At 45.1% G+C, this 144,179-nt stretch overlaps 1 long non-coding RNA gene across 1 annotated transcript; it reads left to right on the top strand.

The window, feature by feature from the left end:
* Positions 1-69,984: 69,984 nt before the first annotated feature.
* On the top strand, positions 69,985-127,538 carry LOC144827615 (uncharacterized). The gene is made up of 4 exons (XR_013610269.1): positions 69,985-70,457; positions 79,992-80,068; positions 126,015-126,113; positions 127,219-127,538. It is a non-coding gene; the product is annotated as an uncharacterized LOC144827615 (long non-coding RNA).
* The last annotated feature ends 16,641 nt before the right edge of the window (positions 127,539-144,179 follow it).

The following is a 144,179-nucleotide window of genomic DNA, read 5'->3' as shown; positions in this document are numbered from 1 at the left end:
GAAGCGTGCACTGACGGCTGGTGTTGTGTGTGCCTGGTGGAAGCGTGCACTGAAAGCTGGTGGTGTGTGCCTGGTGGAAGCGTGCACTGATGGCTGGTGGTGTGTGTGCCTGGTGGAAGAGTGCACTGATGGCTTGTGGTGTGTGTGCGCGGTGAGAGTGTGCCCTGATGGCTGGTGGTGTGTGTGCCTGGTGGAAGCGTGCACTGACAGCTGGTGGTGTGTGTGCCTGGTGGAAGCATGCACTGACAGCTGGTGGTGTGTGTGCCTGGTGAAAGCGTGCACTGACAGCTGGTGGTACATATGTCCGTTGAAAGCATGCACAGACGGCTGGTGGTGTGTGTATGCCTGGTGAAAGCGTGAACTGACAGCTTGTGGTGTCTGCCTGGTGGAAGTGTGCACCGAAGGCTGGTGGTGTGTGATGGCTGGTAGTGTGTGTGCCTGGTGAAAGTGTAAACTGACGGCTGGTGGTGTGTGTGCCTGGTGGAAGCGTTCACTGACGGCTGGTGGTGTGTGTGCCTGGTGGAAGCGTGCACTGACGGCTGGTGGTGTGTGTGCCTGGTGGAAGCATGCACTGATGGCTGGTGATATGTGTGCCTAGTGGAAGCGTGCACAGATTACTGGTGGTGTGTGTGCCTGGTGGAAGCGTGCACTGGCAGCTGGTGATGTGTGTGCCTGGTGGAAGCGTGCACTGACAGCTGGTAGTGTGTGTGCCTGATGCAAGCGTGCACTGACGCTGGTGGTGTGTGTGCCTGGTGGAAGCGTGCACTGACGGCTGGTGGTGTGTGTGCCTGGTGGAAGCATGCACTGAAAGCTGGTGGTGTGTGTGCCTGGTGGAAGAGTGCACTGATGGCTGGTTGTGTAGGTGTCTTGTGGAAGCGTGTACTGATGGCTGGTGGTGTGTGTGCCTGGTGGAAGCGTGCACTGATGGCTGGTGGTGTGTGTGCCTGGTGAAAGCGTGCACTGATGGCTGGTGGTGTGTGTGCCTGGTGAAAGCGTGCACTGACGGCTGGTGGTGTGTGTGTCTGGTGAAAGAGTGCACTGATGGCTGGTGGTGTGTGTGCCTGGTGGAAGAGTGCACTGATGGCTGGTGGTGTGTGTGTCTTGTGGAAGCGTGCACTGACGGCTGGTGGTGTGTGTGCCTGGTGGAAGAGTGCACTGATGGCTGGTGGTGTGTGCATGGTAGAAGCGTGCACTGATGGATGGTGGTAGTGTATATGCCTGGTGGGAGCGTGCACTGACTGCTGGTGGTGTGTATGCCTGGTGGAAGCATGCACTGATGGTTGTTGGTGTGTGCCTGGTGAAAGCGTGCACTGACGGCTGGTGGTGTGTGTGTCTGGTGAAAGCGTGCACTGGCGGCTGGTAGTGTGTGTGCCTGGTGGAAGAGTGCACTGATGGCTGGTGGTGTCTGTGCCCGTTGAGAGTGTGCCCTGACAGCTGGTGGTGTGTGTGCCTGGTGGAAGTGTGCACTGACAGATGGTGGTGTGTATGCCTGGTGGAAGCATGCACTGATGGTTGTTGGTGTGTGCCTGGTGAAAGCGTGCACTGACGGCTGGTGGTGTGTGTGTCTGGTGAAAGCGTGCACTGGCGGCTGGTAGTGTGTGTGCCTGGTGGAAGAGTGCACTGATGGCTGGTGGTGTCTGTGCCCGTTGAGAGTGTGCCCTGACAGCTGGTGGTGTGTGTGCCTGGTGGAAGTGTGCACTGACAGATGGTGGTGTTTGTGTGCCTGGTGGAAGCGTGCACTGAAAGCTGGTGGTGTGTGTGCCTGGTGGAAGCGTGCACTGACGGCTGGTTGTGTAGGTGCCTTGTGGAAGCGTGTACTGATGGCTTGTGGTGTGTGTGCTTGGTGGAAGCGTGCACTGATGGTTGGTGGTGTGTCTGCCTGGTGGAAGCATGCACTGATGGCTGGTGGTGTGTGTGTCTGGTGAAAGCGTGCACTGATGGCTGGTGGTGTGTGTGCTTGCTAGAAGCGTGTAGTGATGGCTGGTGGTGTTGTGTGCCTGGTGGAAGCGTGCACTGACGGCTGGTGGTGTGTGTGCCTGGTGGAAGCGTGTACTGATGGCTGGTGGTGTCTACGCCTGGTGGAAGCGTGCACTGGTGGCTGGTGGTGTGTGTGCCTGGTGGAAGCGTGCACTGACGGCTGGTGGTGCGTATGCCGGGTGGAAGCGTGCACTGACGTCTGTTGGTGTGTCCCTGGTGAAAGCGTGCACTGACAGCTGGTGGTGTGTGTGCCTTGTGGAAGTGTGTACTTATGGCTGTGTGTGTGTGTGTGCCTGGTGGAAGCATGCACTCACGGCTGGTGGTGTGTGTGCCTGGTGGAAGCGTGCACTGACGGCTGGTGGTGTGTGCATGGTGGAAGTGTGCACTGATGGCTGGTGGTAGTGTGTATGCCTGGTGGGAGCGTGCACTGACGGCTGGGGGTGCGTATGCCTGGTGGGAGCATGCACTGACGGCTGTTGGTGTGTGCCTGGTGAAATCGTGCACTGACGGCTGGTAGTGTGTGTGTGTCTGGTGAAAGCGTGCACTGATGGCTGGTGGTGTGTGTGCCTGGTGGAAGAGTGCACTGATGGCTGGTGGTGTGTGTGCCCGATGAGAGTGTGCCCTGACGGCTGGTGGTGTGTGTGCCTGGTGGAAGCGTGCACTGACGGCTGGTTGTGTGGGTGCCTGGTGGAAGCGTGCACTGACGGCTGGTGGTGTGTGTGCCTCGTGGAAGCGTGCACTGACGGCTGGTGGTGTGTGCATGGTAGAAGCAGGTGTGTTCACACTGATAGAAGACACAAATGAAACTGACGAAGAGAAGGGGGAGGAGGGGGAGAAGGGAGGGGGAGTGCGAGCAGAGGAGCATAATTCACAGCTAGAAGACACAAATAAAGCTGACCAGGAGGGAGGGGGAAAAGGGAGGTGGTGGTGCAAGCAGAGGAGCCTGATTACAGCATGGCAGATGTGCATGTGCACAAGCTCGTGAACGAAAGTTGTAGGGCAGCAAAAGCCTCTGGTGGCACTTTTAAAAGCCACTTACTACATTTCCCAAAGAGACAGTGTTAGACCTGGCATCATTGGCATGAGTCTCTCCTCCATTTTTTCTGTTTGCCTCCTCTGTTTACGATGTTTTTGCTGGTAAATGCTTTGGGCACTGTGCCACTGCTGATCAGTGCCACAGTGCAAGTGCTCCCTATGTGAAATTGCTGTATTGATTGAATTCCATGTTTGGCTTATTTGGTTTACTGTCAGTCCCTAGTAGAGTGCACCAGGAGTGCCAGGGCTTGTAAATACAAATGCTGCTAGTGGGCCTGCAGCACGTGTTGTGCCACCCACAAGAGCGGCCTAGTAAAAGTATGTCTGAAGGTCTACCATTGCTAGACCACGTGCAGTCTAGTACTGTCACGCAGACTGCGCAAGTACACCTACTTGCCAGTCCCTAAACCTTCCCTTAACTTCATGTTATTCACCCCTATGGTAGGCCCAAGGGCAGGGTGCATTGTAAGCATAAGGTAGGACAAGCCTGACAAGGTTGGCATGTCCTAATAGTGAATTACAGCCATATTCGTTTTTCACTATTGTAAGGTAACCTGCTCTCCATAAGTTAGAATGGGCTGCCAGGATTATTAATGCTATAATCCTAGCAGGCTCGGGGAGCATGGTGCAATGTCGAGTTTGGTATCCCTGAACTCAGGGTTTAATAACGCATCCGTTTGTGTGGATGGTTTTTGGACGCTGTGTTTGAAAATAGCACTTTTAGAAAGTAGCTATTTTCTTGTCTAACTATCTACCGGTCTCTGCTGGTTCTGGTGTGCGTGTGACAGGAGCTGAGTGGCTCCAGAGGTCTGAATGAGTCAGTGTGGGGTAAGTGGGGCCTTTACATTGAGAGTAGGGGAAGAGTAGCTCCTGATAGCCTGCCCTGCCTGATACAATGATGGCTCCGCCCCCCTGCCAGGCGACTGATGACTCTGTGCCTGCCTGGGACTTTCCTGGCCCACCTCCTGCCGGGCAACCGATGGCCCTGCCCCTGCCAGTGACAATGCTGGCTCCGCTCCTGCTGGGCGGCTGAAGACTCTGCCCTGCACAGTGAATAGGCCAGGTGCTTCGGCCTGGCAACACCCACAACAAACCCAAGATGGGGGGAAATTCCCCTGCATGGACAAAGGGATCAAAGCCAAAAAGGGGTATAAGAGAAGGACCCCTGAACCAAGAATTTAGATCACTTCTGACAAGGAAACCTGAACCAAGGACAAGAAGCCTGCTGATCTAAGGACTGCCTACCCCTTCTGCCAGAGTGCTGTTTGTTGGGGGAATCCTGCATTGCTTCTTTATTTTTGCCAAGGAACCAGGAGAGAGGAACTCTGTGTGTACTCTCAATCTTTGCTAAGAAAATCTCCAAGGGCTGGAAGAGTGCCAGTCTCCTGTTGAAGTCACAGGGCTAAAGGACTTCATCTGCTTAAAGTGCTGTTTGCTGGAACTTGTGAATCCAGCACCTCTGAAAGAATCCAGCAATCTCGACGCCGACGGACGCCGCTGAATCCAGCTCGACATCGTGAGTAACGGCTCCAGTGTCCCGCTTCCTCGACGCCAGCCGCCGGGCCCGATCGACGCCAGCAACAACGCCAGTGAGTAGTGAGTTCGGCTCCAGCTCCAAGTGACCTCGTGTCTGCACCGCTGCTGATCGCATCGACTTCGAGCCCTCTCGACGCCGTGAGCGCTGCTCACTCTTGCAACATCGACATCGACGACGCCGTATCCTGCTTCACCTCGTGAGCGCTGCTCCTGCCTGACTTCGGTCGACGCCGCTGCAGATCGCCCCGACTCCGAGGCCCGATCGATGCCGAAGACGCGACGCCGGACATCTCGACGCCGCTGATCATCGAGTGCTTCACTTTTCCAAGGTACTGTGTTGTGGGGGTCTGTGCGACTCCGGGCTCGACGTAGCGCTCCTCGCGGTCGACGCCGAACCTTTGGACTAACTTTGCCTCGACTTCGTGTGACTTCCGTGTGGGTTACATTGTTGCCAAGAACTGTGTTTTAGAGAAGAAGAGTTGCTTTTGATACTAAAGACTTTGTGCTAAGAAGAAACTACGCTTGAACTATTATTTTTCCTTCCAAGAGTATTTATTAAGATTGTGGTATATTTTTGTCGTTATTTGGTCTTGTGCTAAGCCTTATATAAAAATCCTTATTTTTATAATACTACTGTGTTGTGTCCATTTGTAGTGTATTCACTTTATTACTGTATGTGGTCATCAATGCTTAACGCACTGCCTCTGAGATAAGCCTGTCTGCTTTGCCAAGCTACCAAGGGGGTGAGCAGGGGTTATCTAAGGGTGTGATCCCCTTGCCCTGACTAGAAAAGGTGTGTCCCTATTTGTCAGAAGTGTATACCTCTGCCAACTAGAGACAGCCGCTTCTAACAGACAGCATGCACTGTCTCAGGCGAGACATAAAAAGGGGCCATAAACAATGTATTCGGCCCTGCTGGCAACCTCGCTTAAGCTGATATTGACTACGCCCTTCCTCTGGGTGCTTCTTTATGTGCATGTTGTTGGAATTGTTCATTGCAGGCCTTAGTCATGCATTGCAGGACTAGTTTTCAGAAGTATTGCAGGATTGATCACACATGCATTGCAGGAATTGTTTATTGTTTGCCTAAGCATTGCAGAAAATGTACACACAGCCATTGCAAGAATTGATGATGGAGGCATTGCAGGGATTGTTTATTGTTTGCATAAGCATTGCAGGAACTGTCTACATAGGCATTGCAGGAATCATTTACACAGGCATTGCTGGAATGAATAATTGCTTGCATAAGCATTGAAGCAAATGTACACACAGCTATTGCAAACATTGTCTATGGCGGCATAGCAGGAATTGCTTAATGTTTGTATAGACATTGCAGGATTTGCTCACACAGGCATTGCAGGAGTGATTTATTATTTGCATAAGCGTTGCAAGAAATTAAGCATTGCTCACTGTTAGCATAAGAATTGCAGGAAATATTTATGTATGTATCACCCCTTCTGTGCACAAGCACTTTAATTCATTTACATGCATATGTCATTTCTAGTTCACAACTGACATATTATATGGCCTTTTCACACATAGTACACATAGTACGGATCTTTCTTTAATTGAGCTTTGCACAGTGTGCTACTTGGATGACCACTTAGAAGCATTCTTACAATCCTGCAAGGGAAAAGGGGTGGGGACTGTTAGTTAGTCAGTCAAAGGTGACCAGCGACTGTAAGCTGAAAGAAGTAGGTGGCCCTTCACTGCTTTGATTATTGCTGTGTAGATGGCTTCAGAATTGAGCCTTGTAGTGCATGGTTGTCCCCCTGAGCACTCATACTCACCTTGTAGAGAGGATGCAGTTTCAGGGAGGCCTTACCATTTTGTGGACTGGTACGGATGGAAGGGTCATAGGTTCACTTGTTTAAGGGCTTCTGAGCTAGGGCAGGCGACTTCAACGCTCTTTGTGCTGGAGTCAAACTAGGGATTTTATGGCTACCTTTAGGTTGAAGTGAGGGGAGCATCATTGTCCGGCAAACACTGAAATTTAGAGATGGTTTTGCATAAGTCCTCCATGTATTTGTTGCAATATAGATAGGAAACCACCTCCACAGTGACCAATGCAGTTCTTCTTGGTATTTTGTCCACCATGATGACTGTAGATCGCATACATGCCATAATTCCCTTTTACATCATAATGAAGAGAGGGTGGTATCGCCCGTGCTCAAGCAATGAGCATCACTATGCAGCAGAGTGTGCTAACAGGTAGCTGTGAATCATTGCACCAAAACCCACAAGGGAGTGGTGAATAAACTACTTGATGCTTTTACATGTTGAAGAGAATACAACCTAATCTGCTTTGAATGTATCAGTCTCTCTCTCAATTTAGAAAGGCCTTAAAAATATTTCTTTTGAACTCATAGTTCATCATGAACAGAACTTCTTTTCAGCACCAAGTACCATTTCCAGCTGAAAGTTACTCTCTGTGAATACCTACTGCTACTGATACTGTCTTCAGTACATGAAATGACGTGATCAATTACCTTTGGTAATATTATGAATGCAGCCTCTGATTCTTTAAAGTTGATATACAGGAATCAAACTGACATATAGACTCTCACTTTTAAATTATATACTAGTTATTGTTAAGTAAGAAGCAACAATAAAAATGTACTATTAATTCCTATTTTTCAAATCAAATCTTTAGGAAAAGGAATGATAAATGTACTCTGGTTAATGATCTGCCTTCATATATTTCAATAGCTCACTTTTACAGTGGTACTTTTTGAGAAAGATTTTATTAGCGCAGGTGTTGGTAGAATGAGTGATTCAACCAGTTACAATATAAAATGATGGTAACTACACACCATACTAAAGCTAGCTTTTCAGCTTGGCTTGTAATGTCCATGCAAACCTTCAACACGTGTGAGTAAAAGAACTACTGCTCGGATAATGGAGTTCGGAAAGCAGAAACTATGTCAAAGAGTTTTGCAGATTGAAATTAACAAGCCATGCAGTGCAGTGCAAAGAACTGAGTCAGTAATTTATTACCAGATATATTAGGAGCCAACATGGTCTCCCCTTTCCTTCAAGCCTAGGACAATTGATGGGAAATCTGATTCATCTTATTGCAATGTAAATGCCCCAGGCTCTAAAAGTGATCTTTAGACTGTCCATTTCTGACCTGTGATTACCAACTCCTTCCTTTAAAATCCAGTTCAATTTGCCTTCACATCAAGCTTGTCCCAGCCTCATGGTTTCCCCTCTTCATCTTATCTTCACATACACCTCAACTTTAAATCAACTCCATCTAAATCTCACATTCTCAGCTCAACCTTGCATCAGGATAATCTCCAATCCATCTATATGTCAACTGTGGCTCAAATTCTCCTAAACCTTAACTTATCTTCCTCGACATCCAGTTAGTGTTACCTCAGTGACATCTCCACCTCATGCTTGCCTTACATCAAGCTCACCATCACCTTAACATCAACCTCAGCCTCTTCTAGACTCCTCAAGCCACAACCTCACCTAAACCTTAGCTCATCCTCAAACTAATGCCCTGGTCACTTTCTGCAACCTTCCTCTTAACTTAGCCTGACTTGAACCATACCTGAATTGTATCTTCTCCTCAACCACACTTCAAGATATTTTAACCTTAATTTCATCCACCCTCACCTATTTCTCATCTTTGCTTCATGCCTGCTAACGTTCATTTATTGAGGTTTCTTCTTTCAAAAATTTGCCATAATGATTTGATTTCCTTTTTCATTTTGACTTGTCTAAAATGTAAAGTTCTTCTCATAGTGCATTACTCAATACCGCACATTTATGACTTAAGAAATTATGGTTACAATGTGTTGGGGCAGTGGGAATAATTGAAAAGACAATGTTGGGGTGGAAAGTATTCTGCATGGTTAGACATGTACCCCTGCCTTCAGTAGCCAACTCTACTGTTGTCTGGATCCCTATTGCTGATTTGTTTCTCTTAGATAACAGGGAAAATGTGTGTGTGCCATGACATAGGCCTGTCTCACAGACCGCAGTCTTGTTGGACCAAAAGTGGTGTCCAAAGCACTGCCCTCAAAGTGGTGAAAGGCTATTTCCATCACCAAGAGTTATACAGCAAAAACGTGGTGGTGGCAGCATATGGTGTAGTGATCAGTAGTACTGAACAGGTCATTTTTACCCTTTGTCAGTGGAGTGAGGCCTACAATCTCACTCACCTTGTTATACGTTTGGCTGCCTACCCAAGGCGTACTCACCTTGCACTCACCCATGGCATATGTCAGGAAGATGTGGAGTACTGCACATTGTAAGAGTAGTAACACTGCCCTTAATATATGTGTGCCTTGGAAAGGTACAGTACAGGGGTAGAGTAAAACCGTACAGTATATGTGTAGTTAGTGCATGTGGTGAGTGTATTTTTGCCTGTGAGGAATTCATCAAATGAGAGCTGTAGCACTGTGCAGTGCATGCGCAATAAAAGCATGTGCTGAGTTTATGTGTGCTTACATGAAGTACAACACATGAAGGGTGAATTGTGCGGTGTGCACATGGTCAGCATGTGTGCTGACAGTGCATATGATTGCAAACAGCACACCTCTGAACAATACAGAAAAGCTTAAGTACTGAACAGTGCAAACAGACTGAGTGTGTGTGCTGAATGTATGTGTATCTGTAATGGCACAATGTTTGGAGGTAACTGTGCTGACCAATAAGTGTGCTGTGAATGTGCACTAGGTGTCTGTGAGCCTGCAATGGAACCCTACATGGAAGACATTAGGTGCCCTTTTGAGAAGCCCAGGCTTGCCTGGTGAAGACATGAGGAGTAAATGACCTCTCTAGACAGATTTGTGTATTTCGAATTTCTCAGAGATGGGTGGAACACATACTGAAGAAAGGGAGGAGTAGACTGCCCATTTACAATTCAAAAGGTTACTCTTTTATTCAGTGATAGATCACAAGGAAGCGGCCTCAACACATCACATAAGGAGATGGGGTTAATAAGGGAATCATAATGAGTAGGGCCTGGAGACAGGATTAACCTTTTGGTGCACATATCACTGTGGCTGACATCCAGGTGTGAACCCTGGTCACTCCTATTAACTGTGTTGTGGATCTATCAACTTCAGAGTCTTTCCTGCTGTGACAGAGAGCCTTTCAAGAGGGAAGAAGAAAATGAAAAATGTCCACTTCAAAAGATGCAGAACCCCAACAATAAACTTCAAAGACTCAGGGGGTCATTAGGATGGCGGACGGACTTGAGTCTGTCCGCCATCCTGTGGCAAACCGGGACCGCCCGCAATACATGCGCTGATCCCGCATACCAAATCAGGATGCTTCTGCCACCATGGCGGTCACATTTTGGTTGCTCACAGCAGCACCCGCCTCGAAGTGAAAAGCCATGTTGTGCATTTCACGGCACTATGTGGCAGGCACTACATGGTGCCTGCCAAGTAGTGCTGTGAAATGTAGGGGGTACCAGGATACCCCCAAAGTGCACCCTCACCTCCCACCAACACATACGGGTTGCAACGGGTACCCCCTAAGTAATCCCCACATGCCTTTCCATTGCGGCCTTGTCGCCATGGAAAGGCATGAAATTTCCCTCATCATAATTTGGTGGACGGGGCCTGCTGAGCACCGCCACCATTTTATGGTCCCTGGATCTGAATGGTTGCTTCTGGCGGACAAGTGGCAGATGGTCTTTCCATCGACTGCGGTCAGAAAACGATTCCCCCGCCATCCTAATTTGGAGGGGAACCAGGACTAGCGACATAGGTCGGATTGTCTCCCTGCTGGGTGAATGCTGGGTGAGTGGACATCACCCAGGGAAAACCAACATCACCTCCGCTGGAGCATAGAGCACCAGTGCCTGCCTGCTTGCCAAGACCCGAGTGCCCTGTGATGAAGAGGAGAACGTTGGACAGAGCAAAGTCCAGTGAAAAGCCCTACTGCGGGAACCCTGTATGCTGAAGAGGCTGCCTGTACCAATATTGGTAGAAGTTTAGGTTGTTATCCACACAGAATATTACAGTTGTGACTTGATGGTCAAGCCCACACACTAATACCTGCACCTTACTAATTTCCCCACAAACTTAAAGGACTCTGCCGGAGATGTTTTACCGTCGCTTGGCTCCAGTCAGGAGCTGGAGGATCAAATACCCCGTGAGGCAAAGAGTGACTTGCCTCAACTTTGCGGAGCTGTGGCTGCTCCGTTGGGATAAGCTGGCACTGCTGCTTGAGGGAGATTGCCTGTGCCTGTATGGTGCTGCCGCATGTAGCACAAGCAGCCTGGCTCCACAGAACAGGATCATGACTTGTGAGCACCTAGAAAGAGAGCACTCACTGCACCACTGAATGCTTCCATAGAGCCAGAGCAGGTACGATTAGAACTGGGTCCGTGGAGCCCAGGGGGGGGACCCGCTGCTGACGCTGCTACAGTATTATAGACACATTCCCTAGATGTGGTCATGATTGAATGGAGAATAACCCGACCATGTTAGAAGGTAGAAGGTGAGACAGGGATGTGCTTGAGAACTAATAGAGCCCTGGCCTCAAGGGTATTGTGTTCTTGCGCATGAATGTTGTGTGTAGAGTTAGAAATAAAATACTTCTTTTTCTTATAAAGGGAAAGATTTGTCTGGAAATTGATTTATTGTTAGTACTGTATGCACTTTGAGCTATGAGTCATGTTCACTCACCAGTATTTATACTGCCCCCGTCCCTCCCCCCCCTCGCCTGAGGGAGCCTTTGACTGCTCATCCACAGCTTCCACTGAGAATCAAGTGCAGAAGGGGTATTTGGACGAGTTGTTCAGGATCCATACAAGGTCGGGTCCCGGGGCATCAGGGGTAAAAGGCTTCAACCCCAACAATTGTGTCCAGTAACCCCTGCATTTCCCCTGGTCCTCTGAAAGGGGTTCTGACTGGCAACTTTAAGGGCATAGTCATTTCAAAAAGTATCTACTTCAAAAGTATCTCTTTGCCCTATCCATTATCCTGTGAGCATCAAGAGGAAAGCAGGTGGTAAATGGAGGGCGATAGGATGTTGCACTTAGACTATTGCAAACAGGACTAATGAATGAAGCATATTTGTGCTTTCAATCTCAGGCTGCACTGCATTATAATAGTAATTGTTTAATGTATTTGAAGCCTCATCATCATCATCCAGGCCCTCACCCCCAAACTCGACCTACGTACGAACATCAGTTCTGCAGTAGCGGTGAGCACAGCATCCAACCACAGTACAATACAATTATTAATCTACTGTGCACAAGGGAAGCTCAAGAATAGACTACTGGCTGGTGTCTATGGGCCTTTCATCCTCGATTGGGCACACTGGCAATCAATGCCAATCATTGGCAGACCACTCCCCAATAGTTCTAGCATAGGACTGTGTGCAGGACTAACACACTGGAACATGGATATCTAAACCAGAATCCTAAATAAATGCCTCTTTCATGAATGAGCTGCGGAAAACAATTACTGAATATTTGGACCTTAATCTGGTCTCTGTGCTGCGGATGACTATTTTTTTGGCAGGCCCTTTCAAGTGTATGTTGTTGGGAAGGGCATAGCAAAGGAAGAAGAGACATTGAAATTGATGACTTGAAATTTCTCTTAGGTAGCTGGAAAAGATTATACACGGGATCAAAATTATGCCACCCTTTCCTTAATAATTGAACCATTTAGCAATTACAGAGAGGTTGAAGAGCAGGAAGGGATATTCTTAGGAAAGCAAGCTGAGGAATTTTGTATTAATAGATGTTAGAAATGGGGTTTCTGGTTGGCCAGGGTATGCACCTCAGCCCGGCAGAATCCACCACTCTGGTCAGAGTAAGAGAGTTACACTGCTGACCCCCTTGGTAGCTTGGCAGAGCAGTTAAGCTTATCCTAGAGGCAATGTGTAAAGCGTTTGCGCAACACACACACACACACACACACTTATATTAAAATATTCTTTGTATTAAACGAAAACACATTAGACCACAATCACATAAACCCTTGCGCCATCTAGCAATTGTCATGACATCACATAGATCATAAATCACTTTGCCAACCAGACAATTATCATTACATCAGTTAGAACCTAAACTAAATACTTATAAGTGGCACACGTCACAAAGACTTTATCACTGTAAATATTATGCAGATCTTGAAATGATACTCGTTATCCTGTTATTAAAAGGCCTAAAATGACATAAATCATAATATCAGGGCCTAAATAGCAGGTTAGGTCATAAATCACTCATGGCCGCTAGTCATAATATGCAAGTCCTGGAAATGTAAGGGAACACAACCTCCATCACAAAATCAGGGCAGAAGTAAGAAGCAATTGGGAAATGACTACAAACACAGGTAGAAATACCTACATCAACCTATTGGAGCTGGTATGGCAACAATAATAATTAAGGCACAGGAATTACCAATTTCCACCCTGAACACGAAAGCCACAGCGCACCTGCACTTGTTTGACATGTTATATGGTAATTCCTGAATGTCTCCTGTGTTCAGCACAGTGGGGGCCTCCATTGAGGTTTCACCCAAGCAGGTGACAGAAAAATACCTCACTAGGTAAGTTCTGTCTAGAAAGGGGGGGGGGCACCAATGTATGTAACGGTGTTGGGGAATCTTGTCTGCCACCCCCACTCAAGCATACTGAAATACCAGATAAAGCTGCCCGCAAACACGTGGTGCAGCTGCTAAAGACAATGGCAGCCCCCCAGGGCAGGAGTTTCAGCAGGGCACAGGTCCACCCACAGGGGAAGCGCAGCATGATGGCACTACTCCCAGGCATGTCGCTAGTACTCATAGGAGCATCGGTGCACTCCGGGCAGACTTGGGAGCACCGATGCGCCTGGATCCCGGGGTCTATGGTAACAGTGGTCCCCTCCGAGCTTTGGCAATTGATTCCTTTGGGTGTTGAAGACTCTACTCCTGCTACCCGCCTAAGACCAGGAGAAAGCCACCAGAGTGCCATACTTTCCTGCTGACAAAGGGTTGCAGCATCACACGGGTTACTCTGGTCGCCCCGGGGTAGGGGCAGCTTCGGGAAATGGATGTTGGTGGACCACCCTCAGGAGGGCAAGCACCACATTGTTCAGCCCCATGCTGACTGAGGGACAGGAACCCACCGCTACTCATGCGCCAACTTGGGCTACGGCACAAAGAGCAAACCCACAATTAGCACAAATCCAGCACTCTCCCTACGCTGGGTTGCAGCAACATTAACTGGAAGCGCACTCGTTCCCAGCTCAGAGCATGCTACTGCCGGTTTCATGGAGACACGAGTTCCATGGCATAGTTGCTCAAGGTGCCATCTTCGATGGCCCCCTTTAGAGCACTGGGGGTACACGCACGTCAACAGCAGGCAGTAAGGCCAGCGCAGATAGTCAGCTTGAAGAGGGGAAGTCCCTCCAGAACAACAAGCAGGCAGTCCAAATGGTGGTTCGATCAAGCAGCACAATAGTTTCTTCTGGCAGGTACTGTCTGTAGAGGCAGCAGAGTCTGGTTACAAATCCCCCACAGTGTGGTCACAGCCCCTATATGTATACCCACAAAGTCTTTGTTCTGGGGGCACCTTGAACAACTTTAGAAGTGCACAACACCCCCATTCAATCCTCAGCCCTCCTCCAATCAAACTACAGGGGGGGCAGAGATAGCATTGTGAAAGGCAGGTACATCACTATACAGGTGCTAGTGAAATTCCTCCTACCACTCTAATTGCAGACCAGACCTTTTCAGCCCAACTAAGAGTAACCCAGGAAAGGTAGGACACACCTCAACCCCCTTGTGACTGTGTAGACTGAATGCCCATCCCCAGCACCTGTCACTCCAAAACCAGACAGTGAATACAGAAAGCACAAGGCACAGGGCACAAAGAGTCATAAGCACACAGAAATGCCAACTTCTTAAAAGTGGCATTTTTAAAATAGTACTAAAAAAAACGCTTTCACCAATAAGCAGGATTTATGGCTACTATTCCAAACATACCAAACATGGCCACGCTATCCCTTTCATGTCAGACAGAAATTACCGTTGAAATACATAGCAGGAAATTCCTAATGCAAACCTAAAAGAGGAGCAGCCTCACAGTAGTGAGAAACCAAATAGGCTGTTTGTCACTACCAGGACATGCCACACAACGAAGGCACATGTCCTAGCTTTTACCTACACAGCACCCGGTCCATAGGGCTTCCTAAGGCCTGCCTTAGTGGTGACCTATATGTAGTGAAGGGGAGTTTCAGACTTGGCAAACACTTTAAATGCCACGTCACTGTGGCAGTAAACTGCGCACGCAGGCCCTGCAGTGGCAGGGGCCTGAGACATGTTAGAAAGGCTACATCTGTGGGTGCCGCTAGCAGCGCTGCAGGACAACTAGATGCATTTGGTTTACAGGCCTGGGGTACACAGGATACCACTGTACAAGGGACTTACAGGTAAATTAAATATGCAAAACAGGTGTATACCAATCTTACCAAGTTTACATGAGCGAGCACATGCACTTTAGCACTGATCACCAGTGGTAAAATGCCCAGAGTCAGAAAACCAACAAAAACAGGTCAGGAAAAAATACGAGATAAAGGCAAAACGTTCTGGGATAACCCTGCAAAATGGCCAGGTCCAACATTAAAAAATAGTGCATTACTAAGAATCTGCTGTATCTTAATCTACACTTGAATTCACATGTATATACTGACCTGATGCTATTACATTTGAAACTATTTTTATATGACTAGTTAAAGTGTGTTATCCTGGCTTATGAGTAACTAATCCTTAATTAGGTTTTAACATCATCTTGTCAAAAAGGTATGTCACATTCACTGTTTATTTCTGCTGCACATAGTCAAGCCAGTCATCTTTGTTTATTTCTGAATGACACTGTTCTTGAAGAAGACTCTTTGGCATAGACTTAGAACGTAACATTGTTCCAAGGCTCTTGCATGTGGTATTGAATTTATTCACAATGGTTTACTGTTGGTTAAGTAACTAGTTTGTTCTGACACCTCCAGATGACATAAGGTCAGGGGTTTGGGAGAATTCATTAAACATGTAGTAGGGTAGTGCTTAGGTAGTAAGGCTGGACAATGTTATTAGTCTGTATTCTGATTTGTTGAAAATGTATTTCCTTCCTCATACCACAATGCAGCAGTTTTCATACTGTTCTATGGGGAGATTTACTTAATAAATGCCTAGTTTTGGGGGTGGTACATTGGAACAGTGGTCCCAGTAGACATTGAGGGTATATCAGTCAAAGACAATTATTCACAAAACACATATGGTAATTAGCAAACAGTGTTATTAAATCACATCGAGCATACATCAATTTATAATATTATTAAATCTTTTCAGAGTGCCCCTAGAGGAGACAGGGGAGAGGGGGAAGTGAGGTGTTGGAAATTCAAGTGAGGATAAAGAAGTGAGCAGGAAGTGCAAATCACAAAATATGTTGTTTAGAAAACACAAAGGCTCATATCTTAAGCCAAAAGATTTGCAGTGTAACAGAACAGTAAATAGCCATGATATGTAACAATATCACAGTGATGAATCGCTGTTGGTCAAGCTGGCTAGTGAAAGAGATGTCAACGTTTCAACCCATAAACAAGTAGGTTATTATATCCCTTACACCGGGGTCTTCATCAGGACAGTGGTGGAGGGGAAGGGGCAGGTTCCTAGGGATAGAGCATAAAAATATCTTAGAATTGGATTTATCATTCAATTACTGAGCCCCGGAATTTGCCATGAAATAGCCTCCACTGAGCGCAGGAAGAGGAGTGTGGGCCCGTAGGCTTCAGATTGGTGAGAGCAAGAGCACCTGCAAAATTAAGGTGCAGATTCAGAAAGACCCTCCTGTAATTGCGCTTAAATGGGGAAGGGATGGACCAGATAATATCACTGACTTACATGAAAATCAATCCATAGAAAGACAAGCCAGATGAACCAGCTGGGCCCAGTATTATGTCTGGTTCTAAAGGGGAAAAAATTAAAAAGGGCTCAGCTTTTGGGGGTGAGCCAAAAGACCTTTCCTATGCTACTAGTAGTGATGCTGTCTGAGTTCTTGCTGATTTTCCTGCGTATATGGAACTTGATCTTTTATGGATTTTGCCTATCGCTCTGTATTGGTTTTTTAAAGAGAGCATTGACTGCAATGACTTTATGCATATAAATTAGATTAATTGTATTTGCAGTTCACTATTTCTGTATTGTACATTTAACATTTTTGTAATAAATCTTCATAAAACTTCTAATTCTGCCCTTTATCCCACTCATTGAGTCAATCTTTTCTTATTTGACTGTATTTTGATATGCTGATTTGTACATTATCTTGGGACACATTGCCTAATGAAATTGAGGTTAACACTATTCTCGATCCACCCAACCAATGGGTATGTTTTTGTAGTGCAAGGTTTTAGGAGTACAGTACACTCACAAAACTCAGGTCCTTAGACTAGAGGAATGTAGAAAACAAAGTTGAATGCTGTGCAGTACACTTAGAAATATTGCATGCCTTCTCGCCACTGTGAGTTCAGTCTAGAGGCACTTCTACAGCGAAGCAGATTTGAAAACTATCTTAATGATATCACACCTGCATGATTGGAAAGGTTCACACCTGTCTGCTTGAGGATTTACTAGAGGTAATTAAGTAGCTGCAGAGTGGTGTGGTACCTGGGCCTGATATGATTACAATTCCATTGTATGAAGGTTATGCTAATTCGATAAGCCCCTAACTGCGTAAGGAGTGTGAAGGAGCCATTCTGGAAGTTGAACTTCCCACAATGACATGAAAAGTCATGTGATTAGCACTTCTCAAACCAGACAGATCAGAAGGCCACTGTGCATCATATAGTAATTGCTTTACATTAACAATATGATGTTTTCAAAAATCCTAGCTAGTAGACTAAAACCACTTCCAGACCAGACTGATTTTATACCCAGCCGCCCAACATTGTTAAATTTAAGTACTCTCCCAACAGTAATACACCATTTAGACCCTCAATTACCGGCAGTGTCTCTTTTTCTTGACGCGAAAAAAGTATCTGAATCTCTGAAATAGCAACATTTTTTCAGGTATTAACTAAAATGGGTCTGGTTAGGTATTTTAATAAAATGATCTTGTTCTGTAGGAACCCCTTGGACAAAAGTGTTTATCAATGGGCAGCGGCACCAGACAGAGTTGCCCCCTGTCACTACACCTTGGCCTTTGTGTACAGGCAGCTACATGCACATAGAGGAATTTACATAGGTGGCAGGCCATTGGTTGTATACCTGTACATGGACAATGTTCTTCTGTATATACAGAACACAACCAGAAACATAAATTAAGTTATTCAGGAAACCATCTCATTCAGTATTATCCGAGGACTAAAAATCAATTGAGCAAATCGAAGTAGCCGGAGGGGCACATTTTATTCATTTGGCATGGACATGTCCACAAGTTTTGAGGAGGAGTGATGACTGCACTATACAAGATGAGTTAAATCCTTGCACCATTAAGGGCGCTAGAGAGCCCACAATACGATGGCCACACATTAGTGCAGCTCTGCCAGCCGGACAGCTAAATACAGCAGAATCTGCCGCATGGGCAGACTCCAGAGGCCCTAAAATGCAGTATTGTGAGCAGTGGTAGGCCGGAGACAGTAATCGAGGTTAAAAAGCTGCAAAGAGGTAGGCAAAAGCAAGAAGTAATTGCTGATCGGCCAGCGACATCCAAGAGCAACAGGGCAAGATGGCGGCCCAGAGCGCTCCCAACTAAGCAAGGAGTGTTGCTACTGACCTACAGGAAATTCCTTCTGGGCACTTGAGGCAGGAAAGCATCTGTGGGACTCACCATGGAATGCGGGTGAGCAAAATAAGCCAAGCAACATCATCCAGCAGGCCTGCTGTGGTGACCCAGGCACAAGCGGCATCAGCGTCAGCGGTCCTGGATGAACGGGAGAGAGGCAGAGAGCGACGGCTTCCCTGACGCACATTGATATCAGGCCGTGATCAATTAATGAGATGGCAATCGTATGGAGCCTAGCACCTGGGGGAGCTGCAGGTGAAAAACAAAAAGAAGTAAGCCAGGAGACGTGGGTCATAGCAAAGAGCCGGGCGCCGCCCCTGGAGCCTGGAGGGCCTATGGGCCCTAGTGGGGAAATGTAGCCAGCCCGCGAGGGCCCACAGTTGTGGAAGGAGGCACCTGGCGCAGCCGAATCTGCAAGGAGGCCCATATAGACCTGCAATAGGCGTGTTGGGGGAGAGGTGCAGATGTAAGCACAGCTCCTATGGCGTGAGGCCTAAACAATGGTGAGAACCCCCCATCTGCCATTTTAACCTTGTATTGAGGAACGAGGTGGCTCTGCTCATGTGACTAGGAATGAGAACGGGTTCCTCAGAAAGCAGTGGGAGATATTGGATGAACCTGGAAAGATCCCACACTACCCATCCTGAGCTACAGGAAAACATAGGAACGGTGCTGGGCACTGTGCGCCAACATAATTGGAGCAGGACACACGTACGGTGAGGCCAGCTGAATCAAGAGTAGGGAAACCACAGTAAGAGCACCACATGTAGGGTGAGTCGGCTGCAAGCACATAGGAAGAAGGTGAGAAATGGTTTGTGTTGGAAATGGCCCTTTTTGCAGGGTTATCCCTGAACTTTTCGCTTCTTCCTCCTATATTTTTCCTGATCTTTGGTTGCTGGCTATAGGGCACTTTACCACTGCTGATCAGTGCTAAAGTGCATATGCTCTCCCTATAAATTGCTATTGTGATTGGTTATCCATGATTGGCTTATTTGTTTAACCAGTAGGTCCCTAGTAAAGTGCAGAGTGTGCCAGAGTTGGGAATCCAAATGCTACTAGTGGGCTTGCAGCACTGATTGTGTCACCCACATGAGTAGAGCTGAAAAGAGGTCTCAGGCCTGCCACCGCAGTGCCTGTGTCAGTTTGCTAACTGCCATGTCGACCTGGCCAGTGCACCCACTTGCCAGGCCTTACCCTTCCCTTTTCTTACACATTAGACACCCCTCTGGTAGGCTTAAGGTACCCCCCGGGCAGGGTGCAGTATATGTGAAAGGTAGGACATATACTAGTGTAGGTAACATGTCCTGATAGTGAAATACTGTCAATTTCTTTTTTCACTATTGAAAGGCTAACATGCCCATAGGACAGAATGGGGAATGCTGTGTAACATGTTTACCTGTATATCTCCCCATAGAAGCAAGATATAGAATTGGAATCTGGTATCCCCAAACTCAGAATTCATTAACAAATCTTTTAGGAAGGATAGTTTTTAAATTCAGTGTTTGAAAATAGCACTTTTAGAAAGAAGCTATTTTCTTGTTCAACCTTTCAGTGTGCCTCTGCCTGTTAGTGGATTGACTGTCTGGTTTGAGAGTGACAGGGGCTGGGGTGGCTCCTGGGTGAGTCAGCGCTAGGCTGAATAGACATATCTGCATTTGGAGTGGTGGGAGGAGTAGCACCTGGGCCTGAATAGGGCTGTACCTGCATTCCACAATGCTGGCTCCACCTACTGTGGTGCGTCTGATGACCCTGGCCCACACTAACAAAGGAAGAAATTGTACACTGGCAGAGTGCACCCAGAAATGGATTGGACTGGGTCCAGGACCTCTCACACATAGAGAGCAAAGACATTTGGGGTATAAGTATGAGAGCTGAAACCCCTGAACTGTAGACTACTTTGGAACCAAAGAGGAACCTTTGCTGAGGAGAAAAGCTGAAGAGCTGAAGGAGAAGTACTGCCCTTCCTGTGTGTCTGGGGTTGGCCTGCAGTTGCTATTTCTGCCAAAGGAAGGAGAAGGACTCTGCTGTGTGCTGTGTCCCCTGCTTGAAGAAAAGACTTTGCTGTGTGCTGCGTCCTGAAAAGGAAGTCTCAAAGGGCCTGAGAAGAGCTGGCCTCCTGTTCTGGAAAAACGGGGATATAAAAGTTTGCAAGACTACTTCATGATCAAGAGGAATCCCTACAATCTGTAGAGACTGAGGAGAAGTACTGCCCTTGCTGTGTGTCTGGGGTTGGCCTGCAGTTTGCTGATTCTACTGAGGCGAAAACTAAAGGACTTTGCTGTGTGCTGTGTCCCCTGCTTGAAGAAGGACGTTGCTGTGTGCTATGTCCCTCTGAAGGAAAGTCTCCAAGGGCTTGAGAAGAGCTGGCCTCCTGTTTCTGAAGTCCCAGGCACAAAAGGACTTCACCCCCAGCTTCCCTGAAATTCCTTGCTGAGAGTTCCAGTCTGCCAGGAGGGCCTGTAACTGTATGTGAGGCCATTTTGCAGAAGGGAGTTGGAAGCCCGACTCAACGAGAGAGAAGAGTGACGCCGCCGCAGCAGCTGCTGTCACATCATCGAGGAAGCGTATTGCAGCTGCCGCTGTTTGCCGTTGCATCCTTGGAGAAGCATGCCGCCGCACAGTGGTTGCCATCGCATTGCCAGAGCAGGGTGTCACAGGGCCGTCGCACTGCCGAGGAAGTGCGCTACTGCTGATAGTTGCTGCAACACCAGAGAAGCATGTCGCAGGTACCGAGGGTGTCGTCGCATCACTGGAGGAGCGTGTCACAGGGCCTGTTGCGGCTCAGAATACCACCAAGTTCGCCGCACGGCCGTCGGGCGGGCACGCATCACCTGCACGTTGTCACATTGCTGTCAAGACGCCATATTCTCTCATCACACTGGATTATTGCAACGCTTCGAGGCGCCATCTTGTCGCATCGGAACCGGTGTGCAGGAAGATTCGATGCATCGCCGTCTCTGCGACCCTTTTGTTTGTTTTGTGTAATGCAACCCAGGTACTCTATGAGTCACATTTCATCATCTACAAGTTTATTTTTGTAACAACCTTTCTAAAGACATTCTACTGAGTTTTGTATGTTGGATTTTTGTCGTTTTGGTCTTGTGTAGTTTAGATAAAGATATTTTATTTTTCTAAACTGGTGTGGTGTCCATTTGTGGTGTTTTCACTGTGTTATTGTGAGTGTTGGTACAAATACTTTACACATTGCCTTTGGCATAAGCCTGTCCGCTTGTGCCAAGCTACCATGGGGGTGACCAGGGGTTATCTAAAGTGTGTATCCCCCTTACCCTGACTAGAAGCAAGGGTCCCTATTTGGTCAAAGGTACCTACCTCTGCCAACTAGAGACCCACATTTATAACAGTTTTGCTCCTGCCTGCTGCACATTGGTAGTCAATCCTAATGGAGATTAAACTGCAATAGCGACAACTTGTAAACAACGGTCACTAGATAGCCCTTGAAGTCTGTGTATATTCGTGTTGCCATAAAACCGTAGCTTTCCTGAGGCATTGTAAAGTACATGGAAGGGTGATAGACAGGGTGACCAGATGTCCCGGTTTTCCCCGGACGGTCCCGGTTTTCGGAGCAGTGTCCCGATGTCCCAACACTTTGCTTTAAATTACAGAAATGTCCTCGGTTTTTGTGCAGTGGCCAGGTTAAACAGAGAAATTTACCATTTTTTAAATAGTGTTTCCCACCGAAACACTATCTAAAAATCTGGACATTTCTCTGCTTACTGCTCACAAATGCTGAGATGGATCTCTATTGAGTTCTCCTTTTTTGCCCTCAGGATGAAAAAAAAATCTTACTGCTGCAGCAATACCACCCTTCACTGCCTTCAGAGAGACCCATTATAGTTCTTTCACAGTCTCATCATCCCAGAATTGGAGCATTTTCAATGTTATGTACAACAAAGCCAAATGTGTTGCTTATTTATCTTAAGCAGCTAACAACAACTGACAAAGCTAATAGTCCTGGCTTGTAAGTGTAATTTGACAAGTATTATTTATCTGAATACAATGACAGAAGCAGCAAATTTTTCGGGTGGGAGACTATGGTAAGCATAGACTTTTTAGCTTATGTGTTTTAAACCACGCCCTTAATTACATTGACCACACCCTTTTCAGAGACCCCCCAGTTTTTTTATCTCGCTTAAAGCCTGGCTACTTCTGTCATGTCATCTGTTCTTTGTAGAGCGTGTGTGGGACTTCAGTGGGCTGGTAGTTTCGGAGCGCTGGGAGGCGATTGGATGCATGAGTGGTTGAAGGGAGTGTGTGGGGAATCGTTGGGTGTTGCGCATGAGTGGTGATGTGGTCAAGTTACTGCAGCCCCAAGCCTGCTCGGGTAGAATTTCTACTACATCTGAAGGCCCTGTGGGACGTAGAAGTGGTTAGACGACTGCGGGTGCAGTTGTCTCATGGGACATGGTGAGATATACAGGGTCAGAGGCGAGCTGTGCTTGCTGTGACCTACAACATATCTGTGCTGTAGTACCCTTCTCTGGATGACTCAGACCACCTACCTGGGAGGAAGCTGGGGGCTGGACAGTTCAACCAGATAACCAGAAATGTTGGTTTAAAATTGGACAGTTACTGTCCCCGGAAGAAAGGCACTCCCCAAAAGAGAGTGAAGACCTTGACAATACATCAAAAACCAGCGCTCATGGATACCTCTAAGGGGTTTAAAGCGGTGTTAATTACCGCACGTTCACTATTAAAACATAACACGGAAATTGGAGAAATATAGAAAGTCATAAGCTCGATCTGGCCTTTATAACCGAGACTTGGGCAATGCAGTGTCAGACCCAGAGCTGACACTAGCACTCCCTGCAGGCTATACCATGACCAGAGCTAATAGAGCATACAAGCGGGGGGCTAGCTATCATTTCCATAGAAGAACTGACTGTGAAATGCTAGCCTTCCGGATACTACTTAATAACAACCATACACTAAAAGGACTTCTTATATATCGTCCACCGAAGGCCCGGAACCCTCTGATGGACAGTATCAGTCCCTTCTTGGAATCCAGTATAAACTGTTCTGATTTTATAGTAATAGGAGATTTTAACTGTCACCTGGAAAATGAAGCATAACACTACCACACTTATTGACGCTATGGCAGGGTTCTCATTGGGACAGATAGTTGTGCAAGATACACATGTCGCTTGACATACCCTGGATGGAATCTTTACCTCTAATTCCAGGCTAAAGATTCTGGAAGTTATCCCTGTCCCTTGGTCGGACCACAAAGCTATAATACTCACTGTACGGGCTAACTGGCAACAAACATCATCAATTAGCACACCCACCTCGGTCACTTACCATAATCGGGCGAAAATCAACCTCTCTGACCTACAGGCCCTATTACTCACATCTAAACCAAGCCTGATTTCCTACTCCAATGCCGTGGTTCATAGATTAACCACCTGGGTCAAAAAAGCAGTAGATGCGGTAGCCCCTAAAAAGAGCTTTCTGCCCAAAAGGAAAAAACCCTCTGAAATGTGGTTCTCAGAAAAACTCGGAGAACAGAAAAAAAGTGTGCAGAAGGTCCGAAAGAAAGTGGTGAGCTAATTACGGTCAGGCGAGGAAAATTGAATATGCATATACTCTGTCAGAATACAAGAAATTGATCATTGAGGAAAAAAGCTAATATTTTACAACCAAAATATTTGAGGCCGAGAACTTCAGCAGAGAGCTGTTCGCTACAGTAAAAAAAATAAGCCAATCTCCCAGCTAAATCTCAGACTATGAATAGCCTGGAATTTTGTAACACTCTAGGACAATTTTTCATAAACAAAGTTGAGACAGTGTATGAAACCTTTAGAAATAGCAATCACTCCTCCTCCAAGATAACTAAGCCAGGGTTAGATACACACGCACATGGCACAGGTTTCTCTTTCAACTTTCATCTTGGCCGGGTATAGGAGGGAGTAGGGGATTTGAGCTTGCATGAGGACACGCTTGGCGCGAAGGAATTCAAGTTGCGCCGCCTGTACTGCCGGAGTGAAGTCCGGATAGAAGGATATAGTGTTACCTTTATGTAAGATCTGGCCCTTTTCCCTGGCCATGCACAAAATAAGATCCCTGTCCTGATAATTCAACAACTTGGCCAGGATTGGTCTAGGTGTAGCACCCACAGGAGGTCTCGGCCCCAGAGACCTGTGTGCCCTCTCCACTACAAATACTGATGATAAATGAGGGTCGAATAGCTCATGAAGAAGGTCCCTCACAAAGGTCTCCATCTTAGAAATGGTGATAGTCTCTGGAATACCAGTAAAGCGGAGGTTATTCCTTCGAGACCTCGCTTCTAAATTGTCATTCTTTGCCCTAATGATGTTCAGCAACATATCCATGTGCAACAACTGTTCTTTAGTTTCAACTTGAAACTCATGAAACTCTGTGTGTCGATTTTCGAGGCCATCTAGTCGGGTTTCATGTATAGCCACCTGCATTTTTACGGAGTACAATTGTGCAGTCAGAGCTTCTAGCTTGGAGTCGATGGTTCTCAAACTGGAGTCCATTTCCAACATAAGGGTCCGAAGGTCTTCCCCGTGATCTTCCGCCAATGACTCATGAGTACCACCTCCCTGGGCATCAGGGTCATGGTCTGTCTGCCTTGTGGAACGCTTATTGTTGAAAGTCAGTTTGGGCTGTTTCGCATCCGTCTTGCCCATGACAGCAAAGTTCGGTCTGCGGCCCACAGCCCTATGTACATTGGTGTGATGAACTTCGGGGTCACGGCACCACCTATCACCACTCCAGCACCACCACGTCCTGTGATTAGCCAACTCCACCAAAAACTGGATAGTAGAGACCGTCCGCGTGCAGCCTCTCCGACCCCTGGTCACACTACAGCTAGCAACAGCCCAGCAGTCCAAACGCAGCACCTGGGAGAATGACCAGAGCTACCTCCATCCACAGCTCAGCAAGGACATCTCACTGCAGCGAAACAACGGAGCACCATACACTTCAATCTCCGCTGCGTGACCTCCCAACGAAGAGCACGTTTCCTACCTTGGGCTCAGACTGCTAGGGGACTCACCCCACTGGCCACCACAGAGTCCGGTACGCTTAAGCTTCAGCCCCCAATGCCGCTACGTACATATGGTGAACAATGCCTCAGTAAAAATGCAGCAATGTTGCTGCGCCTACTGCAGACCAGGAGATAACACCTCGTGAAGCACTTCTCCCCAGGGCGGCACACTGCAGCATTGTCCCCAACAGCTTTCCCACAGCCTCTTCCACCACAGCGGCAATGATGCAGCAGCCAGGCACATGCATCGCTCTGTCCCCTCTTGCCTCCAGGCACAGGAGTTACTGCCACAAAATGGCAGCCGCGGATAGTGGTGAGACACGATACAGCTCCCCACAGGTACGGCCTTGTCACACATTGGCACACTGCAGCTTACCGGACATCCTCCAGCAGTCAGCCAGGTTGGAATCCACTGCCAGCCTATGTGTGAAGGCTCCCCCGCTGCGCCACCCACACTAGGTCAGGGACCACGATACAGCCCAGGCTAAATCTCCATGTTAGTCCAGCCGCGGCTCACGCAGAGGGCCGGCAGGGCAGCCACATCGCAATATACCTCTGCACCGCTCGGCCAAACAGCAATCACCGTCCTTGGGAAACCATCTATCTGGTCCTGGGCTACACCGCAGCACAAGCCGCTACAAAAGACGCCGCATCAGCTCTCTCTGTACAGGATCGTTTAAGAATCAGATCCCAGCCGACGGAGCTTGCTCACAAAGCGGCCATTCTGTAGCACGGCTAGCCATGCCCCCCGAGGAGCCTGCAAAAGGTTGATTTGTCCTGTCAATGGGCTGTGCCCAACCAGCTATCAGCCACTGCAGCTGCTGCATATTAAAACTCATAATTGGGGGTGTAAAGACCACCCTCAAGAAGCAGGCCCTGGAGTATGGAGAGCTCCACCGCCTCCTGCCTGTGCCCCATATTAGCTCCAGCAGTAGACCATGGAGGTCCCGAAAGAAGTACTTGGCAAGTGAAAGCGGTAACGCTGCAAAGTAGTACAGGAGTTGTGACAGGTTAAGCATCTTGGAGATCGCCAGCCGGCCCAGCGGGGAGAGCGGCGAGGACAACCAGAAAGGGAGGTAATTATGGATTGAGTCCAGGACCCTACACATGTTATCATTACTCTCCACAAGGTCCTTGTTCAAGTGGTAAACCTGTGCACCAAAGGGAACAAGCAAGAATTAGACCAATTTACTCTGAGGCCTGACACACTTCCAAATTCCTCCAGTATCTCCATAAGGGATGGAAGTGTGGCAGTGGCATCACACAGATAAATAAGGACATCATCTGTTTATAAAGAGATGACATGGTGTTCGTCATGTTCCAGGAGACTCCAAAGCTGCCCTTTCAAGTGCAGGCAGCAGGCCTGGGGCTCCATGGCCAGGGTACAAATCAACGGGAAAGGGGGCAACTCTCCCTGGTGCCCCTATGTATGTCAAAGCTGTGAGATATCAAATGTTCCGCCCTGATTCTTGCTGTCGGGTTCTTATAGAGGGCGCGTATCTAACTTAGGTAGCCTATCTCACGCCCATTTCCTCCAACGTCGCCAGTAGGTAATCACACCCAGTATGCCAAACGCCTTTTCTAGGTGAAGCGACACCGCAAGCTGTTCCTCCATCTCACTCGAGGCAGCTTTCATTAAAATAAGTAGTCATCGTATGTTGAGGAAGGTATTGCAATCTGGAATAAACACAGACTGATCGACATGCACTTGGGAAATAGCAACAGGGAGCAGCCTATTGGCCAGGACCTTCCCTAATATCTTATATTCTATGTTTAATTGGAAGAGTGGCCAATATGAGTGGACTTCGGGGGTATCCTGGCCCAGTTTTGACAGAACCTCTACCAGCTCCTCATGGAGCAAGTCTGGGAGCTGATCATTCTACCATGCTTCATTAAAAACTTCCAAGAAATTCTGGTAAAGATGTACACTGAAGGTGGCATAATAATCTATTGTAAATCCATCCGTACGCAGGGTTTTATTTTGAGCAATTTGGGTGATAGCAGGCCGTATCTCCTCAATTTGAAGGGGCTCATCCAGTTCCGCTCATGGGAGCGGATTCAGCCACTGTAACGGAAGCCCATTAAGAAACCCCTTGATCCTGTCAATGAGGTGGGAGGGCTGTCTACAGGAACAAATAGGAATTCGCAAAAGTGGCATTAATGGCCACTTATGTATTAACTACAGTGCCACTCCCTTACTTAATTACTCCTATCGAGGGGCGTTCCTGGTCCTCTTTAACCAGCCATGCCAATAGCTTGCCCGAGCGATTCTTCCTCCGCATGGAGATGGGCAAGGCAGTGCATATAGTCATGTTTCCCCAACCGCACCTCTAGCTCTCTGTGACTCTTTCTCAGCTGCTTGCGTCTTTCCATCTCCTCAACCCAACATGACACCTCTGTCTCAAGTAGTCTCAACTCCATGTCCAGGAGTTCCTTGATCAGGACCCCCCCACCATAATGACCAACTTGTGGGCATCCCACGCCGGTGCTCTTGTGGAGGTGGTATCTGTGTTACGTTCAAAATAGTGGGTAATATGTGTTCACAGGGCCTCCCTGAAGGAGGGTTCTGAAGTGCCTCTGTCTGGAACCTGAAGGTCAATAACGTCATTAGCAGTTAAACCTGTCCCCTCCATTTCGCATGTACTGTTTCTAACTCTGACTGTGTCAAACGCATCTCTTGCAAAAAATCTATGTTTACGCAGCTGTACTTAAGATATGTATGAACCCAGTACCTCTTTGTGAAAGTGCCCATGCCCCTCATTTTCTACGTTAGCAAGTTATAGTGTGGGGTAGTCTGGCCCGTAGGTGTGCCAATTGGGTGTTGGTGGTAAGTAGTGAAGCATTGCGTTCCACGAGTCCCATTGCCCACAACTTCAGTGTGCGTTTCTCCTGAAATGCACCATTGCCAATCAAGAGACTGGTGTGGTACAGAGATACATAGGAGACTCCATCTGTGTATCAAAAGAAAACACAAGATTTGTAACCCGCCTTCCCTGACCGAGACTCCTCTGAGTTCCTAGCCATACCATTCAATGAATGAACAACAACCAAAGTGAAATGTGTAATAAAATGCATGTCCTGTTTGGAGAGGTCAGGGCTCACGGATACACAGGCCCGCTCCAATGATCTAGGCATCCCACCCTTGCTCATGGGGCCCCAAGGTGTCTACAACAGTCACGAGTGAGCAGTCCACACCACTTATCACACAGCAAAGAATAAAAACACCCTACATAGCAGATCATCTGCCAGCCATGGCGTCAACCTCGGCTCCCGGGAGTCCTCCCCAGCAGAGGCATAGGAGCCATTAGTATCCAACTCTGTCAGAGACCCGGTCTGAGAACAATGCTTCAAAAGGATTCTGGCCATATTGCAGCATCACTTCCCCTACCTGTGCTCGCTCCCTGTCCATCTGTGCTGTGCAGGGGCAGCTATGGGTCCCCCACTCCTCCTACCACTCAGTTATTATGTCAGCCATTTACTTCCATTCCGGTCATCTGATATGGGCTTTGCAATTCCCTTGGCATGTAACCAGGTTTATGCATCTGCAGAAGTCAAGATAGAATGGTTTCACTGATCATCCATCACCTTAAGTTGAGCATGCTAGAAAAGAGCATACTTCAGGTCTAGCTCGCGGAGGCATTGCTTGACCACCATATGTGTGTTGCGAAGATGCTGCACCTCCACAGTAAAATCTGGGTAAGCTGTGATGCTGCTGTCCTCAAAGTGGCAGGGACCTTTCATCCAAAACAACTGCAGAATCAAGTATCTGTCACTATAATTAAGTAATTTCCCAATTACAGGACTCGGCTGGGCCCCTAGTGGCTGTGGCCTCAAGGTAGACAATGGGCTCTCTTCACAGAGAAGAATGTAGGTACATTGCCTGCTAGCATTGTGGTCATCAACCACTGTTTGAGGAAGAGTTCCATACTCAGGCCTAATGAGCACTCCAGAAAGCCAGAGAAGAGGCAATTATTACTTCTTAAGCGGCCCTCCGCATCCTCCGATGTAGCGAGGTCACATCTGCCCTAATTTCCTTCACTTGGGTTTGGAGTTCCTGCAATGTGGGTCGCACCATGGTTAAAGTGGATTTAGCATCTTCCACACCTTCCACTTGTTTCATGTGACCCATACGGAGAAGGTTCATATCCAAGGCGACTGCATCAATCTTGGACAAAAGTGTGGCTTTTATGTCCAGAATTGCATGCAATATCTGTAAGAAAGTGCCCTCTTTTTGAATGGCTGTTCCCACTTTTTTCCAAACTGTTGATGTGCTTTGACTGAGTGTGCCCTGAGTTCCTGCCAACCAGGTACCCAGGGCCTATGTTCTTTCCTTAAACTGCATTGCTACAAAATCCAATTGACAATCTTTGGCCACTTAGAAGTCCCTTGTAAATGGTACCATAGGTACCAAGGGCACTATGGCCATGAAAGGCCTCTAAGGACTGCAGCACTTATTGTGCCAATTTTAGAGGCCCTGTACCTTTATAAACACAGACACTGCTATTGTAGGCTGCGTGTTTTGGTGCAAAACAGAGCGAAGAGTTGACATGGCACACATCCCTGTGTGCCATGCTTACACTCCATTGCCCTGGCAGGGGTAAGCCATCCCTTTAGCTGGGTGTAATCTATCAGTGGTGAGTGTACAGGTGCATGAGCTCCGTACAGCTACAGTGTCTAAACCAATTCTTAGACATTGTAAGTGCAGTAATGCCATTAAGAGTATTAGGTGCAGGGAGTTGGCCATTACGAACTCCACAGCACCATAATGGCTTTACTGAAAACTGGGAAGTTTGGTATCAACCTTCTCAGCACATTAAACCCACACTGATGCCAATGTGGGATTTAAGGAAAAATGCACTCAGGGGGCATCTTAGAGATGGCCCCTGAAAAACGACCTAACTCTAGTGTCCTGGCTGAGTGGCTGCTCACTAGCTGCCACCACCAGACATGTTTCTGGACCCCTGGGTCGAGAGCCTGCTGCTTCGATGGTGTAAAACAATGCACATCCTGGGACAAGGTGCCAAGCCTCCCTCCCCCAGGATGGGCAGGGATCACGAAGAGGACGCTTCAAAGGCTTGCAGCCTTCGTGAGCTACCCCTCGCATTTGCTGCTTCCAGCAACTGGTCCCCACCGGTCCTGACCACCACTTTGGGTGGGAGAATTGGCAGGTAACCAAGTGAGGAAGAGAGGTGTGCCCACCTTTGCTAACCCTATCCCTCAGGTGCGGAGGCGAGGTAAAGCACAGCTCTCAGTCTCCATCATCTTGAAGATGGGGTGACCCAGCCAACCAGAGAGGGGCATGTGCCATGCTCAACTAAGAAGAGCAGGACGCCCACTGACTTGGCCCCACTTTGAACCTGCTCCAGCGAAATCCCGGTGTGTGCTGCAGCTAGCAGCCCCCCAAAAACCCGTAGGACCTGCCCTGCCTTCCCAAACCAAGACTTTGTCTCCAGTGAGCACATGGAATTACCCATAGACTCTGTCTCAGGCCAAATCCGCGAGTCTGCATTACTCTGCATCGGATGCCCATGGCCCGAGTTTGAGTGGCCCAACACCACGAGCAGGTTTCCCCAGCGATCCTGACTTGAGATCTGGTGATCTCTGACCTGCCTCGAATCGTCAATCAATGCCTGCAGCACCTTACTAAAGGAACCCCCCAACCGCGACTGGAGCTGGTAAGAAAAACCAGACTCCTAAAGACTCCCCTGCACTTGACGTCCAACAGCCTTGGGTGGCCCTACCAATGGTGTCCCAGCATCCCAACTTACCTTTCCAACCAGTGGTCGCCTATTGAAGATCTTCGTCCCCGCACCTGCAGTGTTTGCTGCAACAGAAGAATCCCTGTTGAAATTAATGGGTACCCAACACCAAAACAGCACCCTGTACCCAGCTGCCCCTGCGCCGCTTCGGGTGCACTTTGGGTGCTAACACAGATCCACCTTTGCCCTGAGCCTGACACCAGGAGCTTTGCTCCCACAACATTGTGGCCTGCTCGTGAGCAGCCACCAACCGGAGGCCCCTATCCCCCTTTGGATAACATTGGGCTTCAATACTCTGCACCCAGCCGTCCTATTGCCGCTGAGGGTCCTTGAAGAGTGCATCCTTGACCCTGAGGGAACCCTGGTGATAAACCCAGAAAACCAACTCCCATACCAAAGTACTTACAGTTAAGTCGATAACATTATTTTCTCCCATAGGACTACATTGACTTCTTTCTTGTGAAAAATCTTCTAAGTGAGGAGTTGGTTTGTATAAAAACTTGAAAAACTGCAAATATACAAAAACTGTATTACTTACCTTTTGTCTACGAGATGCCCCAGTGTGCCGCATATCACATTGGTCAGCAAAAGTAACTTAAAAAGCAATGTAAGAAGTAACATGCACAGTAATCTGTAAAGTAACTGAAAAGTAATTTCAAACTGTTGACTCACCTGTAACTCAACCAAATGCATTCAAACCAAAGTTCAACTATTATTGCAAGTTTTAATACTGTGAAAGTATTATTTCACTTACTTACAATAGGCTTGGCTTGGTTCTAGAAATAAACTAACTAAATAATATTTTTGTACAAACAAAATTGGTCTGAGTTCAGTCTTTGAGCATGTGACATCATTTCTTGCTTGAATCTGTACAATAAATGCCTAACACTTTCCTAGGATAAAGCCTTACTGTTCGCCCACACCACCACAAATAGGGAGTAAAGTATTTTTTTTCTTTTACCTCTGGCTACCTTTTGGGTTCCACTGGACTATGTGCACACTATACCTCATTTTGGTATAGTCTATACAGATCCGGCTTCCTACAATATCTTTTAAAACTGTACAGAGTGACTGTGGAGTGGCCCAGAGTGCCAACTCTATTATCAGGAGGGGCGGAAGGGCCTGGTGCATCCCCAGTGCCTGGGGTGGGGTTCTTATCAGAATTGGGCTTCACCATCATGCCCACATTGGTATCAACCCCAAATGGATGCTCCAGCAGCTTCTAGACAGTGTATCATTGCTCCCGGCTCTCTGTCCGATTCGGGCTGCAGGTTTGCACGGTTTAATGCTGAAGCCGTGCGTGGTGTCTGCCAGGCCCCCTCAAATAAATCAAATGTTAAAGTTTGTGGAATGTTATAAAAAATGCAACAAAGTACTTTAACATGCAATCAAATAAAAGGCAAATGTAATGGGGCAATGGCTAAAGGGTAACCAATAAAAAGTGGGGGATACGAGATATTACAGCAGACGCAGAAGCCGTAATATTTGTTATCCCAGAAGTAAGAGATGTTAGAAGACTCGAAGAAGGGTGCCAGTTGGCAGAAAAATACTATGCTCATCAAGGCAGCATAACACCATGTTCAATTTAATCCTGGTAAGTTATAATCCTAGAAACCTAGGCGATACCAAATATTATAGTCCATATGGGCCATTATATTTTGTATCCCTGAAAGGAACGGATGTGAAAGTTTGTGGAATTAAATCAACATTTTTAAAAGAGACGGCAATCTGGTATCAAATCAAAAGACAACTCCAATTGGTCAAATGCTAAAAGGTAACCATTGAATAGTAGGAGATTACAGCAATGCATCAGCTGTAATATGTGCTATCCAAATAGTAAAAGGTATTGGCAAAAAGAACGAAGGGTGCCAATTGGCAGAAAAATACTGTGTTCACCCAGCCAAGATAAGACCATATCAAACTGAATCTTGATAAAATCTAACCAGAGAAACATAGGGGATACGAAATATTATAGCCCGTATGGACCATTATATTTGGTATCCCCCAAAGGAACCAAATGTGAAAGCTTGTTGAATGATATCAAAAATGAAAATAGATGGGGGCGTGGCCGAGTGGCAACACTAAACACTTGCTCCGGCCCTGCAAAAAGTGACCCCGCAGTATCCTGCCACCCCAGAGTCTCCAAAACACCAAAAACAAAGTGTGGCCTTAGTGCGGTGCAGGCGGGGGACTGTAGGGTACCTTGGGACCTTCAGCATGATCGTTGGTAGATTGCGGACGCCCTGCCGCAAATAGGGCCGCCCGCTTCTCATCAGCGGGAGGCCTAGTAGCACAGTGGCCCTAAACCAAGAGTAGTGACCGGGAGAAGAGCGCTGGTGGTGGATCTGAGAGCAGCGTAGACGGTACTGCCCCCCGCTGTGGTTGCAATACAAAATAGAGTGGGCAGTGGACCGGGATTGCCTCAGATCACACTAGAGTTGTAAGGCCACTGTCACTTTGGGAGGATTGTAGGTGCCAAATAGGGGTTGAGAAAAATTGCTGCAGGCCCATAGAGAGGTCCACACATTCTCCTGCACCACCAGTTGAGGGCAGATCTGCACCACAGGATAACTGGCTTTTACATTTTGGGATCCCTCTGCTATACCATTGCGCTTTTGGCTGCTATTGGATCATAATCTATTGGAGTGGAGGCAGGTTGGGGATATCCTTGATATAAGTGATGGTCAGAAGCCTTAAAGGATTGTTCTGCATTGCTTCGCCTCTCCTAGGACATTGACAATTAAAATTCAGGTCTCAGAACTTGCATACTCACCTGCTGCTGGTTCATAATTGCCTCTTATGCATATTTTCTGTACCTTTGGGTCTGATTGGGGGTCTCCTCTGGAGGTGTGTGGTGGTGGGGCGAGGTTTATACCTTCAGTGTTGTAGTGGGCCCACTCCCTGGTGCATGTCAGGCAAGGATAGACTGGTGTGGGACATGCAACAAACAAAATGGATCAGTTTACTGCTAAGGGTATGGGCAGAGCTCCACCATTCTGGGACGATTGAACTGCGCAGGGTGCTGTGGAACTTTTCGGAGCTCATATCCTGGCAGCCATTGAAGCTTCAGGTATTGCAGTACAGGCAAAAATTGAGGCCATGGCGTTTGACGTGGATTTGCTCCACACTGACCTGTGCAAAGTGGCTGAACGATCAATAGAAATGGAGACGCAGGTCACAGAAATGAGGAAAGAGCTCACACAACTGAAGACAGCAGTCACCACACTGGAGGCCTGATCAGGTGCGATGGAGGCAAGTCTGGGGGATGCAGAGGGGAGCTCCTGCAGGTGTAACCTTAGGTTTGGGGATTAAGACGGCAATCCCAGATGCAGCCCTGTGAGATTCGCCCCATTGATCCTTAGCCCCATCTCAGAGACCAGCCCCCCCCCCCCCGAACTATATTTGCTAAATTTCTCAACTATAGAGACCGGAGGTCTGAAAAATATGAGACCTGAAGATCGAGAACCGTGTTCTCTGTATTTTCCTGGATTTCACCAGGGCTGTCTAACTACAGCAGCAGGTCTTCTGTGGGGTTAAGCAAAAACTTAGAGCAATTGGCTTGAAATATATGTTGCTGTATCCCGCCAATTTGAAAGTTATTCTGGATGGCTGAATACACTTTTTTTTACACACCCGAAGAGAAGTGGGACAAGCCTGAGGTTTGTGGTGGGGATCGTATCCCTGCGGTACCGGTGAGGAGAGACCACGAGAGCCTCGGATGAGGGTCAGGAGGTGGCAGAACTACTCAGCGTCGAAGAAGCAGGTGCCGATGACATTCGAGGTCAGCCGCAAGGGTGGTGGTGAGATCAGATGGGGATTTAGACCTGGAGATGCAGTGCCAAGAATCTGAGGATGCCAGAGTTCTGGTGGAGACTGCTACTTCGGCTACGTCCTCCGGTACTGATTTCTACTTGATAGCAGAAGTTGGCCAAACTGACTAAGATACAGGCATGGCTTGAGGAGCGAGCTGAGCTGGTCTCAGGGTCCTGTTGTTGGTGCCCAAGTCATGGACTGCTGATGGGAACAAAGACTAAATATATGAGGATGGCGGTGCTTGACCTGCCACAATGAAGGAGAATGGGGCACATGCTGCACTTCTGCATGACTGGGTGTTTTACCCGAGTTCCGGGTTTGCTCACTTGGAATGGCATCTACTATGGGGTCTAGAGCCATACATTAATTGGCCCTTCCTCTCTCCCCCTTCTTTTTTTTCTTTTTTTCACTAACACACTTATATCTGTTTGTAGATGCAGAGGCAGAGGCAGGTCCAAAGATGCACAGAGAGGACCGGTAGCAGACCAATAGTAGGAAAATAGGAACGCCGCCCTTTGGCCCCTGGACACCCGGACTGAAGCAGGGTGCAGCATAGGAGAGAGGCAAGACCAGGCACTGGTCTGGCTGGTGCTCGTGGGTCCGCAGGTTTGAACTAAGGCAAGGCTCTGAGCGAGGATCATGGGCACACAGGCTGAGAAGTTCACTGCCCGGTTTGCTAGTGCGACTCCATGTGATCCCCAATCTCTGTCTCCAGCCAACCAGCCTGCACCCTCCGCCGCACCTGGCGCCCTCCATGCAATTTGGGGGCTTAGCTGAGCAGTGTACAGCGATCCCAAACTGGGAAAAAGGGGTGACTCTACTCCTGACTACTGTAGACTACTTCAGACCTGTCGCCCGGCAGCAGAATACAGCAGCTGTATTTGGAGGTGAGGGGACGAGCACGGCGGTAATAGCTACTGTCTGCCCAGTGTGAAGCCGGGCTCCTGCAAAAGCAGACCAGTCAGGTCTGGGTATAGCTTGCAGGTGATGTGGTGTGTTCCCGCTCGGACCCCACCCATCGGCACTCCTCCTGGCCCTTTGACCGCACTGGCCCAAAAACTTTGCCTAACAGCGCTCAACAACAGCGCAATAAACAGGTGCCTTCTCTACACCTGGCGTATTGATAACGCCGTGGCGTGAGCACTTTATTTAAGGGGCTTTATCCAAGGGGAAAGCTCCAGGCGAAACCCTTCAACAGCACAACAATCGGGTGCCTTCTTTGCGCTGGCTTACAGGCAGCTCAGCGGCGAAAGTTACAGGCGGGTGGAGGTGATAAACATCAGTGGCAGCTCCTTTTCCTTCCTCTCCCTCTGCCCTTTCCCATCTTCTGATGGGCTCAAGCCAGTCTCAGCATCTCTAAGGCAGCCTTTAGGTATTCTAACAAGGCCCCCAGAAGAAGTGAGGGAGAGCCAACTTACAACTCGTCAAAAAATCTTACAGAATTTTGGCTCCTCTGTGCCATTCCCCAACAGTAAGCTCACAACAGTGAACTCCACAAAGTGGAAAAGGGAGTTAGACGCAACTGCTTTATCACCCCATTGCCCCCAAGCCAACACCACGTATAAGTGTAGCAAGGGCAAGCAACCTCATGCCCTGCTCGACGCACGGGCAGGAACCGAGAAACCGTCAAAGCAGTAAAGAAAAGAAATTCCAAGCGCAAATCCAAACAGCCAGCAAAGTATCCAATGGAGACTACTCTTGCACATCAGAATCAACCATACCAGCCTTGCTCGTTCAACCTATAAAAAAAGGAGATATAGGAGCCTTAAATGATGGAGTTTATTTAAATCCCCAGAGAACCAAGGCATGGCAACGCCCAGATCATCTCAACCAACTCTACTTGTACCTCAGATAGACAAACCTATAAAAACACCCGCCACACAGACAACAGTCAAAGCGCACGACCACACCACTGAAATAGAACAACAAAGCAGGGCCTCAACTATAAGCTCACCCCAAGTTATTACCTTTGGGAATAGTCAGCTCATTCATCACCCCCTTCTTTACGCACAAAGTTTAAGATATTTCACAGGTAGAAAAATCATTGGAGTCATCAGTAGAGTGGCAGGAATTGTTACTCACCCCTTTCGAAGACACATGTGACGAAAATGATGTTCACTTAAACATAACCATAAACACCAGACCCAAGCATGATTACAATGCCTTGCTCTCCCCATTCAGACTCCAGAGCAAAAACGGCCTCACCATCCATAATAACACCCCTGAAGGTATGTCCTAAAACAACGAAATTCCAGTGACCAATGCCACCTCATTCACAACACAAAGCAAGTCAGCTCAGCCCTCTCCATCATCCTCATCACCCTGGTGGGCCCCATTTATAAACACAATGGAGGTGATTTTATTGGCTCTAACATTTAATTCAGAAACCTAGAAATCCAAAGGCAACAATGGACCTTAACCAGCAAATAACTCTCCCTCAGAAACAAGTAACCGCAAGCTCTGAGCACTCTCGTACACCTGTCTGCCCTGGAAGCCTACCCACCGGCAAAGTCTGGCTCCCTAGCATGGCCCCACAAGATCGTGGTATAATCCATCGTGAATCAAAATTAGCCTGGGCGTGCCCTTTGAGAAAAACAATTCCCACAGTATCAGCCATATGCCTGAGCAATCAAAACCTTCCACAGCAAACACAAGAGGCACAAAAATGGTCCGGGGCACGGCTGAGACAATGGCCAATAAAGGATCACCCTACAACTCATTCTGAACCAAGTCTGTCCAGCATATCTCATCTGACTTGTTTAACCACAACAGCACACGTCACAAGCCCGATCAATCAGAACCTCCTTGGACAATTGCCAGAGGCACAAAAAGGTGTGGGGCCCGAAATAGCCAATGGGCTCACCTACTTTTTGAAGCTACCACCTCTGACCACACCCAGTGCATGCACCATTCAGAAGTAAAAACCCGGGCAGGGGCCAGGGATAGTCCAGGGGCCATACACTACGCAAAGCTATCACGGATGATGCCATACCGAGACTAGAAATGATTCCCTTCTATGGTCCAAAGGACGCCAAGACACATTGAACAGAAATGCAATCCTGAACTTGTTAACACAATTAAAACCTTAAATCATGTAACAACTCACCACATAGAAGGCATTGATTTCAAACCCAAACGAGAAAGGGCAGGTCCTGAAGTAATGGTGATCACTTGGTCCAGCTCAAAAACAGCCACGGAGGTCTGGCAGCATGGAGGCTGCTTTCTAAATTGGGGTATTGTACTAAAGATAATTGAGCCAGAGAGGTATCCCAGCCCCCCACAGCCACAGCTGACCCATCCTCCAGAAACTGGCACAGTGTCAGCCAGTACCCTCAGGGGTGCAATTGGCCGCACAGGAAAATACCCCATTAGTCTACAAAATCTATGCATCATCCATACAGCAGCCACCAGAGCTTCGAGCTCCATGAGACAGGTCTCCCTGAAAAGCTCACAGGGCCCTGCTCCTGTAAGAAGAGTGACATGATTAAAACCAAGTACAACAGAAACATCTCCCAATCACTTTTTAAAATTCTGTTCTTGGAATGTGAATGGCCTTAGAAGCAAGGAGGGGAGTCAATTTTCATTTCTTTTCTTCACAACTTTGACATTCTCCTCCTTTTGGGAAACCTGGTCCGAGCATCCCACAACAATCATAGCCTTCAAGGATTATCAACAAGAAGCAACAAAAAAACAAAAAAGGGCAGAGCTGCGGAAGGATGCTCACCTTATATAGCAACCCATCTTTGGTGGCAACAAAACCAGGTAGGTCTCGGTCTGGCATGGATACAATGCACCAAACTATAATTATATCCAGATTTAGGACCACAACTCAACACCTGCAATGCTAATCTGTTAATTTGCAATGCTTACATCCATCCCATCCAGAAGAGTAAACTTGATCACATTACCTCACTAGCAACAATCCTATAATGACTCCCAAAAACATTTCCTCAACTTAAAAGTTTACAGTTGTGGGACTCCAATATGCATTTTGTGAAAACAAATCCCCATCAACCTAATCAACAATACACTGCAACAGTTATAAAGTAATTACCCTCAGTAATAACAAACTATTAAAAAACTGATCGCTATGGGAAATCTTGTACAACTGCCCTAGAGGAAATTGGCCTGTGCTCGCTCAATGGCTGCTTTCCTCAAGGTCAACCAGCCAATTTCACAAGGATTTCAAACAAAACCAATTCCACCTTCGTCAACACATTTGTGGACTCAGGGATTTTCACCAAGATCTTGAGTCACTGTAAAAAAATGGGAATACAGAGTGACCACTTCCCCCAGCAAGTTGAGCTCCTCTTACATCCCCCAAGAGCTCCTCAAGCAACAATCTAATAAAACAACATAGCGCTTACGATATAAGATGCCTAGCTTGGAACGGAAGGATGGCAGATGCAATAATGAACCATATTATTATGTTCACTTCTCAAATAACCGCCATCCAACATGCAAAGTGGTTTAACTGGGAATCTCTCATTGCGATACATCCAGAAAAAAAAGGAGAACTTAACAAGGAAATCAGGCAGCTGCGAAAAAAGGACCTAATGCCTAGTCATCCTACAATGGTTTAAATTGCGACACTGAGGCACACCTACAAAAAGGCAATTTGGTCAGCTAAAAAGACATATCAAGAAAAAATATGTATAAAACTGCTGCCCACAAGCAAAAAAAAATAGCAAACAATTCTGGGCAGAAATCAATTCACTCACAAATGGCAGTTTTTGTCATCACAATGCCGGAATCTCAGAGTTAGACTGGATTACTTACATCAAAGCTGACCCGCCCAGGACAAGCTACAAACAGTGCAATTGAGAAAAGCATAACCATGAAGGGTCCTACTCCCACAGAGAACCTGCCAAAGGAAAAATGGTTGATAGAATCGCAAGCTAGGCAATCCCTGAAGAAACTAAGATCATATTGGGCACAGGACCAAATAGTCTCCCTAATGCCCTGTTCACGTACGACCAGGGCTTTTGGGTTTTGTGTCTTATTCCCTTACTTAGTTTGGCATTTACCACCAACATAATTCCAGCATCATGGAGAGTTAGCATTCTCCTCCACATCTTCAAGTCAGGCTCAGGGACAAATCAGCGAATTACAGACTGATCGACCTGATCGATGTCAAACTAAACTCTACGCTACCAATCTTTTAACAGATCTGGAAGCATGGACAAAAGCTGAAAACATCATCCCGGCTACTCAAATGGGATTTAGGGCCGACATGAGTGCAACCACCAATTGTCTGTCCCTCAGTCTCATGATAGAAAAGGCAAATTATAAGGCCTCCAATCTATACACCTGCTTCTTCGACTTAAAAGAACCATTCAACATGGTCCCAAGGGACATCTTTGGGGCAAAGATGGCTCCATGGGGTGCACCTCCAAATCTTCTCACGGCCATTACCGAGTTACACTTAGACAACTGGGGGCAAATCAAAATAGGTAAGGGTGATAGAATGCCTAGGCAGATCCCCACACTTATAGGCCTAAAACAAGGATGTGTCCTCGCCCCTTGCCTCTTTAACATATACACAGCAGATATGGATGCCGTGCTATCTGAAGTATCGAGTGATCCACTAAAAGTTCCAAACAGACCAATGTGCAGTCTACAATATGCAGATAACATTGTTTTATGTAGCCAGACTCCCATCGGCCTTCAGAGCCAAATTACAGCCCTCTTCAGTTGTACTGAATCTTCATGCTTGAAGTAAAATTACAGCAAAAAAGTAATTTGCTTTCCACTGAAAAAACAGCAGGCAAAGCACAAGGTTTAAATAGAAAGCAGTTGGAACAGGATCGCCCAGGTCAGCACCTACAGATACTTAGGGGTGGAAATGGACTCCAGATTAAGTTTTGAAAGCATCTTGCACAAAGAAGGGACCTAGCCAATAAGTTATTCTTTGCCTTCTATCAGACAAAAAAAGGGATGGGGAGCTTGCCTCAACTATATTTACTGCAAATCATCGGCAAAATTTCTACCCTCGCTGACCTCTGGTTCAGAACTCCTCAAAGGCAAAGATGCAACCATTTTCAACCTGTTCTGTTCAAACGCATTTTTCACCCTAACAACACATACCTCAAGCTCAATTGCGCCTGGAATTCTGACTTTTTCACCAACCATGGTAAGATTGGCCGCGATAACTAAATTGTATTGGAAGATGAGAGCTGCACCACCTGAGTCACTGGATGCTTTGTGTTGGTCTGAAATGGAAAGCCAGTGTACAACTGGCTAACAGTGCTTCACCAAGCTTTGACAACCCTTAATCTATCTAACGCTTGGGAGTTAAACATCAGCTTCACAGAGTTTAAAAAAATTGCCAACAAAGCATCCAAGTTAAAATCATGGGCACTTGACAAAGCTGAAATGGCCAGGAAAAAGTACGGCTTGACAGTCTTACAATCTTATAGTAACTGGGGGTCCCAAACATATCTTACGTGCCATACCTCTCGAACCATCCAGCAATGCTTTCTATTAATCAGCATGGGTGTTTTTGCCTCAAAAGATCAGGCCCCGTCCTGGAAACAAAGCTGGCCTAACTTCCTTTTCCATTCATGTGGACAATTTGGCAAAAACCGATTACATTTTTATGTGTTTTTGCCCTGCACTTAATCAACTTAGACAAAAATGACTCTGCCCTGACTTTCGGTCACTCAAGCGAAGATCCTGCCACTGTGTAGTGATTGAATAGTAAATCAATCTAACTCACTTGCAGGGCTGCCAAGTTCCTATTGCAAGTGAACAAATTATTATTAGTACAATCTGCTACGTCAGACAAGAAATTTCCGTCCCCAGGCATGGACACCATTGACTAATTAACTGGAACTCTCCAGCCAAATTTATACTGCCACACCTTGTTATTAGCTAATACCTAGCCCTTATCACTCAAGGGACCCCTGGTCTTTAAAGTTTGGTTCTGACACATCTATCTTTGCCCGGTTTGCAAATATTGAGGACTCCTAACCAGCAGCTTGAACAAACACATCTGGAAACACAGGGTGCTACTGGCTAATGAGCACTTTATTGGTGTATCGGTTTTTAACACATGGTGACATCTCTTTTGCACAGTATGATTTTTTTTAACAAGTTTTCTATTTTATGATGTTTTTAGAAATTATTTCAATTGTCTTGCGTGGTTTGACTTTGTAATGATTTTAATTAATCTGCAAATAAATCTATTTACTTACTGTTTGTATTTTTCCATTTGTATTTGTTTTTCAAGTCAACTCTGATAGGGTGAGTGAGAGATTGGGAGTTGAGCAACAACAGTGGTCAGAGGGCACATAGAAGCAGAACAGGATATGATATGTAGGGGCTACTAACTAGATGTAAAATCTTATGGAATTATATTAGAAATGTGAATAGGTACAGTAGTCTGCAATCAACTAAAAGCAACTTCAAGTGGTCAATGGCTAAAGGGTAACCCACGAAACGTAGGGGATGTAAGATATTACACCAATATGTGAGCCATAATATTTGGTATCCCCATAGTAAAGGATGTTAGAAAGCAAAAGTAAGGGTGATAATTGACATAGATATACTGTGCTCACCCATCCAACACAAAGCCATGTCAAGTTGAATCCTGGTAAGTTCAAACCAAAGAAACACAGAGGATACCAAATACTATAGGCAGTATAGGCAATTATATTTGGTATCCCCTAAGGGAACCAGATAAGAAGTCTTGGGGAATGATGTAAAAAACATGTGAAAAAATCCTGTGGTCTGCTATCAAATACAAGGCAATTTTAAGTGATCAAAGGCTAAAGGGTAACCCATAAAGCGTACAGGATACAAGATATTACATCAATGCATGAGATTTAGTATTTGGTATCCCCATAGTAAATGATGTCGTAAAGCAAAAGGAATGGTGCTGTTTGGCATAGAAATACTGTGCTTATCCATCCGACATAAGGCCATGTCAAATTGAATACTGGTGAATTCTAACGCGAGAAACACACGGGATGCAAAATATTATAGGCGGAATAGGCCATTATATGTGGTATCCCCTAAGGGAACCAGATTTTGAATCTTGTGGAATGATGTAAAAAATGTTAAAATATACTGTAGTTTGCTATCAAATAAGAGACAACTTCAAGTGGTCAATGTCTAAAGAGTAACCAATGAACCTTAAGGGATACGAGATATTACAGCAGTGCATGAGCCATAATATTTGGTGTTCCCATAGTAAATGATGTTTGAAAGCAAACGGAAGGGTACAAATAGGTACAAAAATACTGTGCTCCCCCATCCAACAATAGGCGATGTCAAATTGAATCCTGGTACCTTCTAACCCGAGAAACAATGGGATACCAAATATTATAGGACGTATAGGCTATTATATCTGGTATCCCCAAAGGGTACCAGATATAAAATCTTGTAGAATGATTTACAAAATGTGAAAAGATACTGTTGTCTGCTTTCAAATGAAAGGCAGTTTCAACTGGTCAATGGCTAAAGGATAACCCATGAAACATAGGGGATACAGGATATTACAGCAATGCATGAGCCATATTATTTGGTATCCCCATAGTAAATGATGTTGGAAAGCAAAAGGAAGGATGCTATTTGGTATAGAAATACTGTGCTCTCCCATCCAACATATGACAATGTCAAATTAAATTCTGGTAACTTCTAACCAGAGAAACACTGGGGATATCAAATATTATAGGCTGTCTAGGCTATTATATTTGGTATCTGCTAAGGGTACTGGATGCAAAATCTTGTGGAATCATTTACAAAATGTGAAAAGATACCGTAGTCTGCTATGTATTAAAAGGCAATGAGAACTGCTCAATGGCTAAAGGGTAACGGATAAAACATAGGGGATACGAAATATTACAGCAATGCGTGAGCCATAATATTTGGTATCCCCATAGTAAATGACGTTGGAAAGCAAAAAGAAGGATGCTATTTGCTACAGAAATAATGTGCTCTCCCATCCAACATAAGGCAATTTCAAATTGAATCCTGGTAACTTCTAACCCAAGAAACACTGGGGATACCATATATTATAGACCGAATACAGCATTATATTTGGTATCTCCTAAGGGTACCGGATGCAAAATCGTGTGGCATCATTTACAAAATGTGAAAAGATACCGTAGTCTGCTATGTAATAAAAGGCAATGAGAACTGCTCAATGGCTAAAGGGTAAGGGATAAAACATAGGGGATACAAGATATTACAGCAATGTGTGAGCCATAATATTTGGTATCCCCATAGTAAATGACGTTGGAAAGCAAAAAGAAGGATGCTATTTGGTACAGACATACTGTGCTCGCCCATCCAACATAAGGCAATGTCAAATTGAATCCTGGTAACTTCTAATCCAAGAAACACTGGGGATACCATATATTATAACCCGTACAAGCTATTATATTTGGTATCCCCTAAGGGTAGTGGATGTAAAATCTTGTGAAATGATGTATAAAATGTGGAAAGATACTGTAGTCTGCTATCAAATAAAAGGCAATTTCAAATGGTCAGTGGCTAAAGGGCTACCCATGAACAATAGGGGATATGAGATATTAAAGCAATGCATGAGTCATAATATGTGGTTCCCCCATTGTAAATGTTGTTGGAAAGCAAAAGAAAGGGTGCTATTTGGTATAGAAATACTGTGCTCCCCCATCCAACATAAGGTGATGTCAAATTGAATCCTGGTTACTTCTAACCCAAGAAACACTGGGGATACCAAATATTATAGGCCGTATAGGCTATTATATTTGGTATCTCCTAAGGGTACCGGATGCAAAATCTTGTGGAATGATTTACAAAATGTGAAAAGATACTGTAGTCTGCTATGTAATAAAAGGCAATTTCAACTGCTCAATGGCTAAAGCGTAACCAATGAAACATAGGGGATACGAGATATTCCCGCAATGCGAGAGCAATAATATTTGGTATCTCATAGTAAATGATGTTGGAAAGAAAAATGATGGGTGCTATTTTGGAAAGAAATACTGTGCTTCCCGATCCAACATAAGACTATGTCAAATTGAATCCTGGTAACTTCTAATCCAAGAAACATTGGGGATACCAAATATTATAGGCAGTATATGCAATTATATTTGGCATCCCCCAAGGGAACCAGGTGAGAAGTTTTGGGGAACGATGTGAAAAAATGTGAAAAGACCTTGTAGTCTGCTATCAAATACAAGGCAATTTCAAGTGGTCAAAGGGTAAAGGGTAACCCATAAAGCGTACAAGATACAAGATATTACATCAATGCATGAGATTTAGTATTTGGTATCCCCATAGTAAATGATGTCGTAAAGCAAAAGGAATGGTGCTATTTGGCATAGAAATACTGTGCTTATCCATCCGACATAAGGCCATGTCAAATTGAATACTGGTAAATTCTAACTCGAGAAACACACGGGATGCAAAATGTTATAGGCGGAATAGGCCATTGTATATAGTATCCCCTAAGGGAACCAGATTTTAAATCTTGTGGAATGATGTAAAAAATGTTAAAATATACTGTAGTCTGCTATCAAATAAGAGGCAACTTCAAGTGGTCAATGTCTAAAGGGTAACCTATGAACCTTAGGGGTTAGAAGATATTACAGCAGTGCATGAGCCATAATATGTGGTATTCCCGTAGTAAACGATGTTTGAAAGCAAAAGGAAGGGTAAAATTTGGTATAAAAATACTGTGCTCCCCCATCCAACAATAGGCGATGTCAAATTGAATCCTGGTAACTTCTAACCCGAGTAACACTGGGGATACCAAATATTATAGGACATATAGGCTGTTATATCTGGTATCCCCTAAGGGTAGCAGATGTAAAATCTTGTAGAATGATTTACAAAATGTGAAAAGATACTGTAGTCTGCTTTCAAATGAAAGGCAGTTTCAACTGGTTAATGGCTGAAGGATAACCCATGAAACATAGGGGATACAAGATATTACAGCAATGCATGAGCCATATTATTTGATAACCCCATAGTAAATGATGTTGGAAAGCAAAAGGTAGGATGCTATTTGGTATAGAAATACTGTGCTCCCCCATCCAACATAAGGCCATGTCAAATTGAATTCTGGTAACTTCTAACCCGAGAAACACTGGGGATACCAAATATTATAGGCTGTCTAGGCTATTATATTTGGTATCTCCTAAGGGTACCGGATGCAAAATCTTGTGGAATCATTTGCAAAATGTGAAAAGATACCGTAGTCTGCTATGTAATAAAAGGCAATGAGAACTGCTCAATGGCTAAAGGGTAACAAATAAAACATTGGGGATACGAGATATTACAGCAATGAGTGAGCCATAATATTTGGTATCCCCATTGTAAATGATGTTGGAAAGCAAAAAGAAGCTGCTGTTTGGTATAGAATTACTGTGCTCTCCCATCCAACATAAGGCAGTGTCAAATTGAATCGTGGTAACTTCTAACCCAAGAAACACTGGGGATACCATATGTTATAGGCCGTACAGGCTATTATATTTGGTATCCCCTAAGGGTACTGGATGTAAAATCTTGTGAAATGAAGTATAAAATGTGGAAAGATACTGTAGTCTGCTATCAAATAAAAGGCAATTTCAACTGGTCAGTGGTTAAAGGGTTAGCCATAAAAATAAGGGATACAAGATATTACAGCAATGCATGAGCCATAATATTTGGTTCCCCCATAGTAAATGATGTTGGAAGGCAAAAGAAAGGGTGCTATTTGGTATAGAAATACTGGGCTCCCCCATCCAACATAAGGTGATGTCAAATTGAATCCTGGTAACTTCTAACCCAAGAAACACTGGGGATACCAAATATTATAGGCTGCATGGGCTTTTATATTCGGTATCTCCTAAGGGTACCGGATGCAAAATCTTGTGGCATCATTTACAAAATGTGAAAAGATACCGTAGTCTGCTATGTAATAAAAGGCAATGAGAACTGCTCAATGGCTAAAGGGTAAGGGATAAAACATAGGGGATACAAGATATTACAGCAATGTGTGAGCCATAATATTTGGTATCCCCATAGTAAATGACGTTGGAAAGCAAAAAGAAGGATGCTATCTGGTACAGACATACTGTGCTCGCCCATCCAACACAAGGCAATGTCAAATTGAATCCTGGTAACTTCTAACCCGAGAAACACTGGGGATACCAAATATTATAGGCTGTGTAGGCTATTATGTTTGGTATCTCCTAAGGGTACCGGATGCGAAATCTTGTGGAATCATTTGCAAAATGTGACAAGATACCGTAGTCTGCTATGTAATAAAAGGCAATGAGAACTGCTCAATGGCTAAAGGGCAACTAATAAAACATAGGGGATACGAAATATTACAGCAATGCGTGAGCCATAATATTTGGTATCCCCATAGTTAATGACGTTGGAAAGCAAAAAGAAGGATGCTATTTGGTACAGAAATACTGTGCTCTCCTATCCAACAAAAGGCAATTTCAAATTGAATCCTGGTAACTTCTAACCCAAGAAACACTGGGGATACCATATATTATAGGCTGTATATACTATTATACTTGGTATCTCCTAAGGGTACCGGATGCAAAATCTTGTGGCATCATTTACAAAATGTGAAAAGATACCGTAGTCTGCTATATAATAAAAGGCAATGAGAACTGCTCAATGGCTAAAGGATAAGGGATAAAACATAGGGGATACGAGATATTACAGCAATATGTGAGCCATAATATTTGGTATCCCCATAGTAAATGACGTTGGAAAGCAAAAAGAAGGATGCTATCTGGAACAGACATACTGTGCTCACCCATCCAACATAAGGCAATGTCAAATTGAATCCTGGTAACTTCTAACCCGAGAAACACTGGGGATACCAAATATTATAGGCTGTGGAGGCTATTATGTTTGGTATCTCCTAAGGGTACCGGATGCAAAATCTTCTGGAATCATTTACAAAATGTGAAAAGATACCTTAGTCTGCTATGTAATAAAAGGCAATGAGAACAGCTCAATGGCTAAAGGGTAACAAATAAAACATTGGGGGTACGAGATATTACAGCAATGAGTGAGCCATAATATTTGGTATCCCCATTGTAAATGATGTTGGAAAGCAAAAAGAAGCCTGCTGTTTGGTATAGAATTACTGTGCTCTCCCATCCAACATAAGGCAGTGTCAAATTGAATCTTGGTAACTTCTAACCCAAGAAACACTGGGGATACCATATGTCATAGGCAGTACAGGCTATTATATTTGGTTTCCCCTAAGGGTACTGGATGTAAAATCTTGTGAAATGACGTATAAAATGTGGAAAGATACTGTAGTCTGCTATCAAATAAAAGGCAATTTCAACTGGACAGTGGTTAAAGGGTTACCCATAAAAATAAGGGATACAAGATAATACAGCAATGCATGAGCCATAATATTTGGTTCCCCCATAGTAAATGATGTTGGAAAGCAAAATAAAGGGTGCTATTTGGTATAGAAATACTGGGCTCCCCCATCCAACATAAGGTGATGTCAAATTGAATCCTGGTAACTTCTAACCCAAGAAACACTGGGGATACCAAATATTATAGGCTGCATGGGCTATTATATTTGGTATCTCCTAAGGGTACCGGATGCAAAATCTTGTGGAATGATTTACAAAATGTGAAAAGATACCGTAGTCTGCTATGTAATAAAAGGCAATTTCAACTGGTCAATGTCTAAAGCGTAACCAATTAAACATAGGGGATACGAGATATTTCCGCAATGCGAGAGCCACAGTATTTGGTATCCCATAATAAATGATGTTGGAAAGAAAAAGGAAGGGTGCTATTTTGGAAAGAAATACTGTGCTTTCCCATCTAACATAAGGCGTTGTCAAATTGAATCCTGGTAACTTCTAATCCAAGAAATATTGGGATACCAAATATTATAGGGAGTATATGCAATTATATTTGGTATCCCCCAAGGGAACCAGATGAGAAGTCTTGGGGAACGAAGTAAAAAAATTTGAAAAGACCCTGTAGTCTGCTATCAAATACAAGGCAATTTCAAGTGGTCAAAGGCTGAAGGGTAACCCATAAAATGTACTGGATACAAGAAATTACATCAACGCATGAGATATAGTAATTGGTATCCCCATAGTAAATGATGTCGTAAAGCAAAAGGAATGGTGCTATTTGGCAAAGAAATACTGTGCTTATCCATCCAACATAAGACCATGTCAAATTGAATACTGGTCAATTCTAACTCAAGAAACACACGGGATACCAAATATTATAGGCGGAATAGGCCATTATATGTAGTATCCCCTAAGGGAACCAGACGTAAAATCTTGTGGAATGATGTAAAAAATGTGAAAAGATACTGTAGTCGGCTATCAAATAAGAGGCATCTTCAAGTGATCAATGTCTAAAGGGTAACCTATGAACCTTAGGGGATACGAGATATTACAGCAATGCATGAGCAATAATATTTGGTATTCCCATAGTAATCGATGTTGGAAAGTGAAAGGAAGGGTAACATTTGGTATAGAAATACTGTGCTCACCCATCCAACATAAGACCATGTCAAACTAAATCCTGGTAAGTTCTAACTCGAGAAACACAGGGGTTACCAAATATTATAGGATGTATAGGCTATTATATTTGGTTTCCCTAAGAAAACCAGATGCAAAATCTTGTAGAATGATGTAAAAAATTTGAGAAGATACTCTAAAACACAATTTCAACTGGTCAATGGCTAAAAGGTAACCCATGAAACCTAGGGGATACACGGTATTAGAGCAATGCATGAGCCATAATAGTTGGCATCCCCATAGTAAATGATGTTTGAAAGCAAAAGGAAGGGTGCTATTTAGTATAAAAATACTGTGCGCCCCCATCTAACATAAGGAGATGTCAAATTGAATCCTGGTAACTTCTAACCTGGGAAACATTAGGGATATCAAATATTATAGGACGTGTAGGCTATTATATTTGGTATCACATAAGGGTACCGGATGCAAAATTTTGTGGAATGATTTACAAAATGTGAAAAGATTCTCTAGTCTGCTTTCAAATTAAAGGCAATTTCAACTGCTCAATGGCTAAGGGTAACCCATGAAACATAGGGGATGCAAGATATTAGAGCAATGCATGACCCATAATACTTGGTATCCCCATAGTAAATGATGTTGGAATGCAAAAGGAAGGATGCTATTTGGTATAGAAATACTGTGCTCTCCCATCCAACATAAGGCAATGTCAAATTGAATCCTGGTAGATTCTAACCCGAGAATCACTGGGGAAACCAAATATTGTAGGCTGTGTAGGCTATTCTATTTGGTATCTCCTAAGGGTACTGGGTGCAAAAGCTTGTGGAATCATTTACAAAATGTGAAAAAATACTGTAGTCTGCTATGTAATAAAGGGCAATTAGAACTGCTCAATGGCTAAAGAGTAACTAATGAAACATAGAGGATACTAGATATTACAGCAAATGCCAAGGCCATAATATTTGGTATCCCTATAGTAAATGATGTTGGAAAGCAAAAGGAAGGATGCTCTTGGTATAGAAATACTGTGCTCTCCCATCCAACATAAGGTGATGTCAAATTGAATCCTGGTAACTTTTAACCCGAGAAACTCTGGAGATATCAAGTATTATTGGCTGTGTAGGCTATTATATTTGGTATCTCCTAAGGGTACCGGATGCAGAAGCTTGTGGAATCATTTACCAAATGGGAAAAGATACCGCAGTTTGCTGTGTAAGAAAAGGCAATGAGAACTACTCAATGGCTAAAGGGTAACTAATAGAACATAGGGGATACGAGATATTATAGCAACGCGAGAGCCATAATATTTGGTATCCCCATAGTAAATGATGTTGGAAAGCAAAAGGAAGGATGCTATTTGGTATAGAAATACTGTGCTCTCCCATCCAACATAAGGCAATGTCAAATTGAATCCTGGTAACTTCTGACCCGAGAAACACTGGGGATACCAAATATTAGGCTGTGTAGGCTATTATATAAGGTATCACACAAGGGTACCGGATGCAAAATTTTGTGGAATGATTTACAAAATGTGAAAAGATTCTCTAGTCTGCTTTCAAATTAAAGGCAATTTCAACTGCTCAATGGCTAAGGGTAACCCATGAAACATAGGGGATGCAAGATATTAGAGCAATGCATGAGCCATAATACTTGGTATCCCCATAGTAAATGATGTTGGAATGCAAAAAGAAGGATGCTATTTGGTACAGAAATACTGTGCTCTCCTATCCAACATAAGGCAATGTCAAATTGAATCCTGTTAGATTCTAACCCGAGAAACACTGGGGAAACCAAATATTATAGGCTGTGTAGGCTATTCTATTTGGTATCTCCTAAGGGTACCAGATGCAGAAGCTTGTGGAATCATTTACCAAATGGGAAAAGATTACGTAGTTTGCTATGTAATGAAAGGCAATGAGAACTACTCAATGGCTAAAGGGTAACTAATTGAACATAGGGGATACGAGATATTATAGCAATGCGAGAGCCATAATATTTGGTATCCCCATAGTAAATAATGTTGGAAAGCAAAAGGAAGGATGCTATTTGGTATAGGAATACTATGCTCTCCCATCCAACATAAGGCAATGTCAAATTGAATCCTGGTAACTTCTGACCCGAGAAACACTGTGGATACCAAATATTAGGTTGTGTAGACTATTATATTTGGTATCACATAAGGGTACCGGATGCAAGATCTTGTGGAATCATTTACAAAATGTGAAGAGATACTGTAGTCTTCTATGTAATAAAAGGCAATTAGAACTTGTCAATGGCTAAAGGGTAACCACTGAAACAGAGAGGATACAAGATATTACAGCAATGCGTGAGCAATAATATTTGGTATCCCCATAGTAAATGATGATGGAAAGCAAAAGGAAGGATGATATTCAGCATAGAAAAACTGTGGTCACCCATCCAATATAAGACCATGTCTAATTGAATCCTGGTAACTCCTAAATCCAAGAAACAAAGGGGATACCAAATATTATAGGCGATAAAGGCCATTATATTTGGTATCCCCTAAGGGTACTGGATTTACAATCTTGTGGAATGATGTAAAAAATGTGAAAAGTTACTGTAGTCTGCTATCAAAGAAAAGACAACTTCAAGTTGCCAATCGCTAATGGGTAACCCATGTAAAGTAGGGGATTCGAGATATTACAGCAATACTTGAGCCATAATATTTGTATCCCCGTAATAAACAACATTGGAAAGCAAAAGGAAGGCTGCTATTTGGCATACAAGTACTGTGCTCACTCACCCAACATCCTGGTAAGTTCTCACTCAGGAAACAGAAGGGATACCAATTACTATAGCGTGTATTGGCCGTTATATGTGGTAGCCACTAAGGGAACCGGACGTACTGTCTTGTGGAATGATGACATTTTTTTTAAAGGTTACTGTAGTTTGCTGTCAAGTAAAAGGCAACTTCAAGTGGTCAATGGCTAAAGGGTAACCCATGAAACATAGGGGATACGAGATATTACAGCAATGCATGAGCCATGATATTTAGTATTCCCCAAGCGAACCAGATGTAAAATCTTGTGGAATGATGTAAAACATCTGAAAAGATTCTGTAGCCTGCGATCCCACTTCCCCCCAAACTACGATCCATGTCATTTTATTCTGTAAATTTTATTCTATTGAAAGGCGGATGTTTTTAGTTCCCATTTTAAAGAGATCTGGATTACGTCAATGTCGCCCGCATTACTGTCTTTACAGTTACTAGTCAATGAAAACAGTGTTCAAAGAATTTTAGGACCCCATTGATGAGAAGTGACGCATCGCTGCATGAAAGCAGCGATGCGTCACTTCTCAGTGGGCCCTCCTTGCGACATAATTGATGCGTCATATTTACTGTATGACGCATCATGTCGCAAAGAGTTACAGATACGTCAGTACTTCTGACGTATCTGTATGGCCCAAACGTGACGCATTGCTGGAGTGTGTCACAAAAGTGACGCAACTCCAGCAATGTGTCCTTTCACATGGGGCGAGCCCCATGGGAAAGAGCCTGCGTCAGTCTTACGCCTGCTGTGAGGCAGGTATAAGAAATTGATGCATTTGAATCCTAGAAGTGGCTCCGTGAAATCTTATAGATTTCACTGCGTCATTTCTATGACCCTTTCTGGCGTCAGAACGCCCCCCTGCATACATTATACCTGGCGCAGGTATAATGTAGTGCAGGGGTTTACAAAGTGACGCATGTAGGTAGGTGCGTCACTTTGTAAATATGGTGCAACAAGGTAAATTTTTTACGCTGCTGGTGCGTCACAAAAAGTGACGCACCAGCGGTGTAAAATTGACACACTGCCTCATAAATGAGGTTCACCGCCTTTTTGAAAAAAGTGCTTTAACAAAGGAAACTAATGGTCACTTGAATGCTCACTTTGCACAATAATGATGGTTATATAATTTTATGATTGTCATACTATAATTTTTTTATGTAATTACTCGTAATGTTTCCATCATGGTTTTATTTTTCTTATGAAATTGTCTTCGAATGTTATATTTGTTTGCTTTTATGATTGCTTTTAACAATCGAATAAAGCTTTTCTTGAACTTGAACTACTGTAGCCTAATATCAAATAAAAGACAACTTAAAGTGGTCAATGGCTAAAAAGTAACCCATTAAACGTAGGGGATACAAGAAATTACAACAAGGCGTGAGCCAAAATAGTTGGTATCCTGATAGTAAACAGTGTTGGAAAGAAAAAGAAAGGTCGCTATTTGGCAAGGAAATACTGTGCTCACCCATCCAACATAAGACCATATCAATTTGAATACTGGTTAGGTCTAACACCAGAAACACAGGGGATACCAGATATTATAGCTGGTAAAGGCCATATTATATGGTATCCCCTAAGGAACCGGATGCAAAATCTTGTTGAATGATGTACAAAATGTGAAAAGTTACTGTAGTCTGCTATCAAATAAAAGGCAACTTCAAGTGGTCAATGGCTAAAGGGTAGCCCATGAAACGTAGGGGATACGAGAAATTACAGCAATGCATTAGCCATAATATTTGCTATCCCCATTGTAAGCGCTGTTGGAAAAGCAAAAGGAAGGTTGCCATTTGCCATGGGAATACTGTGCTCCTTCATTCAACATAAGTGAATCCTCGTAACTTCTAACTCAAGAAACACAGGGGATACTAAATATTATAGATGGTATAGGCCATTATATGGGGTATCCCTTAAGGGTACCAACTGTAAAATCTTGTGGGATTGTTCACAAAATCTGAAAACATACTATTATCTGCTCTATAATAGAAGGTAACTGGTGAATGGCTAAAGGGTCATCTATGACACAGGCGATATGAGATATTACAGCAATGTGTGAGCCATAGCATTTGGTATCCCCATAGTAAACGATGTTGGAAAACAAAAGGAAGGGTTATAATCCGTATAGAAATACTGTGCTCAACTATCCAACATAAGAGCATGTCAAATTGAATCCTGGTAAGTATCTAACCCACGAGACACAGGGGATACCAGATATTATAGGCAGTATAAACCATTATATATGGTATCCCCTAAGGGAACCGGATGTACAATCTTGTGGAATGATGTAAAAAATGTGAAAAGATACTGGAGTCTTCCATCATATAAAAGACAACTTCAAGTGGCCAATGGCTAGAGGGCAACCCATGAAATGTGGGGGATATGAGATTTTACAGCAATGCATGAGCCGCCGACAGGTGATCTGGGCACCACCGTTCTCCGCCGAAATACCACCGCTAGAGGTGGGGGTTCCTCAAGGGTCTATTCTGAGCCCCACCCTTTTCAATATCTATATGGCCCCTCTGGCGGAGGTAGCGGAGGCTTTTGGTGCCCAGATCTTATCATACGCTGATGACACCCAGCTCCTGTTTACTTGCAGGAAGGGAGAGGTTTTTGATGGCGACAGAATCAAAGGCTGTCTGAGTGCGGTCTTTACGTGGTTTCAGCGGCACAGCCTGAAATGCAACTCAGATAAGTCTGAGCTGCTTTTCTTTGGTTGTGCCGCAGACCCCTGTTGGAAATCGTGGTGGCCTCAGGACATGTTCCCACCGGAGAAGGCGTCTTCCCAAGTCAAGAACCTTGGGGTAGTATGTGACGATGTCCTCTCTTTTAGACCCCATATTATGGGGTTATCAGGGAAATGCTTCAGCATCCTTAAGATGCTTAGAAAATTTCTTCCATTGCTCTCTCTGAAATACAAAAAAATTATTGTCCAGGCATTGGTAGGGTCCCGACTCGACTACGCCAATGCGTTATATTCAGGACTGCCCAAATATCTGCTGGCTAGACTGCAAATAGTGCAGAACTCAGCGGCAAGAGCTATATTTGGCTTGCCACGGAGAGCAAGAGCTTCAGAGCTGCTACATAGGCTGCATTGGCTACCTATTTCGAAAAGAATTGTTTTTAAAATCCTCACGTTGGCTTTTAAAGCCCTTCACTCAGTGGGCCCGAATTACATCAGGAAGCGCGTCACTTTTTATACGCCTCGGAGGATGTTGCGGTCAGCCGAGTTGGCTAAAGTGGATGTACGGTCTATCAGACGTGCCCGGTTGGGAGGTCGATCCTTCCAATATGTGGCGGCATGCCGCTGGAAGGAGCTTCCCATCACTCTCCGCAAAGCCAATAGTCTCCTTTCATTCAGAAAGGAGCTAAAGACTATGCTCTTTTTGGCATAAGTCCTAGGACCGCTGTGTTTTGCTGTTATTGTGTCTCTTTGGTTTTCAGGCTGCTTTGTCAAAGCGCCGGGACACCCCTTGGGGTAGCCGTGCGCTCTAGAAGAGCTATATAACATAACATAACATAATATTTAGTCTCCCCTAAGGGAACCGGATGTAAAATCTTGTGGAATGATGTAAAACATCTGAAAAGATACTGTAGCCTGCTATAACATAAAAGACAACTTCAAGTGGCCAATGGCTAAAAGGCAACCCATGAAACGTGGGGGATACGAGATATTACAACATTGCGTGAGCGATAATATTTTGTATCCCCATAGTAAACGATGTTGGAAAGCAAAAGGAAGGCCTCTATTCGACACAGAAGTACTGTGCTCACCCATCCAACATACGACTATGTCAAATTGAATCCTGGTAAGTTCTAACCCAAGAAACACAGGGGATACCAAATATTGTAGACGGTATGGGCCATTGTATATCGTTTCCCTTAAGGGAACCGGGCTTACAATCTTGTGGAATGATGTAAAAAATGTGAAAAGATACTGTTGTCTGCTATCAAATAAAAGACAACTTCAAGTGGCCGATGGCTAAAGGGTAACCCATGAAACGTAGGGGATACGAGATATTACAGCAATGCGTGAGCCATAATATTTGGTATCCCGATAGTGAATGATGTTGGAAAGCAAAAGGAAGGGCGCTATTTGGCATAGAAGTACTGTGCTCACCCATCCAACAAAAGGCCATGTCAATTTGAATACTGGTAAGTTCTAACCCCAGATATACAGGGGATACCGGATATTATAGCCGGTATAGGCCATTATATATGGTATCCTCTAAGGGAACCGAACTTACAATCTTGTGCAATGAAGTAACAAATGTGAAAAGTTACTGTAGTATGCTATCAAGTAAAAGTCGACTTCAAGTGGTCAATGGCTAAAGGGTAACCCATGAAACTTAGATGAGATATAACAGCAATGCATGAGCCATATTATTTAGTATCCCCTAAGGGAACAGGATTTAAAATCTTGTGGAATGATGTAAAACATCTGAAAAGATACTGTAGCCTGCTATCAAATAAAATACAACTTCAGGTGGTCAAAGTCTAAAGCATAACCCATGAAACGTATGTGGATACAAGATATTACAGCAATGTGTGAGCCATAATGTTTGATATCCCCATAGTAAATGATGTTGGACAGCAAAAGGGAGGGTGATAGTTGGCATAAAAATACTGTGCTCACCCATTCAACATAAGACCATGTCAAATTGAATATTGTTATGTTCTAACCAAAAAAACACAGAGGATACCAAATATAATAAGCGGTATAGGCCATAATATATGATATCACCTAAGGGAACCATACGCACAATCTTGTGGAATGATGTACAAAATGTGAAAAGATACTGTAGTCTGCTATCAAGTAGAAAACAACTTCAAGTCGTCAATGGCTAAAGTGTAACCCATAGGGGATACAAGATATTACAGCAATGCATGAGTCATAATATTTGGTATCTCCATCTCCATGTAAAATCTTGTGGGATTGATGCAAAAAATCTGAAAAGATACTGTAATCTGCTATCAAATAAAAGGTAGTACAAACAAAGCACTGTCAATGAGGCCGGATGTCTATAGTGCTGCGGGGTCTGAGAGGTGCTGACAGCCCCACTCACTCTATGCCTGCAGGGGAGCACACATTGTGCAGTAACACAAAAACATAATTTTGTCCACCAGTTGCTGGGTCTCTGGCCAATCATCATCCAATCACTGACTTTGTGGAATTCAGTTAACTGTCACTGACGTGCCATGCAGGTGGCGTTAGTTTTTGAAATACAACAGGGCAAGTCCCTGCCCCCTGAATTCATCTTCACTCTCAGTCTGAGCAAGGGGCAGTGCACTGCAGTGTAGTCTCAGGGTTATTACTACTCTCAAGAGAGGATGTAATTGTAAGAGTCTGTTTCACAGACTTATCCATGGGATGTCACATGGCTTGGTTCCTGAGGCTCAGCTTTACTTTGCCCTGCAGCCAAAGCCTGAGGTTGCCGTATGCTGTGTGATGGCAATTTGTGTTCATTATTAGTAGAGAAGAAACTCAATTTTGAAGGGGGCAGTGTATAATGCAGGCTCACTAGCAGCACAATTTGAAAGCATTGCCTGCAGGCACCCCGCTGCACCCGCTTTTGCAATGGTATGATTCTATTTATAGTTTCTTATGCCTAGTAGTGCCGCTGTGATAGGAGGTGCTATAAATGCATGACTAAGCATTTTAGTGTGGTGATGAGGACTTCTATGCTAAACTGCATTCGTCTAACCATTGTTGCATGATACTTGTCAGAGCTGTACCTCCATCCTGAAAAAAACTTGCTTTAATTCCTACACCTTTCATTGTCCATGTTGCCCCCAACACCAATTCCTTTCCTCCCTCCTTGTATCCCATGCCTTCCCTCCTACCCCGCCAGTAATTTAAAAAAAGGGTTACGACTATATCATATCTCTTTTTTAGGTCAAGCCTAGAGTCAGAGTGCATGCAGTGTCAGTTATATGTTTTGTAAACAGTTTTGTAAATTGTTCATTGTGTATAAACTGAAATGTTTTATTTCTCCATTTTCCTATCCTACTTTTTCCCATTGCCTTTTTTCTATCCCTCACACTTTACTATTCCTTTCATATTGATGAGTTTACCCTTTTAGGTTTTTTAATCTCTGCCATTGTTTCCCTCAACTCTGCATGTAGCACGCATCAGGTGTTAGACTAACGCATTTTAGTTTGTTGGTATGCATCACTGCGCTGAAATGGAAAGTCATGTATTTGTAGTGCCTCAGTATCAATCCAGAGTGCTATTAGTGCTCTGATAGAAACTTAAATCCAGATTGCAGCCCACGGTTTGCTCTGCTCGCGCAGGCTTGGGGTGGCTGCCTTAGCTCGTGACTGGGCTGGCTTAGGAAGGCTGAGAGCAGAGGCTACAATGTAGTCTCAGGGTTATTACTACTCTCAAGAGAGGATGTAATTGTAAGAGTCTGTTTCACAGACTTATCCATGGGATGTCACATGGCTTGGTTCCTGAGGCTCAGCTTTACTTTGCCCTGCAGCCAAAGCCTGAGGTTGCCCTATGCTGTGTGATGGCAATTTGTGTTCATTATTAGTAGAGAAGAAACTCAATTTTGAAGGGGGCAGTGTATAATGCAGGCTCACTAGCAGCACAATTTGAAAGCATTGCCTGCAGGCACCCCGCTGCACCCGCTTTTGCAATGGTATGATTCTATTTATAGTTTCTTATGCCTAGTAGTGCCGCTGTGATAGGAGGCGCTATAAATGCATGACTAAGCATTTTAGTGTGGTGATGAGGACTTCTATGCTAAACTGCATTCGTCTAACCATTGTTGCATGATACTTGTCAGAGCTGTACCTCCATCCTGAAAAAAACTTGCTTTAATTCCTACACCTTTCATTGTCCATGTTGCCCCCAACACCAATTCCTTTCCTCCCTCCTTGTATCCCATGCCTTCCCTCCTACCCCGCCAGTAATTTAAAAAAAGGGTTACGACTATATCATATCTATTTTTTAGGTCAAGCCTAGAGTCAGAGTGCATGCAGTGTCAGTTATATGTTTTGTAAACAGTTTTGTAAATTGTTCATTGTGTATAAACTGAAATGTTTTATTTCTCCATTTTCCTATCCTACTTTTTCCCATTGCCTTTTTTCTATCCCTCACACTTTACTATTCCTTTCATATTGATGAGTTTACCCTTTTAGGTTTTTTAATCTCTGCCATTGTTTCCCTCAACTCTGCATGTAGCACGCATCAGGTGTTAGACTAACGCATTTTAGTTTGTTGGTATGCATCACTGCGCTGAAATGGAAAGTCATGTATTTGTAGTGCCTCAGTATCAATCCAGAGTGCTATTAGTGCTCTGATAGAAACTTAAATCCAGATTGCAGCCCACGGTTTGCTCTGCTCGCGCAGGCTTGGGGTGGCTGCCTTAGCTCGTGACTGGGCTGGCTTAGGAAGGCTGAGAGCAGAGGCTACAATGTAACAAGGTTTATTCACTTCCCCTTGACACCGGCTATCCATTCAGGTTAAATGTGTTACTCACTGTGAGACTCGTCACATGATGGCACCTCACAGTCAGCGTTAAAATGATGGCCAAGAGCTTCTATCAAGAGACTCACTCTCTTTAAATATTGGCTAGCAAGCACGTGCAAGCAGAAAACGTGACAGTAATGGAATAATGTGACAGTCTTTTGACACGTGGCCAGTCTGATCCCAGTCCAGACAGCTGCAGGATTGGTGGTGTCTGACAGGCAGCATTGAACTCATCTCAGAATGCATGCTGTGGCGCAGCCGGCAAGGAGTCGTCAACTTGAATCCTGAAGAAGCGCGGCTGCAACAGACTCTGAAGACAGCAGCACCCAGGATGGAGAGAGTGTGACTACACCAGCAGCAGGTGAGGGAACCTGCGACCCCACCTTAATACTTAATCTCGCTCCACGTGGGCCATTACTAGCTTCCCCAGACTGTTTGGTCTTGAATTCCCACAGAGCAGTCCAGAGAAACAAGTTAGGGATTATACTCAGGCACTCAGCAAGTAATGGCAGCCACAGGGAAGAAGGGGTCTGCACTTAGCACCTAACCCCGAAAATAGCATGCTGCTCTCCCGGCGCTTCACAGAAGATAAACAGCAGTTTTCTGCAGCGCCACAAGAAGTAAGGGACCCTGCATGAGAACCCTGCCTACACTGAGAATCTTTCGCCCACACCCTCAAAAAACACCAGAGAAACCCATACACTCTCCCACTCTACACCCAGCATCCCCGCTTCCATACTTCCCTTCCACATAGGACTACCCTGGCACACCCCTGCACACAAGACTGCAGCAGGTGAGTAGGCCTACACATAAACAAGGGAGCAATCACGAGGATGGATGCAGCCTCCCTCAGCCTCAGTCTGTTGGCGCCTGAGTGAGTCCGGCCCATAGCATCGACAACTTGATACCTGGTTATGGTAAAGAGGGGCAGCGGTAATGGTGCTGGTCCAAGTTTCGCATGGCCAGCAGCTGTGTCACTTACGAGCCTGGTGTTCTCAATAGCTCTGGTGCAGCTGCAGCCTGCTGGTGTGATCTGGTGCTGCGGGGTGGGGCAGGTAGTGGCGTACCAACCGGGCTGACAGCACTCAACTGCACTCCTCAGTTATCATTTTTATTCGGATTGATTAAACAATACTGTCTTTGAAACAAACAGCATCCTGGCTGGCTGTAAGGTGTGCGCCTCACTCTCCGGAGACTTCACAATGCCCGTGCAGCTGTCTGGGGCGGCTCGCGAGTACGAGGTCAGTGCCCTTCCAGAGCTGGTGCTTTGCAGTAATTTTAAGAACTTCTTAGAGTTTCTCTTTGGTGAAATGGGTGTAACTTCTGATATTTAAATGCTCACCTCATCTTTATTACTTGACTTTGCTTGCAAGAAAGAGTCACTCATAGTCAACGTACACAACAGCAAATAGCTCTTCAACATCGGGAAGGAACTCTCCAACCGCAGCTCCAACTCCAACAACATCCTGCCGTCGCAAGACCTCTGCAACTCCCTAGCCACCTTCTTCCACTACAAAATCGCAGACATCCATGACCGCTTCAACACACAGACTCCCCCCAACATCAACCGACACCTCAGAATCACCGCCCCCAGCCACACCTACTTCCTGCTCTCCTGGACCCACGTCGACGACAATTACACCATCACAATCATGAGCACCATCCACTCCGGATCTCTGGTCGACCCCTGCTCACACCACGTCTTCAACAAAGCAAGCACCATCATCGCACCCCACCTCCACAAGATCATTAACACCTCCTTCAAGACTGCCACCTTCCCGGAAAGCTGGCTACACGCCAAGATCAACGTCCTACTCAAGAGACCCAAGGTGGACCCCAAGGACCTCAAGAACTTCCGGCCCATCTCTCTGCTCCCATTCCCGGTGAAAGTCATCGAGAAAATGGTCAACAAGCAACTGACACAGAGGGGCGTGGCCAACAACATGGCCGAGTAGGACGTGTGCCTGCGCTGCAGACAACTTTAATGGTGGCCTGAAGCTCTGAAAACCGAAGTTTTACCATCTGCAGGATCCCTGATCCCCCCTGATGACATTGAGTGTATTCTGAGAGCCGGGGTGTTCCTATTTCCGAGGCAGCGAAGAAGAGCTCGGAGGCCTCGTAACGCGATCCAAGATGGCGCCGCTAGGGCGCCTAGCCCGATCGCGGTGCGGCCGGAGATACTGCCGATTGCTGGGCGCCTCGGATGTACGGCTCCATCTCCCTCCGGCTCGGCTGAGATCACGGAGGTGGACCGGAGCTCCGACGGGACATTGCATCGGTCCCGGGGAGCCGGAGAGTGGTCTAGAGGGGGTGAGGACACCGGATCTGGCCTACCGGCCCAGCGGAAGCCTGCTGCGTCTCAAGGTGAGGGCTGGCCCCGGGGAGAGTGGCGCTGACAGTGGAGGCTTTGGAGGACCTGGGTCGCGGCTTGACGTAGAGTGAGGCGCCCGCCCCGTCTACCTGCCGGGTCGGGGAGCTGGGGAACCGGCCTGAGCCCTCCGATAACACAGACACTAGAGGGTCTCCTGGAGCTGCAACGAGAGTGCGGGGATCCCGAAAAGTCAGTGACACTACATCATTGCGGGCCCAAAATGAGGCTTTGAGTGGCGCGTTTCCCCCCCCCCTCGCTTCACTGTCCCTGAGGAGTGAGAGATCGTGGCGAGAGGAGGCCTCCGATCGTTCCCAGGAGGCAGTGGAGGGCGCTGCTCGGTTCGGGGGCCCATATTGCACCTCCCTCCGGAAAAGGGCGCAACGGCAAGAGCAGTGTGGGACACTCAAGGAAGACGAACACAACTGGGGGGGCACTGACTCCACCTTCATCATCAGGTATTCTGCTCCGTGTGGGCTCTGCGTGGTGCAGGGCACTGGGCAAGACCTCCTACGCATAATTGCGGTGATTTCTAGCAGACCCTACAGAGGTTGCCCACCTGGGGGTGTGGAGCTCCCTGTTTCTCACCCGTGTCATGTTCCAACCCCCCTGCTCGGATGGGGATACTGCTAGTGGCTATTCTTGGTGACCAGGACAAGTGATCTGTGCGACGGCCAGTGAGAGGCTGGGACTGGAGGGATTGCCTGAAGGGGGATTACGATTGTGGTGAGCTGCGGAGAGATTCTCAGCGCCCCCCAGACAGCGTGGACCCTACAGGTGTGTGGCCCGTGGATAGAGCATCATGGGCAAGAAAGACGAAGATCCCAACCCCCCCAGACAGGGAACACTGGACCGTTACACCACGGCGCCCTTTCCCCCAGAAGATTACTCTTCTGGTGCTCGTTTGGACACAGCCCTACTGATGTGTGCCATACAGGCCCTGGAGAATAAAATCGGAGAGGTGGGCATGGAGGTGACGCTCTTATGACAAGACCTCCGAAATCCAGCGGATTGAGTGACGGCATCAGAAACTAGAATAGGGGAGGGTGAAGATACCATACAAGACTTGAAGAAAGGTATGGCGGACCTTCAATCCTCTCATAAGCAGCTTCTGTGGAAGGTGGACGATGCAGAAAACAGGGCAAGATACAACAACCTCCGCTTTGTGGGCTTTAGGGAGGGAATCGAGGTTGCAAACATGGCGGAGTTCCTGCACTCCTGGCTTCTACGCACCTTCCCAAAGGACAAATTCTCGACTTTTTTCATAATAGAAAGGGCGCCCAGAGCGCTGCTGGCTAAGCCACTGGCAGGAGCTAGGCCTCAGACAGTCATTGCTTGCTTCCTGAATGTTGTGGACAGAGATATGATTCTAAAGGAAGCTAGAAAATTTGGGGAAATCCGCCTAGAAAATGCCCAAATAATGATTTTCCCAGACTACAGCCAGGAAGTGCAGAGGCAGAGGCGCTCCTTCGAAAGCGGTTAAGGCTAAACTGAGAGACCTTCACACCCAGTACATGCTCCTATTTCCTGCAAAGCTGAATGTGATATACAAGGAGAAATCATACTTTTTTCAAAACCCGGAGGAGGCATGGCAGTGGCTGGAGGAGCGCCCTACTCTGACAAGACACACGTCTGGGGTTCAAAAGGCACCTGCTATGGGGAGATCCATGGAAGGCCCGAGAGGATCGCCAAAACCAACGAGACTGAGGCAGAGACACGGAAGCTGTAACCCCATATCCCAAATTCGTATCTGTACGGCGGAGGAGGCAGAGCACGGCCTCTCTCAATTCTAATCGGCCGACGGGCTCCAGGTTCCGCTGCCTTGCAGAAAAAGCACAGTCAGAAGGGGAGGGAGAACCTGGTGGTACCTCCTCCGAGGGAGAAGAATCGGAAGAGCAATCACTACATCCCCTGGTAGTAGCAATAAATGATATGGAACAGGAGACTACGCAAGGGATGGGGGCTTCTCAGGGGGACCCCCTGGACTCCAATTTGTGAAGATGGGACAGTAATGGCTGACCGAGTATCGACTACGTGGCCAAGGAGCACGCAAGTTGGACACCTCCTTCTGTTTGCTTTGTTCTTTTGGTTTAACTTTTTTATTGTTCTTATCTGCTTGTGCTTCTACGTTTGCATGTTCCTCTGTTAGAGGTTTAGAGCGAGTTTCTTATATTTTGGGGGTGAGATTAGGTGGGCGACAGACCTCCTTCACCTGGAAAGCTTTATCTCCGTCTTTTGGATGGTGATGGGACTGGAGGGGAGAGGGAAGTGGGGAGAGGCCGTTATCGGGGTAAAGCTACATTGCTTTCGGGGAAGGGAGGGGGGAAGTTTTGGATGAGTGTTGGGGGGGTTCACAGTTAACTTTTTAAAGCATGTCACAAACTGAACTGATCCATACACCTGCATACCACACACCAGACGCCTGCCTTTGCATGAGCCAGTCAGGACTAATGTCCCCTGCGGTGTTGAGTAGCCTGGGAACGTCCGCACAAGACAGTGGCAGTGTCCGAATCCTTACATGGAACGTGAATGGCCTGGGCAACAAGATAAAAAGGGGGTTGGTTATGTCCTATGTTAGAAGGATAGCCCCAGATATAGTCCTGATGCAGGAGACACATTTACCGGTACACGATGCGGGTTCCTGGCCAGGGGGTCGTACAAGGTTCTGGCCCATGCTGGGTACAAGTCGGGCTCTAGAGGGGTTGCCATACTGATTAAGAAGTCCCCCCTTTTGCAGTCACACAAACATGGACGGACCCGCAAGGCACTTATGTGGGGATTACGGGAACATGAGGACGCCAGAAGATCACGATAATTTCTGTTTACACACCACCAAAACTTCAGGCTAGAACCCTCGCTGGTTTAGCTGATATCCTTTTGAATATGCCAGACACACTACATGTGGTGGGAGGGGACTTCATTGATGTTATGTACGCTCCATTGGACAGGTCAAGGGAGCGGACTGATCCCTAAGCACTGTCCCACCTGGCGAAGTCCATCCATGCGCTAGGATTGACGGACACCTGGAAATGGCTCCACCCGGACGCTAGAATTTCCTCTTATTTTTCAGGGGCCCCCAAGGTGTATTCCAGATTGGACTATGTCTTCCCTCCCCACCATGCTCTTAGCACGGAGGATAAGGCAGAACATCAGGTGCGGGGAATCTCGGACCACTCGCCTCTTTTGGTGATATTAGGGAGGAGACACAGAACAGAGGGCAGGACCTTGCGACTGACGGCATGGGACCTCCAGAATAAGGACTTACACACAACTTTACTCACCCTAGCTAACCAGCTTTGCCTATCTCCGTAGTCCTCTTTCTGTGCTAAATCCTCATGCACGTATAACGCCGGTCTCTTTTCTTGGGGACGGTTCAGGAAAGCACGCTGCCTCCAGATCTACGTATGGCCACAATTATACCAATCTATAAACAAGGTAAGCTGCCGGAGGAGTGCGCGTCGTATTGGCCCATTTCTCTTCTAAACATGGAGGTTAAACTCCTGGCGACGATTCTGGCACTGCGGCTGAGACGCGTGATTCCAGATCTGGCTCACCTGGATCAGACCGGCTTCCTGCCAGATAGGGCAACCAGGTTAAATTTGAGGAGAACTCATAATTGGTTGATGGCGGTGTGTGACCGTCAGGACTCCCATGTGTTCTTATCTTTGGATGCCGAAAAAGCGTTTGATGCAGGACACTGGCTACACCTGGAGGGAGTATTGCTTAAGTTTGGCTTTGGTCCTAAGTTTAGGAGGTGGGTAGGCCTCCTTTATACTGACCCGAGAGCGAGGGTAAAGGTCAATGGGGTGTTGTCAGCGGATTTTCCCATACGGTTAGGGACCGGCAGGGGTGCCCTTTATCACTGCTATTGTTTGCCCTTACCATAGAAATAGTGGCGTGTGAGATAAGACTCGACACAGGGATATGAGGGTTTAAAACTGACTGGATCGATACGGTTGAAGAGAAAATATCGCTATATACCGGATGATATCCTCCTATATGTCACCCACCCAGAGGTCTTGATACCACAACTATTTACCCTGCTGGGCCGCTACGGCTCCCATTCAGGATACACGATAAATTGGCATAAGTCACTCCTGTATAACCCTAGGGGAGAGGAGGTATCCCTACCCTGCCTGACACACTTCGGGTCACGGGCGAGGGGTTTACATATCTGGGGATATACGTGACGAAGGACCGATCACTCTCGTATCAGAGAAATATCCATTGAGTGCTCACAAACTTCGCTAGTGACACAGCTAGATGGAAGACCCTCCCCCTCACAATTCTAGGACGTGCCGCAATGTTCAAGATGATAACCCTGCCACGGCTCTTGTATGCCCTACAGAATGAGTATTCCCCCTTCCCCGACAGGTTTTTAAGATATAATTGAAGAGCTCCGGTCGTTGCTTTGGCTGGGGGAAACATCCTAGAATAGCCCTAGAGACACTGCAGAAGAACCAATATAATGGAGGGATCTCCTTACCCAATCTTGAGGCGTATTATTGGGCAGAACATTTATTGCCAATAAATGACTGGCTCCATGCCCCGGCCGATCACCCCACATATAGATTGGAGAGAGGGACAAAGGCGCAGTGCACCTGTCTGCATTACATATATGGAGGCAGGGGAAGGGAAAGACTACTCTTAGCAACGCGTGTGACTGTGGAGACAAGGGAGAGGGCGACTAAGAGGATTGACTGGGTACACAAACCGACGAAACAAACACCGATATGGCACTGTACATGGTTAAAGGAATTGCATAAACTGAAGGGGTTTAAAAGGTGGGATGACATTGGTATCTCCGTTCTGGGAGATCTGCTGAAAAGGGGAGCTCTGATGTCCTTCCAGGCGTTGAGGGTGGAGTATGGATTGCATCATACTCAGTACTTGAATTACGAGCAGGTACATAATGCATGGAGGGCAGAGACGGCGCTCACAGGTCCCCTGCCGGAGTATGCACCGCTTGAGGGCCGTCTGCTGCAGGAGCACTTCCCGACTAAACTAGTTTGCCTGACCTATAACAACGTTGATTAACAATATGCCTGATGGACTGGTGAAATTGAAAGGAACGTGGGAACTAAATCTGTGGGAGATGAACACACTTGACTGGGAGACAGCCTTGATGCACCCCAGGGAAGTCGCGATAAAGTCTCGGCTTCGGGTCATACAATTTAAAATCCTCCATAGGGTTTATTACGATAGACACCGATTGCACCGGATGGGGCGGGCCAGTGATCCTAACTGTCTGCGTTGTGGGTATGTGAAGGGAAACTTTTATCAAACCATCTGGGACTGCCGTGTAATCCAGAACTACTGGGCCCAGATATTAAGTGAATTAAGTGACATACTGGAATTGACCCTTCCCGTGGAGCCTAAACTGGTTCTGTTGGGTATAACAAATGAAGTGGATCTGAATCGCCCACTCTTGATTTTCCTTATACTGGCTTTGGTGGTAGCTAAGAGAGATGTGGCTAGAGCATGGGGTGCTCCCATACCTCCTCGACTAGACAAATGGAGAAGAGGCATGGATATTTACATGACAGCGGAGAGGGTCACATACAAAGCTAGAGGTTGCCCTAAGAAGTTCAGTAGAGTGTGGGGGAAATGGAGACGCTATTATGGTCTGGATGGAGGACTGTGAACGAAGGAGGTCAGGCCACCCTGTTGTCCCGGTGCATGCGGGGGAGGATATAGACGGCGATGTGCAATGTTGCGATAGGTGGAGCACCACTGTATCTATGTGTAGTGTTTTCTGTGAGATTCTGGGAGGGGTGGGTGGAGGGTGGAGGGGGTAGGGTATGGTGGACATGCTTATGTTTATATGTTTTAAAAAAGCAAACAAAAATATATATATTTTTTAAAAACAAGCAACTGACACGCTTCCTCGAACAGAACAATGCTCTGGACGCACCCAATCGGTATTTCGCAGCAACCACCGCCCTGAAACTGCCTTCATCGCGCCACCGATTACATGAGGACCCTGCTAGACAGCGGTGAAACCGTGGCTCTTATCCTACTGGATCTGTCGCCGCCTTCGACACCGTCTGCCACCACACTCTACAAACATGCCTCCACAACGCAAGGATCTGCGACAAAGAACTGGACTGGACCACCTCTTTCCTCATCGGCAGAACACAGAGTGTCCCACCCTTTCGCTCAAAAGCCACCAAGATCATCTCCGGCGTACCCCAAGGATCCTCACTCAGCCCGACACTTTCCAAAGTCTACATGGCACTGCTCACCAACATCGTCTGATTGCACCATCTCAACATCATCTCATACACCGACGACACCCAGCTGATCCTCTCCATCACCAATGACCCCACCGCAGCCAAAACCAACCTCCCTGAGGGAATGAAGGCCGTCGCCGAATGGATGAAGAACAGCCGCCTGAAGCTGAACTCAGACAAGACGGAGTTCCTCATCCTCGGATCCACTCCCTCCACCTGGGATGACTCCTGGTGGCCGGCAAAACAGGGAGCCGCACCGAAACCCACCGAACACGCCTGCAACCTGGGAATCATCCTAGACTCATCGCTATCAATGACCCAGCAAGTCAACACCGTCTCATCCTCCTGCTTCAACATCCTCCATATGCTCCGCAATATCTACAAATGGATCCCCACCGAGACCAGAAGGACGATCACCCAGGCCCTCGTCAGAAGCAAACTGGACTACGGCAACGCACTCTAAGCAGGAGCCCCGGCGAAACTCCAGATGCGACTCCAACGCATACAGAGCGCCTCTGCATGCCTCATCCTCGACAGGCCCTGCCACATCACAAAACACCTGAGAGACCTACATTGGCTCCCCGTCAACAAGAGGATATCCTTCAAGCTCCTCACCCACGCCCACAAGGCACTCCACAACAATGGACCGGCATACCTCAACACACGACTCACCTTCTACACCCCGTACCGCCAGCTCCGCTCCGCTGACCTCGCCCTCGCCACCATCCCACGCATCTGAAGAATGCCTGCCGGCGGAAGATCTTTCTCCCACCTCGCCGCCAAGACATGAAACACCCTCCCCATCGACCTACGGCAGACCCAGAACCTACTGACCTTCAGGAGATGCCTCAAGACCTGGCTGTTTGAGCAGTAGCAACCCGCCAGCTCCCTACCCCCCATCCCCCCAGCGCTTGGAGACTCTCACAGGTGAGTGGTGCACTTTACAAATTATTGATTGATAGATTGATAGTTGTTGGAATGTCACTCATAATTACACTGAATTTATGAGAATGTCATACATAGCAATCTAAAACCTTTTCAGCTACGTTCCCTGCTCTGTCATTCCCTCTCCTCATGTTTTAATTTACAATGTGATTCCATCTCAAAAATAAAAATTCCATTCTTTCACTCCGACTCTGTGCATATGCTTAATTTTCATTTATTTCACTTTTCCTTCTTTGTACTACTTGCGATTTGTTTAAAAAATAAAAATTCCTTTCTTCCACTCCGACTCCGTACATGTGTTTAATTTTAATTTATTTCACGCTTCCTTCTGTATTACTTGCAATTTGCTTCAAAAAATAAAAAAATCCCTTCTTTCACTCTGACTCCGAACATGTATTTATTTAATGTTCATTTATTTCACTGCTTCCTTCTTTGTACTACTTGCCACTTGCTTTAAAAAAATCAATTCTTTCACTGTGACTCCGTGCGTGCATTTATTTAATTTTTATTCATTTCACCTTTCTTTCTTTGTACTTGTTGCGATTTGCTTGGAAAATAAGCATTCCATTCTTTCACTTCGACTCTGTGTATGAATTTAATGTTCATTTATTTAACCGTTCGTGGCTTTCGATTTGCTTCCTGTCTCCTGTGCAGCAGTGGCTTCAGTATTCAGAGAAACGTCAGATAATTTGTAGCTTGAGCCTGTCTGGTATCCCATGAAATCGTGTATCCCCGTGCTCAGCCCGAGCAGAGATCGACTGCTTCTGTCTTATCCTGCCCGGGCTGAGTTAATTCTCCGAAGACGGCCGAAGTGAAGGGGAAACACGATCCCAAGGGGATACTAGATATTACACAACACCTGTACCGGCCCTGCTATTATTATTGTGAATTACACCAAAGTGTATCTCTGCGCTGCAAGTATTAAACAATTCCAGCCCGGGCGGGACCCCCAGTCCAGCTGAGCAACACCCGGTGAAAGCATACCTCTGCCAATGTGGCCCAAGAGATCGGCAGATGTCCTCTCCAGCCTCCTGCCCACAGCAGTGCACCATAGGTCCTAAATGAGGGTCCAACCACATCAACGCCATCAAAGTATAACCAGAGAGAGCAGCATAACGCCATGGCAGTGAGTGTCACTGCACCAACCAGACGCGCCAACTCTCTCAACAGTACAGACAGCCACCTTCAGCCAGTATACATCACTACTGCTTGCAGCCTCAGTGACCCTCTTCCCAACAACCTGGTGAAAGACGCTCTCTGGCTCACCCTGGCACTGCAGGAGGACACGTCATGGTGGCACAGGTGAGAGGGCACTGAAGTAGTGCAATGAGATGGATGTCTGTGAAAGTGTCAGATTGGAGTGAATTATGGTTTACTGGGCAACATATTCTGTATTGTTCAGGTGCACATATCGGGGATTTATGGTGTCTTGGAAGCACACTGGAAACCGGGTCCAAGGGAGTGGGTGGGGCCGGTGGAAGGTCTGTCACTACAGGAGGCACTTGCTCAGGAATGGAATGCAATGCAATGAGTTGAACTGGCATATTGAATAAAGATTTGTTTGTAACACGAGATTGGGAAAACACACAGGGAGGAGATTTCTGGAACACTGGTAAACTTATTGTTTCGAACCACGTAGTTTGGATGTTTATGGATTAAACCAAACCTCATAGTTTTATGTCTTGTTTAGTCGCATTTTCTTCTGATTCTGTGCCTGTGATTGTTTAAAGGGCACTTGCTTGAAATCCTCATTTCCTTCACCATGACTCAGATCTCAGCATTATGTGCTCTGACTGAAGCATTCAGTTTTTTTCTCAGCCCCAATCCTATGTTTTTCACGTTGATAGGAACATCAAGATTTTGGAGACATTTCTATCGTCCTGTTCTCAAGAGGACGAACCTTCATTTGGTTATCTGGGGTGCACTCACTTGCTGTGCCATTGTTGTCAGGCCGGTGTTAAACCAGTTTTGGACTAATTCCAAGATTAGGACACAGTGTACCTGATCTTCCAGCCCCCCTGCAGTGGCAGGTTGGGAGGGTTTATAGAGGTCTCTCTAGCACACATCTCTTCCAACATGAACCAGACATATTCGCAAATGTATTTTATGAGGATTGTCTGTGAGTTACAGCTTTTTACTAGGTTAGTGCCCTTCCATTTCTGGTGCTGTACAGCAGTTTTAAAATCTACTTAGAGTTTCTCGTTGCTCAAATGGTTGTAATTTCTGATATGTGTATGTTTCCCTCACCTTCATTGCTTGAGTTTGCTTGTGAGAAAGTGTCACTCATAGTCGTTGAATGTCACTCATAATCACACTGAAATTATGAAAATGTCACACATAACCAATCTGAAACCTTGGCAGCTATGGCAAGTATGTTGCATACTTTGAGAATGGAACATGTCCATTTTCATCATGGTGAAAGGTGTCTTAATTGTGATCATCCACACACTATTAAATTATATGCTCTGCAAAGTCCCCCAAAACCTTTCAAAGTGCAGGATTTACTTTTTATGATGTTTTTTTCAATCATTTTCTAATAGAATGCTTTTCTTTCTTTCTATTTCACTGTTTATTTCTCCCTCTGCATACATTCATAGAGTATACATTGCAGGTAACTAGTATAATGATCCAGTGTTGCCATTGAGGGGTTTGATGACATCATAAACCACAATGTCAAAACCGAGTGTTTTCTAAACATCAACAGCACCCTGAAATGGCAACATAGGACCATATTACAAATGTTACCCATTACGTATTTTTGAAATTACACAGTGGGGTAGCAAGTGGGGGGGGGGGGCGGTCCACCCTGGGCAGCACCAGTTTTGGGGGCTGCGGCCTCTTACCTGCCACCTTGGGGTGGCAATCATCAGCACAACTCCCATCGCTCTTCAGTGAGGCCGTCGCGGGGCAGCAATAATCCGAGGATCTGTCAGCACCCCCCCCCCACTCTTCAATGCACCTGCTGCAGGACAGCAAATGCAGTGACCGTCGCGGGGGGTCTAAAGTCTAGCTAAACCACTGTAATGACGTGTTTGTTGTGGCAGAGTTACATTGAAAAAGATGTGAATGAAAAGTTTTGTTCATGAAAATATTCCTAATAAAACAACGGGAAAAGGGCAGACAATTCATGCAATACTATGGTTGCAGCATTTACCACATAATTATAGTTTGACTGCTTTTTACACATAATTTGTCACATAATTTATTAGTATTTGTAGGATTTGCCAACTACAGAAAAAAATTATCTTTCTAACTAGAATTAATGAAAATAATACTGCCAAAAAATGTGCCTAAAAATTTCCAAAAACCTTGTCACTTAATTTGGTCCTCCATTCTGCATATTCGTTGTATCCAAGATGATGTTAAAGCTCCGCAGAGTGGTTTGATGGCTGTCATTATAATGGTAAAGTATCAATTTCACAGAGAACTATGAAATAGTGCTCGATGAAATTTGGGTTTTTGCTTCTGCTTTTTGTACAATAAAAGCAATCAAACATCTAAAATATACAGAATTATAGATGGGTGACAGTATATAATGGGAAGGTTTTTTTCACGAAGGCATTCTGATTGACATCAAATAGATAGTGTGAGCAAAGCTTAAGTTGTCTAAGATGTCACTCAGAACCTGAGATGAAAAAACATTCCAGTTATATACTTTTTATCTATCTATAATTTTATTTTAAGAATAACCCCCAAAATCTTCTGTTCCCGCTCAGAACTGATACAAAAGGGCAGAGGAGTCCTACTTAAAATTGCCTCTTCTTCGCTTCCCCCCCCCAAAAAAAAACATGGCCTCCTGCCACTTACCCCCACCACTCTTTGTGCCTTCCCTTACCTATCCTTCAAAAGCCTGCTCTCCAGCACTACACCAACAGCCTCTCAAAGAACACAAACAGAGCAGCCACAAATTAATGTATGACTTAGCAACACTGAGTGACATGTTCTGCTACCCACTGTTGCTACATCGCAGCAGGTAATTACTGAATTTAGAATAAAATAAGTCACGCTAATGGCTCTCGATGACATACATACATGACACATATATGTATCTCACATACACCCAACATACACAGTTATCTGTCATAAACTGAAATGTTCATTTTGGTTACAGGGCACCTCACATTACTATGAAAATATTATGGTGTGAAATACTAGACGGCATATAACCACAGATACCTGCCTAGAACCTGGTGCATGGCCCTGGTGCTATGGAGGCCCTGGCACAATAGTGGTAAATCTTGGCATTTGGCAATAGTCTATGGCCAGAGACACCCACCTCTGAGATAATGTTTGCCCTTGAATATTGGTGGGAATTCTTGAAATTGTGAGCCTAATATTACATGATGGTGCCCAAGTAAAATGCTGGCCCCAGCATTAGAGTAGTAACTGAGCATGTTATGAGAATTCTTGGCATAGGAAAATGCTACACAAGCAGGCAAGATAGAATCGATTCATGTGCTACATTAGTACATACTGGTACTGAAAGAAATTGGATTAGTGGGAATAGGACCACCTCAAGGTGTAACTGCAACTCTTGTTAATGGGAACCCTTAAAGCCATCCTCGACCCTTCCCAATACGAGTTCTGCAGCAATCACAGCACTGAGACCGCCTTCCTCGCTGCCACAGACGACATCCGCATGCTCCTCGACCAAGGCCAAACTGCAGTCACCGTACCACACCCAGACTCTATGACGCGGCATACAAGGAACCGCCCTCAACTGGCTACGCTCCTTCCTCACCGGCCGAACACAAAGGATCAGACTCCCACACTTCCTCTCTGAACCCACAGAGATGAACTGCGGAGTACCCCAAGGATCATCGCTCAGACCCACGCTCTTCAACATCTACATGGCCCCCCTCGCCACCATCAGACAGCATGGACTCAGCATAATATCCTATGCCGATGACACCTAGCTCATCCTCTCCCTCACCAAGGACCCCCTCACAACCAGACTCAGCTTTCAGGAAGGAATAAAAGATGTTGCATCCTGGATGAGCAGCAGCTGTCTTAAGCTCAACTTGGAGTAGACAGAAGTCCTCATCCTCGGACCCACCCCCTCAGCTAGGGACAACACCTGGTGGCTCACCACCCTCGGCAACCCACCCCCATGGACCACGCCCGGAACCTCTGGATCATACTCGACTCCTCCACTACCATGACACGCCAAATCAACGGCGTTGCCTCCACCTGCTTCAAAACCCTCTGCATCCTTCTCAAGACCTTCAAAGGGATCACCCCGAATCCAGGAAGACCGTCACCACTCATAACAAGAAAACTGGACTATGGAAACACCCTCTATGCTGGAATCAACAAATCCCAGCTACACAAACTTCAGACCATCCAGAACACCGCAACCAGACTCGTCCTCGGCATCCCATGACACAAACACATCACCCAACACCTGCGAGACCTCCACTGGGTCACCGTTTAGAAGAGAGTAACTTTAAAGCTACTCACCCACACCTACAAATACCTCCACAACACCAGACCCAAATACCTCAAAGAAAGAGTCGCCTTCATGTTCCCAAGAGAAACGTCCACTCCGCTGACCTCGTCTTTGCAGAAACCTGCGCATCCGCAGAACCAGAGCAGGTGGAAGGACCTTCTCCTACATCGCAGCAAAGGCCTGGAACAAACTCCCAATCCACATTAAAACACTCCCCCACTCTGCACACCTTCAGAAAGAGCCTCAAGACCTGGCTCTTCGACTGACCCAAAGCTGCAACCCCGCCCAGCACCTTGAGACTGTCACGGGTAAGTAGCACGCTTCACAATCCCCTGATTGAGTGATTAAATTCATCTGAGCTCAGCACCATAGTTGCTGTAGCACAGAGCAGACAACTGTGACTTAGGGCAATGCGCAAACTATAAAGGCAGTACTGAAGCAGTAATAAACACCAAACAATTTAACAAACAAAATAACACCAAAATGATAAAACCCAATAAGGAGAACCACAAATATTAAAGATTTTAAGGGAAAACAACACCAAGAAAAAGTGAACCATCAGTGATAGTCAATGGTCATGCAAGACGTGCACCATGTTGTAATTTCAAGCCATTCGCAATTGATACACCAAGTGGATTGGTCCAGGTAAAAGTCTGGAAGTCAGAAAGCTTGAACATTTTTCAAAGTCCCACTGTTTTGGAGGCAAAGTTTTCAAAGTTTCCAAACTTTCTACTGGTACCCAAACAACTACATGAGTACACTTCTAAAGTGTCCCAAGTCCTCAGGGTAGGCTCTTAGAGACTCGTAGGGTGACAGGCAGAGGCCAATAGCCGGGTTCAATTGCCACTGTTTAGCTGGCTTCTTCCATGAAAAAGCCTCTTGCAGCTTGTTGTTTACCTGTAGCCATGCTGGAGGTCAGTCAACTGACCCTTCTTTGTCCTGGGTACAAGAGGGAGCAGGTCCAGTTCTTCAGGGCTCCTCTCAGGACACATATAGCTGGTTGAGTCCTCTTTTGGTCTTTCACAGGTCCAGAAAGTGTTCTGAAGTGGGTGCCTGGAGGTGCCACATTTATGCCAGCCAGGTGGTGGGTAGAGTAACTCCTGGCCACCCTCTAATACATGTGTAAGAGTTCCCAGATCCAATGCTACCCATTTTTCTAAAAGTACCTTTTGCTACTGCAAATAGGCCCAAAATACCTTGTGTCAAGGACATTTTAAATAAGTGAAAGTCTTTGGCTATGCTTACCTTGTGCTCTTAGTACTGAGGAGGGATTGTGTGAGATTGTGACAAGGAAACATTGAGTTCCCTCTGCTATCTAACAGTAAAATTGATTTTGAGGCAGGCACAATACTCACAACACACAGATCAGCCTATTGTTTGTTCCTGGTAGGCTTTCACACCTCTATCAGGTACAGGCTGAAAGTTGTTGAAAGGTTAATGCAAATGAGGCTTCAAGAACTTCATACAAGGAAAAGGTAGTTTACTAAAAGTAACCTTTTCTTAATATTCATAAAAAAATCTGAGTTTTATTGAATTGGATTTTTCAAAACTCTCAAAAGTAGAGGTTTAATTATTTATCTAGCTGGTACCTTTCACAAGTTAATATTGGTATGTTAATCTGCCCTCTGAGTTCCTACAACTAACAACTAGGCTTGCTCTATTGAAAGTAGCTGTTGGGTCTTGTCACTGTAGGCACATAGAAATATTAATGTTCTACATGCCACACTTAGAAATACCAGGAACTCTACCTTGTGGGCTACAAGGATTATATAAGTGTGGCTTCTTTAAAGGCAAAACAAAGTCCAAATGTTCTTGAAGAAAGGTTTTCAAAAGTTTCCAAACTTTCCTCTGGTACCCAAACAACCACCGGAGAATACTTCTGAAGCGCTGCAGATCCACAGGGAATGTACTTAGAGACTCATGGGGTGTCAGGAAGAAGCCATTAGCAGGGTCTACTACAGGTCCAGTTGCCACTGGTCAGCTGGATACTTCCAGGAAAATGCATTTTGCAGCTAGTTGTTTCCCTGCAGCAATGCCAGAAGTCAGTCAACTGACTCTTCTTTGTCCTCTGTATTTCTTTGTCCTGTCAAAAAGGTAAAGAAGGAGCTTCAGGTTTTGCACACTTGTGGTCAGGCTACACAGAGTAGGCCTGAAGCCATGTTTTTATCTGTCACATTAGTGAATGACACAATAAATGTTGTAGTCCACAGGTAACAGTTCATTTTTTATTCCATAGTTGTATTTCTGACCCACATACTATGCCAATGAGGGATTAGCCAGTTTCTCTATGTTTTAGGGGTAAGAGCACATATATTAGGAACTGAACAGCAGTGCCCCATTGTGCAAAGCAAATGACCAGCAATTAAGTAAGGACCAGCAAATGGCAAATCATTTGGAATGACTATGCAAAAGAGGCCAATTTCTTCCAGGGAAGTTTATGAAAATTAGGTTTGGTAACCAATTGACTATTGCTTTATAGAACATAAATATTGTTTTTTTCTCAAAACAATTCTAATATTTTGTTCTGAAGTCCTGAATAAAATGAAAAGGTTATATTTGAGTTTCATAAACTGGTAAGCTGAAGTTTGGGGACAAAATATTTGCATTTTGAAATATCTTTTACAACAGATATTTCAGCGACAATCCATACTACTATTTGAGATCCTATCATACAGGATTGAGGTAACATGTCTGCTGTCAGAACCTGTGAAACAGAAGCCTTCATACTGTGTGGCTCACCCTCCAAGGGGCTTTACAGGCTCTGTTTGGGAGGAGCATTTACTTTGGTGCAGCAGCTACAGTTTCACCAGGGCCCAGAGGCCTGAGGAGTGTACTGAAACTGACAGCATTTACATATTTCAAGATATGTTCATGCCTTTTTGGAACAATATCATAGATATTGGTAATAAAAGTCTCACCTATATTGCAGAATGCCTCATCATCAACTGATCCCTCTATATACGTCTAGTACTGATGTATTGTATGTATTTTTGGCATACGGGGGCACACATGACAAAATTCTGCCACTGGCACAACGTAAGTGGTTTTATTACACGTCAGAGCTGCCATCTTGGAACTGGGCAATGAGGTTTGTGGGTTTGACATTTACCATTGGCTCAACAGCCTGTGAATCTGTGCAAATCACTACATTTCCAGTGTGAAACATGTAACTGGTTAGGCACATCATCTCATCAAACTGTCACCCTGCATTGTTTGAACAATGCTGATTTCAACCCAGCAAGTGGGTTTATATAATCTGTAGAGAGTGTTGCATACAGGTGAAAGCAGAATTTGGTTGATTCCGTTTTTAATCTAAGGCTAGGTGTGCAATAAAGGTCCTGTTCCAGGCTTGTGCAAGACTGACCAAAGTCTTTTTTATACAGTTTTAATAATTTTTACTCTGTCACTATGACTACCTCTTAGCAGCTACGGGCCTTATTTACAAGGCCATTGCACCGCCCACCAGTGCATCACTTTTTATGACGCACCAGTGGCGCAGTGCACCTGTCCATGTTTACAAGCCCATGAAAAGCCATCCAGCATCACTTTTCAAGGCCTTTGAAATATGGGCCCCTTTCACGAATTACTCTGTATGGTCCTCAGGGGAAGCACTTTGACACCTATGGGATGTCAGGCAGAGGCCAATAGCAGGGTCCAGTCCAGGTCCAGTTGCCACTGGTCATCTGACTACTTCCAGGAAAATGCCTCTTGCAGCTTGTTGTTTCCCTGTAGCCATGGCAAAGGTCAGCCTACTTACCTTTCTTCGTCCTGGGTTCCATGGGTGTTGCTGTGGTTATTACCATGCAACCTCCATGGAACCTGATACATTGGCAGATTTACAAAGTTTTGTAAAGCTAGGAATGCATCAGAATACTACGAAGCGTAGGAGTGGTGGAGCAAGGACATATACTTTTATTTCTCCACATTTCTTTTGTCTTTCTATGCGTGTTGCATTCTGCAGCATGCCAAGAAAGAAGAAAATGCCATCATCAATAATTGTTTTTGTGCATGATGATGATTCTTCCTGCACAAAAATAATCATCCCTGCAATGCAGGCACCCATGCTACATGATAGAAAGGTACCTGTCTGGCGCGTGCAGCCAATTGTGCGCCAGTGCAGAGGAAAGCACACATATTGTTGTTAATACGAGGAATCCATGTGATTTTAAAATTATGCAGCTCGGCGCAGCAGAATGGGATGTGGCGCTGTGGGACGTCATTTTTCTTGTAAATGAGGCCCTGCATTTTTACACTTCTTGTTGATTCCCCAAAAATTAGTTGGTTGTTTTAGTTTCATAACTGTATTTATTTATTTGAGCAACTTGTAAAGCGCACAAATACCCTTGGGTGTCTCAGCGCTTTGGACTAAAAGGAAAGGCAGTGGAGTGAGTGACTTATTGGTTGAAGAGCCAGATGTTTACTTGTTTCCGGAAGGCTAGCAGGGTAGGACTAGTCTTAACATGAAGGGGGAGAGTGTTCCACAATCTAGTGGTGGCGACTGTGAATCTTCTATTGCCCCATGACATGAGGCTTTCTTAGTTCGTGGGACAATCAAGAGGTTGGCTGCTGATGAGCACAAGGGTCTACTGGGCGTGTATGAGCAGAGAGCTTTCTTCAGAAACTCAGGTCCTGTGTTGTGGGTTTCCTTGTATGCAATGCATAACGACTTGAATTTGGTTCTGCTTTTTATGGCCAGCCAGTGGAGCTGTCGCACCACCTTGGATATCGGCTTAAACTTGGGGTTGCTGGCGGCTGTGTACTGCACCAGCTGTAGCTTACTCAAGACCCTTTCCTGGGCATTGATTAGGAGACCATTACAAGAGTCAACCTTCGACATAACCTGTGTGCTGATGAGAGTTCTACCAAAGAGGGGTGGTGATGGACGGAGGATCTGAACCAATCAAACACTCACACCCAGTCAACAGATCTGGGTTTAATCCATCACCGTTCTTTAGCCCACTCTGCTACCCCAGTTCAGACATGGCCATATGCAAATCAGTCTGACCCTGTGCCTCATGGGAACAGTCCAGCCCGAACTGCCAAGCCATGCCTTCCCTGGACCGGAAACAAGCTTCCGAGGACCGGTTTCTGGCATTAAAGCGGTCTTCAGCCCGGCTTGCTTGAATCCAGTGGCAAAGTGAGCAAGGGACTCACGTCTGAGCATACCCTGCCAACTTATGCCGAACAAAGTGGTGATTATAATGATTTTTATTAAGAAAATTAATAAGAAAATAAAGAATAATTTAATATAATTTTTAATAAATTTAAAAATATTAACATTTGTGTATTTAACATTTATAAAAATGTTTTTGATAACTTTAATGTGTAATAATGTATAACATATATAAATTGTCCGTTTTTTAACTTATTTGCTCCGGATGACGTAGACGCGTAGACGTGCATGATCGTGGCCATTTTGAGGAGTGTCGATGGACAATGTAGAAGCAAGCAGATCTGCGCTCAGGTAGAAAACTTTTTAAGCTTTCTTTTTAAACAGTTAGATGGTTTAAAGTGTATATATATTGCAAGGAGAGAATAGGGAGGAATAGTATGTATGTTTTTATGATATTGTAGCGCTTTTAGCATGTCGCCGATCTTGTAGATAGAGTATGCCGTAGTCGGGTCACTTGTTATTATTTATAAAAATGAAAATGTAATTAATTAATGTACATTATTATTATAGTACAGTATAAAAATGTATATATACTGTTTATTTGTAATAAAAAATGTGTTGAAAAAAATGGAACAAGAAGAAGATCGAATGCGAAGTTTTGATTTATATTTGGAGCATATTTTTTCAAAAATTGTGAGTTTTAAAGAGTCATGGATTTACTAGAAGATTATTTGGAATGTGGTTTTTAAACAAAAAAAATTCGAATTAGAAGTAAGAAGATGGATCGATTTTTGAAATGTTGGTGGTTTTCAAAAAGAAATGGAATTATCAAATGCGATCTATTGGATGAATTTTGGAGTCTTTTTTTAAAAAAAAGGATTTTTTAATGGGATTTTTTGAGTCGTGGATTACAAAGAAGATTCGTTGGACTGTGTTTTTTTAAAAAATGCATTCGAAACAGATCAAAGAAGATGGATCGATTTCTGATTTTGAGGTGGATTTCGGAAACAGAAGGAATAATTGGATTTTGTTTGGGGTATCATTTTGAAAACTGTCATTCGATCTTTTTTTGACCATTTTTTACAAATTTTGAGTGGATTACCGTCTGAAAAAGAAGGAAAAAAAGATTTAATTATTCTGGAGTGGATGTGTTGATGGATTACAACAAAAAAATGGATTTGTTTGTGATGTTCAAAGAAAAAAAGAAAAAGAAAGAAGACTTCTAAGGTAAGGTGACCCGACTATAAAATATTGAAAAAATGTTTATTAAAAAATGCCAATTGAATTGAAAAGTTTAATGAATTTAGCGCAAAACAGGAAAGTAATGTTTTAGTTAGAGTTAATAATGTAGAATGTGAGCAACATTATCTAGGTAGTCTAAAGCCACACACAACGAAAACTGTTGTAAGGTACCCAAAAGTCTCTCAGACATTTCTTTTGATTTTTTAGAGATGCGTGGATTTAGACTACCAGTTAATGCTTGTGAAATTCTCATTTCTTAGAAACTTTGCTCCTTCCTCAAAGTTTCCAAAAAATGATAAAAGTTAAGGTGAGGTTTACCAATTGTGTGATTGAAGGAGTTATGCCATCCCTCTATGGCATTGTTTGTCTTTGCTTCTCCTTCTAAGCAGCTCGTGTAGCAGTTCCACCACTCCACATGGAAACGTGGTTTCCTCCTGTGACCCGACCTGCTTAGATGCCCAATCCATGTGTCCTCGAAATAATTTAGTAAGGGTGCCGATTTTCCCTCGTTTTCTGTAAAAAAATCAGATTCTGTAATTGCAGTGTAGTATTCGTCAACACTTTCAGGAGTAACAAAGCAAAGTGCTGTTAGTTTTTTTAATTCAAATTGCAGTTTGCTATCAGAAGAATAATCCACAACTAGGGATGTTTTTTGTAATTTACGCCAAAATACCTGGGAAAAATGGAAAAAACACCCCTGAATTTTGGTATCCGTGTACGTTTTGGTAATTACATTTATCATTGCAATTTCAAAATTTATTATTATTTTCCTAGGACCTTTGTTTGAAGTTTTGGATTTAATCACTGTCAAAAATTCAGTGTAGGTTGTGGATTGTTTGTCTGGTAGCAAACTGTACACTAAGGGGACTAAATTGTTGTTAATTTTTGCATGAATAGTGTAAATTTGAGTGAATGGATGGGGCGTGCTTTTAAATGTCCCATCCATCATCCATATTTCACTATTCTCTAATTTGACATGGTTACGGGGTGTACTGAAGATAAGTATACGTTTTAGAGGGTTTTGGTTATCATGCAGGAGGAAAGATTAGTTAGATATAGACAGTGCTTAATTTGTAAAATATTAAGTACAGGTGCTCAAATTTTTGTAAGAGGCCACACCCACTTACCGGCTTCACCCACTTCCTCCACTGGCTCAACCCACTTACTGTATTTGCTCCACCCACATCCTCAACTGGCACTAAAAGCCAGATGTAATACCCGATCTGAATTTCAGCAAAACACGTTGTTAATAAAATCAAGACAGACCCACAAAAGAGACTAGATGTCATAACTTGGAATCGCAGATAATGAACTTTTTCTGACCATGACAGGCTTTACTCTAAAGTAATGTTGGAATTACTATCTACTTCTCTTGTGTTTTGTTTCTCCCCAGGCTTTATTTTCAAATAACACCCTAATCTGCCCGGTCCATTCAATTAGTAGAAGAGAGTGCCAAACCTTACACACTTCTCAATTATTTTGCTCTGAGAATTTCCATTTCACTGATATATGTACATCTTGTTACCAAAAAATATATGGTATTATAGATCTGAGAGGTACAAGCCCACTATGAAGGCATTTAACACATAAAGAATATTGGACTCTGCTAGATGCACAGTATGCACCTCTCTGGCATATGCACTGCCTGTAACTGATTCATTTACATAATTCAGTCCTGTAGTAGGCCCAATATGGACATCTAAAACCTCTGAATATATGCTATATCAGGTGTCTAAAATGTGCACATATTATATGCTAATGTAAAATGTAATTGCAAAAACAACAAGTGATGGACTGAATGTGGATCAATGTCACACACTCCCCCAGTCAAAAGATCTGGGCCCAAATCCATCGTTTTTTTGCACTCCACACCACCCTGGGTTAGACAATGGCGATATGCAAATCAGCTCTGACCCTGTTGCCCCATGGGAACAGTCCAGTCCGAACTACAAAAGCCATGTCCTTCCCAGAACGGAATCAAGCATCCGAGGACCGGACCGGTTTCGAGGTAACACCTCTCTTCAGCCCGGCTAGCTTGACTCCAAGTGGTGTGGAGTGCCTGGGACCCACGTCTGGGCATCCCCAGCGCACTTAGGGCGGCAATTGCAAAAACAACAAGTGATGGACTGAATGTGGATCAATGTCACACACTCCCCCAGTCAAAAGATCTGGGCCCAAATCCATCGTTTTTTTGCACTCCACACCACCCTGGGTTAGACAATGGCGATATGCAAATCAGCTCTGACCCTGTTGCCCCATGGGAACAGTCCAGTCCGAACTACAAAAGCCATGTCCTTCCCAGAACGGAATCAAGCATCCGAGGACCGGACCGGTTTCGAGGTAACACCTCTCTTCAGCCCGGCTAGCTTGACTCCAAGTGGTGTGGAGTGCCTGGGACCCACGTCTGGGCATCCCCAGCGCACTTAGGGCGGCAATTGCAAAAACAACAAGTGATGGACTGAATGTGGATCAATGTCACACACTCCCCCAGTCAAAAGATCTGGGCCCAAATCCATCGTTTTTTTGCACTCCACACCACCCTGGGTTAGACAATGGCGATATGCAAATCAGCTCTGACCCTGTTGCCCCATGGGAACAGTCCAGTCCGAACTACAAAAGCCATGTCCTTCCCAGAACGGAATCAAGCATCCGAGGACCGGACCGGTTTCGAGGTAACACCTCTCTTCAGCCCGGCTAGCTTGACTCCAAGTGGTGTGGAGTGCCTGGGACCCACGTCTGGGCATCCCCAGCGCACTTAGGGCGGCAATTGCAAAAACAACAAGTGATGGACTGAATGTGGATCAATGTCACACACTCCCCCAGTCAAAAGATCTGGGCCCAAATCCGGTCCTCGGATGCTTGATTCCGTTCTGGGAAGGACATGGCTTTTGTAGTTCGGACTGGACTGTTCCCATGGGGCAACAGGGTCAGAGCTGATTTGCATATCGCCATTGTCTAACCCAGGGTGGTGTGGAGTGCAAAAAAACGATGGATTTGGGCCCAGATCTTTTGACTGGGGGAGTGTGTGACATTGATCCACATTCAGTCCATCACTTGTTGTTTTTGCAATTGCCGCCCTAAGTGCGCTGGGGATGCCCAGACGTGGGTCCCAGGCACTCCACACCACTGGAATCAAGCTAGCCGGGCTGAAGAGAGGTGTTACCTCGAAACCGGTCCGGTCCTCGGATGCTTGATTCCGTTCTGGGAAGGACATGGCTTTTGTAGTTCGGACTGGACTGTTCCCATGGGGCAACAGGGTCAGAGCTGATTTGCATATCGCCATTGTCTAACCCAGGGTGGTGTGGAGTGCAAAAAAACGATGGATTTGGGCCCAGATCTTTTGACTGGGGGAGTGTGTGACATTGATCCACATTCAGTCCATCACTTGTTGTTTTTGCAATTGCCGCCCTAAGTGCGCTGGGGATGCCCAGACGTGGGTCCCAGGCACTCCACACCACTGGAATCAAGCTAGCCGGGCTGAAGAGAGGTGTTACCTCGAAACCGGTCCGGTCCTCGGATGCTTGATTCCGTTCTGGGAAGGACATGGCTTTTGTAGTTCGGACTGGACTGTTCCCATGGGGCAACAGGGTCAGAGCTGATTTGCATATCGCCATTGTCTAACCCAGGGTGGTGTGGAGTGCAAAAAAACGATGGATTTGGGCCCAGATCTTTTGACTGGGGGAGTGTGTGACATTGATCCACATTCAGTCCATCACTTGTTGTTTTTGCAATTGCCGCCCTAAGTGCGCTGGGGATGCCCAGACGTGGGTCCCAGGCACTCCACACCACTGGAATCAAGCTAGCCGGGCTGAAGAGAGGTGTTACCTCGAAACCGGTCCGGTCCTCGGATGCTTGATTCCGTTCTGGGAAGGACATGGCTTTTGTAGTTCGGACTGGACTGTTCCCATGGGGCAACAGGGTCAGAGCTGATTTGCATATCGCCATTGTCTAACCCAGGGTGGTGTGGAGTGCAAAAAAACGATGGATTTGGGCCCAGATCTTTTGACTGGGGGAGTGTGTGACATTGATCCACATTCAGTCCATCACTTGTTGTTTTTGCAATGTAAAATGTAATGTCACAGATATGCGGATAGTATACAGTGCAGACCCTTTGTATATGCACAGTATGTAATGCTGTAGCATGGTATCTGAAAATTACACTTTTCCGATGTGCAGATGACTTAAGCATTAAGGCGCATATAATGGTGGTCTGCAAATGTTACATACCGAGTCAGAAAAGCCCACTTGTGCAGGCTTCTGTTTGGTTGGTATATTATATATGGCAAGTTGTGAAAGCCTATGCACATCATATGGGCAGCTGATATTTGCCCACTACCACATGCCTCTGGCATATACATATTAAATAGCCAGCTGATATTAGCCCAGTGCTTCAAACCTTTGGCACATGCATTTTTTGTGGACCAGAGTGCCCAGTAGTGCAGGCCTCAGGGATAGGCACGTTATGTGATCAAGGAACATTTGTCCACATTTTAAATGTGTTTACATCAATATTCAGGGATTATGACTCGTGTTTTCAACATTTAACACAGCAGCAGCACACCAATATTGCTGCAAATAGTCACTGTGATGCCCTCCTATTTCTGCTTTGGTCTAAAAGAAACTTTTTTATAGAAGTTACATGAAACATAAAAACAGCATGTCTCTCCAAAATGTCCATAATATACTCTCACCATAATACACTCTCACATATCACTCACATTAAAATCGAAAACGGTATTTAAAACAATCCGTTTAAAAAAGAATTAGTCATGGTGATCGGGGCAAGGCTATCTGCAGAACAGAGCTAGCTTTATTCGGGGGCCCCCTAAAAGGCTAGGGCCCAAGGCAGGGGTTTGCCCATGCCTTAAAATGTCTCCACTGCTGTGTAGGCCAAGGGTTTCTGACTCTGTAGTTGTAGTTCTGCTGAACGATCTTTAACAACATGTGCACCAGAAAGGGTACCTGAAAGTACAGCTTTTGTAAGAGGATACACAGATGTGTACTGCAAAAGAAAAAGCAAAACACAAAGCTAAATGGAGGGAGGGAAACTGGATTAAGGGAAGTCAGAAAGGGATGGAATGAAAAAAAGGAGACAGAATGAGTTGATGCAAACAAGGTGGAAGCATAGAATGTGAATAGAAATAAAGAACAAGCGAGAGAGAAGACAGAACCTGAAAGAACAAGACAAACATGAGAAAGAGAAAACAATCGAAATAATGAGATGGATGAAGACAGAGCCAGTGCTATGAAGGGTTCAAGCAAAGGAGAGAGACAGAGACATATGGGAGAAAGAGGAAGAAGATCTAAAAAGAGGGAAAATCTAAAATTCTGTTGAAAAAAATTTATGTTGGGGAAAGTTGAGATGGCAAAGAAAGACATGTAGACAAGACTGGATGGACAGGCAAAGGAAAGACGGGGCGGATTCACTGGAATGGAGGCGGAAAGTTATTTTGCCAATAACATTTTTGTAAAGACTATTGGTGCCCTCTTTGCTCCAGTGGAATGGTGGTTTAAAAACAACAATGATTCTCGTGTGCGCTCTGGTTTTGTATGGAGCAAATGTAGATCAATTGATGGTTTGTCTTAATCGCAGGGAAAAATGACCAAAGTACTTCACTAGTGTATCTAAAAACCCATCTAAAGGGATGCTGTTGTGTATTTACTTGATGGCTCTACGTCATTAGGGAAAGGCTAATTCAGTCATGTTATTTTGTTTTAGTAAACTATGTAATCTCGTTTTAGTACAATGGGTACAATTAAAGTAAACCAAGATTACAGATCCCAGAATGCAATGGCATGTTAAAGAAAATCCAAGGTGAGAGTCCTGTCTTGCAAGTTACAAGAATTCATCCAAATCCCCTATACATGGACCCTGTATTGAACTGTATGAACAAAGGCCTTAACCATGCCTCTGAGCACCGTACTTGGTGGGCATTGTGAAAAAAGATCTGGGTCACTCGATCAGATGTTGGTGATCAACTCAGCGCCCACCTTTCCAAATTTCAGAACTGTTGAATAAGCCACAAGAATAGTTTGGGGAACACTTGTAATATCGTTACCATTGCTGGAGAAAACACTTCCTTGGTAACTATACTACACCTGACACTGTAGAGAGCAGGACATTTTTCATTCTGAAGTCTATGTCCTGATCACAAAGTGGGCGTAATTGTTCATGAAATTTATTACATTTGCCTTGTAATGAGCTGCAATTTCATTAAACCGATTCCAAGACACATTTTTTGCATACTCAACTGCACTCACATCTATCAAATGTGTGTATTGTTTAATATATTGTAATATTATTCTTTTATGGACATAGTTAAAATTGTAACTGCAATTATGACGGGGTTTATCATTTAATAATATAAATCCTTATGTCACAAATACTGCAATCTCTAGCATCCAAGTTTCAAGCAAACTCGTCCAGCCTTCTCATTCCCTACTACCATTGGTTTCACTTTCTCTTTATATTTATAAAGCCCTAGCTCTCGGCTCGTCATGCTTTTTTCAGATTACTGCAAAATACAGTAAGAAAGAACACAACACTGTACAAACCCAAAACCATGAAAGCTGGAAACCTGGTTGCTGTATAAACAACATGCAGACACATTATTAATCATCACTCGGGTAGTCCGTCATTCAGGATTGTACGGCAGGTAATCTACAGTTGAATTAGCAAATGAATTTAAGCTACTTTTACGTAAAAACAAGCACAAGAAATGAGAGGTTAAACTTTTCTGGGCACGTCCCTCGTCCTTAAGCATTAAACAAGACATACTTGCGCGTGTTACGAAAATTAAATCTTTACTTGCCTTTCTGTTTTAAAACTTTTAATTATAGGGCTGCTGCTGCTGGGTGACACTCTGCTTGCTTCTGCAGCTGACACTAGTGCTGCAGCTGCGCAGTGCCCTGGGGCAGGTGAAAGTGAGGGCACTAATCTGCATCGGTCTGAGTCCGGAGTAAACACTTCCCGATTCTCCAAGGAGGGAAGGGGCCGGGCTATTAATCCATTTTCGAGCTGTCATTGGTAGCACGCTAGCGCTATGATTGTTGTTAGTTTCTGGAGGTTTGTGCCTCATTAAGGCGGGCGGCCGCATCATCCAAATACAAATAGTATTTATACACGCAGATCCATGTCAAATCAGCCCCTGCCCAACACGGAAACCCAGGTATGGATTTACAGTAGGATATCATGTCTTTAAAAGGAAGACCGTGTGAATGTAGCAGTACTGGAATGTAGTGAGCTGATATCATGAGTAGACCCGGCCCTACAAAATAAGTGCCGGTGCTACGCACCGGAAAGCACCGGCACAAATTAAGCACTGGATATAGATACAGAGAGTTCTGGAGGAATGTGAATATCAGAAAAGGTTTGTGGAGTAGTTCTCTGTGGTTACTTGCCTGTTTTTTTCTTTGAATTCTTCTTCTCAGATTAGGTATTATTGGCATACTGCTAGCTACATGACTAGGGACATGCTGAGCAACCTCCCTTAAAATTGAACCAGAAGTGTCATTGGAGGTGCTTGCAATATCCTTCATTTCGTTAATTTTTTCTCTTACTTCAATGTCCATTGCAGATGCAGAGTGGTTATGGTCTGATGTTTTAATAACTTTGTCACCTAGAGTAACTGCTCTGCCTTTGCAATGGCTTGAGTAATATTGCACGCACCTCTTCTTGGTTCAGTAATTCTCTCCTCGCAATATATGTACTCTGCATGTTTTAACAGTCTGTTTCCTTTGTTTGACCTGATGTACTTGGCTGTTGTATCTGCTGACATTATCTGAAATGAAAACAAAAATGATTTTGAATAAATATGTGTTTGCTTTTATAGAATACACTATCCATCACTTACCCTACTGCTACACCTCCCTGGAGTTAGAATAGTAATTTTAACCTCTACACTATCCAACACTTACCCTATTGCTACACCCCTGGAGTTAGAATAGTAGTTGTTACCCTTACACTACCCAACACTTACCCTACTGCTAACCCCCCCTGGAGTTAGAATAGTAATTTTTACCCCTACACTATCAAACACTTACCCTACTGCTACACCCCTTCTGAAGTTATAATAGTCATTTTTACCCCTACAGTATCCAACACTTACCCTACTGCTACACCTCCCTGGAGTTTGAATAGTAATTTTTACCCCAACACTATCCTACACTTACCCTACTTCTACACCCCTCTGGAGTTAGAATAGTAATTTTTTCTCCTACACTATCCAACACTTACCCTACTACTACACCCCCTCTGGAGTTAGAATAATAATTTTAACCCCTACACTATCCAACACTTACCCTACCTCTACACCCCCTCTGGAGATAGAATTGTAATTTTTACCCCTACACTATCCAACACTTACCCTACTGCTACCCCCCTCCCCCTGGAGTTAGAATAGTCATTTTAACCCCTACACTATCCAACACTTACCCTGCTTCTACACCCCCTCTGGAGTTAGAATAGTAATTTTTACCCCTACACTATCCTACACTTACCCTACTTCTACACCCCCTCTGGAGTTAGAATAGTATTTTTTCTCCTACACTATCCAACACTTACCCTACTGCTACACCCCCTTTGGCGTTAGAATAGTACATTTTACCCCTACACTATCCAACACTTACCCTACTGCTACACCTCCCTGGAGTTTTAATAGTAATTTTAACCTCTACACTATCCAACACTTACCTTATTGCTACACCTCCCCTGGAGTTAGAATAGTAATTTTTACCCATACACGATCCAACATTTACCCTACTGCTACCTCCCTGGAGTTTGAATAGTAATTGTTATCCCTATAGTATCTAACACTTACCCTACTGCTACACTTCCCTGGAGTAAGAATAGTAATTTTTACCTCTACACTATCCAACACTTACACTACTGCTACACCTCCCTGGAGTAAGAATAGTAGTTTTTACCTCTACACTATCCAACACTTACACTACTACTACACCTCCCCTGGAGTTAGAATAGTAATTTTTACCCCTACACTACATGTTTTAACAGTCTGTTTCCTTTGTTTGACCTGATGTACTTGGCTGTTGTATCTGCTGACATTATCTGAAATGAAAACAAAAATGATTTTGAATAAATATGTGTTTGCTTTTATAGAATGCACTATCCATCACTTACCCTACTGCTACACCTCCCTGGAGTTAGAATAGTAATTTTAACCTCTACACTATCTAACACTTACCCTATTGCTACACCCCTGGAGTTAGAATAGTAGTTGTTACCCTTACACTACCCAACACTTACCCTACTGCTAACCCCCCCTGGAGTTAGAATAGTAATTTTTACCCCTACACTATCAAACACTTACCCTACTGCTACACCCCTTCTGAAGTTATAATAGTCATTTTTACCCCTACAGTATCCAACACTTACCCTACTGCTACACCTCCCTGGAGTTTGAATAGTAATTTTTACCCCTACACTATCCTACACTTACCCTACTTCTACACCCCTCTGGAGTTAGAATAGTAATTTTTTCTCCTACACTATCCAACACTTACTCTACTACTACACCCCCTCTGGAGTTAGAATAGTAATTTTAACCCCTACACTATCCAACACTTACCCTACCTCTACACCCCCTCTGGAGATAGAATTGTAATTTTTACCCCTACACTATCCAACACTTACCCTACTGCTACCCCCCTCCCCCTGGAGTTAGAATAGTCATTTTAACCCCTACACTATCCAACACTTACCCTGCTTCTACACCCCCTCTGGAGTTAGAATAGTAATTTTTACCCCTACACTATCCTACACTTACCCTACTTCTACACCCCCTCTGGAGTTAGAATAGTATTTTTTCAGCCTACACTATCCAACACTTACCCTACTGCTACACCCCCTTTGGCGTTAGAATAGTACATTTTACCCCTACACTATCCAACACTTACCCTACTGCTACACCTCCCTGGAGTTTTAATAGTAATTTTAACCTCTACACTATCCAACACTTACCTTATTGCTACACCTCCCCTGGAGTTAGAATAGTAATTTTTACCCATACACGATCCAACATTTACCCTACTGCTACCTCCCTGGAGTTTGAATAGTAATTTTTATCCCTATAGTATCTAACACTTACCCTACTGCTACACTTCCCTGGAGTAAGAATAGTAATTTTTACCTCTACACTATCCAACACTTACACTACTGCTACACCTCCCTGGAGTAAGAATAGTAGTTTTTACCTCTACACTATCCAACACTTACACTACTACTACACCTCCCCTGGAGTTAGAATAGTAATTTTTACACCTACAGTATCCAACACTTACCCTACTGCTACAACTCCCTGGAGTAAGAATAATAATGTTAACCTTTACACTATCTAACACTTACACTACTGCTACACCTACCTGGAGTTAGAATAGTAATTTTTACCTCTACAGTATCCAACACTTACCCTACTGCGAAATCCCCCCCTGGAGTTAGAATAGTAATTTTTTCCCTTTACACTATCCAACACTTTGGGCTGTCCTATTTTCACTTTATTGAAAAATAAATCATCTAAACAAAACGGACTCTCTGGACATTAATTTTCATTGATAACCTGTTCATTTCATGGTGCACCTGTGCTTTTAATTAACTCATGTTGTAGTTCCCTTTTGAACTGGCATTGTGTTGGCGGGTGTCGTATCGGTGTGCACATGATCCCCACCCAAGGGTTTAGATAAGGGGAATTTTTTCATATAAGTGGCAAAAAGATATTTTGTATCAGGTGCATTTGTATCAAGGTTCCGCCATCCACCATGCTATAGAACTATCCAACACTTACCCTACTGATACACCTCCCTGGACTTTTAATAGTAATTTTAAGCTTTACACTATCCATCTTTTACCCTACTTCTACACCATCCCTGGAATCAGAATAATGATTTTAACCTCTACACTATCCAACACTTACCTTACTGCTACACCTCCTTTGAGTTAGAATAGTAATTTTAACCCCTACACTATTCAATACTTACCCTACTGCTAAAGCTACCTGAAGTTAGAAAAGTAATTGTAATATCTGCACTTTTCAACACTTTCCCTTTTTCTACTCCCCCCAGGGTTTAGAATAGTAATTTTAACAGTAATAGTATTTAATACTATTAAAAAGTGTTTCTTTTGTTTACCTTTATATTTGTTTGGTTGGCTCTTTCAGAATATGTTGTTTGTTGGTCTTCTTTTTGGAATGTTGATTTTCTAATATCTAGACCTGTTTACAATTTTAAAAAGATAGGGGCCCATTAGGATGGCGGGCGGATTGCCCCCGCCAGGCTGGCGGTAGCCACCTCCGGCCTGGCGGGGGCAATCCGCCCACCATCCGCACCTGAATTCCCCCCCATATTAGTATGGCAGGGGGGACCGCGGCGGACGGAAATACCGTCCGCCGCTTTTCCACCCCGGTCGCCTTGCAGCCAGGGCGGAAAAGGATTAATATGGTGGCGGTGTCTATTAGACACCGCCAACCATATTATGATGGGCTTGGTGAGATATCGCCGCCACGGAAAGGCATGCGGTCTTCACTCTGGGGGTCCCTTGCGGGCCCCCAGAGTGAAGGAGAGGTGGGGGGTGCACACGGGGGGTATCTGTGGTCCCCCCCCAGCATTTGCATACACGAAGCAGCAGGCACCGCGCCTGCCGCTTCGTGTATGCAAATGCGCGGTGCCTGCGGCTTCATGTATGCAAATGTATGCATGCATTTTTAACATTATGGCGGGCGGTAAAGAGAGCACCGCCCACCACAATGTTAAAAATTAGGGATGTGCCCGCCACTGTGGCGGGCGCATCCTAATGCCACCATCGGGATACCCGCCCTTAAGGCGGGCGGTCCCTTTTTCCGATGGGATGGCGGGCAGACAAAGTCCGCCCGTCATTCTAATGGGGGCCTAAATGTTAGTTTTGTGTCCTTTATATAATGGTTAATTGATATGTTTATTCACTTTTCATTAGTTTTTACCTTTTTAAAAAAGTTAAATGATTTATGGAGGCTTGCTTAATTTGACAAATTCGGTCCTTTGATATCTTTGGGATCTTTTTTTCCTATGGAGATGGTTTTTGTTTGAAGGTATCTGTGTTAGGAAATAGGAGTTAAACTCATATTTATTTCTTTGTTTATGAAAATGTATGTTATGTTTTAGAAAATATTTTCGTTACTATTTTGTTTTTCTGAGTTTTGTCACTCAAATGCACTTTCACCAGTTTTTTACAATATAACCACTTTTAAGTTTGAATAGTTCTTAAAAAATATCTAGACTTATTCAACAGCAACGCCTGCATTTTACATAATGAAACATTTTTGTACAGTTACATTTCAAACTTTTACTGCTGCATTATCCACTTATTTCCTTATTTTTTCGACTCTCTTGAGTTGTAAAAATATTTAATACACTTGCATTACTCTTCACTTACCTTATTTTAATATGTGTTGGGTCTTAGATGAACTTTGTTGTTTTTCTTCGTGGTTTGATGTTCTTTGGTTTTGTTAAGCTGTTTGACATTTAAGAAAGAAAATGTTAGTTTTGTCTCCTTTTTTTTGTGAGAGGTCACTGTTTGAGGATGTAAAAGACGTTAATTAATCACTTTGTACATTTTGCTTTTTAATTTACCTTTAGTTTAATTTGGTTGTTTTGTGGATGTTTTCCCTTTTTTGGAGAGGATGGTTTTCAGATGGTGAGTCGATTCTGTTTTCAAAGTATCTTTTTCTTTCTGTTTATCTATTGTGGGAGGTAGGAGTTAAAGAAATGTTTAATTTCTATTCTGTAACACTCCTTTTTTTGAGAAAATAAAATTATCGTTAGCCTTTGCATATTCTGTGGTTTTAAAATGTCATTCATTAATAAAAAATTAAAAAATCTTCATTTTTTTATTCTTTCGTTTTTATGCTGTTTAAAAATCTGTTTAGAAAACATTAAAAATGCTTTTGTTCAAACATTTATTTTTTAATAATTTACTGGTTCACAGTTTAGTTTGTTCACCTTTGAAAAAGAAGATGCTATAAGTTGTTCTGGTTCTGTCGTCAATCTTTTTAGTAACGAATGATATCTTCACCAAAAAAGATTTAATAAGCTGGAAAAACAAAAAAAAAATAAACTTTTTAGCTTACTAAATATTTTTATGTGTTTTAGACATTAAATCAGTTACATATTGTCAGTTACATATTGTGGATTTAAAAGATTCTTTAAAACATGATTGATTGCTTGTTGAGGTTCATAAAATCATTTATAATATATTATATTTTTATAAATATACTTACAACTATTTTCGCAAAAACAATATCTGTGTTTTGAATTTTATTGAATCGATATGCAAGTATGTTGAAAACTGAAAAATGAATTTAGTTTTATTTAAAAAATTATTCTAAATTATACACAATTATGCTATGTGTTTATTTGCTATGAGTTATACTTACTTGATTTTTTTCAGAGTTGATGTATTGTTTTGGTGGAGTTGTTGTTGCTTGGTAAACGTAGGAGTGTCAGGTAAACCCGTCTGCTCTCTCTGGTAGTCAATTAACTATTGGCTTCAAAATGGTGTCTTTGTAGTATTATATACATTTTTGAGGGTGTCGCCATAAATTTTGAGAAAAGTACCGTTGTAATATGTGATTTTTTCTGATTCGTTTGATGTGTGAACTTATATTTTAAATTTAATATTTAAAGGTCAGCGTTTTATCGATTCAGTAGTGTTTACTCATTTTGTTTTCAGTGGCTTGGTGTTCGGGTCTTGAAAAGAGTAGTAGGACTGATGTTACCTTCGTTTTTAAAATGGTGGCTATGTGTATGTGTTAGTAACTGTTTTCCGGATTATTTCCCTGAATGATATTTATTTATGTTGGTTTAAAATCAATATATATTGAAAAATGCTTCAATTTAAATTTTTAATACTGTTTGTTACATGCTTAATTCTCGAATATTTAAATTAATACTCGAGTTTTAATTTTGTTCACATGCTCGTTTTAGTTAAAATATGTGTTTAGTCTCTTACATCGTTTTAATACACATCCCACCCAAAACCCCTATTTTCTCTGCATCCCGTCCCCGAGGTATTTTTGAAAATTATTTTAATATTAATATTGTTTGATACTTGTGTAATATTCAAGTATTTAATTTAATACCTGAGTATTAATTTAGTAAAGATGCTCGTTTAAAAAAAAATATGTTCAGTTTCTTACCACATTTTAATACACTTCCCCACCCAAAACCCCTATTTTCCCTGCATCCCGTCCCAGGAGGTTTTTTACAAAATTATTTTAAAAAATATATAATTTTTTTTGCGTTATATTGGTATGCATTGTATTGATTTTTGTTGTAATGGTACTTTTATATTTTTTAAATTACTGTGCGTTGTAATAGTATGCGTTGTATAAACTTTCGTTGTAATGGTATTTGCGTTGTAAAAAATGGGTTGTAATGGCATGCGTTGTAAAAGCATGCGTTGTAGTGTCATACATTCCTACTCCATGCCTTAAACTGCTTAGGGGGAAGGAACTAGTGTGCAGAGGAGTGTTCCTCCCTGTCTGAATGTCAAACAGAACTGCACAGTGGTCCGTCCAGGTTAGAGGGAGGACGTTCCTTAGAGAAATGTGTTCTTAGAAAGCAGACTATCCAGCTTGTGCCGGCTGAATGTGTGGGGCTCGTCACTATCTGTGAGAGGCCTACCGCCGCTAGTTCTGCTGTGAGGGATAAAGTGTATGGTTGCTTAAATGAATTTTACATAGATTTCATTAACTTGAGCAATACAGGTTCAGTTATTTATTTAGATTTCTTGTCCTACCAGAGCGAAGAAATATTAGGAACTTAAGCACATTCTACAGATGTGTAGCGCAAAATCGAGTTTACGTCTGCTGTTAGGAGAAATGTACACCCGGAAGTCAGTTGCGTAATGAAACTTGAGGGGGCCCGCCTGCAAAACGCATGCAGGAGGCCCCTTATGCTCCAGAGTCTGATGCTCTCAGGCCAGGGGCCTGCCAGTGCGGCCCCCAGAGATCGGGCCCCCCCCAACACCACAGGGGTTGCGTGGGCTTTGTTATGCCACTGCTCATGGAAAGCGCTCCAACACCTTTGGGTTGAGTTTCCTCCATATTAATCTAGGGATGGCAGCAATTTCAAATCTGACTATCCCAAGTTATTTAAAATCTAAACTTTTCGCCCTATCATTAGAATTCTCTGCTGGCACATAAAATGTTGTTTTTAGCTCATTGAACTGTATTTTTGTTTAATTTATCACAGAACTAGTGCTGTAAATTTCACCAAAGACATTAATCTGAAAAAGATTTTCCCGGGAGAGAGTCCATCACCCACTTCAGAAACATCGGGTTTGCCCACTTGCCAGTTTTGCATGCAAAAAAATCATTATTTGCTAGTACGCCTCACCACTTGCAAATTTTACCAGCGGCCACTGATTCAGAGCTAATTTCACATGGGCGCTTGATTTCAAAATTTGGGTGTGAAATTGTTACTTTGTTTCTGCAAGCTGTGGCTGCTTTTTTTATTTAAAGTAAAATGTGCCTGCTTTCAGGGCTCACATGCAAATAATTACATTGTGCAGCACAAGAGTGCTGGAGAATGTTGGCTACATTGATATCAAGGTTAGATACATGTGGGCAGATTTACAAGCTCCCTGCACCACCAGTACGTCACTTTTCGTGACGTACTGGTGGCACAGGGGGCACCTCCATATTTACAAGGAGAGGAAAAGCCCCCCTGCGTGACTTTTCCTCTCCTTGTAAATACGGCCCCTTCACAGGCAGCACTTTGTTTTGAAGGGGTACTCCATGGGTGTTGCTGTGGGTGTTCCCATGAAACACCCATGGAACAAGACACATCTCCAGATTTACGAGACATTGTAAATCTGGAAATGCGTCTGAATGCTATGCCACCCTAGAGGTGGCGTAGCGAGGCGCAATGAGGAGAAATGTTTTAATTTCTCCTCGGTTTTTCCTCTCTCAATGCGTGCTGCATTCTACAGCATGCATTGAAAGAGGAAAATGCCTGTAGTGATTGTTTAGGTGCAGGAAAGTGCCCCTTCCTGCACAAAAACAATCTCCCACTACGCAGGCATCTTTGCACAATGGTGCAAGGGTGCCTGCGCCAGCGCATGGCTGCAGTTTGTGCGCCCGTGCATGGGGAAGCACAGAGATGCGACATAATCTTGTAAATATGTAGGATCCCTATGCTTCGGAAGTACCGCAGCGTGGCGCAGCCAAAGGGCTTGCGATGGCATGCTACGGCACTTCCTTGTAGACCTGCCCCATTGTATTCTTTGTTGCAAAGCAGATGCTCGCCTAGGGAAGTGTTTAGTACAAAAGAAAGGGGTCCCAGACACAAAACAAATGATTCAAACTTATTTCTTTATATTCAATTAATTCAAAGAGCAAAGCTATTGAATGCAAAAAGGTTTAATTCAGATTTGCATGTATATCATATTCAATGGTTGGAACTCATAATACATTTGATTATATACATGACAAGTTTCAAAAAATGTGCGTGCCCACATTCACAACGGGAAGGGGTGAAGTGAGGGAAGTGTCAAGGATAGGGTAGGTTATAGGGATGGTCTGATTCATTCAGTGACAAGTCTTATTCTCTGTATTGAACTATGAAGTTCCTCAGAGCGTCTTGACAGTAGAATACTTTAGGGTTGTTGATTCGGTCACCACTATTATTCAATTGAATAGCAGACAGGATGGATTCTATGCTTACAGCACACTTTTAAGTGCTTCAATAATTCGTACTACCAAGTGCAGATTGATTAGGAAATAAATGAAATGTGCCTCTGATAAACGGGAGGTTCAGGGGGCATCTGTCGGTAGAGTTTTTGTTTTACATTAGACCTCCAAAAATAGCAAATTATCTGGAGGAAGACTGGATCATACGTAATTGGCACAGCCTCCTTGGACGTGTGACAAAAAAGGCCAGAATCTATCCGGTACGTTCGAAGTGCTTCACGCTCTGTCGCCGACCGCGAATGTAAAACAAAAACTCTACCGACAGATGCCCCCTGAACCTCCCGTTTATCAGAGGCACATTTAATTTATTTCCTAATCAATCTGCACTTGGTAGTACGAATTATTGAAGCACTTAAAAGTGTGCTGTAAGCATAGAATCCATCCTGTCTGCTATTCAATTGAATAATAGTGGTGACCGAATCAACAACCCTAAAGTATTCTACTGTCAAGACGCTCTGAGGAACTTCATAGTTCAGAGTTTAAAACTCTCAATTTGCTACGGGAGATTTCATCCTCTGTTGAACCAGCCCCTCTCGCCCTTCGCGCTAGGAGGTTGCCCACCCACAACTTCTTTGTCCTGAAGAAGACCCACTCTGTAAGGATCACTCTCCTACTGCTTATCCGGGTCGAAACGTAGACTACACAATTGGACTCTTTACGAGCCTCATGTTGTGGCCTTTGGCTAAAGGGACCACATGTATTTAGTCTTTAAATTGAGAATAAGACTTGTCACTGAATGAATCAGACCATCCCTATAACCTACCCTATCCTTGACACTTCCCTCACTTCACCCCTTCCCGTTGTGAATGTGGGCACGCACATTTTTTGAAACTTGTCATGTATATAATCAAATATATTATGAGTTCCAACCATTGAATATGATATACATGCAAATCTGAATTAAACCTTTTTGCATTCAATAGCTTTGCTCTTTGAATTAATTGAATATAAAGAAATAAGTTTGAATCATTTGTTTTGTGTCTGGGACCCCTTTCTTTTGTACTGATAACTACCCAGGTCCCTTGACTCTAGTGGGTTTAACCCTGTTTTCCATAACGTAGGGAAGTGTTTAGGCAGGCTGCTCCCTGGGTGAATATGAATGGCATTTAAAAGAATATCCCTTTTTGTGTGCTTGTTTTAATATATTTAGGATAACTTGTTCAAATAAAATACAGCAGGGTTCACTTCCCAGTTTGTTGATTAAAATGGTTGTGAAGTGGATAAGGTTCTTTGAAAAATCTTGTGAATAATTCAATTCCTAATTCCATTCATAAAGTGGTCTCTTCATCATTTAGAAGTTTATCCACTGATATAGGGGATTCTGTGGTGAATGCTATTACTAGCTCTTTGTTAATTACTACAGATGGCAGGTCCAATTTACAGCAAGGGTAATTATGTAGACATGGTGGTAAAAGAATAATGAAAAAAACTATTTTTCTCCTCATGGGCATGAGGGAGATTGTTACATCCTGGTAAGTAATTCCCGAAGACTTGGATAGGTTACAGATGATAAGTTTATTCTTCTTAGATGGTTAGATAGGTTTTCCAGTATATATGTAATCAAAGCCCCACCAGGAGCATCCTCTCTGCTGCTCAGCCCAGGATCCAACTGACAGTCCACTCACAGCATACCAAACATTCCAGTGACATCACATTCACACTAACATTCCACTCACACTAGCTGAACAGCAGAGGCAGAGAAACAGGGAAGATGTAAGGTTAAAACCTTAGATATAACACACCTTCCCTCTTTATAAAATGAACAAAGAGAAAGCAGATGTAAATAGCAACATTGCAAAAACATCACAGTATAATCAATAAAAATCACAGTAGAAAGCAAATGTAAATAGCAACATTGCAATAACATCACAGTATAATCAATACAAATTGCAGCAGAAAGAAAGATTGCAAATGCACATAATGAGAACAGAATAACAAATATTACATCATGAGAGTAATACAAAAATAGAACAGACACACATCTCCTTCTTTAGCAGGGAAAAATTGAAGTAAGAAGAATCAAAAGGAAGGAAAAAAGTAAAGACGGAAAAGCAAACTGAGAAAATTACATAAGCAAGAAGTAATAATACCACGAAGAATAACAAGAAGTAGTGCACGAGTGTGACCACCACAACTACACCAACTGGCCAGGCTAGCGAGAAGTAAGGAACCACTGAACACAGCAACATGAAAAAGAAACAAGGAAGAAATGAAAGTAAAGAAAGAAAATAGGTGACGTACACCTAACACATCAACCAAAAGACACGTAGAAAAGGTCTGCGATCTGCGTAAACTGTATCACACCAAAGATAAGAGTACAGTCACACCTAAAATTAGACCACAAGTGAAAAATGCAGGGAAAGTGCGATCTGGGAAACTGAACTAGACAGCAAAGAAAATTCAGTAACACCTCAATTAGACCACATAAGTAAACCTGCGTACAAATTAATAATAAACAGTAAATATCAAGTACTCATGTAAAGAATCAGAGGAACAAAAAACGCTCCAGGAAAATGCAATCTGGGAAAACTGAACTACACATCAAAGAAGTACAGTCACGCCTCAAGTTGGACCACTCATCAAACTGCAGGAAAATACAATCTGGGTGAACTGAACTACACAGCAAAGAAATTCAGTCACGCCTCAAGTTAGACTATGTATGAAAAACCTGCGCACTAAATGAAAAAATGCATTGTAAATATAATCATGTAAACATCAGAGGTAAAAGAAAATTGCTTCAAGAAAACTGCGATCTGCGTGAACTGAACTACACATCAAAGAAAATCCAGTCACATCTCAAGTTAGACCACAAACAAAACCTGCGCACAATATAATAAAGGCACTATAAGTGAAAAATCATGAACAGAACCAAAGAAAACGAGAAAAGCTACACATCAAAGTATAGATAGAAGATGTAGACAACCTGCATGCCAAGCAAAAATACATTAACAAAGGCATCAGAATAAAAATGGCAGTATTACAGTAAAATAAGAAGAGCATCAACAGCTTGTATAATTGTAACAGTGTTAAGCATAAGAAAAGGTAGTAAATAAAGGATCTAACAATGAGAGTGAAACAGATTGCAAAATGAGCCGGCATAGCGTGAAAATAATATCTGTAATTGAGGAAACAAAAACAGCAAAGCGTCTCTAGTTCGAGAGCATAGGCAATGTAAAACAAATGCCCCCAGAAATACCTCAACAGCATGGATCCAAAGACAAAACTGATGGTTGTAGGTTTAGGAAGAAGGTGTGCGCGTCACCGCGCTAGAAGTACTTGGAAATAAAAATGAAATGCCGCCGGTAATGGTTCACCTCTTGTGCTGCCATAGTTGGTCCGTTTGATAATTTTCCATAAGTAATGAAACCAATGCAAAATGAGAATGAACTTTAAAGGAAGGCAAGACAGAAATTGAAGAGTAAGCTAGCAGTCGCAAGATGGCGTCACGTAGGGGACGCAATGCCGGGTGGCTGCAGGCACGTCTTGGCAGTCGATCAAAGAGGCAGCAGGGCGCTGCGCGAGAAGAGGACAGAGCTCGCGCAGCTACCAACGGACGTTTGTAAGAGATCGCGCTGCTACCAACGGACGATATAAGTAAAAAACCGTTTATTCAATATTTATAGCTCAGATAGGAAATGCAAAGGCATGGTTAACTGTATCCCAGCACACCAAAAAATGCGTCCACGGTGATGTTGCAGATAATTAAACATGAAAGTTCATCAAAAATGCTCAAAGCTGTTTTAAAAGCAGAAGCAGGTTTCAAGTCTCAATGTAAACAACTTGGCATATGTAGCACGAAGAGTCACTCTCAGACACTCTGCCCGTTTATCAAAAAACACTGTCAGACAACCACTGCCAGTCACAGAATGAGTTGCTGAAAGGCTTCAGAAACAAAGATGCACTTGCAAATTTGACTCCTGACACGTAGTAGATAAAACCAGAAGTAGTCAGCAGCAAATTCAAACAGTCATTGTACACCGCAAAGTAACACATGCGCGATGAAGTAGTTGGCACACTGTAGATCAGATCAAAACATTGCTCAGTAAATGGGTCCTTAGATGTGGTGCCAGTCTTTGTAGATACCACAGGGCCACACTTCAAAAGCAGTAGGGTGACAAAATTAAGGCAGTAGATGTCTTAAGGCAGAAGAAGTCAGGCAGGAGGAAACAGCAGCAAAGTATGGCAGCAGTAAACAGTGAGCAGTAACACGCCCAGTCATAAGCAGGCTGTAAAAATTAGAAAGCTTATACTCTGTCAATGGCAGCAGGAATCAGGCAGAAAGAAGCAGGTAGCAGGAAACTTATGTCCTGTTTGAAACAGGCAGTAGGAAGTAGGCAGGAAGAAGCAGGTTACAGGAAATCTACGCCTTGTCCATGGGCTGTCCGGTGAAATATGGACACTGGTGGGGCGGCAGGGCGTAAAATCCTTAAGTAGGTCCTTTTGAGTAAAATCATGAATAAAAGTACCTTTAAAAAGCTTGAAGAAAGTCCTCACGCGTAGTTTTAATTCCACCTCGTCGCCAAATTTATGTTACATCCTGGTAAGTAATTCCCGAAGACTTGGATAGGTTACAGATGATAAGTTTATTCTTCTTAGATGGTTAGATAGGTTTTCCAGTATATATGTAATCAAAGCCCCACCAGGAGCATCCTCTCTGCTGCTCAGCCCAGGATCCAACTGACAGTCCACTCACAGCATACCAAACATTCCAGTGACATCACATTCACACTAACATTCCACTCACACTAGCTGAACAGCAGAGGCAGAGAAACAGGGAAGATGTAAGGTTAAAACCTTAGATATAACAGAGATGAATTTGATGGTAGTTCAATTCTCTAGGAAGATAATGCCTTGATGGCAATGTGGCAAAACCCTCTGGTTATTAATATGGGAGGCCATTATAAGAGGCACTATGGTAATTTATATACACAGAAATATGAAGAATGATATGAAAGTGTCAATTATTTCAATAATGTTGATAATGATACTACTATCTTGAAAGGGATCAAACTGGGGATTAGCCTCATTATGTTACTTTGGACAAGGCAGGTCTTATTGGATACGCTGGGCCCTGTCTCCTATATGTGTGTGCTGCGATTGGACCCATAAACAATTTTTGGTTGGGCCAAGAGTCAATCTGCTTACTGGGTAATGAAAAGGTAGGATATTTTTAAAGGGATACTCAATGAAATGTTATTGTGTATTGAATCCAAACATGGGGAGCTACAGTCTCAGATATAGAGGCTAATTATCAAGGGTCTCTGTTTGGGGGATTAATTCATTAACAAAGTTGGGTGGTACATTCAGGCCTTTGCCTCTCTGGAAAAGCCATAATCATCCATGATCCAAGTTTTTGGACTTGCCTCTCCCAGGGCCAGTAGAAATGGAGTTTGTTTCACTGGCTAGACTATCTTCTACAGAAACTTCTATTGCAAGCAGTTTGGATACTCAAGACCAAAATTCTTCCCCTAAAGAAGAAGGGGAGGATGCTTTGTTGTGAACATAAACCAAGCAAATAGCGGGAAAACGGTATGTAAGTGTAGTGCCATCTCCTGTTGTGACACCGGGAGGCATGTTGGCCCTTTTTCTTTAACAGTGGGGTTTAATATCAAAAGACCTACTGGTACTCAGCCGCGGACCATGCATGTAAGAGCGGTGGGGCAGTGGGACCAGATGAGATTTTTTTTTTCGACAGATGATGAGGGATAATTAATTATTTATTTAATTTCCCTCGTCATCATCTGTCAAAATCCCCCTCACTCGGCTCCCCCCTGCACCACAACTCTTACCTGCACTGGACATGGCTGCTGTTATTATAGACGATGAAAGGAGTTCAAAGAGAATTCTGTGCAACCAGAACTATGTTGCTTGCAAGGGTTTGGTCAGCAACATCTTCCTAGTGCAGAAGCAGAGCAAAAATATCAGCCAGTAATAAATTTGAAGGAGTTCAACCAATTTGTTCTGTACCGCCATTTTAAAATGAATACTAATATATGACTGAAGGACATCCTTTTCCCGGGGGACTGAATGGTAAATTTGGATTCATAGGACGCCTACCAAACAGCGCTAATATGTCAAAAGCACGGGGATTACCTGCAATATCTGCGGCCAGGACAGGTGTTCAGATTCCAAGCCATTCCATTTGGTTTATCCTCCCCTACGTGCTGCTTTACCTAGTTGAAGAGGTCTCTGGTGGTGAAAGTCAGAGCACAGTGACTGAGGATGTTGGTGTACCCAGACAATAGTATAATCGTGGGAACAATATTTCTTTCTGCCAGCTGGCCTGCTCTCTTCCTCAGTTAAGGTCATTTTTTTCAAGACCCCCTTATAACAGAGGTCTGCAGCACAAGAAGATAAGTTGTCCTCAGAGAGGCGTAGAATACTAACAAACACTCCCTTTAGATCAGGAGCCAAAGAGTAGATAAGGTGTAGGCTAAGTCACATAGGCACATGGAATGGACGAGCAACGTTCATGACAACCTCAGATCTTGTCTTAGAATCAGATGGAAGTCTTGATCTAAGGGCACAAGTTGTGAAAGTTATACGACTGAAGGAAGAATGTCCATGAAGGTATCAATAATTTGCAGTGACATAGCTAGACTTTATGCCACCTGTGGTGGCCGCTAGTAAGAGCAGGGGGTGGCCGCCGACCCCAATACTTTTGAAGTCTGAGACAGACACCACCTTCCTCTCTCCCTGCTATGCCACTGATAATGTGAAAAAGTTGTTTAGAGCTTTTTGCATGCTCATTTGCAATCTAGAGTTTTGGGCGAAAAAAACAAGATCAAGTCAGTGGACCTCCTTTGAATGGACAGCCTTAAGGCAGTCAGTAACGAAAACAGACTGAGAGGAACAAGGGTGAAGCTTCCGGAGGTCTAGCCAGGTCCCTTTGGTAGTTTTGTCTACCGAGAAAAATATCCACGGTGACGGGATACATTCCAGGGCCTAACAATACAGTATCAGATTGGTCTTCAAGGACTATATACAACAGCAGCACGTAGTGTCTGTATCTCCAACTATTTCAGATTCTGAGGTCCTTCCAGCCTTACCCTCTTTGCAGCTCACTTGGGAACCTAGTACAGAACATTTTACAGTTGGAAACTGGATCCCAATCCTCTAGCAGCTTATGCTTTTATTCAGGATTAGTGCAGTGGGAAGCTTTATGCTTTTCCACTGTTGATCATGATGCCAAGATTCCTAGATCTGCAGACAGTTGTCAAGGGTAACTTCATTGTGGAAGCCATAGCCTTGATTTCCCTAGCACCTAAAATTGTCAGTAGTTTGCCCAATTCTTATTTAAACCTTTCTCAGCTGTCGAGGGACTCTTGAGGGCAATTTCCCAACCCAGTTATAGAGGGAAGACTCATTCTGGTGGCATTGAATCTTTTAGGGTACTCACATGCATGCCATGCTGTTAGACCTGTCTTGGGTGTTCTTCCCCCAAACATTTTGCCAACTTACCTCTATTTTTCTGCGAAATTGATTTTTGTTGACCGTAGGACTCTGTGCACTTTACCATTGCTAACCAGTGCTAAAGTGATTATGCTCACTTGCCCTGCATTGAATAAATTGGTTTACACTTGATTGGCAGATTTAATTTACATATAGTCACTTGTAGACTGATATACCATATACCCATGGTCTGAAAATGAAATGCTACTAAAGCGTCTGCATCACATATTGTGCCACCTACTTAAGCAGCCCCTGAAAACCCAGGTTCCAGGTCTGCCTTTGCAGCCTAAATGCATTTATAAACTGTTGATTATACTTTCCACTATAAACCCCTTACTGAGCATTAAACTCCCCTTTTATGTCATTCTGAAGGTAGGGCTAGGTAGTCCATAGGGCAGGGTACATTGTAATTATAAGGTTGGACACATACTTCTAAGTTTTACATGTCTTGGTTAGGTAAAATATTTACATATGTTTTTTCACTATTGAGAGGGCTATCTTTCCCATAGGATAACAATGGGTTTCCTTATTACATTTAATACGTTCTGAATTTTGATTGAGGACAGATAAGCATTTCATGCTTGGTATCTATGAAATTGCAATTAAAAATCCTCTTTATTGGTAAAGTCAGAATTTAGATTACAATTTTGAGAATGACACTTTTAGAAAGTTGCCATTTTCCTACTCTTTGCGCTTTTGGTGCCTGCACCTCTCCTGGGTCACACTACTTGGTGTAACTGACAGACTGTGTAAATGCCTCCCAGATAGTCACACAGTACAGGGATTATGTGTGCCTGAATGGGCCATCTGCTGGCAGGATTGGGGAGGGGCAAGAGCTGTGTACAGTCCTACTTGCAACTGGATAGGCTGTGCTCTGCCTTCATACAAAGGGCTTGTCACTTCAACATTATCTCTGCAGCCACCTTGGAGCATTGTAGAGGAGTCAGGAAATTCCAAGTACTCTTTATGTTATGTTATGTTAAAAAGTTTGTAGAGTTCCTGGTTACTCTATTTGGAGTGTCCACACACTAGGATTACAGCTCCACAGTGGTCCAATACACATTGCTAGGCCTTTTTAATATTGTTTAAAAAGCCAGGCATAAAGGTTCTTCCCAAATAACACTTCTGACCATTCCTGTCTCAGATCGGCCAGGAGGGTGTTCCACAATTTGGCAGCCAGAAAACTGAATGAACTACTGCCCATTTGTGATCTTTCCACCATGGGGATCCCAGTGAGTGCTGCTCCTGCAGACTTGGGACATCTGCTAGAATTATAAGGTTTGATCAGCGGATGAAGATATCAGGGTTCTCTCATGTTCAGGATATTGTGGAAAATGCATAAACCTTGAAAAGTTACTCTTTCCTTGATTGAAAGCCAATGAAGTTTGATGAGAGCTAATCCCATCAAGGAGTATCTAGGAATGTTCAGCAGCGTTGAAGCTGCAGTATTCTGTACTCTTTGAAGCATTCGTAGACTGGTTTGAGTGGCCATGAGATAAAGTGCATTACAATAGTCCAGCTGAGAGATCTTAAGGGCTTGGACTACTGTCTTTCTGGCCACACCTGGAAAAAGAACCAGGATCTTGCATAGCATTTTTAAAATACCAAAACAGACACTGGCAAGACTGGCTGTCTGGCTGTCAAAAGTAAGAGTGTTGTCAAATCAGATGCTGAGGTTCTTAACTTTCAGTTTAGGAGTTGGGGTCTGCCCTAAAGCATATGGTCACCATGTATTGGACCAGATCAAAGGATGTTTCCCCATAACCAGGACCTTGTTTTCTTCAGCATTCAGCTTAAGACAGCTGCAGACCATCTATATTGCTGAAAGACATGATCTAAAACCGGCCATAGAAGCGCCTACACCCTGCGTTAAGCTGATGATTAGCTGGGTATCATTGATGTATGACATGGTTCTAATGCCCAATCACATCAGCAAGGCGGCGAATATATAAACCAAATAAGGTCGGGCTGAGAGCAGAGTCTTGTGGTAATCCCTGCTGCAGTGAGATCTCAGATGTACATACACAGCGGTTGGGTTACCTGAAAGGTGTGTTTATGAAGAAAATTAGCCAGCCATCCCAGAGCTAGGTCCCCAATACTGTACCACCAGAGCCGTTCAAGAGGTAGTCGGTGTCGAAGGCTGCACTCAGGACCAACATTACCAGAGCGGCCATCTTACCCCCAGCAAAAGTGAGTCTCAATGACTCTGAGGCAAGCTGTAGCGCTGATTCAGTGTAGGCCTGAGTGGAGGTCGCGTAGCAGAGCTATGCGAAACCCTGCGAAGTTTCAAAAAAACTCAGCCACTCTACGTGGAGTTGCTTGACCCACCCATTCAAGTGCCGTTCTCTGCCGTACGTCAATGCAAATTGCGTGTTCGGGTGGAAATATCTTGCAAACTACACCACGCGATAGCACATGGGTGTGGCCAGCTTGTTTCTTACTCTTTATATGGTGCTGGGGCCTACTTTTTCATCATTCTTTAATCTCTGTAATCCTTGGGTTTTAAAACTTTTTTCCCATCTTTTTTATTTATTGTCTTTCTCAGTGTGCATTTGTGTTTTTTTCTACTTTATTGTGTGTTTTTGGTGAGTTTTGTACTTTAATTTGTAACTTTCCTACTTCCTTACTACTACCCAGGCCTTCCTTCTTCTTCCCAGTTTCTTTTTTCTCTCTTTTTCTCCCCAGCCCCATGGCAGATAATGGAACACCAAGGTGCGGCCGCCTTCCTTGCAGAAGGTGGTGCAAGGCAGGGGTGTAGCCCCGTGCCCTGTTTTCCATGGTAGAGGTGGCAGTGCTAGTTTTCTATATCCAGCGCCACCTCTCGTCCACACTGTCAGCAGGTCTGGGTCTGGGGTGAGGAGGCAACAGAAGCACTGGGAGAGGGTGTGCCGGGCAGTTTACCACTGCTCTGGGGTCCGGCGCACTCATCAGCAGTTGGTGCACTGCTGGTCCGACATTCTGCACCGAGAGCAGGACCTGCTGGACCTGCTAGGAGTTGAGGTTGCAGGGCTAGGTGAGTAATTATTCAATTTATTAATTTTTATTATTACTTGTGTGTTCTATGCTATAGCTAATATTTGGTTCCCAAATAATAGCTAGCATGCTGATTACATGCAGATAAGTTTAGTTTTCAAATATTAAATAATAATCTGTTATTCTAGAGAGGTGTTTAGCTTACATGGTGCTACTACACTAACCTAGTTATTGAATTGTACTTGTTGCCACTCATTTGGGCTGATGTCATTAGTGATGATTATGTAAGACATTCTGTAAATAGTTATTTGTGTTTTCGTAACCTTGTGGTGCATACCAATTCCACTCGGACGGTGCAGGGATGTTTGTGAACAACAACATCCATTTTTCAATGGCCGTTTGTGCTGCAGGTCTTTTTGGCCTGCCACACAAGCTTCCATTGACAAATGGAGTTTTAGGACCGCCTTATGGCCTACGGGCGATCGCATTGATTCGCTGTAGACTACTGCGGTCGTTGTGACCGCGGTGCCGACCTAAGGTCGAGTGTTTCCAGAATCGCAATGGCGTCCGCCCAACATCATTGTAATCATTATAACAAGGCCCTTAGTGATTAGTGCATTGGCCCGTCAAAGGGGGTTGACTTGAGACTGAGAGATTATGAATAAGATTTGAGAAGAAGTAAACATTATAATTTGTTTCAATTTATTATTAGTAATTCCAAAATGCAGTTTCCTAAATTTGGAATTAGAGTGGACTAGGTAGATAGGTTTTGAAAATGTTTAATATGATAGGATGGTCAGCGATATACTGCTACTAGTTGATTTGATTTACAAAAAGTCAATGTTATTGCGATTGCCTTTGACTGTCAAATATATTTTGGGGAGATATTATTTATTACCACTAATTTTTTTTCTCTTTATGTTTTACATCAGCATCTAGGGGAAACAATAAGGCTGAGGCGGGTGATGGTCCGGGAGCTGGAGCTGGAGATGCCTCCCAGAGTTCCTCGGCAAAAGGCTCTGCTGGCCCCAGTATGTCCTCCTGGTGTTAACATTAATATATTTATTCCCCTAATTTGTCTGCCCCTTTTTTCTAAATCTATATCCTCTTCGATGTATCCATTTCTAAATTCTTGTTATCCCTGCATTAAACTATTTACTTAATTTCTATATTTCAAGTTTCTCTACTTTACGACAAACTGTCTCTAGTTACTAATCTGTCTGTAGCTTCCTTTCTTCTGTTTTTTCAGTCAGCTTTCCTCTACCCTTTTGTGGACTGCCTGGTGATGGTACTCTAAGGGGTCATTAGGATAGTGGGTGGAAAACCACCCCGACCGCCATGGAGGCGGAAACCACCCGCCCGCCTGCAACGCGGATACACCGGCGGCCACATTAGGATCAACCGCCACTAAAAACCGACCGCGGCGGTAGCGGGCCAAGCAAAGCCGTCAATGGTCAAAAACCGACCGCAGGGGTCGGAAAAGCTGCAGAAAAGCAACAACCCGCCGCAAGGACAGCGGACACACCGCACGGGAAATTAGGATATCCCCGAGGGTGTCGCGGTCGGAACCGCTGTTACCGACTGCCGCGGACGTACATAGGAGTGAATGGGAGAAATAGCGGAAGAGCTGCAGCATAGCCACCGCAGCGGACGGGACATGAAAAACATGGCGGACGATGCCAAATCACCGCAGTGATGCCAAACATTGCACAAATAAAATTAGCCATGCCCCCCAAATACATAACACACATACAAATTAAAAAAATAAATGCAATAAATGCAAATACAAATAAAACAGCACAGGACAACTCTCACAACACACCTGACACCCAAATTCCACTTGGACACACCCACACAGCTGAGTATAAAGCCACCCCCTTCACTAACCACAATCCTTTGCAACACTCCAGATGAGAAGGCCATACACCACATCTATCAGGAGAGGCAAAAGAGCACAGCACACAAACACATCCACCACTACCAGCACCACCACCATTACACCCGGACAAACAATCCCCCAGCACACAACACACCTCACACCTCAACACCACACCCCTGCACCCACAAACACCTCAACTACGACACACCATGACAGCACAAAAAATGCCCAAATTCACTGAGATTGAGTTGACAGTCATGGTCAATGAGATTGTGAGAGTAGAGCCACAACTGTTTGGTAGCCTGGTCCAACAGACACCATTAGCCACGAGGACACAAATGTGGGAAAGGATAGTCCAAAGGGTGAAAGCAGTAGGGACCACCCAAAAGATCCAAGAAGGAGATCATGAAGCGGTGGCATGATCTCAAGAGGGTTGTCAAGGAGAGGAGGAGCAAGAACTGGATGCTGGCGAACGTGACTGGCAGTTGCACTTCCATCCCACCGAAAACATTCACACCATGGGAGGAGAAGGTGCTTGCTATACTGCTTCCTGAGAGTCTCACAGGAGTAGCCGGGGGAGCGGAGGCTGGTAAGTACAAACAAATGCCAAACAACACACTGAGAAGTACTTCTTTGCAATACCTAAAAACCATTACACTGTCCACCCTCACCCAACAGGTAGCTAGCCATCTTGCTTAGGAGGCCTGTATGGGGGAGGGAGGCCTGCACTACCACTCCCACCATGCCCCCTGGCCCACAGCTGAGCAGGATACAGGCCTCCCCCACCCAGGAGCAAGTGTCAGCCATTGCACAGTTCAACAAACAGACTTACAGGTAGGAAGCCATCTTGTATTGGAGCACTGTTTGGGGTGGGAGGCCTGTATCACTACTCCCAGCATGCCCCCTGGCCCACACTCCAGCAGCATGGAGGCCTCCCCCACTCAGGAGCAAGTGTCAGCCATTGCACAGTCCAACAAACAGACTTACAGGTAGGTAGCCATCTTGTATTGGAGCACTGTTTGGGGGAGGGAGACCTGTATTACTACTCCCAGCATGCCCCCTGGCCCACACTCCAGCAGCATGGAGGTCTCCCCACCCAGGAGCAAGTGTCAGCCATTGCACAGTTCAACAAACAGACTTACAGGTCGGTAGCCATCTTGTATTGGAGCACTGTTTGGGGGTGGGAGGCATGTATTACTACTCCCAGCATGCCCCCTGGCCCACACTCCAGCAGCATGGAGGCCTCCCCCACCCAGGAGCAAATGTCAGCCATTGCACAGTTCAACAAACAGACTTACAGGTAGGTAGCCATCTTGTATTGGAGCACTGTTTGGGGGTGGGAGGCCTGTATCACTACTCCCAGCATGCCCCCTGGCCCACACTCCAGCAGCATGGAGCCCTCCCCCACCCAGGAGCAAGTGTCAGCCATTGCACAGTTCAACAAACAGACTTACAGGTAGGTAGCAATCTTGTATTGGAGCACTGTTTGGGGATGGGAGGCCTGTATCACTACTCCCAGCATGCCCCTGGCCCACACTCCAGCAGCATAGAGGCTTCCCCCACCCAGGAGCAAGTGTCAGCCATTGCACAGTTCAACAAACAGACTTACAGGTAGGTAGCCATCTTGTATTGGAGCACTGTTTGGGGGTGGGAGGCATGTATCACTACTCCCAGCATGCCCCCTGGCCCACACTCCAGCAGCATGGAGGCCTCCCCCACCCAGGAGCAAGTGTCAGCCATTGCACAGTTCAACAAACAGACTTACAGGTAGGTAGCCATCTTGTATTGGAGCACTGTTTGGGGGAGGGAGGCCTGTATTACTACTCCCAGCATGCCCCCTGGCCCACACTCCAGCAGCATGGAGGTCTCCCCCACCCAGGAGCAACCATTGCACAGTTCAACAAACAGACTTACAGGTAGGTAGCCATCTTGTATTAGAGCGCTGTTTTGGGGTGGGAGGCATGTATTACTACTCCCAGCATGCCCCCTGGCCCACACTCCAGCAGCATGGAGGCCTCCCCCACCCAGGAGCAAGTGTCAGCCATTGCACAGTTCAACAAACAGACTTACAGGTAGGTAGCCATCTTGTATTGGAGCACTGTTTGGGGGGTGGGAGGCCTGTATCACTATTACCAGCATGCCCCCTGGCCCACACTCCAGCAGCATGGAGGCCTCCTCCACCCAGGAACATGTGTCAGCCATCGCACTCTTCACCCTCACCTAACAGGTAGGTAGCTATCTTGCTTGTGATGTCTGTCTGTTGGAGGGAGCCCTGCATTACCACTCCCAACATGCCCCCTGGCCCACAGCTGGGCAGAATACAGGCCACCCCCACCCATGAGCATGTGTAAGTCATTGCACTCTCCACCCTCACCTAACAGGTAGGTAGCTATCTTAACTCTTCCTGATGTGTGTGTGTGTGGTAGACGTGCATCCCTAAAGGCAACGAGAATTGCATGCTTTGCATTGACATTCAGCATGTATGAGTAAATGATGTTCCTCTGCACTATGATATTACACACTGTCTTGCCATGAATTATACTACTGGTGACTTCATAACTGTGTAGTGTACAGACAGTCGATGATACGCAGATGACACAATACTTGCACAGTGCCCAACACTGACCATTCCCCATCTACTCCACAGGTGATGAAGAACTCACTGCTGAGGACCACCCCAATGACCAGCAGAGCCAGTCTCCACCCCGGCACATGGACTCTCAGATGTGGACTCCCAGGACAGTTTGGACGATGAGCTCTGGCCTGGCCCATCTGGTGTGCCACAGACCCAGAGGTCCCAGGCCCCCATCCTCCCACCACCACGTCTGCTGCAACAACAGCGCAGCAGACCCCTGCTAGTCACGGTCTCTGCCTCTACCGCAGCCACCACCACCGCCACCGCCACTACCACTAGTACTACCAGTACCACCTGCAGCACCCTCCCTGTCCCAGGGGATGACCAGCCCACAGCAACAACTGTGGAGGGCAGGGAGAGAGTGCGTGGACCCACAGTGATGAGGCAAGAGGTCCGTGGCAGCAGAGCAGGTGGGAGGGCCAGGGTCACCACCAGACCTCGGCAGGAGTGGACACCATCCCTGGACCACTTCACCAGAGTTGTGGAGGCATACCAAGAAGTCCAGGGACAAAGTGGCCGGTCTGATGAACTATTAAGGGAGCTCATCCTGCGGATGAGGTCCATCAACAACCGCCTTGGACAGATGGTGGACCTCATGGGCCAGCAAGTGGCGTTGCAGAGGGACAGGCCTGTGTCCCAACCCCCACCTCCGTCCCCTCCTGTTGTGCCGCAGGATGACAGTGCACCATCCTCCCCTGCGCCAACAGAGAGGGGCGAGTCCTCTGACGCCGCTGGCCATTCAGCAGGCCCCCCCACCGAAAAAAGATATAGGGGGCGTCCAAAGAAGAGCCTGGGAGTCTCCATAGGCAAAGCACCTGCCAGACGCCAGTCACGGAGCCAGCCGTGATGACAACCCTCTTCCCCACTGCATTCACTGTTTGGACTGTCTTTCCCCCCATTTCCTTGGCAATGGCACCTGTCTGCTGGACTGGGTCACCACATTCATGTGGTGTCTACTCTTGCATCTCATCGAACAGGACTGTCAACTCACTGCTCATTCCCCACCTTCATGTAAATATTCCCGCACAATTCACATGTCCACTTTCAAAATACAATACCTGACGCACCTGATTTTGTGCATTATCATTTTTAGTGCAACATTTACAGTGTTGACAATGTCCATGATGTGTCCAAATGATGTACAGTATATAGGGCAGTATTCTTCTGTAGCACCTAGGGAGACACAACAGAACAACAGTCACTGGTCTCATTGTAGCATCACAGGCAGAACACTACACAAAACATACATAAGACACAACAGGCATACTAGACAATGAGCTGCAGGTGTGAACAAATAGGGTCCAGCATACGTCCCCATATGGAATGTCAATGTCAAATTTACCACACACAGGTGACTGAACGTGTGCCTGTCGGTTACATCCACGCATAGCCCTTCACAACAACAGCAACCACACCAGACAATGTGCACGTTGTACCTCGTCACCCACCTTCAAGTGAAGTAGCGGTCAATGAGCTGCTGGCGCAGGTCTACTCCTTCCTCCTCTCCACTGTCCTCATCACTGGACTCAGGTCCTTGAGCAGGTGGTGGCCTTGGTTCCTCACCATCGTCCAGGTGCAGGGGGACCCCCTTGTCGATGGCCAGGTTGTGCAGCATACAGCATGCCACAACGATCTTGCACACCTTCCCAGGCGAGTATGCCAGTGCACCTTCGGTCCTGTTAAGGCAGCGGAATCTTGACTTCAGCAGGCCAAAAGTCTGTTCGATTACCCGTCGGGTCCTGCCATGGGCCTCATTGTAGCGGATGTCTGCCGGGGTCCTGGGATTCCTGAGGGGGCTCAACAGCCGTGGCCTACTGGGATATGCTGAGTCACCTGTGAATGACAAACACCCATTGCAATGTTGCACAGCCAGAGTGCATCAGGTAACACACAGCACTCCATATCAGTAGGCATACTCACCCACAATCCAAGCACGCTCGGGATGCAGATTCTCCATCATCCGTAGCATCATGCTGCTCCTCATGATGTACGAATCATGCGCCGAGCCCGGATACTTTGCACACACATGAGACATGGTCATGTCTGCAAGGCACACCACCTGCACATTGATGGAATGATAATGTTTGCGGTTCCTATAAATGTGCTCCGTCGCCTGTGGTGCCACCAGACCTACATGGGTGCAATCGATGGCACCAACAACATGTGGGATGCGCCCAAGGGGATAGAAGTCCCCCTTCACGGCAGCCAATTCTCCTCCCCTAGGGAAATGGATGTAGCGATTCCGATACAGCATCATGGCTGCAAGAACATCCCTCAGCACCATGCTGAACATGGGCTGCGACATCCCTCCAGCGCTAGCCATGGTCTCCTGGAAGGAACCTGTTATGTTATGTTATGTTATTTATTCTTTTGTATAGCGCAACGGTTACTCAAAAAGAGTGTCCCGGCGCTTTAGGTAAGGAGAATTAATTCAGAGTAACATAACACAGTTAAAAAGAGTAAAAAGCAAACAGACAAAAAAGAGGGACTGCTAGGGAACCTACTGGGTAAACAGCCAAGTTTTGAGACCTCTTCTAAAATCAAGGAGAGTAGTAGCCCCCTGAAGTGGGAGCGGAAGCGAATTCCACATCTGTGGAGCCAACAGACTGAAAGATCGGCCGCCCAGGCGAGCTCTCTTAACACGAGGGACAGCCGCCAAAAGTAGAGATTCAGACCTCAGCGAACGAGCCGGGTGGTAAAAGGCCAGTCTCTTTTGGAGATGCTTTGCTCCCACGGCATGGAGCGCCTTGTAGGCCAAAGTCATAGCCTTAAAGGCGATCCGTTTGCGGATGGGTAGCCAGTGCAGCGTCACCAATAGCCCGGTGACGCTGGTGCGTCTATTTAGACCAAAAATGGCCCTGGCCGCCGTATTCTGCGCAACTTGAAGCCGCTGCAACAGGTACTCTGGTAGGCCCAGGTAAAGAATGTTGGCATAATCCAACCTGGAGCCTATCAGAGCCTGCACAGTCAGCCTCCTGTGCTCCTCTGACAAGAGAGGCAAAAACCTCCGCAACATTTTTAAAAGGCCGAAGCAGGTGCCGGTCACCCCCAAGATCTGGGCTTTCATCGTCAGCCCCTTGGCCATCTTAACCCCCAAGTTTTTAGCCATGGGGGAAGAACCGGACGGAGGGAACATGTCGATGGGCCACCAGGCCTGCCAGCTAGGCTCTGTATAGCACCCGAAGAAGAGTACCTCAGATTTGTCGGAATTGCACTTGAGGCTGTTCAGATGGAACCATGTGAACACCGCCCCAAGGCAATTCCGGATACTCTCCCCGTCAAAGTCAGCCCCTCTCTCACAAGAGAAAAGGAGCTGGGTGTCGTCGGCATACGACACGATCCGGGCACCAAATGACTCCGCCACCGCCGCCAAAGGGGTCATAAAGATGTTAAAAAGGGTCGGGCTCAATATAGAGCCCTGAGGAACCCCGACTCCCAAAGGCGGCATCACAGCGGTGTCAGGTGATGTCCAGACCGTTTGCCGGCGGCCGGCTAGAAAAGACGAAAACCATCTGAGCACCGTCCCCCGAAGACCAATCTCAAAGAGTCTTGCGAGCAGGCCATCATTGGGGACGGTGTCAAAAGCCGCCGACAAATCCAGCAACACCAGCATGACTTTGCCCCCGGTATCCAGCACCCCTTTGATGGTTTCAGAAACCTCAAGGAGCGCGGTCTCGGTGCTACGATTTGAACGGAAGCCCGACTGGGAGTCATGTAAGATCTCATGGGACTCCAGAAAATTGGAGAGCACCGACTGAACGTGCTTCTCCAAGATTTTTACAAGAGCCGGCAGCAGCGAAATTGGCCTGTAATTAGCTGGAACCTTCGGGTCAAGCCCCGGCTTTTTAAGCAGCGGGATGACCATTGCCTGCTTCCACACTGGCGGAACCACTCCCTGACTCAACGAAAGGTTGAGAAGAGGGTGCGCCAGTGGATTGACCACCTCCGCCAATTTACCCAAGAGCTTAGCTGGGCAGGGGTCAAGCGGAGACCCGGATTTGAAATTGCCCATAAGCGCTAAAGAGGCGGAGGCTGGCAGAGATGGAAACTCGGCCAATATAGCGCCCTGCACGACAGGAGGAGACATACCAACCTCGGATATCGGCGGCCTGACAGGTACTCCAGATGGAAAAGAGTCCTGGATGAGTTTAATCTTGCTTGTAAAGAAGCAAGCAAGATCCGCCGCCCAGGATTCTGAGGGCACCTCTTCCGATGCGATAGTCCGAGGGGAAATGAATTCTCGAACAATGGTAAAAATCTCCTTACTGGAGTTCGAGGCCGCTTCAATTCTCCCCGCAAGATAGGCTTTCTTTTCGAGGCGGATGTCCCGGTGGTAGGCCTTAACCACAGCCTGTAGCAAAAAAGTGGAGTGCAGCCATCACCTTGTAAGTGGGTGTGAATGTCGTTGGATAGTGACGGTGAGGCTGCAGGTGGGGCTCCAATAGATCACACAGGATCTTCAGTGTTGGTCTATCCAGGCGGAATTTCCGTATTATTGCCTCATTCTCCATGTCCTCCAGCACTGTCAGGTGACGTAGGAGATTTGGCCTCTTCCTAGTTGAGATGTAAAATTGAAAATGTCAGTGACAACCATCATGAGATAGCCACAGCACATACCATCAATGAGGTCATGGGAAAACAAAAACTGCCTGAGAGATGCATGGCACACCAGGTTACATGGGTGGCCTTTTGATACACACAGAGGGCACACCTCTCCACTGACAATACACAAGTGCCACAAACACATCGGGGAATGTGAATGCGCACATACTGGAGAACACAATTCACATGTGCAAGCAAGGTGCTGCAACATCCGCCAATGTTTTTGAAATTACCATGTCTGTATCATACCCATCTGCTGTACCTGACACACCTCAATGCATCATGTAAACTCTGCACACATCCATCAACACAATGATCACAGTATCAGGAAAACTTTCAGTTGTGTGCATGAGCTGTTGTGAATGCACCAGTCTGATACGATACAATGCAGTGACACAAGCCTTGTCAAGGTCATTAATAACCCACAACAAATTGATTTGTACTACATCATTAACACCAGCTCAAGAGTGTCAAGCATCATCAGCCATCAAATGCATAACAAACATGGCAGGGACCACAGACCAAAGTGTGTCACACTGAACGTGCGTCCACTTGTGGATGACATGGAAGTATGGCATAGTGTGTACAATGATGTGCCCTTCACCATGTTGCTGCTGTGTACTGATACACTCTTCAGGATTGACATAGCCATTAATGGTCATGAAAATAGCGGTACCAACCGCCTGTCCCCAGCGGTGTGACGCCAGCACCACCCCCTTCACAAGTGCGGTAGCCATTGGCATATGGGCATGTGCACATGGCGCTGGGCATGCTCCGCCGCATGCATCGCGGTACCTACCACCTGTCCCCGGCGGTGTGGCGCCAGCACCACCCCCTTCACAAGTGCAGTAGCCATTGGCATATGGACATGTGTACGTGGCGGTGGGAATGCTCCGCTGCATGCATCACGGTACCTACCGCCTGCCCCCGGCGGTGTGACACCAGCACCACCCCCTTAACAAGTGTGGTAGCCATTGGCATATGGGCATGTGGGCATGCTCCACCGCATGCATCGCGGTACCTACTGCCTGTCCCCGGCAGTGCTCTGCCACCGCGGAGGCGGTCATTGGATACTTTTGAATGATGCACCATCACGGTAGCGCACCCCGGGCACCCGTGGTGCATCACCGCCATGGAGCATTGCCAACAGCCAATGGGAGCGATGATCGCAGTGGCATGATGCAGATTTGAAAGTCGCGGAATGTGTGCTCCGACTCCGCGGAGGCGGTCATTGGATACTTTTGAAAGAGGCAGACCTGGACAACCAATTGTTGCTGCTTTGCAGCTTCCAAATGACCCCAGGGGGCTATAAATCTGTGGGAGTGAGCCTGACATTTCCACTGCTCACAGAGCCTACTGCCTGGGACCCTCTCCTGCTGCTGCCTGAAGAGCCTGCTGCCTGGGACCCTCTCCTGCTGCTGCCTGAAGAGCCTGCTGCCTGGGACCCTCTCCTGCTGCTGCCTGAAGAGCCTGCTGCCTGGGACCCTCTCCTGCTGCTGCCTGGGACCCTCTCCTGCTGCTACCTGAAGAGCCTTCTGCCTGGGACCCTCTCCTGCTGCTGCCTGAAGAGCCTGCTGCCTGGCACCCTCTCCTGCTGCTGCCTGAGACCCTCTCCTGCTGCTGCCTGAAGAGCCTGCTGCCTGGGATCCTCTCCTGCTGCTGCCTGAAGATCCTGCTGCCTGGGATCCCTCACCACTCACTTCCACCACAGGTGTTACATGTCCACAGGGATAGCAAGGACAGAGAAGATCCGTGCCAGTCCATTCACAAGTTAGGAGTTGGAGGTCCTTGTGGACGAGGTGCTGACACAGTACCCAAGGCTGTTTGGTGGTCCCAATGTAGTGGTAAGTCACCATGAAGGTAGCTGCAGGGCAGGGGGGTGTCAGACGTGTAGTTGCGCAGCTGCAGTATTTGCCTGGTGGTGTGGTGTCATGTGAAACACTGACAGACAAGCTGTCTCCAGGACAAGGGAGTGTTTGTGTCACAATGTCACTCTTTTATATGCCTGGACTTGTGTGTGTGTGTGTTGTGTGTTACGTTGTCAGACATACAGAGCCAACGGTTGATAGCCATGTAGGTGCCAGGACAGTATTTGCATGTGTGAATATTTCTGTGTGCACCTGTAGTCTGAGTCAGTGTGACCCAGAGAGTAGATTCAGTGCCTGCCCACCAACATGATTATACATCACCAAACTTACATGCTCCTTGCTCCAGTTCCTTCACACTGAATAGTAGATATGCCCCTTCTATGCCCTGGATTACTGTAGACCTACACACTTCTGTCGATGCATATTGTGTTGTGGCATCATGCATTTGTGGGAATATCATGGAGCATATACGCCCCAATGTGTGCATGCAATCACAAATGTCTGGGCCATGCATAGTGCCCTTGTGAGGGGTCCCCCAGTTTTGGAGGGAGGGAGGTTACAATTAGTCATGAGTCTTCGTCTTGCTACTGTTCTGATAGATGTTGGTATCTGACATTGTGTAACTGGACATTTACCCTTCTTTTCTCTCATACCTGCAGCTCAAGGTACACCAGCTTAAGGCCTTGTGGAGGGCCATTGCAGAAAAGGTGCGAGCCCTGGGGGTTTCAAAAAGACGACGCACCCACTGTCACAAGAGGTGGGACGACATCAGCCAGCTGGCAAAGCAAGTGGCAGAGATGACCTTGGGGTTGCTACCACGCACAGGGCGTTTGGCACGGCGCAGCATGACTCCACTGATGGGCCGCATCTTGGCAGTGACTCATCCAGACCTGGATGCACGTCTGAGGGAGCATTGGCAGCAAGGCAGGGGTGGTGAGTATCTGGGGAGGGTGACATTTGCTGGGAGTGGATGCATGTGTACAGGGCCTGTGGCACCGGAGACCCATGTGATGTGCGTGTGGTGCTGTGATGTGCTGTGTAATGTGAGTGGCTGCTGTGATGTGTCGTTCTATCAGGCATTGACCCACCCTGGCCTTACTGAGCTGATCATCCCTGTTGTACTTTCGCATTGCCAGATGGGTTAGGCTCCACATGGTCATTCTTCATTGGGATAGTGTGGGGAATCCATAATGGGGTGAACTGCAGTGTCAACTTTCTGAGTGTGACTTCAGGTATGCCTACTTTGCATGCACCATGATCGTTGAGGCCCACACATCAGACAACAATGTGCCCCAGGTTACCACATGGTGCTTGCTATGGCCTACTTGGCATTGTGGACTGTAATGACGTAATAGATGTGTGTATTGTCCCCTCCTGTTCCCTGAAGGTCTGACATTGGTAATAAGTGTTGAATCCACATCATTTCCCAAGGGCAGGGAGAGCTGGGGGGTGGGGCACTCCATCTACGGGCAGGGAGTAGTGCTGTGTTGCAGGAACATGGCTAATTTGTGCGTTACAGGCACTGTTGTGGTCTATGTAGTGTGTTGCTGCACAGTGATTGCAGGGTGTGGCGGTTACCATGTAGATTTGGGCATCTCCTGTACTGCATTGCTTGTAATACATGTGACCAGATGATGACACTTACACAACCCTGTATCTCTCTCTAATGCAGATTCGCAAGAGACCACGGAGGAACATGAGCCAGAAACCAGTGATGGCGAGAGTAGCACTACAGCTGCAGCGGAGGCCAGTGACACAGAGCCCACCAGTGCATCTGAGGGGGCCAGAAGTATGCAGGAGGAATCCGTGGCTGAGACACAGAGTACCACATCATCTGATGCCAGCGGGGATGCATCCATGTTGGCAGGCACAGGGGATGGGGAGTCTGCATCATCATCTACCACCCAGCGGCCAGTCCCCAGCCTCCCATCCACTTCCTCTGGTGCTGCCCGTATCCGTGTCACTAAGAGGGGACGAGTCACATTCACACCTGGCACCGATGCCCCTGCACCTGTCTCTCCCCTGCCATGGACACTAGCCCTGTTGCTCTGCTGTGCTGTACTCTCACCTGCCATGGATACTGGCCCTGTTGCTCTGCTGTGTTGGCCTCTCACATGCCATGGATACTGGCCCTGTTGCTCTGCTGTGCTGTACTCCACCCTGCCATGGACACTGGCCCTGTTGCTCTGCTGTGTTGGCCTCTCACCTGCCATGGATACTGGCCCTGTTGCTCTGCTGTGCTGTACTCTCCCCTGCCATGGACACTGGCCCTGTTGATCTGCTGTGTTGGCCTCTAACCTGCCATGGACACTGGCCCTGTTGCTTTGCTGTGCTGTGCTGTACTCTCCCCTGCCATGGACACTGGCCCTGTTGCTCTGCTGTGCTGTACTCTCACCTGCCATGGACACTGGCCCTGTTGCTCTGCTGTGTTGGCCTCTCACCTGCCATGGACACTGGCCCTGTTGCTCTGCTGTGCTATACTCTCCCCTGCCATGGACACTGGCCCTGTTGCTCTGCTGTGTTGTACTCTCCCCTGCCATGGGCACGGGCCCTGTTGCTCTGCTGTGCTGTACTCTCACCTGCCATGGACATTGGCCCTGTTGCTCTGCTGTGCTGTACTCTCCCCTGCCATGGACACTGGCCCTGTTGCTCTGCTGTGTTGGCCTCTCATCTGCCATGGACACTGGCCCTGTTGCTCTGCTTTGCTGTACTCTCCCCTGCCATGGACACTGGCCCTGTTGCTCTGCTGTGCTGTACTCTCACCTGCCATGGACACTGGCCCTGTCGCTCTGCTGTGTTGGCCTCTCACCTGCCATTGACACTGGCCCTGTTGCTCTGCTGTGCTTTACTCTCCCCTGCCATGGACACTGGCCCTGTTGTTCTGCTGTGTTGGCCTCTCACCTGCCATGGACACTCGCCCTGTTGCTCTGCTGTGCTATACTCTCACCTGCCATGGACACTGGCCCTGTTGCTCTGCTGTGCTGTACTCTCCCCTGCCATGGACACTGGTCCTGTTGCTGTGCTGTGCTGTACTCTCATCTGCCATGGACACTGGCCCTGTTGCTCTGCTGTGTTGGCCTCTCACCTGCCATGGACACTGGCCCTGTTGCTCTGCTGTGTTGGCCTCTCACCTGCCATGGATACTGGCCCTGTTGCTCTGATGTGCTGTACTCTCCCCTGCCATGGACTCTGGCCCTGTTGCTCTGCTGTGTTGGCCTCTCACCTGCCATGGACACTGGCCATGTTGCTCTGCTGTGCTGTACTCTCCCCTGCCATGGACACTGGCCCTGTTGCTCTGCTGTGTTGGCCTCTCACCTGCCATGGACACTGGCCCTGTTGCTCTACTGTGCAGTACTCTCACCTGCCATGGACACTGGCCCTGTTGCTCTGCTGTGCTGTATTATCCCCTGCCATGGACACTGGCCCTGTTGCTCTGCTGTGTTGGCCGCTCCCCTGTGCTATGGACACTGGCCTTCCTGTTTGTGTTTCACCTGTGCATGGTATCTAGCATGTGTACATCATTTTGAGCCTTGCTGTTGTCTACAATTATTGTACCGCTACATCTGTGCAATGTGTGAATAAATACAGTTACTTCTGTGTTTTGTCAGTGTCCTTGCTGATTAAAGTTCTGTTTCTGTTTGCATTTGATTGCCTGTGAACCATGCTCCTTGTATTACTTCAACATTGCAAGGCTCTTTGCAGGCATCATATTTTTGGACAGGGGTGCCAGGGTCTTCAGTCCATTCTGACCATGCAAATGTTGTCATGTGTGATGGCTATTTTAGCTGCCATGCAGCCATCTTGATAGTGATTTGCTACTGTTGCCTACACTGTTCACATGTCTGGTTGGGGGACACTGCCAGCACCGGGTGTGATGCTGTGCAAATGTTTAGGAGCTGACTGGGATATGTCATGAAGTATGTGTGTGGTTTCCTTTCTGTGTGTCCAGCCTTGTATGTTTATGGTCATCTTGTGTTGGCCCTTGGTCCTGGTACCATGGCCTACATGAGATGCGTGGTCTTGGGTGTAGCAGAGGTGTGCAGTGTGAAAGGTGTCAGTTTGTAGTGGATGTATGTGTGCCCCTGTATTGTGGGGGACACACATGTGTCACCCAGGAGTTGTATTCCTGTTGTTGGTTTTGTCTTGACCTGTGTAGAGGATTGTATGCACTTGTGTGAGCTGTTTGGAGTGCACTGTGCTGTGTGTTGGTGTATCCATGGTGTTGTGTGTGAATCCTCCTTGTTGTGTTTGTAAGTTTGAAGTGTGCTTATCTTATCTTATCTTAAAGGGGTTTTCTATAGCGCTCTGTCACCATAAGTTTCCTGGCGCTGGGTGGGTGCTGAGGAATGTGAAAGAGGGGAACTAGCCAGACTGTGTGAAGAGACTGGTTTTCAGGAGTTTTCTGAATTCCAGGAGGGAATTGGAAGATTTAAGCGAGAGGGGCAGCTGGTTCCAGAGTTTGGGAGCCAAATGAGCGAATCTACAGCCACCGTATTTTTTTAGCTTAATTGGAGGTGCAGCCAAGAGTTGGCGATGAGAGGACCGTAAGTTACATGCCGGACAGTAGGGAGTGACTAAGGATTCGAGAAAGGCGGGAGAAGTTCCAGTCACAGCTTTGCAAAGTGTGTGAGTTGCACATCAGTGTTGTGTTTGGTTGATCCTCAATGTGTTTTGGGTGTTTTTGTGTACACTGTGTGGGCCTGGTGCTCCACACTGGCATTGTGATTGTCATGCCTTGCAAGCACATGGTGGTTTTTCCACTCCTGTATGGCATGGTGTGTGTGGGTTTGGTCCATCCCCTATGTGTGCCGCTTGTGCCTGGCCATTGTGGGTGTTCCCTCCCTCTATTTGTGTGTGGTACACCCCTTACATGTATGCTACTGACATGCAGGCTGTTTCACTTTGATGTGAGCTGTCCCCTTGGTTTCCATGTGTGTGTGCCTCCACATCACTTCATTTGTGGGCTTGTGCTTTGTGGTGCAGTTCTTGGGCCATGATTGTTATTCCACTCTGGACATTGCCCCAATGGCCCCAATGGTTTATGTGTGCTGTACGTGTGCTATTGGTCATTCTGTAGTGGTTATGTGCACTTCAGCAGTGTGTGCTGGCCAGTGCTCTGGTGGAGGTGGCTGGGCTCTTGTATCCCAGAATGGTCCATGTGTAGTTGTTGTGTTGGATGGGTGGATGATGGCTGTGGTATTGCTTGAGTTCCTGGGTGTGCTTTTGTATTTGTGCAGTGCAGTTTTGTGGTATGTGTGATGCGGTTGTGTCAATCATGTGTGTGTGTGGCTGTTGTGCTTGTTATGCACACACTGCTTGTTGTGCATGCAGTGCTGTGTGTATGTGGCCTTGGCATTGCCTGATGTGCATCCCCTGATGTCTTGTGGTGTTTGTTGATTGGGGTTTCATGTGCATCTGTGGTCGGTTTGGTGTGGCAGATGCACTTCTTGTGTGATTAGTGTTATAGTGTGTGTGTTTTGTTCCTGAGTGATGTTGTTGTATACTCCTGTTGTGTCTGTGCTCCCATTGCTTTTCCCCAGTTTGGCTGACAAGGTATGTCTGTTTCTGTTGGAGTTCAGTATGTGTTCCTGTAGTGTTTGTATGTTGTTCTGGTGCAGGCATCTGTTGGGGCATCCCTGTGTGTGTGTTGTGTTTGTGGCTACACCCAGGGTGTGTGTTTGTTTGTGTATGTAATGGGAGGGATTGTGAGTCTTGTGTGTGTGTGGCCCTGGTGTTGTGTGCTCCTTGTCAGCCACTCCTGCAGTGACTGTGTCCCTGGTTGTGTGTTCTGTGGTGCAGAGGGTGTGCATTGTGCTTGTTGTTGCAGTGCTTGTTGATGTGCCTGGGTGGTGCACGGGATGGGCACCTGGCCTTTGACTTGTTGTGGTGTGTTGATGTGTGAATGGGGGTGGTGTGTCCCTAAGGTGTTTGTGCCCTGCCTAGGAGTGGCCCTGCCTTCTGCATAGTGCGCATGTGTTGACCGCGGCGGACGATGTGTGTTCCGGATGCCGAGGGGTGCCTTGTTGTCAGGTGGGTGATGTGTGGATGTGTTGTGTCCCCCAGCAGGGTGTCTGTGTGGTGCTTGGGCCCTGTGTCGGCATGTGTGTAGTGTGTAGCATATGTGTAGTTGCGTACCTGCAGCATCATCCGCAGCGGCCCATCTGGTGGTAGTGTTGTAGCAGGTACATCACCGGATGCAAATGGAGGGCTGGGTCCATGGCATTCATGACCGGGTCTCGGCGTTCGCGCTCCGCTGTCGACTTTCCGCCTGCTCAGGCTGGGCGGTGTCTCTGCTGCGGTGCGTCAGCTTGTTTGGGCCATCTTAATTTGTCGAGAGGGGTGGACGTCATTCGGCACGGCGGAGAGTCTCGATTGGCTCCTGCCGCCGCGGTGGCGGGCGCACTTTGATGGCGGTGCACGTCGCTCCGCGGTGGACGGGAATTGACCTATGTTTTGTTATCCTAATGTGACGGACGTGAGAACCGCAGCTCGCAGGCGGAAAAAGCTGTTTTTCCGACCCGCCACCACCGTGGTGGTGCCACCGCCCGACATCCTAATGGACCCCTAAGACCCAGAAAACCCAATGGTTACATAGTACTACTGCTACTCCTCTGCCATGCAGTTTGCATGCACATTGCCACATGCGATTTTTTTTCAAAACATCAGATTAATCAATCAACAGCACCAGCCACTCCTTAACAGCTTGTCTCTTGTCTTGACTTCAGGCTTTTTAAAAAATTTCTAGAAACAAAATGCCCATCCTGATATTTTTCATAGAAGATACAGTGTGTAATATACCCAAATTGTAGTGAATGATGTGTGTGGAGTTTTTTTTAATTTTGTATAAAACAATTATTACGGGGAGGTACATCTAGCATCTAAGAAATGTGTAATCTTTTTTTTCTAGCCACACCGACCATCAGTGCCAGGGCCAGCACATATGGTGCCAGCCAGTCTGCAGATGTGGCAGCAGAAAGGAGTGAGCCAGCGGCAGTGGCGGGTGGTGGTGAGTCACATTGCCTGCTTATTATTGACAATTAATTATAATTATAAGCTCACTGTAAAGGTGTAGTCTTGTTGACTTGTGAACGACAGGTGAACACAGCAGGAGTTGAAGTTGAGCTGAGTAACTAATGGCCGCTCCTATCTTCAGCTCCGCAGAAAACGTTTCATAAACAAAACCTTTAACTATGGGTTGTTGGAAAAGGGAAGGATGGAAGGGGAAAGGTTGGATAAAATGTATTATATATGACTGGAAGCGATGGATGTGTGGGTGAAAACGCCAGATGCATAAATAGTACTATAGGTGGCTGATAGTTTGGATGCATGGGTGGGTGAAGGATGGATGAAAGGTTGGTATACGGGTAGGAATTAAGCTTTCCTGGGTGGGTGAAAGTGTATGTGTGAAAGGATGACTGCCTGGGAGGGTGATTGGAATCCTGTGGTGATTTCTTTTGATTGAAATAAACTTAAGGACACATGGGTGAGTAAATGTCAAATGACAAATGTATGTTGCTGAAAGGTTTGTACTTGAGATCATGAGACTAGAGTGAGACTGAGAGCGATGTTTGGTACTTTGGATGGATGGCTTGGCTATATTGATGGATGGGTAGTTTCAATAGTGAAGAGTGGATTGAGAGAATGTCCAAAAACTTAAATGGTCGTGAGTAGCAAAGCCAAGGGTGAAGTATAAAAAATAAAATACTCGAAGAACAATGCAAAGATGAATGTAAAAATCCTTGGGAAGGAGAATAAGGAACTATGGTGCTCCCCTGTTTTAGTGTTCGTCTCACCTTTACTTGCCTGGAATGTTTTTTTCGAAGTTTTTTTTAATTCAAATGGAGGAGGTGGTATTTCAGACTCATCCCTGGACTCACAGTAGTTTTCAAGTGCAACATTATGTATCCTGCCTACCCACCCATCATCAATCATCATCAATCATCAATTAGCGCCAAGACGCCCACGGGCATACGTATGCGCTTTACAAATTGTAATAATAAATAAATAAATAAATAAATAATCACCTCCCTCCAGTACCATGGCATAATTTTCCATGTGTTTTGCTAAGAGCATTGTTTACAGTTTGACGTTTTTTCTTTCTTGATATGTAGCTACTCCTGCTGCTCCACCGACCAGGCAGGAGATTACAGCATGAACCCGAAGGCGGAAAATATAGGCCATCAGGGCCAAGTACCAGCGCCTGGTGCCCTAGGAGGATGAGGCAGAAGCTGCTGTAGATGCCCCGGGCCCCATCCTGGCCCCAACAACCACCGCACCACCACACTGTCATTGCGGTCCAATGGGTGCCTGCCGGCACCCCCAACATTCCACCAGCACTGCTGCTCCCCCTTATTTCCACAATTATGAGCGCTGCATCATGCAAAGGCTCGTGGATATTAAAGCCAGAAAGGAACAGGTGGAGAGGCACCTCCAGAACCTCATAACCTACCGTTAGTGCTCTCTTCCCCTTCTGCCCCTTTTGAAATCTGTTTTGGGTGGGAGTTGGGGGTTTGTTGGGTTTTCTTTATTATGGACATTTCTTGAATACCACTTGGACATTGCTTGGGGTTAGGGAGAGGGGTGGGCCAGTTGTCGGTTTAGTATTTTGTTCAGGGAATAATAAACTTTTCATAATTTTACATTTTATGATTATGAATGATTTTTCAAAAATGTGGCAGGGTTACTGACTGTTTGTTTTACTTCTCAGTGCTGCCTTTGCGGCAGCCAGCTTTAAAAGTCTGATGATAGTGTAAACAAAATAGTGTTGCGGTATCCTCCCTTGTCCTGCTACTCTCTTCTCCTAGTGTCTGCAGTCTACCCTGCTACTACTATATAATATTTATTAACTCCTAAGGACTCGAAGGGAGTTTGGGGGTGAATTACCATTGTATAGAAGGATTGTCGTTCAACATTGATCAATCAACCACAGTTCACTTCTCTTACCTGAGTAGAAGAAGCAAGGGCTCCAAGGTTTCCCAAGGTGCCATCATGGTGGTGGTAGTAGCAGCAGTATGCACTGCTAGCGTTTCTTTTGATTTAGAAGGCAAACTCGCCAGTACTGAAGCGAGGTTACACTCCATCCTAGGTGAACTAGAACTGTAGGATAAGGACTCGGAGAGTGGGGACTATTCATTGAAAGGCAAGTTAACAAACTGACATTTTAAAAAGCTAGGTCAATGTTGTTATTATTATACGCAAGCTTAATGACAGTAACCAGAGACTAGACTATTAGAACAGACTCAGTCTCAGACACAAGAAGACAGTATGATAAGCAAGGAAACATTTAATTAATCAGAACAGTGTTGAGCTACTACGAACTGTACGAAATAGACAAGCATAATCGGCTTAGACGCAAATTAATATAGAACATGAATGATGATGCTGACAATAAGATGTTCCTCTGAAAAGAAAATCATACACTTTGCTGGCTGGGGTGGATATTGTATAATATATACTGCCAATGTGGCCTATATGAACTTAGTTAAGAATAAGATCCTCCTCACTCTGCAATGAGTTGTTGTGTTGCTTTCACCACATCTGCCCCTCCACATATTTAATCATTTAATAGTGTAAAAATTGTTAAGTCACTCCTCAAATAAATCACACAGCCTAGGGGAAGAGGGTTAGGGCTTTGATGAATGGTTTGGAAGAGGGATTGAGGGAAAGATTTGACAAAGACAAACACTACACATGGACAACAATCATCTTGGCAACCAACCATCATAAATCTGTTATGGGAGGAAAAGGAAATGCATGCATGATGATGAGTGGTCCTAGACAAGTACAGGGAAGTATATTATTATGCAATTGTCTGTCTGCCCCCAGAGAGACCCAAGTTACATGCATTATATTTATCATCTGTTGTACGGGGCTTAGAAAGATAGCAAAGACAATTAAATTATCTGTAGCAATAAAAAGCAAACATAAACAACACACACAGTCGTAATGATTGAAAAGAAAAAAAGGATACTGTGTAAAGTGGGAGTTGCATCCTCGCATTCCTATTGGACTGTCCACCCATGAATATTGGGTGCCTGGCGGATGCTGTTTGGTATGGTAAGTGTGAGTTGGTTTTCCAGTATGGTGCAGCGTAAAGGGCCTGTAGATGGAAAAACAAAAAGGATATTGAAAAATCAATGCAAAAGCAAAAAGTTAAACTGCATAAGGAGGAGTGCAACAAGAAAACTTTCAGAGGCAGCATAGCTAAATCAGAATCTGTTTCCGGCAGTTACCTCCAACAACAGGCCACTCCCACCTAAACTCCACTTAGTTCTGGACTTGACAGCATTGAACACACATACATAGTATATACACAGCAACATAGCACTTTCCAAATGAAGTAAAAAATCAATACACCGCAGTCAGTCACACTACACTCGCCACCCACCACCACTACAAAGACATGTAGGTCCGGTCCCTGTTGTTATTTACCTTTAGGCCATTTGCAAAGTCATCATCAATCATTCAAATTGGTTGGTTTCAGTGAATTTGAAAACAATCCATCTTCTTCTGATGGCACGCCCTGAGTTATTCCATCAATCATTTCTGATCCTCCTGACCTTACTCTGACTGCGAGTATGGTGGTCATGGTGTCCAACTCCGAGTCCGTACAAACAGTGTCTGACTCCCGAATGAGTCCTCCAGACTCATCCACTCCTGACTCAAAATTCAATGGATTGGCCTGTAGTAGTACAATTTTGTTAATGAACATTAAGAAGGGAAAGATTGACCTGTGCCACTTTGTAGAATAGACATTCACAACAAACAACAATCACTCTTTGTGCAATGCATGCCATCATTTACCTATTCTTCCGGGGCAGTACCTCTAGGTTAGGAAAGGATAGATAGATAGTCAGGGCACAGGGTAGGAGGCAGACACGCATTTATTTGAATTCTCCATCCAATGTCTGGCTTGAGAGAAATGGCTTTTGGGCAAGTCTGGAGTGGATTTTACTTCCTCATTGACTGCACAGAGTTGCAACTCTGATCCGGCAAAAAAAAGAGTAAGATGGTGGGGATGGATTTGTGAACCAGAAAGACACACACAAATAAATAATAAAGTAAATTATGTTCCTTAGCTGTATTTTGTTTTGGGGGGGGCGTCAAAGAAAGAAAGAAAGTAACTGGAAATTGAAAGAGCCTAGTTGTCAGGGAAGTAGAGCACATCCTCATACTCTGGTGGTTCGCCCAGAAGTAGGTCACCTAACACACTACTCCACACTACTTCCATGACCTGAGTCGCTGTCATCATCTTCCTGCTGTGCTACTTCAGGTATGGTGTAATCCGGTGGTATAAAGTGCTGATTCATTTTGATCATGTTTCACCTCTCCACGTTTTGGGGTGAGAGACTGGTCCTTCTTACTGTGAGAACGGCACCAGTAGCACTGAAAACATGCTCAGAAGAGACACTTGCGACAGGGCAAGCCAGGTAGTTTATCTCCAGCCTGCTGAGCACTGGCCATTGGCGCCTTTTCCCATACGAATACAGCAAAGGGTTTTGATCAAAGTAGAACTCTGTTGGGTCATCCAGATAGGCCTGGACCATCAGGACGATGCTCATGGGTGCTCCTCTTTGCTTGGCCTCTTTTGACTTTGCCTCAGCCCTGGACTTAAGACCTTGTTGTAGAAACCATTACTGTACCAATTTTGGGGCTGATGCTCCTGTTCTTGTTGCTGTAGTTGATGTTTTTATTGGTGTTGTTGGTGGTTTTGGCTGCTGTGAACCAACCGCTCTGCCCTCAGGCTCTGAAGTTGAACTTGAAGCCAGCTGCCCTGCAGTACTTGTTGTGCCCTGGAGTAGCGGACCTCTAATTCCCGGCTGTTCTTTTTCTAGCTGACTGGCTTCCATAGTTATCCAAGTTTTGTAGTTGCCAACATCCCTATCTAACAAAGGAATGGAAGTATGCAGTAATGGTTTGTACCGTGGATCCAGAATTGTGGCACCAATGTAATGGCACATTGCCTCTTTGCACCCTTGTATTTTCAGATAAGCGAAGGGTTAAGCTCCCCACCAACTCATACGCTTCTTTTTTTCCTTCACACCAGCGTACATTGCAGACACCCCCTTAAGCTGTTCCTGCAGCATGTGCAACAATGGGATAGCTTGGCCCATAGTATAGTCCTCATAGCTGACTTCACATATGATGACCTCGAAAGGAAGTAGCATCTCTGTCAAGCATTTAACTGGGCCCCATTGGTCCATTTCAATGATCATGCCTTTCAGAGTAGCATCCCCTCTTTGCATGACATTTTCATTGCTTGGTCTGTACTGCTCAAACAGACATTCAAGCATGTAATAAGTTGAGTTCCAACGTGTTGGCACCTTCTGGACGAGTGCTTTAACTGGCATTCTACTATCATGCTGAATGATCCTCAGCTGTTTTCGGGCTTTAAAAGAATGGCTGAACTATGTGCAGATTCTTCTCCAGGAGGTCAGTAGGTTGCTGACTCTGTGTTCTTTTTTTAGAAAATCTTGAACAATTATGTTAATGCAGTGAGCCAAATACAGGACCCTGCCATGTCCTTAACTATATTACTGCCACTGTCCGTGGCAACAAAACCAATGTTAAGCCCTCTTGATCACAGCTATTCAAAGACCTCGAAGTCAAAGTCTTCCAAAATGTTTGCAGCAGTATGAGATTTTGCCATGACGAACATGGCTACAGTTGCATGTTTCCAAGTGGCATTAAAAATCTCACCAGTGTCAACAACACCTGCTGCAGATATCTTTTCCCTAACCCCCACAAAAGAGATACAGTGTGCAATGATGCACATGTAATCAGTATCTTGGCAACTGGTCCACATGTCTAATGTCAGGTAGATAGTGTGAACAGCACTCTGCTGCAAAGTTTATTCGAGCAATTCCAGCACGTCACGGTGTAGTGCCGGAATAGCAAGTCTGGCAAAATAGGACTGGCTGGGAACCATCCATTTCGGGCAGATGGCTTCCACAAATTCAAGAAAATCCACTCCTTTCACAAAAGAAAAAGGGAGGAGGTTCAGTGCTGACATTTTAGCCAGCCTTGCGTTGTACAAAAGTGCCGTTGGGTGGTTGCGTTCATACTGCCCCTCCGACCTAAACATGCTGAGAATGGTAGCCGGGAATTTTTTCTTTTCTGGTGCCACTGATGCAGGTGACTTCTTGATGCCAGATGTTAGGCTCATCGCATTATTTTTGTTGCTGTACTCTCTTGGTGTCTCTTGGTGTCTCAGCCTGACACTTGTGCCATTGCAATGTTACTGATGATGATGTGGGCAGTACCACTGCACTGCTGGGGACAGGGCTGCTTTGTGTAACAGAGAAAATGTCTCCTTCTTGTTCACCTTCCACCATGATGGATTATCTTCTTCATCCCCTCCACCAACAACACGTGTAGTTTTTTGGCCACTAAGTTGCGCCTCCCATGGGATCAAGTGGTGTTTTCTCAGATGGGTTATATGGCCTCAGGTACTACAGTTTCCACCGAGCTTACCCCGACTAACACCTTGTTCACAAACGGAGCATATAGCCATGTTCACCTCCTTCCTGCTAACCAAAAAGAAGTTCCACCTGGGGAGGTCAACTTTCTGGGGCAGCTGGTGCCACTTGCAATGTCAGATGAACTGGTAGGTGGGCATAACGTTTGACTTTCGCCAGTACCACCTTCTACTGAGGTGGTTATGGTGGATGTAGGTCGCTGCCGGTGAAATATGGAAGCTGGAGGTGACGTTGATGGTGTCATCTGTGTTGGTGGTATCCATGTCACTTCCCTCACATAAATTTTAGATGGGGTAATGTCTGTCTCCACTGGCGCCGGACTAATGTCCATGATAACTGGCTCATCAACATCCTCCCCTTCTAAATCTACCTACATAACTCTAAGACTTCTGGAACTTCCTTTTCCCTAGCCTTGTCTCACTCTCAGACTGAGGGGGCTTCCAGGTGGCATGTAGATCATCCGAAAGGGGGCTTGCCGAAGAATTTGATGGACTAACCTTCCTTTTTCTTGCTAGGGATCTGGAAGACAAAGGATCTTCTGAGAGAGTGGCTTGATCTTCTTCCTCTGCAGGAAGTTTGAACTCCTGAACTGCCCCTATTTAGGGAGGAACAACTACTATTGAGGGTGGTTGCTGCTGTTGCCCACTTATCTGAGTTTCCTGCATTGATTGGGTACGACTTTGCGATGAGTCAATTTTAACATCATTGCTCGTCAGCGTTGGAGTCGTCATTAGACTGGCTGCCTCTGCAACAGACAAGGGCTTGGGTCTAGGTTGGTGGGGTGGACCCACTGATGTGGGGGTGCTGCTCCTAGCTTGCTACCCGGACGCAGCTGCTGCAGGTACATTTCCTGGTTTCCCAAAATCGGTCTTGGGCGACATACATCTTGGTAAGTGGCAGTGCCTTCTTCTCACTGGCAACTTTCTTAGTACTGGACCAGGTACCTTTCTTTGGGACCATCTTCAAGATGTCAGCAGCATGCAGTGGCACAAGTTGAAGAGATGTCTGTGGTCACACGTCACTTGACGTTATGCACAGCAGGACCTCTGTCTGGCAATACAATGGGTCCTCATTTGTGCACCTAAAAGCAAAGAAGCAAGAAGAACATTAGTGAAATGTGAAATTCATTGCTGGGGTTCAATTACTACTAGTACAAACAAACAAATATAATATATAACTTAGTGTGTGGTCACACTTGTAAGTGTTACTAATATTATTAGATTTTATTACCTCGGTTATTAAAAAAACATAACAATACAGTGTAGCCATTTGTGAGACTTTGACAGCAAGGGCTTTCATCATGGACTGTCCAGTACACTCAGGAAGGATAGGAAAGAAGAAGAACAACAAAAATACAAATGTAACGGACCCAGTTTGGCATTGTGCATCACATGGGAGCTGCAGCTGACAATGGATGGAAGCAATAAGCCAAGAGGATCAAAGGAAAGACATGCAGGCCTATGGCCAAAGAGGTAAAGCACACTAACGGCCACCATAAAAATGGCCACCAGCCACATGGTCACCCACAAGTCACAACAGCAAGGCCTGGAAAACAGTGAACTCAAGCAGGCCTATATATGGAGGCTCAGCCAATGCAAATGCTGGCCCACTATTACAAACACACTCACACACTGGCCAGACAAAGGAAGCATGCTAAACAACACAGCTTTAACGCAACAATGCCAAAACGAAAATCCAAAGGACTAAAAAAGGTTTGCATGTTACACAACAACCACACACATCCAACAAAGGCATTTATTTAACACACATGAAAAAAGTGAAATACCAAAAAAACACATTTTGTATTTCAATCCATTGCCACCCATGCCCTAAATGATGTTTAAATTCAACAGGCACCACAGAAACAATTGATTCATGCACCCATGAGTAGCTCCGGGTCTAAGATGTTGGAAAACCCATTGGCAGATTAGGCCATATAGTGAATCAATTCAAATCAATAAAATTGCAAATGTATTAGAAAATGTAGTGAACTGTGCTGCATTTTTTCCTGGATAAAAGAAGAAAAAATTACAAGCAAAACAACAACAAGGCATGGCCATCACAAAGAAGGCTTGTAGGGCCTAATGCAGAAGCACACTGGTTGCCCTTCCACAAGATGGCCGCCAGGCCACAACAACTAGAAAGGGAAGACAGATAATGCAGGCCTATGACAAAAGCACACTGGCTGCATTCACAAAATGGCTGCCAGCCACATGGCCAGCCAACAACAAGAAAGGGTAGACAGACAGTGCAGGCCTATGGCAAAAGCACACTGGCTACCCCTTTACAAAATGGCCACCAGCCACATGGCCAGGCCACAACAACAAGAAAGGGAAGACAGACAATGCACGCCTATGGCAAAAGCACACTGGCTGCCTTCACAAAATGGCTGACAGCCACATGGCCAATATACCATAACAAGAAGCAGTAAGCCAAGAGGAACAAAGGAAAGACATGCAGGCCTGTGGAAAAAGCGCACTAACTACCACCACAAAATGGCCAACAGCCACATGGTCACTCACAGCAAGCAGGAGGCAGACTTTACAAAATGGCCCCTGGCCACACGGGGAAGCTCAGCCAAGACAAATGCTGGTCAACTATTACAAACACACTCACACACTGGCCAGTCAAAGGAGGCATGCTAAACAACACAGCTTTAATGCAACAATGCCAAAAGAAAATTCCACAGGACTAAAAAAGGTTTGCAAGTTAAACAACAACCACATACATCCAACAAAGGCATTTATTTAACACACATGAAAAATTGTGAAATACCTGGAAAACCACATTTTGCATTTCAATCCAATGCCATCCAGGCCCTAAATGATGTTTAAATTCAACAGACACCACAGAAATAGTTGTTTCATGCACCCATGAGTAGCTCTGGGCCTACTGGCTGAGAGGCCTATTGGCAGACTACTGGGCTAGAGAATTAAATAAATATTGCAAATTGATTTCACAAGTTGGCGAAAATGTAGTGAACTTTGCAAAATGTTTCCTTTATAAATGAAGAAAAATTATTTATAAAGAAATAACTGGGCCCCTACTGAAACTACGGACCACCCACCACAATACATTTTTAAAAAACGATGAAAAGTAAAAAGAAATGTAGGTGCAATGCCCCAATCAAACAAACAACACCAACTTTCCAACTTACTTGTGAAATCTCAACTTCAAAAGTCCTCAAATCCAATGAGATATGATGCAGAAGATACAAAGACTGATCCTTCCAGCTCCAAATCCAAATGAAAAGTGAACAGGAGATAGACAAAGCACTGGCAGGTGCCTGCTGGACAGGAACAGGAAGTTGGAGACTCTGGGGCACTTCCTTCCTCTTAAGAAAAAAAAGTAAAAAAAAGAAAAAAGACTCCTTGCACAAAAAAGTACAGCCAAATGCCAATCTGAGGAGTTTTTATAAATCCAAATCGTCATTTTGAGAATGTTTTGATGCAGCTCAGGAGAGAACCTTCACCTGATTGCAGATTCTGCATGTTCAGGATCGCGTTCTTAATAAAACCTCCACCGGAAGTCCGATGGTGCGCCCAAATGACGTGTTCGTGATCGCACACTCTCGTGGGAACATGCACCAACTACCATATCTTGTGTCATTCGCGAACTGATGGGAAATCTCATTGGCGATTGCAGGCACCCGTAAGTCGTTCCCACAAAAATGCACTTTGGGCGCGCGAATACAAAAAAAAACTCTGCTCTGTTACAGACTGCGGAGTTTTCCGGCAACTCATCATTCTACGGAGAACGAGGAGTAGCTAAAAATCGACAAACTCGGCAAGCAGAGTGGAGTTTTAGGCCCAGTTCAGCACATTGGTTTATTGGACCATGTGTATTTTTTGTATTTAACCAATCCGAAAGGATAACTTTAAAAAAAAATTTTTTTAATTAAGCGCTGCATTGAGGTTGGAACCCTGATTGGGTCTCGTGCAAGAGCTCTTTATCCTCAATGTACCTCATCAACTGCTGATCAACGTGTTTTTCTATCACTTTAGAGATAAACAGGACAGGGTGATGACCCTAAAAATGTTCTGGTTGGCAGGGTCCAATGTAGGTTTCTTCAGTAAAGGTACAATAGTGGTATGTTTCCACTTAGAGGGGATCTGACATGTCAAAAAAAGACAGGTTAAGCAGTTCACAGAGCACAAGTAGAATGGCCTCCATTCCACGCTTCACACATCTCAGGCGGGGTAGGATCCAATGTAGAACCAGCTTTTACTATAGATACAAGGCCACATAGTTCTGTCACAGACAGGCAGGATTTGTGAACTCTCTAACATCCTTGGGAAGGAGGCATAAATCTTTGGGAACTTCTCTGAGAAAAATTGCGCAATCTGATGAAAGTTATCTGCTGAGGGAGTAAAACCAAAGGGGATGATGGACGGAGTGTTGAACATTGCAAAGACTCACCCCCAGTCAACTGATCTGGGTTTAATCCATCACCGTTCTTTAGCTCACTCTGCCACCCCAGTTCAGACATGGCCATATGCAAATCAGCCTGACCCTGTGCCTCATGGGAACAGTCCAGCCCGAACTGCCAAGCCATGTCTTCACTGGACCGGAAACAAGCATCCTGGGACCGGATTCTGTCGTTAAGTCATTCCCCTGAAAATGCACTTTGGGCACGCAAATACAAAAAAAACTCCGCTCCGCTGAAGGCTGATAGCAAATAGCACTACAATTTTTCATGAGCGCAATGCCATCCAAGGCCTCACTACAAGTTTCTACTAGAAATTTCACCCAACTTTAAAGAAGGCACCAGGTATAAAAATAGCGCCCTCAGACCCACTCTCCAGTTGCCTTTCTGGACCTGTGGAAGGACTCTTAGAGGTCTGCCTGCTGCTGTGACCTGCTGTGTACTCCACAAGACTGCTTTGATGTACATGAAAGGACTGCTTTGCTACCTGGAGTCTGCCTTGAACCATCAGAGGCCAGGCCTGCTGTTTGAACCATGCCTCTTCACCTGAATATTGGACTGCCAGAATGACTTCAAGGGCTAGTTTTCTGGCCTCCTGTTCCAAGCCAGAGGGATATGAAAGTCACCCACCATCTTGAGCCCACACCTGGACCAAGCCTGAGTTAGTCCTGATTCCCCAAGTCGTGTCCCACTAGTCCTGAACCTTTGTATGTGGTACTAAAGATGTCCAGATAGACAAAATCCAAAACTTTGGACTAGCTCTTCCTCTTTCTGCCCCAGCTCCTTCCGAACTCACAAGTTTCCAGAATAATGACAGATAATCATAAGAAGGTCAACCTAGCGTCATTTCCGACCTGTGATTCAGCCCTAGACCGAAAATGCTGACAGAAATGCGAGACAAGGATATTCTGAAGGCTTGACAAAGCCAGAACTGCCGGTCCAGTATTCCAACCGGGAGCACATGCAACCTCGTGCATATTACTGCCTTCTTCTGTGCAGAAGCTCAGGCTTGCAACATGTAATGTGTAATCTTGTGCACATCCTCAGAACACTTATGAAGCTGCAATTCAAAGTTGTGATCTAAGAACTGCTGTTGAGCCGTGAGAATTCAGTTCTCATTTACTTTAGTATTATGTGATGACGGCCAAGACAGTGTCTCTCTGTGTCCCAATTAACTTTTCTGTCCCAAATGGCATTTCCTATACTACCAAATTTCACAAGTTACGATTGGGTGATAAGCGCATAAAGGACAAAGAGCTCCATGTCATCAAGTCTTAAAAAAGTGTACAAAATTGAAAAGTGACAATGCATTACAGTATTCTTATTCTGAAAACATGGCTAAAGTCTTAAGACACTAGCAAGTGTGTCGCAAACACCAAGCATTTATTTTCGTACATTTCATGTAAAAAAGGGATCTTTACTCTGATACTCCCTGTGATATGGAACCTTTGTAACAAGTGGACCCTAGAGATTTTGAAACTCTTATTAATATTTTAATTTAATTCTTTGCCCATGTGATGATATGTCCATTCAGACAACCATGCATACTATTCTTTTCTGTAAGTTTTATGCTGAGTACCGAAAGAAATGGCTTATACCTCCGTTAAGACTATTGAGTTTTTGAAGATGTCGCCCTGCTTTTCTTTTTTTACAGTTACTTGATGAACAATGGCTGGTAAAGATCATTGTGAAATTTCTGAAGTGTATTGTCCTCCATAGAAATTATTTAAAATGAGAAAATGTACGAAAAAAAATCAAAAGTAAAAAAAAGATCTAAATCATGCTTAGGACACAAATTCATCGCCACATAGCAGTCTGATTACAGCTCAATTTTTTAAATTTGTTTTTATAAATTTTTTATAAACTGTATTTATTATTGCGTCGAAATGTCATATACCCTTTATACTGAATGTGCTTTTATGGTTTTTGTACATGAAAAAAAACGAATAAAGAAACTTTTGATTTGATTTGATTTGAAACTCTGTGCATTATCGAGATCTCTGCTTTTTCTATCACTTCTGCACTGGTGAGAGCACCAATAATGAGATTTGCAAGGGTTCAAGCACTCCCTACAATACAGAAAACTCTTTGGCTTCTCACAAGCTTATATTGCTGGGAACTATGCAAATTCTAGAGTGCCCTGACTCGGCCTCCTTCACTATCCTCCTTTCTTGTTCCATCGATTCCCCAGAGTCTCAGCCCTTCTGTGCATGATTCTGCCACCTTCTCCTCTACCCAAAATCACCTCCATGGTGCAAATTTTTTTTTGTTTGTTTAAACTTTAAGCCCATGTAATGACTGCTTGAGTGAGAAGTGAGGGATTATGCTGGTCAGGCCGACTGATTTTGTCACTGGGGGGCGATATTTCAGCACTACTGCAAAACTGCCCCCACCCAACCTTCCATCCTCCATTGGAAATGCCCAATGCCCAGTCCAGCCAGTCTGGCCTTGATGCGTTATTTTATAACCAGTAACCAGAACAACAACAACAAAATATTTTCTGAATATTTTTTCTTTTGAGCTTTGACCCAGCCACCACACTCAGTGGCCCCAGCCCTCACAACACGCAATATCAGTTTCCATGCTTTTCATGCACTTCAACTGCTGTAAATGAAGACAGACAGGAAACACACCAAATAATAGAGGTTGTTCTTCCTGGAAATCTTTATTTATAATTGCTTGAGAGGCATTTGCAAGCCCCTAGGAATACAACCACGGACCCCAGTGTATTGCGTCCCACAGTTTGAAGACCTATGTCTCAGTAGCCGGGTTAAAAATATAATGATCATAGCAGGGGAGATACTATGGTCAGAAAGGTAAACCTACACTTTTGTGTACGTTTACAATTACCTTCTTTTCACAAAGGGATTAACGAGTAGTATCTTTACAAGTGCAATGCAATTGATAGGTATTTTTATGTGCGGAAACTCTACACTCGTAAAGATACTACTCATAAATCCATTTGTAAATAGCAAACAATCGTAAACGTACCTGAAAGTGTAACTTTATCCTTTTGAATCAGGCCCAGATTGTTTTGGGACTCACTCAGTAAGTGATGAAATGGCTCCTGCGTTTTTTTTTTTTGCTGGGACATGGTTGGAGGACATTTTGAGATTTTCAGATTGGTCAGGAGTACGGACATTTAAAATTGTCTACTGAAAACCTTTAGAGTGGCCAGTTTTAAAAAGGCTTTAAACCTGCATATTAGAAACACCTATCATGTAATCAATTTGCAGATGCTCGTAGCTAACATTAAAGGAGAGTCCTGATTTTATTAAAGAGAAAGGAGGGTAATAGTATTTCCACCTCTGGTAAATGTTAGCCCTGCTTATGCTTATGGTTAACGGTAATATATCTGTTTGGTTACTTCTAGTGACAATCTTGAATAGTCAATGAGCAGGTTAAATTATTAAACTGGCTGGACAATGGCATGCAGTGCCAGTTTAACATTCGCCCTAAGAAGAGAATGACCATAGGAAAGGAGGGGCATATTATCAAGGGATTTATCTCCGCTTTTTTGGCTTTAAAAGCCAAGAAAGCAGAAATAAAATTATCTCCCTATCAGCGACAGGGTGCTAACACGCAAATTTGCATGTTAGCACCCTTTTTCTCTACGCTTCCCCTTGCATCTTCAATGAGATGCAAAGGGGGCGTTCCAGAGAAAAATAATAGGAGAAATGTTGTTAAGCGACATTTCTCCTATTATCAAGGATTTCGCTAACCCTGTTAGTGATAAAAAAAGCAGCGCTAACCGCGGTTAGCACTGCTTTTTTTACACCTGGTATTTTCCTGACTTAGCCATGATATCCTATGGAAGGTGGATATCATGGCTAAGTTTGTGAGCCCCTATCATCAAGCTAACTACAAACTTCGAGAGATTATCGTTGGTTTTCCAGCGATAATCTCTCATTTGGCAGTTAGTGTGAGGATTTTTATCACTTCTGAGATAAACCTTGCTAATAGCAAGTTATCTCTGCGAAAATTTCCGGCGATACTTAGCGTTAAAAAATTCATTGCTAAGCCTCGTTAGCGATAAATATCACTAATCGTTGGTAATATGCCCCGGAGTTCGTTGGTGCTACTGCTCAGTTTTCTGTTACTATTTGTGATTTTTCGATTTTTTTTTCCATGGACTATGGACTCTGAGTAATCAAGAAAAGAGGAAGTAGTGTATTGACTACTGCTATTGCTAGGCAGGGGTGTCCTTTGTTTGTGATAACAACTTCCTGCCCAGGAGAGCAAGATTATAGAGGTGTAGTGTTAATATAAATGCTGTACAAACGAAAGCAAGAGTTTTTAATATTGGTATTTAATAATATAATATTAATAACATTCACCTCCGTTATCTTTGTTAGGTCTCTTCTTCAATATCATCTTGGAGAATCTCTCATTCTTAACATATAGTTGGCACACAAAGAAAAAATTGAAAAAAATAGGTGAACCCCGTGCCTCACCACTTTCAGAGATCACCAGCCGCCACTGGTAATGGCAGACCTTCAACATCTACAATTTCTGAACAGAACTCCTGGCAACTTTGCCACTAAACGCTTTGGATTCCATTAACCAGTTCCATCACTGGATTACTGAAACTCTCGATAAAGTAGCCAATGTTAAAGCCTCTCAGCACCAGAAACATGACAGACGACTTCAGATTAGGCAAAAATACAAAAATGGATAAACAGATTCAATTAAATAAAGTATGTAACCAGAAAGAGAACCCCTAAATCAACGACAATTGAGAATATCAAAACCAACCAATAAAAAAAGTCCAGAAAATGTGAATACTCAAAAGTATTTCAGATGCTACACACCCGAACAAAGAAGTCTTCAAAATGATCTCTGAATTTCGAAACCTGGACTCCAAGGCATTCTCTGGCAGTCAGTCTCGAGATTTCTGCAATTCAATTCCCCAATTGTGCAGCAAAAAAAATGACTCTGTCCCCAATAACATAGATTTCAATCTTTGTTCTTTTAACCTTCTTTAAAAAAAGAATCCAACAATCTGCTCACTAGTGCCCTTCAAATATATTGAAGACCAATTTTCAGTATTCTTCTGCAGAACTATACTGGCTAAAATGATTGCCAAGGAATCACTTTTGAGCAGAAAATAAAAATGATGTGAAAATAAAGACACTTTTTAAAAAAATGTATTAAGCGCTCTAAACCCTAACGTATCAAGACACTGCGTCCACGAATTTCGAAACCCCTTAAGGCAAAACCTGACCCAAAAAAGTGAAAACAAAAAGAAAGATGAAAACCCAGCTTGAAAAAGAAGACAAGATGATCCTGTAATCTGAGAGACCAGGAATGTCTAAACTAAGAAGAAAAGAGCCAAGTTTTAAGTATTTTAAAAAAGAGGCGAAAGAGTCAATTTCAGCGATGTAGCTTGGCAGGATGTTCAATATTTTGGCAGCTGCCACAGAAAAGGAGCGTGTGCCCCATCTTGCCTTCCGAAACTTAGGAACAGAAACTTTCCTGCTTGAGGCTGATCTTAAGTGCCTGGTCAGCCTGTAAAGAGGAAATGATGACTAAATGGCCAGTGAGTCCTTGGCATGCAGAGCTAGGTAGAAGTGCAAAGCTTGGTTCCTGACTAAAAGCCATTAAGATGTTGAAGGCCTTCTTTTGCTGAAATACATATTGGAGTGTTGAGAATGAGATGCACGTCCTCATTTTGCACCATCTGGGGTTTGCTCAAGTAGCTGTTAATGTAAACACAGAGCGTTACAGTAGTCTAACCGTGAGCAGATCAGCGTTATAGCCACTGGTCTGTGAAGTTCTTCAGGAATAAAAGGGAAGATCTTCCTGTGGGCTCGAATAATGAAAAAGCAACTGCTTGTGGTCCTATTTCCCTGCAGATTGTAGTTGAGGGAGGTGTCAAGCAGAACTCCAAGAGGCTTTACTGACTCCACAGTGTTAGGGGGAGACCATAGGATTTTAGCTACCGGAGCTCTGACCAGATAAAGTGCTGAGCTCCAAAGACCATAGCTTTGGTCATATCAGCATTAAGCTTAAGCTTAAGGAAGTTATCCTTCATCCTGCTACTCACACCAGTCAAGCAGAGTTTAAATTTCTAAGCAATCTAAAGTTGGTTGTCAGTGAGGAACACAATAACCTTTTTGTTGTTGGCATATGATAGTACCTGAAATCCAAAGGATCTCACTAAGGCTGCCAGGTGAGAGTTAGACAAGTTTAAAACTGTAGGACTGAGTTAGGAGCCCTGCAGCACCCCATATAGTATCATGAAGGCTTTTGCCCTAAACTGACCGCAACTTACAACGTGACACATCCCCACCAAAAAAGAGTTAAGTAATGCTAGTTCCTTAGCGCCCACCCCAACTTTCTGTAGCTGTTTGACCATGCATGAGTGAAAGACAGTATTAAATGCTGACAACATGTCCAACAGAACAAGTGCAGCAGGTCTGCTTTGATCAACATGCATTTTCATCGAGTCAGTGGCAGCGATGAGTGCAGACTCTGTACTGTGACCACTTCTGAAGTCATTTTGAGAGGGGTCGAGAAGGTCATGAATGGTAATCAACTTAACTAACTCTTTGTTCAGATGTTTCTCAAGAATGTTCACACCAGGTAGAAAGTGGGGAGATCAAAGGACAGTTCTTTAACTCGTCAGGCTCTACATTGGGCTTTTTGGGAACATCCTTCCAGCTCTCAGTTAAGACTTTAGATAACAAGGAGCATCTTTGCCCAGCACTTAGGCAGGAGCGGTAATTTTACCTGTTTTTAAAAAAGGAGATCGATCAAACCCTGGCAATTACAGGCCTATAAGCCTGATCGACTGTATTCAAATAGTTATAGCCAGGGTGGTGTTAGGCAGGATCCAGTTATGGATGGAGGATTCCAATATCGTTTCTAATTTACAAGCAGGGTTTCGGAAGTTAATTAGCACTGTGGATCAGGTCCTAAAATGTATTCTTGCATATTGGCGATTTGTTACCCTGGGGAAAGGGACTATCTACGCTGCCTTTGTTGATTTGAAGTCAGCATTCGATTTGGTCCTGCGTCCCAAGTTGTGGTCCACTCTCCTAAAACTGGGCTTGCCGCTAGAGCTTTTGGCTCTAGTGGTAAAGTAACACACTGATAATTTTGCCCAGGTTAGATGGGACTCGGCAGGTGGGACTCCGAGTAAATTTCCGGTAGAGAAGAGGGTGAG

Source organism: Lissotriton helveticus, chromosome 4_1 (assembly GCF_964261635.1).
Source record: "Lissotriton helveticus chromosome 4_1, aLisHel1.1, whole genome shotgun sequence".
Taxonomy (NCBI): domain Eukaryota; kingdom Metazoa; phylum Chordata; class Amphibia; order Caudata; family Salamandridae; genus Lissotriton; species Lissotriton helveticus.
Note: the sequence above shows the minus strand (reverse complement) of the source record. Positions and strands in the feature narration are given on the sequence as shown.